Source organism: Piliocolobus tephrosceles, chromosome 12 (genome assembly GCF_002776525.5).
Source record: "Piliocolobus tephrosceles isolate RC106 chromosome 12, ASM277652v3, whole genome shotgun sequence".
In the NCBI taxonomy this organism is placed as follows: Eukaryota; Metazoa; Chordata; class Mammalia; order Primates; family Cercopithecidae; genus Piliocolobus; species Piliocolobus tephrosceles.
The window spans coordinates 42,266,294-42,410,472 of NC_045445.1; the positions used below are offsets into that span (position 1 = coordinate 42,266,294).

A 144,179-nucleotide genomic window follows, 5' to 3' on the forward strand; every position below is an offset into this window, starting at 1 on the left:
CCGGGGCTGAGGAATGTGCCTGATTTCTTTCATTTTTCAATATTAACAGTTAAAACAAGAAAAAGCCCATGATCATATCAATTGATGTAGAAAAAGCATTTGACACACTTCAACATACATTTAAGATTTTTTTTTTTTTTAAAAAAGGTCTCAACAAACTAGGAATAGAATGTAACTTCCACAACCTGATATAAAGAATCCACAAAACCTACAGCTAACATTAAACTTAAGGGTGAAAGATTGAAGGCTTTTTGTCTAAAATCAGTAATAAAGATAATATATCTACTCTCACTACTTCTAGTCTATGTTGTGCTGACAATTCTAGACAGTGAAATAAGAAAAAAAAAATCATTAAGGATATACAGATTGGAAAGGAAGAAGGAAAACTCTCTTTATTTAGAAACAATATGATCTTATGTGAATAAATACCTATGAAATCTACAAAAAAACTTCCTAGAACTAAAAATTAGTTTAACAAGACCACAGAATGCAAGGTCAACACACAAATCTCAATATTTACTAGCAATAAACCATTGGTAACTGAAATTTTAAAATATAGCTCCGGCTATTATCTGAATGTTTTGTGTCCCCTTCCCCCAAGTTCATATGTTGAAAACCTAATCATCAATGTGATGGTATTAGATGGGGCTTTTGGGAGATGATAAGATTATAAGGGCAGAGTCTTCTTGACAGGAATTGGGCTCTTATAAAAGAGGACCCAGAGGACACTGCCTTGCCCCCTTTTGCTTCATCATATGAGGTTACATCAAGAAGGCCAGATGACAGCAAATCTGCTGGCACCTTGATCTTGAACTTCCCAGGCTCCAGAATTGTGAGAAATAAATTTCTGTTGTTTACAAGCCACTCAGTTTATGGTATTTTGTTATAGCAGCCCAAATAAACTAAGTCTCATTGATAGTCACTGCAAAGAAAATGAAATACTTAGTTATAAGCTTAACAAAATATGTAGAGGACCTGTACACTGAAAACTATAAAACACAATGAAAAAAATGATATACTGTATTTGTGGACTAGAAGACTTAACAGAATAAAGATATTAACAATCTTGACAAAGAAAACGTGGAAGGAATGGAATTGCGCTACCTAATTTCAACAGTTACTATATAGCTACAGCCATCAAGACAGAGTGGATGATGCAGAGATGGACATATAGATCAATGTAACAGAACAGAGAATTCAGACATAGACTCACAAAAATATCCCCAACTGATTTTTTCTTTTGCATTAAAAAAATAAGTCTTACTAATATATAATTCACATACAATAATATGTACCCTTTTAAGTTGTATAATTCAGTGGTTTTTAGTATATTTGAATATATGTGCAGCCATTACTACTGTCTAATGCCAGAGCATTTCTCATTTAAAAATGAAGCCCCATACCCCCTATTCCCTTCTCCCACTAGCCCCTAACAGCCACTAATCTACTTTCTATTTTTATGGATTTGTCTATTCTGACCATTTCACAGAAACTGAATCCTAGAATACAGCCTCTTGTGACTGACTGGATAGTTTCACTTAGCATAACATTTTCGAGGTTCGTCCATGTTGTAGCATGTATCAGTACTTCATTCCTCTTTAATGCCAGATTATATTTCATTGTATGAAATTTTGTTCATCCATTTATTTGTTGATGGACATTTGGGCTATTTTCATTCTTCAGTCATTATAAAAATGCTGTTATGAACATTTGTATACAAGTTTTTGAGTGGAGATACATTTTCATTTCTCTTAGGTATATACCTAGGAGTGGATTATTTGCTGGGTCATGTGGTAGCTCTACATTTAACAATTTGAGTAGCTACCATATTGCTTTCCAAAGTGGCTATACCATTTTACACACACACGAGCAGTGTATGAGGGGACCAATTTATGTATATCCTCACAAAGAATTGTTATTACCTGTCTTATAATGGTCATCCTAGTGGGTGTGAGGTGGTATCACATTGTGGTTTTGATTTGAATTTTCTTAATGACTAATGATGTTGAGAATATTTTCAGGGGCTTATTGGCCATTTATATATCTTCTTTGAAGAAATGTCTATTCAAATGATTTTCCCATTTTTACATTGGTTTGTCTTTTCATTGTTGAGTTGTAATTTTTTTAAATAAATTACCCAGTCTCAGATATTTATTTACAGCAATGTGAGAACAGCCTAATATAGCAAGTGTCACTCAGATCTGCTTTCTTTACAAGAGTTCTGGGAGTGGCTCCTTCGGGACGCTGATGGGACTCTTTCTAGGGATGACTTGTAAAAGGAGGGTTGGTAGGATGAACTACAGCCCCCCTGCAGCTGCAGCTGGTCTTGAGGCTGTAGCTGATATTCATACCCCCGCTCCTCTGCTGTGCATTCTGGTTTCTCCTTACCATCGACGAGTCCCTGTGAAGGTTTACGTGACTTTCCTAGTGGGGTGACTCAGACTGTCAAAACGGAGGCATTCCGGTTCTTGTTTGCCTTATCTTCTTAGGCTGCAGCTGCTGAACTTGTCCATTTGCCATCGAAATTGTGCGAGGTGGTACTAACAGATGCCCAAGCTGATAATCTGGGTATCAAAAATATGCCTCCTGCCTCCATTGTGTAACAATAGCTGGACTGCCTCTTTATGATAAGAGTCAATCACCCCAACCAGAATCCTTTCCTTGCCTGCTGGTCCTTGGCATGAAGGGCCCAAAGTGCCTAGATGATGATGTAGCTTAAAGTTCAATGAAGACTCTTGCTGTGTTCCCTGGTGGAAAAGTTTCCCCTTTGGAAACCAAGACCTTTGACCCTGTGGGCTACATTTGTGAGAATGAAAACAGAAATTTTTTAAGTGGGTCACTGGGACTGATAGCAAGTGGGGACACTGCTACTCCCACACCATGGATTCCTCCCCCAGGTATTCTGTTGGGGATACAGCACTATATAATGGTGATTGTTGTGGAGGGTAGTGCTTTTTTTTTAATTTAAAATTTTAAGTTCTGGTATACATGTGCAAAATGTGCAGGTTTGTTACATAGGTAAACATGTGCCATGGTGGTTTGCTGCACCCATCAACCCATCATCTAGGTTTTAAGCCCTGCATGCCTTAGGTATTTGTCCTAATGCTCTCCCTCCCCGTGCCCCCCAGCCCCTGACAGACCCTGGTATGTGATGTTCCCCTCTCTGTGTCCATGTGTTCTCATTGTTCAACTCCCACTTATGAGTGAGAACATGTGATGTTTGGTTTTCTATTCCTGTGCTACTTTGCTGAGAATGATGGCTTCCGGTTTCATTCATGTCCCTGCAAAGGACATGATCTCATTCTTTTATATGGCTGCATAGTATTCCATAGTGTATATGTGCCATATTTTCTTTATCCAGTCTATCATTGATGGGCATTTGTGTTGGTTCCAAGTCTTTGCTATTGTAAATAATGCTGCAGTAAATTATGTGTGCATGTGTCTTTACAGTAGAATGATTTATAATCCTTTGGGTATGTACCCAGTAATGGGATTGTTGCATCAAATGGTATTTCTGGTTCTAGATCCTTGATCTAGAAAAATTAACTTATGGAAAAATTAACTCAAAATGGATCATGGAATTAAAGGCATATCTTACAACTATAAAAGTTGTGGAGGAAAACATAGGAGAACATCTTCATGACCTTGGGTTAGCTGAAGAGTTCCTGGACATGACACAGAAAGCACAATCTATAAAAAAATTGATGGTTTTATAAACATGATAATTTTGACTTTCTCAAAAGTAAAAGTTTGCTCCAGTAAAGACATTATTAAGAGAATGAAAAGACAAGATACAGACTGAAAGAAAATACCTGCAAGTCATATATCTAACAAAGGGATTGTATCTAACACTTCATCGTAGAAGATATACAGATGGTAAATATGCATGTGAAAAGATGCTCAACATCATTAGCCATTTGGGAAATGCAAACTATAACCATAATGAGATCCCACTACATACTTGTTAGAATGACTAAACTTTAAAAACCTGACAAGCACTAAAGAAGATATAGAGCAATTAGTGATAATGGAAAACAGTATAGCCACTCTGGAAAACAGTTTGGCATTTTATTATAAACACACCCTTAACACACGATCCAGCAATACCACTCTTAGATATTTAAGTTAGAGAAAAATAAATGTATGTTTAGACAAAAACCTGTACATGAATGGTCATAACAGCTTTACTCATAATTGCTAAAAAACTGGAAATAACCCAAATGTTCTTCAGTAGGTAAACAAACAAACCATCGTGCATCCATATAATAGAAAACTACTCAGCAATGTGATTGAATGGGCTATTGATACATACGAAAATACAGATGAATCTTAAAGGTGTTATGCTGAGTAAAATGAACTAGTCTTAAAAGGTTACCTACTATATGATTCCATTTATATTACATTTTGGAAAACGTAAACTATAGGGACAGAAAACAGAGCAGCAGTTGTCAGAGGTTAGAAGTTGGGAGAGTTTGATTACAAAGAGGTAACAATAGGGAATTTTGGAGGGTGATAGAACTGTTGTGTATCCTGATTGTAGTAGTGGTTACATCAGTCAATAGAGCTCTTAAAACTCCTACCAATGTACACTGATGTGTGTGTGTGTGTGTTGATTATAATGATTGTTATAGGGGTATATATACCTGTCAAAACTCATCAAACACTTTAAATGGTTGAATTTTATTCTGTGTAAATCATGCCTCAATAAAGTTGATTTTTCTTTTTTTAAAAAAAAGCCTCCCACTACAATCCCACGCCTTAAAAATAAATACTATTGACAGTTTAGTGTGTACTTGTCTAGAACATGTAAGCATGTTAATATAAAAGATTTTCCAGTTGTATAAATAGAATTGTTGTATATATGTTGTGCTCTATATTGCTTTATTCACTTAGAGGGCTTGGACAGATGCATATATATACATATATATAATGTTTATGGATCTACCATATTTTAGTAGTTGTATTTATACTATTTTATAGATGTAACACTATTTATTTAACCAGTTCTACTGTTGATTATTTAGATTGCTGCCAGTTGTTTTGCTACTATTATCTGTGCTACAGTAAACAACCATGTACATACATGTTTTTGTAAGTATATTGATAAGATATATTTCTAAGAATAGGGTTACTGGGTGACAGGGTATGTATAATTTGAATTTATATAGCTCTTGACTTATTGCCCTCTATAGAAGCAACTAGAAAGTTTAGAATGAGAAGTGAGTACATCGTGCAGTTTCCCATCCCAAATCCTTGAACTTCATTATCTTTCATAGGATCATGCTGATATCGAGTGGAAGTTTGCAAGGACAAAGCTCTGGATGAGTTACTTTGATGAAGGTGGCACCTTGCCACCTCCTTTCAACATCATCCCCAGCCCCAAGTCATTTCTATACCTTGGTAACTGGTTCAACAACACCTTCTGCCCCAAAAGAGACCCTGATGGTAGACGGAGAAGGCGCAACTTGAGAAGCTTCACAGTAAGACTTTTAATTTTAAAAAATTAATTTTAAAAAATTGAGATGGAGTCTTACTCTGTCACCCAGGCTGGAGTGCAGTGGCATGGTCTCAGGTCACTGCCAACCTCTGCTGCCTGGGTTCAAGCAATTCTCGTGCCTCAGCTTCCCCAGTAGCTGGGATTACAGGCGTCCACCACCACACCTGGCTAATTTTTTTTTGTTGTTGTTTGTTTGTTTGTTTGTTTGAGATGGAGTCTCATTCTGTCATCCAGGCTGGAGTGCAGTGGCACCATGTCGGCTCACTGCAACATCCACCTCCCGGGTTCAAGCGATTCTCCTGCCTCAGCCTCCCAAGTAGCTGGGATTACAGACGAACACCACCAAGCCGGGCAAATTTTTGTATTTTTAGTAAAGACAGGGTTTCACTATGTTGGCCAGGCTGGTCTTGAACTCCTGACCTCGTGATCCTCCCGCCTTGGCCTCCCAAAGTGCTGGGATTACAGGCATGAGCCACCGCACCTGACCAAAATTATGAATCTTTTTAAACAAAACTGTTTCCTCCCTTCCCTCCTTTGTGACACTCACTGTTTTAAGCATCATAAAATCATTCCAACATATATTTGCTTTGGGGGTTTGTCAGGCAGGAGCTCCCGAATCATTCTCCAGTCCTAATATTTAAAAATATATTCAGATGTTTGGGTGGGTAGGGTGCTGGGACTGCTCATGTAACATCTCTATTTTCAATTATAGGAACGCAATGCTGACAGCCTGATACAAAATCAACATTATCAGGTAAAGCTTCCTCACAGGGATGAAGCACAATAGTTGTTGGCTGGTTCTGTGGAGGAGAAGCAAACTTCACTCTGGCTATGTCTGGACATGATCCCATTTGACTGGGATAGGAGGCTTGGAAAGGCTGTAATTTATCAAGGACTGACGTACCTTCTCCAAGTGGAATCACCTGCTTTATAATCCTGTTCATGGCCCTTATGCACTGCCTCGGCTTGATCAGCAACAACTATGACTTAGAAAGCTGTCTTCCTTGAAATTACATAAAATAGAGTATGTGGTTGGTCAGTCAGTCAAATATATGAGTACCTACTGTACATAAAATACTACATTAGATACTAGAAAAATCACTATGAACAAAAAAGATGCAATCTTTCTGCCCTTATGACATTTATTATCTAGCACGGATAAAATAACACGTCATTAAAATTAGTTGACTCTTGAACAACAGAGGATTGAACTGTGTAGATCGACTTATAGGCAGATTTTTTCCACCAAACGCAAATAGAAAATATAGTATTCATGGAATGTAAAACCACATATACAAGAGGGCTGACTTTTTGCATCTGCAGGTTCTGCAGGATGATTGCAAGACTTGAGTATGCATGGATTTTGGTATATGGGGTGGGGGTCCTGGGACCAATCCCCAGAGTATAACAAGGGATGATTGTATTAAAATTAAGTGATTGAAAGGATAAAAACTGCCATGTAGAAAAAATACATAGGGTAATGGTAATATATAACAGGAGGAAACTAACCTCAATGAAGTAAAAGCTTATCTGAATGTCAGGAACTTAGATCTTGATAAATTACAACATGACTTTAATCAAAGAAATAAGAGAAGCACTTCTGTATTTTGTTAAAAAAAAAATGTAATAAACCTAATAAACATTAGGGCACTCTTCCCACCAGCTGGAAAACAGCCAAGCATACAAATATCACCAACATCTCTTGAGAATAATCCTTGCAAATCACAAGTAAGAGACAACCATCTCTCACCATCCTGATCAAAAGAAAACCAAAGTAGAAAAATGTTCTACAGCGTTTGAAGGAAATGCATCCTTATTCTATAGGTCACTTCTCCTAACTTTGTTCCCCTTAGACCATAACTAACAAAGAGAAGCAGAAAATACAGTATTTTGTATGTAAACCTCCTCTCCCTACTCCCACCTTCAAATGTTATTCCTTTTATAATAATAAACCTTAAATAAGATTCATTGTCTTCATGTTCTGCTTCATAGCCCTCAACGATAACAAAAAATGATTCCTGCACATCTCAGTGAGTTCCTCAAGTACACATAGTAGAAGAAGCAATACCATTGGCCTTAAAATCAGACTGAAGTAGAATGAAAGTCTAATCTTAACACTTACTAGTTGTGTAACATTGGATGAGTCAGCCTATTGAGGCTTGACTTCCTCATCTGTAACATGGGGATACTAATAAAACTTAACTTACAGAGTTGTGAAAATTGAGTGATGAGTATGTATAATATGTATTATGTGCATGTGTTGCCTGACACGTTGCAATAAGCCGTAGCTATCATCATCACCATCACTAATACAAACTGTAGTGACCACGTGCAGACCACTCCCCTGGGAGCTAAGTGAAAAGAGGACATTCCTGTAAAGGAGAAGTGTAGGTTGACTACGAGAAAAATATCTTCACTATGTAATTAGTGGATATTAAAATAAGCAGACTTAGTGACTCTGAAGAAAATTCTCTCAATTTTATAAAAGGAGAATAAAACTCTCATTTTACTAGGAGTGTTAACGTGCAATCCACCCTAAAGGAAAATATTAACTATATGACCATGCAAGAATTATTCCACTGGAAATACATGTTTACCTTATGCTCGGGTAAAAAATTTTCCTTTAGGGTGAATTTGATTCTGACACTAAATTCAGAGACACAATAGTTGTGAGGATTTTCCACTGCAAAGGAGGTCTAAGCATGTTTTATTTCCTATGTAAGTTTCTTATTGCACTGAGAGCCTGAAAATGAGATTGAATGCCTCTTCATGTTTTGTAATTCCAGGAAGTTATCAGGAATTTAGTCAAAAGATACGTGGCTGCTATGATAAGAAATTCCAAAACAAATGAGGGGCTAACAGAAGAAAATTTTAAGGTAATTTAATCATGAAGTGATTTCTCATTTTACATATCATAAGCATCATTTAATCTTCACAGTGTGTGAGGTTTCTGGTGATGGGAATTTCATCTGCTTACAATATAGCAAAGCCAATTATAATGCTTATTCTCTTAGAATTGTCTTTCATTCAGTAGACGGAGAGATTTTACCAATGTATGTCACACCACAATCAGTGTCATGAAAGAAGGAAATCTGCTGTATGCGTTCTTTTAATATTCTGAGTGTTTCTCAGCATGGAAATTGAATGCTTTAAATGATGTGGCAAGGATGCATGGTGGTGAGGGACAAGATAGCAAAGGGAAGATGCCTGGAGACTTAAAGATCTTCTTTACTTAGAAGATATAAGATCAAAAAATCTGTTATTGAAAACCAAACACCACATGTTCTCACTCATACGTGGGAACTGAACAATGAGCTCACTTGGACTCGGGAAGGGGAACATTACACACTGGGGCCTATCATGGGGAGGGGGGAGGGGGGAGGGATTGCACTGGGGAGTTATACCTGATGTAAATGACGAGTTGGGTGCTGACGAGTTGATGGGTGCAGCACACCAACATGGCACAAGTGTACATATGTAACAAACCTGCACGTTGTGCACATGTACCCTAGAACTTAAAGTATAATTAAATAATAATAATAATAATAAATCTGTTATTAAATCTAAGGTCTTAAGAAACTCTACCATTAAACATTAAAATTCTACTAGTGGCATTAGCCTAAAACAACCGTTTTCAACCAGGGGCAATTTTGTCCCCAAGACCACACTTGGCAATGTCTGGAGATACTTTTGGTTGTCACACTGGTATCCAGACAGTAAAGACAAGGTTGCTACTGAGTATCCTACAATGAATAGTACAGCCTCCCACAACAAGAAGTATCCAGCCCAACATGTCAATAGTGCCAAGATTGAGAAATCCTATCCTAGAACACATCTATATATATTTTTCTTTTTTAAAATTTTTATTATACTTTAAGTTCTGGGATACATGTGCAGAACGTGCAAGTTTGTTATATAGGTATACACATGCCAAGGTGGTTTGCTGCACCCATCAACCCATCATCTATATTAGATATTTCTCCTAATGCTATTCCTCCCCTAACCCCCACCCCTCGACAGGCCCGTGTGTGTGATGTTCCCCTCCCTGTGTCCATGAACGTCTATATTTTCTAAGGCACACAGGAAGGCCATTATTCTAATTCATAGACATAATTCACCTACTGAGGGTCTGCTATGTTCCAAGCACTCTGCTACGTGCTCTGGTACAGTGGTGAGCAAGATCTAACCAGCTCCTACTCTCAAGGAGTGACAAACAATAATAAAGGGTGATGAACAATTGTATATTCTGACAGGTTAATCACAGGACACTGTGGAAACACAGAGAGGAGGGACTCTCAACTGGGACTTGGGGAGTCAAGACAGACTTTCCAATGGAAGTGATGCTTAAGCTGAGGCTTGAAAGTGAAGCCAGCCAGATAAAGGGGAGTTGGGGAGAAGAGTGTTCTAGACAGAGAACAGCACAGGCAAAGGCCCAGAGGCAAGGGAGAATATGTCCATACAGGTGGACAGCAGAGAGCCTAGGAAAAGAGTAGAAAGATGAAACTGGAGAAAGCAACAGGTACTAGGCCTTGAAAAACCTTGTAGTCCATGGTATGGCATTTCTATTTTTTCCTAAAGTTAGTGACAAGTTAGTAACAAGTTTTGAGCAGGGGAAGTACATGAACAAATTTCAGCTTGGCTTTTAAAGGAACAGTCTAGTATGTAAGCATTCAGTTGGAGATAGAAGACATTTCATAGAGGTTTGAACAGGGCCCCATGTCTCAAAACAGCAGTCTCATCACCTGACATTCCACTTCTCTAGTTTCACTCGTTAGAGTTTTAAAAGCTTTTTCCTCTTCAGTAGTCCTTTTATATGCAGACACCTGTGAGAGCCAGTGTCCTAATCTAATACCTTGTTAGTTAATACTTGAGCAGGAGTTAGTCCTTATGAAAGCGCCTCAACAGACTAATCCCTACTAAAGTGTTAGCTAATCCTGAATCAACTTTACCCATTGTACAAGTTTGCCAATGGCCAGCCCTGCCCACGGAATTATTAATATGTTTTTCTTGTGTTTGAATAATGGCAGATTTTTCTGGTGTTTTATTTTGTGATTTACTACTAGGCAAAAACCTGGAACATTCCAAAGGTATCTAATGTGCCTACTTTGAAATGAAGACCAAGCTTCTTGACATAATATGTCTCCTCTCTTTTCCTAGGAATTAAAGCAAGACATCTCCAGCTTTCGGTATGAAGTGCTTGACCTCTTGGGAAATAGAAAACACCCAAGGAGAAGCTTTTCCACTAGCAGCACTGAACTCTCTCAGAGAGATGATACTAATGATGGCAGTGGTGGGGCTCGAGCCAAATCCAAGAGTGTCTCTTTTAATTTAGGCTGCAAGAAAAAGGCTTGCCATGGGCCACCTCTCATCAGAACCATGCCAAGGTCCAGTGGTGCCCAAGGAAAGTCAAAAGCTGAGTCATCAAGCAAACGCTCCTTCATGGGTCCTTCTCTCAAGAAACTGGGTCTCCTGTTCTCCAAATTTAATGGTCATATGTCTGAACCCAGTTCAGAGCCAATGTATACAATTTCTGATGGAATTGTTCAGCAGCACTGTATGTGGCAGGACATCAGATATTCTCAGATGGAGAAAGGGAAAGCAGAGGCCTGTTCTCAAAGTGAAATTAACCTCAGTGAGGTAGAATTAGGTGAAGTCCAGGGCGCTGCTCAGAGCAGTGAATGCCCTCTAGCCTGTTCCAGCTCTCTTCACTGTGCATCCAGCATCTGCTCCTCAAATTCTAAACTTTTAGACTCCTCAGAGGATGTATTTGAAACTTGGGGAGAGGCTTGTGACTTGCTCATGCACAAATGGGGTGATGGACAGGAAGAACAAGTTACAACTCGCCTCTAAGTCAAGCCCTAATCATCTGTTCTGGAACTCAACAGAAATTTGTAATTTCCTTGCTCTCAGAGATGACACAGAATATGATTCCCTCACTGCCCCTGCCCCCAAGAAAGGACAGTGAAACTCCTATTATTTGCACCATCTTTTATAGCCACATTCTCCATTTTTGTTGTTTTATTATTACTTTCATTATTATTTGCCTTTTCAATACCTGTACACACTAAGTCCATCTTACAACCAACTGAAGGGGTGTTGCACCTAATCAGCAGAGGTGCAGTTGGGTGCTTAACCCTTTTGATTTGCTTTTCTCACCCATGCTTCCTTGAAGCCCCAGGTGCCACTTTGCTACTCTTGCTGCTACACAGATTCCTGACCATCCTCAGGATCTCATGCCATCTTCCCACAGAGCTGAGGGATGTGGTCAGCAGTCCCCACCAGCTATCAGATAAGGCAAACTACCCTGCCCATCTTTGTTGCCATTCAGTGCTACACGCTGCCCATGCTGGGTCAATGAACAGCATCAAAGGGAGGCTGAAGAGATTCCAAAGAATTGTCAGCTTGTGGTTTCTAGGTATTAGTGGCTTGTTTCGTTCTTAAATACTACAACTTCTTATTGTGAGGGCTGTTGAATTTTCTTGTTTCTTAAAGATGTGTTAGTTTCCTAATGTGTGCCAATGAAATATTTGCCCCATAGTATATGTCATATCTAATAAGTTAGGTGAATTATTTTTCTGTGTTTGTGTGTTTCAGTTAACTTACTACATTTTAAAATTTGATAGTATCAAAATTAGTATTTAGAATTTGTGCTGTTTTTTAAAAACGTCTACTACACTCTAACCAATAGTCACTACATCTCATACATTGGCAAGATAAATAGTTGTCATATTTGTCGGGTCCTACTCTACTGTTGATAGTTTTAATTATCATTGCTATCAAAGAATTTCTAAGATAAAAGCCTGAATTTGAAATATTTTTATCAGAAAAAAATGGCATATTGCTGAAGTGTCAAATATGAGAAAAGAGCATCTTCATTTTAATTAATTGCTTTATAAAAATGGCAATTCTAGGTATAGATAACCTAATTCAGGTTGCAGTTTTAATACTCATTGGGGGCAGTGGAATTGCAGGTGTAAATTATGTTAGCTATATAACATAACCACCCTAGTGGATTCATGGAATTATAAACGTGATCCAAATTCTACTGTCTTCCAAGGAAGCTACATTTATACATCAAACAAATTCTTTTCCACAGCTTAAGAGTACCTCATCAGAATACAGTGGTCCAAGTTAAAAAATAAAGTCCATAATGCATATGGTCATCATTTTAGACCTAATAACCACTGAGAACCTGCTGAGCAAGGACGGTTTTTACCAACATTAGCACAAAGGTTCCCTCAATTTAGACTCTAACATATGACCTGAAACAACTCTAGGTCTGAGTCCTAGAGATTATATTAATAGTGTGTAGCCCAGAAAAGTAAAATAGTTAGGTGTCACCCTGTTTTTTTTAAATGTCAACACCAATAGGAATCCATTTAGATTAATGTATGTAAACATACAAGTAAGAGAAATGAGGAAATTTTCAAACTCTGCAAATACGCCTCCAAACTAGCTTTTGATAGTATGGTTTCTGTTATTTGAATGGATTCCCATCTCTGTCTCTAGCCTGGAGAAGAGCAAAATGGAGGGGGAGGGGCCAGAAACAGGAGGTTTTGAAGAATAAAGCCTCAGATCCAGAGAAAAGTGATCAAGTGAAAAAGCTGCGTCAAGACCCATTTGGCAAGAGGTTGTCCGAAAATAATTCCTTGATCATATCTGAAGTGGTTATTTCCTCAAATCAATTTCTGCCCTGCTTCACGGAGACTGTCATAAATGGACTTGACATTTAATAACAGGTTACTTTCCAGAAAGGTTTCTAAACTTACAGATTCAGCTTTCCAAATTGTCAAATTCACTTTGAATAATAATAGAACCTGGGCTACATTCCTAACTCATATTAACAGCACCAAAATAGCATATAACCCCATTTTATAAAAAGAAAAACATGTTTTTCTCAGAAATGTGTATCACTTCTGAAAACTTATGTATAAGTGTTCTAGCAGTGACCTTATCAACTTGTCAGAAAACAGGCTAGCCAGACATGGAACTGTATTCCAAAAGTCTTCTGTCACTTATGTTCTAAAGAGATAATACGTGTAAATCAATCTCTACTATTGAAAGAACCAGTGTCATATGTCACGGGAGTACATTCCTTTTCAGATCTTCTCAGGGTTATCGTTGTGACTTGGGCTTAAGATTTCACTAGCTATAGTGAAGCCTCATTTAGGATGGGGGTTAAAGCTAAACAGCTATTGCCCTAACTTCCATGTTGGTGACACCAACATTTTTATTAACTCTAATTCAGTACAAAGTAGGAAAGGAAAAATATTCTGTTCACTTCCTTACTCTCTTGATCAAGTATCATAAAAGGTATTTCAAGTGAAAATGCTTAGGTGTATCTTCTGACCCCAGAGGAGTTATAAGCCAACTTGAGAGTAAATTTATAAATATAAAAAGTTAAGAACTAAAAGAGAACTTTATAAAGGATCTACTCTATTCCAACCTCATATTCTACAAATAGAAAATAAAGAGGCCCAGAGAAGGACAATGACTTGCTCAAGGTCACAGAGCTGGTCAATAAACTCAAGCCTTCTAGATTATAGAAGACATTTATTAGTAAGCATATATGTTATATATATATATGTGTGTGAAGATGAAGTGGCCACTACACTCTTTTTTTCATTTGCCAAAAATGCTGCAAACTCCAAAAACTTCAGACTTACATATTTAAATGTAAAGTTAAAAATGTACTGCAAAGTCAAACACAAATAATACAAAAGTCATTTACTACTTATCTAAAATATCCATATCATGGTCCACCTACATTACAGTTGGCTTATCACTTCCAGACACCTTGGATTCATTTATTTGATCTCATAAAGTCTCCCTAATAATAAAGCTAAAAATTACAAAGAAAATATTTGAATTATATTAGAAAGTGACCATTATTGAAGTATCTCCACTTCCAGCTTTAAGTCCAGTGAAATACAAAGACAGAGGAAATATTCTAAATTTAAAATCATTTTTGGAAAATGCCAAACTTAACAGGGATATAAATGCTTCAAGTTATGCTTCTGTCTACTTACATGGAGATATTAAAAAATTCCCTGTTCTGCCTCCATCATTTTTCATTCCACCATGACCTAACTTAGGCTATTTCAGCTAAGTCATAAATACCTGTCTGCAATTTGATTAGATAATTTTTTAAAAATGAACGCCTCCACTTTTCAAATGACTTAATACCTTTTCCAAAAAGAACTTTATAGTTCTTATGGCAGTGCAAACCCCCTCTGAAAACTTCAGTGGGAACTTTAGAGATAAATATGAGGCCATACCTTAGCCTGAAAATACAAATAACCATTGGCATTCACGTTGCATCGTGGGTGAAACTCGAGTGGTGTTTTGACTAATAGTTTTAGTGCTCCAGACCTTGGTTTGTTAAATCATCAGGTAAAAAGTACTTGAAGATAGGCAGCAAATCCTTTGTTTAAAAGTACCTAAGAAAAATTGAGGCTGGGCATGGTGGCCCACTCCTGTAATGCTAGCACCTTGGGAGGCCAAAGTGGGTGGTTCACTTGAGTCCAGGAGTTCGAGATCAGCCTGGCCAACATGGTGAAACCCGTCTCTACTAAAGCCTGTAGTCCCAGCTACTTGAGAGGCTGAGGCATGAGAATCCTTTGAACCTCGGAGGCGGAGGTTGCAGTGAGCTGAGATGACACCACTGCACTCAAACCTGGGCGGTAGAGCGAGATTGTCTCAAAAATAAATAAATAAAGGTACCTAACAAAAAAATGAGTATATTTTCTTGGTAATCAAGTTTTCAAAAGATTGCTCATATAGACATAGTCAATGCAAATTGATTCAAGTGTTCAGATCATTTAAATAACCTCTTCATACTTACTTCACAGCTCTCCCTACCTTCAACCCCTGCAGCTTTGCCTCAAAACTATGGATATTTTAGATTGTTTCTTTGGCTTACTTTATCTAGATAATTGCTCCAAATATCCACCTTGTTGGTGTAGAACTCGACAGTGGGATCTGAGTACCCCAAATGAATGTGAGCTTTACTTTAGCACAGAGAAACATTGTTACCATTATATTTCCAATGAACCTTCCAGTAACTTTTTTCCAACAGATGTGGGTTTTCGCTTGCTTTGCCTTTTGAGGGATGTCTGTAAAAGTGAGAACGTGTCTGTGTATATACATATACACACATAACAAAACTTAATAGCATTTGATTGTTCTGCCCTTGGCCCTTTATCCCTTTAGGTAATTACTAGATCATTTTGGAGAGAGGGAAGCAAGAATAACTTTTCAATGGAGACATTTCCTGAACTGTGAGGAATTGCCAAAATGAACTGCCATGACAGCATCTTCCGTAGCACTTTTATATTGAGAGCTATCAAAATTTGAGGTTCCTGGTTTTGTTAAAAAGAAAAAAAGCATTTAGGTCAGAATAACTTACCTGGAAGATTCAAATATACGCATTTTTGGCAAAATAAAGTAAGTCTGCATACTTCAGATTTACTGTATACCTGAGATTTGATGCATACTTGAGGTGTTAATATTCATTCATACGCTGGCACGTGGCCTAGGATTTTCATCAATTGTGTGGTGATCCAGAAGAGGTGTTAGTGGGTGCCTTGTGAGAGCTTTACTTTTAGAAAATGTAATGTTTAAGAAACAGAGTTAACTGCTGGAATGATAAAGGCAGCAAGCCAGTGTGCTGTAGCATATTTAGGCTATTTGTGTTATCCCCAACTTGAGTGGATTTGTATCTTGCACTTGATTATTGGATCTGTGTTCATTCTTTTTCTAAAGCTATACCGTCAATGTTTGTGGTACCTGAGAGACATACCCATATTAAGAATTATAATATTTAAATATAAAACTAAGTGGAATGCCCTTATGCCAAAAAGCTAGTTTTCTTATCTGATGTGAAAAGTTGTGAAAGCTCTAGAGGCTTCCTGTTACTACACAAATAAATGGCAAACAATTTCCGTAGGAACATCAACAGCCCACAACTTTTGATCATTGAAATCAACTGTCATACATCCGTCAAAGTAGCATGTATCTGTCCTACCCTCTTCCCCCTCAAAGAACTTTCTTTATAACTCCAGTGACTTGATAGAACCAAAAAAGACTAACTGAAGTAGGTTAGAATGGCTTGCAATGTGGAGGTCATTTTCACAATTTTTCAGCATATTTGCCCTTTGACTTCAGCAGGTTTTGGGGCAACCTAACATCCCAGGAGCTTACATACATACACAAAAAAGGCACTGTCCTCAATGGCACTTGAACAAATATGTGGCAGTGTGCCTTTCATTTAAACCTAAGGCAGCCAACCATTTGAAAGTACGATTAAGCTGGGATTGGCCATTTTATATCTTTTCCCAGAAGTTCAATATATCCCCAAAATACTCATTGCCACCAATTGCCTTCCAACCTAGGAACCGTCTTGACAGTTATCCAGTCTTACACAACTCTTAAAGCTGACCCTTGGAAGGAAGAAAGGAGGCTTTGGATTTTTGCTGGGATTGGGAAACTTAGACGGTGATAGTGTAGTAAAGAAACAGTTGGAAAAGCCTTTGAAGTAAGGACGAATGAGGATATATGCACTTTAAAACACGGGGCTAAATCACCAAATTGTCAATTTTTTGGATGACCAAATTGAGATGAATCACCTGAATAAAAAATGTAATTTAAAATGGTTAATTAAAACATTAACATCACCATTTCTCCTTTAATTAAATTCAAAAACTGCAGCAATATATGAAAGCAGAACTACCTGTAAATCATTCTTCAAATTTTGGGTCATATTTGGGTTAAATTTCAGGTGTTAACAAGTTCTCAACCTTGGGATCACTGTAAATATAAGTTCAACACACCACATCCATAGTGAAATACCACAGATAGGCTTTTATAAATATGCACATTTTAGCCAATTGGAAAGATCACTTTCTTCAAATTTTATCTAAGAAATAAACTGGGTTTGTCAAAGCAACATGAAAAAGAAATGAAAGCTAAAATTAAGGAAGGGTACTATGGCAAAAAGTCAGATTATGTATCTGCTGTCATCTTTTAGCCTCATAAATTTGAAATAAACATAAAATAGGATTATAATGACTGATATTTTCATAAACATACCAGAATTTATGCGCCCAAATGAATGTGGTCCTTTAAAGTAGTCACCTTAAAAAGCCATACCCATATTCTAATGATGCTGCCATTACTCAACCCACTTTGGACTTGTGCTTTTGAAATGACTTTCAAAGTCCACAGTACAATCTCTGAATATCCTCAATGGTAGAAAATCATGATCCTATAAGATTAAATTTTTAGGAATTTAGAAATTGCCAAAAGTCATTTTAGATCCACACTTGGTAAAACATGCAGTGGTCAAGATGAGTACCACTTTCTCTGGTTAAAAACAAACAAACAAAAAAACAAACAAAAAAATTTTTCAAGTGCTATTACACAATAGGCACTTTGATAGGCACAATTATAAAATAATGAGACTGTCTCTTGTGGGATTTGTAAGGGATCTGGAACTGCTCTTGGGAATCTAGTTTTTTTCCCCTAATTAACTTTATTGAGGAATGATTTATGTACAATTACCTGCATCCATTTAAAGTATACAAATTGGTGAGTTTTCAGAGTTGTATATACCCCTGGAAACACCAGCCAAAATCAAGTTATAGAATATCTCCATCACCCCCTCAAGAATCCTTGTTCCCCTTTGTATCCTGGAATCTAGTTTCAATTATGCTTGGAGCAGTGGCAGCCTTACATGAATAAGCACATAGCCTCCTGAAGAGAACACCTTAAAGAGCAATATATTTAGATAGAGAAGCTTCACTGATTTGGGAACAACCATAATGATTAACCCTTGAAACATTTGTGTTTAAATAGTAAAATGCATTGTGTTCCAATGGCTTATTCTGTAAACTCAGAATTGACTCCTCAAACTTATTTGATCCTTAAGAAATGACATTGTATAGCACGGAGGCTCTGATGACTAGGCTGTTATCAGGGAGGGGGATGGTAAAGAAAAACCACTAACCTCCATAGAGAACAGAAGGGAGGATTTTGGACTCATAAGAACCCATGGTGGCAGAAGCAATGGAAAGAGACTCTAATGGGGAGATGGCAGCCAGCTAGCTGAATATGTTCAGGTCATTTGAAAGTCACATATTCAGATTAGGTATTTCCTGTATAAGATCTAGTCATAGTATTTAAAGTATAGCCTCATCATGTTGTGGTCACACCTTGCAGGACCTCCTTATAAAACATATTAAGCAATCAGTTTAAATATCCAAAGCAAAGTAACCTGTAGTCCAATAATCAGTGATAACTGTGCTTATTGTACTTGGGCAGGAGAAGCAGACAGAATTCTCAAGTGTCTTAACAGGATAATTGGGACCAATGGCACCAAAATGAATATTATGTGAGCACATGAAGAGTCCTCTAAACCCAAAGGGTTAACACATTAGTCTGTGGTTTAGTGTAAAAGGAAATTCAATTCGATAAATTAACTTTAAAATTAACTGTTCAAATTATTACCTTAAAGTAAAAGTAAAGCTTTATCTTATCTCAACAGTAAAGACACACTTTCCCCAGGATACTTCAGATAAGGATAAACACATCCTTCTCAAGCAAATACATATTAGTTTGTTTCTTATAACATAGGAATGCACCCCAGAGGTACTCTTCAACAGAACAATAAACTCTTCACAGGATTTAATTTATTCCATATTTCTAAAAAATGGGGTTGAAATTAGGGATGGGAGTTTCTTTCCACTCAAAACAATGAATGCAGTCTGCAGCAACAAGCTAATATTTGGTAGCAGGAAGGAGAATACTAGAAAATATGGGCTATGTGTAATTCATCTTCTAAACCTAGTTGGCAGCCCCAACCACATATCACCATAGAGAAAGTATGTCAAATTTCAGTTTAAAATGATACACCTCGAGCATAATCATGAAAAGGGAAAATTCCAAATGTGTCTGTGTAAATGGCATTGGCTTTGAAGAGTATTTTAAAAGTGGAACTCTCTTTGAATAACTATCACTTTTATTTAAACACTTTCTGTAAGTGTATAGTGTCAATCTTAATGTATTAAAAAAGAATCTGGTACAATAAAATAATTTTGTGTATTTTTAGCTTCAGTATCAATAAAATAAAGTATTTACTTTTTTTCCCTTAAATGTGTGACAACTCAGATTTAAGGTGTTATGTTCCTCCCTTTTTCAGTGTAATCATTTGTAGCCACCTATTATTAACATTTATGAACAACAGATTTCACAATGTAATTTGCCTAGTAGAAACACTAACGGGAGACCTCCACAGTCCAATATATTTTGAAAAGTATATGAGAATAAACATTCTGATTTTTGTATCTTCCATTAAACAAAGCTGACTAGTAATTAAGAATTCAATAATAATTTATAAGAACTACGGGCTGAAGTAAAGAGACTAATACAACTTTAAAGCTATAGCTTACAACATCGAAAAACCTTAGAGGCCCGATCCTGGAAATTAATTATTCTTCACTGAGTACTTAAAGTATGATACCTATTGCATAGAACAGTTGGAATCTGTGAGACAGTGAGAAAACATAAACGGAGGTTAAGCTGGTCATGATTAAACCAGTGTCATCTGAGGACATTTGAGCAATAATTCCAGAATCAGTTGACATTTCTCCTTCAGATTTTTTTTGTAGTAACAGACTTTTCAGCAACTAGCTTTCCACTAATTCAGATTCCTGAAGTTTGTCTTATTTTACTGATTAACTTTTATACCAGCAGGGCACTGGTTAGCATATCAGAAAAGCTTAACTTTCAGCTAAATAACTCACCTGCAAGTCCTGGCCTAATTATTTTAAGCATCAATGAGTGTACAACATTTATACAATGGTTAGATAAGGATAATTAAAATAAGCAGAAGTATACCTGACAAAGATTTGCAACCAGCCTATACAAAGAACTTCTATAATGCAATAACATAAATTATGTGAACACACGTCACAAAGGTATACAAACGATACCTGTAGTAATTAGATACCACTTACTACAATGAGATACCACTTACTACACATCCACCAAAATGACTAAAATAAAAACCACTGACACCATCATATGCTGATGGTAATGAGAAACTGGAACTGTCATACACTGCTAATGGGAGTTTAAAATGGTACAACCACTTGAGAAAAATGTCCTGCAGTTTCTCATTAAAAAAAAAAAAAAAAAAAAAAACTAAACATGCACCTCACCTATGACCCAACAATTCTATTCCAGGATAAATGAAAACATGTGCTCATAAAAAGACTTACAGAAAAATATCCATAGAAGCTTTATTTATAATATGTAAAAAAAAAAAAAAAACTGGAAACGGCCCAGGTGTCCACCAAAAGGATAAACTATGGCATATTCATACAATGAAATAATATTCAGCAATAAATTTTTGATATACACAACATAAATTCCAAATACATTATGCTGAAAGAAGTCTTATACAAAAGAGCATATACTTTCATTTATGTACAGTTAGAAAATCAGAAAACTAATCTATTGGGGAAAAATCAAAACCAAGAGTGGTACCTAGGGGAATGGGATAGAAACATTTGACTGGGAAGAAGCATGAAGAGGCTTTCTGGGGATGATAATGTTATCTTGATCAGGGTTTGGGTTTCACAAGTATTTATCAAACCTCACTGCATCCAATACTTAAGATTTGTGCATTTCACTGCATGTAAACTTTACCTCAAAAGAAAAAAATAACTACTATTGAACTCTAGTTAACAATATGCATGAAATGTTTACAACAGGTAATCTGTACTTAAGTTTGCAATTTTCCTTGAAACGCATCAAAAATAAAGACTTATAGATGGATATGTGAAAAAGCAAGTACAGGAAAATGTTAAGTATAGAACTTAGGTAGTAAATATACAGATGTTAACTGAACAATTCCTTCAACTTCTCTGTGTTTAAAAGATTTTTATAATAAAATGTTGGAAAAAAAATAAGCAGTGGGTAAAGAAAAAGAACTAAATTAACAAAATCCTATGCCATGTTTCAAAACAACCAGGAAAGGAAAAACTTCTTGGGTAGTTGAAGCTATTTTAGCAGAGCTAAAAGGAATTAAAGAAAATCGAAACAAACTTCAACTGCTAAAACAAACAAAACAACTGAATATAAAATAGCTTTTTATGAACGTAAAAATTTTCACTTTGAGGTAGCCAATATACCAGAGAAAGGAAATAAAACATTAGTTTAAGTCTAGTATTAGGGTAGAATTTTTTCAGCAATTCTGCAAACAATTTGGAAAAACCTGTATTATATAGTCCGGAAATAGTCAAAAGTTCTGCAAGAAAGATTTGCTAATTAGGGTGAGGGGACTGACCATCTATATAACACTAATAAATCAATACTATGAACCAATAATGTTTGGCTAGAATAGATTTTAACCTTTTTAGTCACTGACTGGTCTGAATTCACAAGAACTGATTCAGTTTAACCTCAATATTGTTTGTAATGACCCCACCCCCTTCACAAAAGGTCTACTCAGGGGCAAGAGACAACTACCAGGAAAAAAACTAAACAATAGTCAGATTTTCTTGTTTCCAAGATCACCTCTCACCAGCGGCCATAAGAAAAAAAGGAAACTCAAAAGTGGTAGTGATCGGCCGGGTGCGGTGGCTCACGCCTATAATCCCAGCACTTTGGGAGGCCGAGGTGGGTGGATCATCTGAGGTCGGGAGTTCGAGACCAGCCTGACAAACATGGAGAAATCCCATCTCTACTAAAAATACAACATTAGAAGGGTGTGGTGGCGCATGCCTGTAATCCCAGCTACTCCAGAGGCTGAGGCAGGAGAATCACTTGAATCCAGGAAGGGGAGGAGGTTGTGGTGAGCCGAGATCGCACCACTGCACCACTGTTGCCTGGGCAACAAGAGGGAAACTCCTTCTAAAAAAAAAAAAAAAAAAAAGTGATGATTATTGGGAAAACAATTACTGAAACAGTAAAACCTGAATTGGTTCACTTACCTCAATTAGTTTCCACTACAAATAAATGCTATGTGTTTATTAAAATTGGTTTTACGTGTAGCTAGCAAATATTAATTACAGAATTTCAAGAACCCATTTTCCGTCCCATAGCTTTTCCCAAAACTCCAGATGTTTTAAAGGGCGGACCTTATGTGACAGCCTCTCTATAACCTTATAAGTTTAATTATTTTCAGGATTCAAGATAACATTTCAAAAAACCCAAACTCATACTAACTTCATAAGCAAACATCTCCTCTCCAGATGGCAGGTTACCAAGGTAGTTTTTATTATCAAAAATTTCAAACAAAATAGCATAATGAACCCAAGTTTCAATGATAATTATTCAATGACACACAGGTAGTGTCATGGAATAATTAAGCTAGTGTTCTTTCATCTATAATACTCATCCTGAAATTATTTTGAAGCACCTCCTATAATCACTCTAAAGCAGTTTTTCACAAGGAAGGTCATTACCTAAACTCAGGTCAATCCTTTCCTGAAGCTACATCTCCCACACACAGGCACCCTCCATGTCCCTGAAAAGTATTTTAGGGAAAACTGCCTTTGGTCATTGAGGTGGAAGAGAAGACAAGTGTTCTAAATCAAGTTGCTCCTACTGAAACTTAACATTCTAGGTAGGATGGAGGGAAACAAGAGGTTGTCTCTTGCTATATAGAGTATCCCTTATCTGAAATGTTTGGTACCAGAAGTGTTTGGAATTTCAAACTTTTTCAGGTTTGAGAATATTTGCTTTATATTTACTGGTTGAGCATTCCTAATTCGAAATTCCAAATTGCCACAAAGAGCATTTTCTTTGAGCAGCAAGTCAGTGCTCTAGAAGTTTCAGATTTTGCAGCATTTCGGATTTTCAGATTAGGGATGCTCATATTAGTTCTGTTGAATTCTGATATAAATTATATGAATTCTTCATTATAAACATAAATATAAAAGGCCTTGAAGAGGTTTCATATGAAATGAACTAAATTTGGCCCAGATTTACAAAAGTCTAGATTAAGTTTATGCTCCACCCTTCCCAATAGACTATATCATTCATTATCTATGGAGATTTGTTTAAGTTCTGAATGTCTGGTGTTCACATAAAAAAAAATCCCATGATTTGTTTATTCTTTTGAATCCAAAGCTTTTAGATCCAACGGTTACGCCTTGATTATAAGCTTTAAGGAAATGAAAGCTGTTTTAAATTCGTAAGTCTTACATTTCAACAGTAAAACCAACTCAATGTTTTCATCTGCTCTTAATTAAGGCAGAAAGCCACAATCAGTTTTGAGAATATATACAGCATACAAATGAATTTAATTATTTTTCCTGGCTATGAGAAATTATCCAGCTATTTACCTTTAGTGTAACCAGATTCATGTCAAGAAGGGGCTGTAAGTAAAGGGTTCCAAACAAACTACAGTGCCTTTGTATTTCCTTCCCTAAACAATTCTAAATGGATGAAATTTGGTTAAAAGCAGAGAAAAGACAGGATACCTTTTGTAACAAGAGCAACTTAAGAGGTAATCTGTAAAAAGGAGAAGTCTACCACTATGTTTATCCTATATGGTGATTAAGTGTTAGGGTTTTGTTTTGGTTTTCATCACACAAACCACTTCCTTTTTACCTGGCAGCTGCCTCCAAGAAAGACTGCAGACTTCTGCAGCAGTACAGATTACCCTCACATCTACCCCAACAATATGAAGGCCAGGACTCACTCGTTGATTATTTCTTAGAGAAGACTGATTGTAATACATAAACAAAGAGAACTTGTATGATTTAAGCAGGCCATAAACACTGACCTCAATTAATAGTTCACAATCTAGTACACACATTGCTTCCAGGTTACGTTAATGCCAATCATGATTAAATTTCATTAATTGGTAATAGAGCACAAGGCAAGGCAGCATATGTAAGTTTGAAACAAAAAAAAAATCTACTGGAAATCTAAGGCAGATGTGCTTGTCTCAAAACCCGCCAAATTCCAAACCGATATTCTCAAGACTACAATCTTCTAAAACACCCCTTAGAAGCTAGTGAACCACTGACAGCTGAAGACAGAGGACAATCACTTTCTGTGAATTATGTATACTTCAGAAATGTTTGCACATTCAAAAAATGTTGGGAAGGGGCTATTCCATGTTATAAGCTTGACTAAAATAAACCTTTATGCAAAACACAATTTGCAGGCTGCATAAATTGAGAACCCAGGAGGTTAGCAGAGAAGTTAAAACACTAATACACACAGTTGGTTGTTGTAAAACATTAGTGCACTGCCATCCACCTTAAGTTGTCGGATGCTAACTTGTAGTGCAAGGCCTTCTTAAAATCAAGGATACAAAAACAAATCCAATCAGTACTATTATGAAGCATAACCCTTTACTACACTGGCTTATTTAGAACTCATCAACATCAATCATCTTGAGAACAGTACATTGAAGATACATCTTCTTTGCAATGTTCCACTCCAGTACCTTCAACTGTTCAAGTACTTCAAGCCCTGATGTCTCAAATTGTTCTTTTTGGCCAGGGTGTAGCCACAGGGGGAAAGGAGAGACTGATTCACAAACATAAATAACCTTTTAAGAAAGTGATATAAATAGGTTTTGTGGCAACCAAAGAACACTTTTTAAATAGCTGTTTGTCAGGCGAGACAGAGCAAAGCATTCAGGATGATTTTCCCCTCAGAGAAGAACTGATCAATACAGGACATCTTGTGGTCTTCAGATAGATGAAAGGGAGAAGGCAAAAAAGGATGATGAAATGTATCTCACAGCAAGCCAAAGATAAGCCAGGCCTTCAGAGATACAAGATTAAGTCTAAAAACAAAAACGGTTAAGATGTGACAATGTCTGGACTCAGAAAACAATAACCCCGAATGAAGGCCTCAGTAGCAAGTTTTTCTCTGACCTTCTCCTGCCCTCCTGTCTCAGTCTCCTTCTTCCCCAAAGCTAGCCATAGAAACTAGAATCCCTCTTCCCCAAGGTGGGTCATAGAAACCAGAACCCCTTTTTCCTGAAAGCCAGCCACAAAACCTAAAAATATTACTCTAACTTTTCTAAAACCTAAAAATATTACTCTACCTTTCTGTGTAAAAACTGGCCATAAAAAAATTTATCTGATCTACCTGGTTTGACTGTCATAAGACCCCCTATTCCAGAGAGGATCCTGTCCCACACCCAGAAGGAAGGAATGTGTGCTCAGAAAGGCCAAGAACACGAATAAGCCTTGTTGAGTTTCCCTTACTCAAGTCCATTAGCAGATCATACCCTTTTTGTCCAATTATATTTCTACATGGCTGTCCATACTTCGTTGAACCTAAGCATAAAAATGGACAATTTCCCCTGTATTTTTGGGTCTTCATTCTGAAGGTTCCCGTGTACACATTAAAGTTTGTATGCCCTTTCTCCTCTTTACCTGCCTTTCGTGAGCTTTCGGTGAACCTTTAGAGGGTGAAGGAGTTTTCCCTTGGCCCCTATAACTATTGAAAGTACAAGACAATGAGAAGTCTAAAGTTCTATAAGAGGGTTATAGATGCTTTAAAAAACATGCACACACACAAAAGAAACATTTTCCAGAGAAAAGGCGTAGATATGGTAGTATGCGCTTCAATGACTCTAGATTAAATAACATCTCAAGTGGCTCTGCAACTACTCCCCACTAGTTCATGCTAAAAATTCACATTCTTTGACAACCAAAATGCCAGAGAAAAAACATGCTGAAACAATCAAACATCCGGTACTCTTTGCTGACATGAAAATGCAAAAAGAAAAAATCCCACTTGTTTTGGCAATTTTAAATGCTAATTTTTATTTACTGCTAACTGTGCAAAAGACACCAATTCAATACAGTGCAGTAAAACACTTACATACATCCAGTATTAAACAATAGTGTATGGGATAAATCTAAAGCAGAGAACCATGTGCCTTCAAAATGGATATCACAGAATGCAACTGGCTTCAGACAATTCTCAAGAAACCTGAAGAGCTCTTTAATTTAATATTAAGTGAGTTACCCAGAAGCAAAGGCTCTTGGTTTTACTTTCTAGAAAAAAGTGGAAGTTATTCCAATTCTGCATGGTTTAATATGATGTGTGAATTCTGAACCAATGAAATACTTTATATTCATTTTATCAATTGGTACCATCAGCTAATATAAAGCTGACAAATGGCTGACAGGAAAACAGCTGAATACAATGAAGTATGCTCAATATGGGGCTAGTTGTACATCCATCTCAATTTCCTTAGTCACAGCCCAAAATAATATCCCTTTATTTTAAAGTACTATTTTAAATCAAAAGATAAAATAATTTTAAAGACAAATACAACAGTAAATACTAATCATCTAAATCATTTAACCACTAACATAAAAAACTTACTAAAAACAAAAACACCAAGAAAATGGCAGTGCAAGAATACTTCATACTGCTGGATCTTACATACCCTGAGGTACATAGTGAGAAGCTGGGGGAGATGGAGCAAGATAGCCAGTTGGCCCAGGATTTATAGCACCATGAATTTGAGAAGAACCACCATATGCTGTACCAACTGGATGCCAGGGGGGAACACAGGAATAATCTGGCACAACTGGGAGGCAGGAGTCAAAACCTGGCAAAGGTGGCTGCCCATAGGGATCTGACATTACTGGATAATAGACTGCTCCATGAGGGACAGATGAAGGATCAGCATTCGTTAAAGTATCTGAAAGAAAGAATGTATACAGTCTACTTTACATACAAAAAGTCACCAAAACAGAACCCCATGCAACATAAGTGGATGTTCTTATGTGTGAAAATAAAATTTATTAACTATAAGAAAGATCACAGCAATTGCAGCAGGAGTACTTTAAATACAAATAATGACTAAATATGAAAATTTCCAAATTAAAAAACTGTGAAATACATTTGTCAAATCTATTCAACATACAGACAGCTATCTTTCTGGGATGATTTAGGTATCAACAAGCTAAATACATAAATATTCTCTAGAGTCCTTCTAGTTAAATTCCTATAAGAGGTGGTCACAATTGAGTTATCCAATAGTTTTACAAGAGACATCATCCGAATAACCATTTAGCAATGAAAAACTCAGGTGTCTGGACAGTCTGGTCTATACCTGAAAGTATAATTCTGAAGAGCACCCTAAAAGTGTCATCTCCTGAATGTCATTAAGATCAAATTTTAATTTCATAGCACTTTTGCCACGAGTCAGTTCCAGTGGAAATAAATGCTGTTTTGATCTTGCTATAATGAGCATACACATTAGACAAAAAAAAAAAAAAATCATTACTTGGGCTTAGATTAACTCTGTGAAATTAAGACTGCCACTGCCTCATAGTTAACTACAATTAAAAATAGCTCTATAGAAGGTATATTGCACAAAATTCAAAAAAAAAAAAAAGACTTGACAATGTAATATGCTTTAAACAGGGAAAGGAAGAAAGTAGTATTCCTAATATGCACCAGGTAATAGCATACTTATACATAAGGTCCCAATTAGTTCTTGTAACAACCCTGGCAAGTCAGGTACGAACTCCTGAACTCAGGTGATCCACCTGCCACAGCCTCCCAAAGTGCTGGGATTACAGGCGTGAACCACCACACCCGGCTCAGTGAAGTATTTTAATACCTAGCCTTTCAGATACTTGTAGATATTCTTTGATGCTACACCCAAACTACATAAGTGGTAGTTCCTCAAAGGTCAAAATCCTCCTTCACTGAGTTATGCAGATCTTCCAAATGTTGACACATTTCCTCATACAATTTAAGAAACTACATTCAGCTCTACTTATTATAGGAATTTCAGTTGGTGGGAAGGTGTCAAGCTCATGGTGGAAAATAAATGTTTTCCTAAATTCTAATTTTTATTTGAAAGCTAAAATTGTATCTTTGAAAACAAATATTACGAGTTATTTATCCTAAAGTGACAGGCTCACTTTGTTCATTTAAGAAAATGCCGACCACATCAACTAAGTGTGAATAATGATAATTTATCCTTCTTTCAAGTCAGCAAGTACAACTCATAACTTAATAGCACAAGTCTTTTTCCTTAAGTTAATCATTATACTTCATTTAATATGCAGAAGTGTTTTATAACTAGTTCCATTTTTGTCACAAAGAAAAATACAACTATTCAAGGATAAAAATTTAGTAAAAATGTCTTTGATTAAACAAAAAAAAAAAAATAAGATTGGCATTTTTGTACCATGGGTGCACGGCAGTGAGATAAACACTGATTACTAGCAGAGTCTGGGGCCACTACCAATTTGTGCTTAGGTGCCAGCAGTTTTACCCAACACTGGTTTCTATACCCTCAATGAAAATACAAGCCAGTGAAAGGGGCAAATAAAATCTTAGTATTATTACGAACACTTCTGATCTCATGACTCCCTTGAAAGAGTCTTAGGGACCACAAGAGGTCCACATATCATGCTTTGAAAATCACTGGTGTAGTATATGGACCTGATGAAACATATGAAAGTTATTACTGAATTACACACAATAAAATCCAACTGTCTTTCTTGCTGGAATCTCATTACATACTCACCATTTGCTGATGCTTCTGCCTGTGTGCCATCTTCTCTCCTCACCTCACTGTAGAATTGAGGAACGGTTGGATCTACCAGAGGTGGCTCAGTATAGACTGGATAATTCTCTACATGAAGCTGCTGCTGCATCTGTGGCACATAGACCATGGAGTGCCAGTAGTTGTGGTAATAGCACTTGAGCAAGAAAGGGCAACAAAAAAAACAAGAAACTTTACTTTTCTCTATTCTTAACGTAATACAGTTACAATACAGTTACCCTACAGTTATTACAGGGTAATACAGTTACCCTACAGACAAAAAAAAAAAAAAGTAAGAATTGGGCCATGATTTTCAGGTGAGGTAGCAATGACTTTTTTGACCTAAAAACTTGACACTTTGTATCTCATATTTAAATCTAAAAATTCTTTCAGGGAATCGTCTAAAAGACCTGTATACAAAGGTGTCTTTTATAGTATTTTTAAAAGCAAAAAACATCGCACATAGTATTTAACAACAGGGAACTGGATAAATTATATACCCGTAATGAAATATTATACAGGCAATGAAAATCATGCTGTAAACTATTTAAAGAAAACATGCTTGTTATTGTTAAAAGATTAAAAAAGTATACAGCATAATCCATAGTTTGTAAAATACAAAAGTTGTAAGAAAATATATGAAAGTATACAGTGATCATAGAGGTGATTTTAGTTTTCTTTATACCATAGTTTCAAAATGTACTACAATGGACACCATGATTTCTAATAAGAAAAATATTGAAATATCTATTCAGCATCTCCTGGTATTCCATGATGTAAAAGGCAGGAAAATATTTTTAAATGCCTCAGTGAAATAGATTACAAAGTTTCCACATGCGACTATAATAAACTAACATAACAGAAGGGGCAAGCGGTTTATCAATTCTTGAAACTGCATTTAGGAAAAATAGTCTCAAAGAACAAAAACCCACTCCATTACTCTTAATTTATAGATGTGTACTATTTGGGAAGACAGTTTTCTTGGCACTGACATGTCTAAAGCTTTAGGGAAATCAGTGTCAGGGAATATGAACTAATCTGAGCATTCATCCAGGACAGCATAGAGTTTATCATCATCTGACAGATCTTAAGATGCATTATTCCTTTCAGTAAATGTGCCATGTTGTTACATTTTAAGTCAAGTGTATTTCAGAGGGAAAGTGATCCCTGAAAGACTAAAATAAAAGAGCTCTCACCTCAAATCAGAGACACCTTTCATTGATAAAGACATTCGTCAGTACCCACCTGCCTCTCTCTACAACTCAGGGGAGTGGTGAAAAACCAGTGTTGAGCAAGCATCTTTGAAGACATGAGTGCTTTAAAAATGCAGCTCTTTATTTTTATTTTTATATTTATTATATGTTCTGGGATACATGTGCAGAACATGCAGGTTACATGGGTATACATGTGCCATGGTGGTTTGCTACACCCATCAATCCATTATCTACATTAGGTATTTGTCCTAATGCTCTCCCTCCCCTTGCCCCCAACCCCCCAACAGGCCCCGATGTGTGATGTTCACCTCCCTGTGCCCATATGTTCTCACTGTTCAACTCTCACTTATGAGTGAGAACACGCGGTGTTTGGTTTTCTGTTTCTGTGTTAGTTTGTGGAGAACGGTTACCAGCTTCATACATGTCCCTGCAAAGGACACAAACTCAGTCTTTATGGCTGCATAGTATTCCATGGTGCATGTGTGCCACATTTTCTTTATACAGTCTATCATTGATGAGCATGTGAGTTGGTTCAAGTCTTTGGTATTGTGAATAGTGCTGCAATAAACATACGTGTGCATGGGTCTTTATAGAGTCTTTATAGAATGATTTATAATCCTTTGGGTATATACCCAGTAATGGGATGGCTGGATCAGATTGTATTTCTCATTCTAGATCCCTGAGGAATCGCCACACTGTCTTCCACAATGGTTGAACTAATTTACAATCCAGCCAACAGTGTAAAAGCATTCCTATTTCTCCACATCCTCTCCAGCATCTGTTGTTTCCTGACTTTTTAATGATTGCCATTCTAACTGGCATGAGATGGTATCTCATTATGGTTTTGATTTGCATTTCTCTAATGACCAGTGATGATGAGTTTTTCATGTTTGTTGGCCACATAAATGTCTTCTTTTGAAAAGTGTCTGTTCATATTCTTTGCCCACTTTTTGATTATTTCTTGTAAATTTGTTTAAGTTCCTTGTAGATTCTGGATATTCGCCCTTTGTCAGATGGATTGCAAAAGCTTTCTCCCATTCTGTAGGTTGCCTGTTCACACTGATAGTTTCTTTTGCTGTGCAGAAGCTCTTTAGTTTAATTAGATCCCACTTGTCAATTTTAGTTTTGCTTTTGTTGCCATTGCTTTTGGTGTTCTAGTCATGAAGTTTTTGCCCATGCCTATGTCCTGAATGGTATTGCCTAGGTCTTCTTCTAGGGTTTTTATGGTTTTAGGTCTTATGTCTAAGTCTTTAATCCATCTTGAGTTAATTCTTGTATAAGGTGTAAGGAATGGGTCCAGTTTCAGTTTTCTGCATATGGTTAGCCAGTTTTCCCAACACCATTTATTAAATAGGGAATCCTTTCCCCATTGCTTGTTTTTGTCAGGTTTGCCAAAGATCAGATGGTTGTAGATCTGTGGCATTATTTCTGAGGCCTCTCTTCTGTTCTGTTGGTCTATATACCTGTTTTGGTACCAGTACCATGCTGTTTTGGTTACTGTGGCCTTGTAAAATTGTTTGAAGTCAGATAGCATGATACCTCCAGCTTTGTTCTTTTTTGCTTAGGATTGTCTTGGCTATACAGACTCGTTTTTGGTTTCGTATGAAATTTGAAGTTTTTTCTAATTGAAGAAAGTCAATGGTAGTTTAATGGGAATAGCATTGAATCCATAAATTACTTTTGGCAGTATGGTCATTTTCATGATACTGATTTTTCCTATCCATAAGCATGCAATGTTTTTCCCTTTGTTTGCGTCCTCTCTTATTTCGTTGAACAGTGATTTGTAGTTCTCCTTGAAGAGGTCCTTCACATCCCTTGTCAGTTGGATTCCTAGGTATTTTATTCTCTTTGTAGCAATTGTGAATGGGAATTCACTCATGATTTGGCTATTATTGGTGTATAGAAATGCTTGTGATATTTGCACACTGATTTTGTGTTGCACACAAGTTCAGACTTTGCTGAAGTTGCTTATCAGCTTAAGGAGTTTTGGGGATGAGACAATGGGGTTTTTAAAATATACAATCATGTCATCTGCAAACAAAGACAATGTGACTTCCTGTCTTCCTATTCATATACCCTTTCTTTCTTTCTCTTGCCTGACTGCCCTGGCCAGAACTTCCAATACTATGTTGAATAGGAATGGTGAGAGAGGACATCCTTGTCTTGTGCTGGTTTTTCAAAGGGAATGCTTCCAGCTTTTGCCCGTTTAGTATGATACTGGCTGTGGGTTTGTCCTAAATAGTTTTTATTATTTTGAGATACGCTCCATTAATACCTAATTTATAGTGAGTTTTTAGCATGAAGGGGTGTTGAATTTTATGGAAGGCCTTTTCTGCATCTATTGAGATAATCAAGTGGTTTTTGTCATTGGTTCTGTTTATGTGATGGATTACATTTATTGATTTGCTTATGTTGAACCACCCATGCATCCACTTGATTGTGGTGGATAAGCTTTTTAATGTGCTGCTGGATTCGGTTTGCCAGTATTTTATTGAGGATTTTCACATTAATGTTCATCAGGGATACTGGCCTGAAATTTCCTTTTTTTGGTGTGTCTCTGCCAGGTTTTGGTATCAGGATGATGTTGGCTTCATAAAATGAGTTAGGAAGGAGTCCCTCTCTTCTATTGATTGGAATAGTTTCAGAAAGAATGGTACCAGCTCCTCTCTGTACCTCTGGTAGAATTCGGCTGTGAATCCATCTGGTCCTGGACTTCTTTTGGTTGGTAGGCTATTAATCACTGCCTCAATTTCAGAACTTGTTTTTGGTCTACTCAGGGATTCAACTTCTTCCTGCTTTAGTCTTGGGAGTGTGTGTGTGTCCAGGAATTTATCCATTTCTTCTAGATTTTCTAGTTTATTTGCATAGAGGTGTTTATAGTATTCTCTGACGGTAGTTCATGTTCTGTGGTATCATTTTTTATTATGTCTATTTGATCTTCTCTCTTTTCTTCTTTATTCACCTGGCTAATGGTGTATCTATTTTGTTAATCTTTAAAAAAAAAAAAAAAAAACAGCTCCTAGATTCAGATTTTTTGAAGGGTTTTTCGTGTCTCTCTCTCTTTCTTTCAGTTCTGCTCTGATCTTAGTTATTTCTTGTCTTTTGCTAGCTTTTGAATTTGTTTGCTTTTGCTTCTCTAGTTCTTTTAAGTGTGATGTTAGGGTGTTGATTTTAGATTTTTCCTGGTTTCTCATGTGGGTATTTAGTGCTATAAATTTCTCTCTAAACACTGCTTTAGCTGTGTCTCAGAGATTCTGGTACGTTGTGTCTTTTTTCTCATTGGTTTCAAAGAACAAAACACAGTGCCTTAAGTATCTTTAAATCTGTCTAATTTTCACATAAAATGGAAAGATAGTCATAAAAATATTTTAGGATAATTCATTTATTTTGAGACAGACCACCACAGTGAAAAGTTAGTATGTAATGTTAAATATGATGGCTAATCTAATATATGCTGAGGTTGTGCTGCTTACAGCCCAGTACTCCTCTCTTCAGTTTAATGACTATTTTGTTAAGAGAAACTAAAGCACTGGGAGGCTAAAGCAGACAAATGAACTACATCATCTTCAGAGATCTCTCAGACAGAAATAAAATTTTTAGTCCCCTTAGTGCTTTTGGTTTTTGAAGTTCAAGGGTCTGATTATCAAAACAGTTTATACTTTGAAAATAGGGCTTATCAAAGAAATTTTAACATGGCACTTACCTGTAATCCTAGATTGAAATAGTACTGCAAAACTTTTGTATCTAAAAATAAAAATCAAAAAAATTAGTGACTTGACTGACATAAGCAATGAGAATTATCTTTTAAAAGCTTTTCTGGCTGGGTGTGGTTGCTCATGCCTGTAATCCCAGCACTTTGGGAGGCCTAGGTGGGCAGATTACTTGAGGTCAGGAGTTCAAGACCATCCTGGCCAACATGGTGAAACCCCGTCTCTACAAAAACTATAAAAATTAGCCGGACGTGGTGGCAGGTGCCTGTAATTCCAGCTACTCAGGAGGCTGAGGCATAAGAATCACTTGAATCTGGGAGGTGGAGGTTGCATTGAGCTGAGATCATGCCACTGCACTCCAGTCTGGGTGACAGAGTGAGACTCCATCTCAAAAAAGAAAAAAAAAAAGAGCTTTAAAGAGCTTTTCTGTTTGAGCACTATTAAGATATCAATGTAATCTTGCCACATTAATACCATTCTCAATTTTACCTTATAGTAAATGACTACTTACCTACCAATATAGGTAAAATTATTTTCTCATCTAAGGTTTAGTCACCAAACAAAATTTTTATTTCTAATCTTAATTTTAGGCAGATGTTAAAAGAATGTCACTTGGGTAATATTTAGGAAGAATCCAATAAAGGCATTTTCTTGTTTGTTTCAAAATGGAATTTTTACTTTAATAAACTTCTAGAACATACGCAATTATTTTGGTCCTCAGTTACTAGCACTTATATACAATACAGACTAACACTCTACTGACAGAGATTAGTGATGCCTGCTGAGACAATCAGAACAATATGAAACAATTCATCCTGTTTTTATTTGCCATGACTGACATACCACCACCAGAACTCCAAAGAGAAGGGCAATGAGCAAGGTAATTTTTCTTGACATTATGAAACTGAACTATTTCATAAATGAACAAAAACTGCTTTTAGCATTCCAATTGCACCTCTAAATGTATTTTTATTGCTTGACCTGAGATCCACACATATTTTTATTTACAAAGTAATATAATCTGAGTTCCACTAACAGATGAACTTTTAGAAAACCCCTCTTTAAGTTGGAGACTCCCTACACATACAAATACATTTATTGCCATTTTTAAAAAAATCAGCTTGTTGGGCAAGGACTTCATGTCTAAAACACCAAAAGCAATGGCAACAAAAGCCAAAATTGACATATGGGATCTAATTAAACTAAAGAGCTTCTGCACAGCAAAAGAAACTACCATCAGAGTGAAAAGGCAACCTACAGAATGGGAGAAAACTTTTGCAATCTACTCATCTGACAAAGGGCTAATATCCAGAACCTATAAAGAACTCAATTAAATTTACAAGAAACAAACAAACAACCCCATCAAAAAGTGGGCAAAGGATATGAACAGACACTTCTCAAAAGAAGACATTCATACAGCCAACAGACACATGAAAAAATGCTCATCATCACTCACCATCAGAGAAATGCAAATCAAAACCACAATGAGATACCATCTTACACCAGTTAGAATGGCAATCATTAAAAAATCAGGAAACAACAGGTGCTGGAGAAGATGTGGAGAAATAGGAACACTTTTACACTGTTGGTGGGACTGTAAACTAGTTCAACCATTGTGGAAAACAGTGTGGCGATTCCTCAAGGATCTAGAACTAGAAATACCATTTGACCCAGTGATTCTATTACTGGGTATATACCCAAAGGATTATAAGTCATACTGCTATAAAGACCCATGCACACGTATGTTTATTGCAGCACTATTCACAATAGCAAAGACTTGGAATTAACCCAAATGTCCATCAGTGACAGACTGGATGAAGAAAATGTGGCACATACACACCATGGAATACTATGCAGCCATAAAAAATGATGAGTTCATGTCCTTTGTAGGGACATGGATGCAGCTGGAAACCATCATCCTCAGCAAACTATCACAAGAACAGAAAACCAAACACTGCATGTTCTCACTCATAGGTGGGAACTGAACAATGAGATCACTTGGACACAGGAAGTGGAACATCACACACCGGGTCCTACTGTGGGGAGAGGGGAGGAGGAGAGATAGCATCAGGAGATATACCTAATGTAAATGACGAGTTAATGGGTGCAGCACACCAACATGGCACATGTATACATATGTAACAAACCTGCACGTTGTGCACATGTACCCTAGAACTTAAAGTATAATTTAAAAAAAAAAAAAAAAACAAAGGCAACCTATGGGAGAAAGACTATAGGTGGTTTTTTTTTTTTTTTTTTTTTTCTGAGATGGAGTCTTACTCTGTTGCCAGGCTGGAGTACGGCAGTGTGATCTCGGGTCACTGAAACCTCTGCCTCCTGGGTTCCAGCGATTCTCCTGCCTCATCCTCCTGAATAGCTGGGACTACAGGCATGCACCACCATGCTCAGCTAACTTTTGTATTTTCAGTAGAGACGGGTTTCACCATGTTAGCCAGGATGGTCTTGATCTCTTGACCTCGTGATCCACCCACCTTGCTCTCCCAAAGTGCTGGGATTACAGGCGTGAGCCACTGCACCCGGCTGTTTTAATTTAATACTTTTGTGCATTTTCAAACTTTTCTACAATGAGCTTTAAAAAGTATAAGCAAAAATGAAAAAGTGAAACCACAAAAAAAAAAAAAAAAACAGCTTGTATTTTGACTATTATATAGGAGCACAGCAAAAAGCCCAGTGCTCAAGCTACAGAATATTTTTAAAAAATAGCAGGACATAAATTCATGAGTGGCATGGGATTCTACTCCTTGATACATATATGTATCAAATAACTTGTATACACAAATGCACATAGCAATATTAATAGCCAAAAAAGTGAAAGCAACCCAAATGTTCCTCAATAGATAAAATATGATACAGACATACTTTGAAGATATCATGGGTTTGGTTCCAGAAAATAATAAAGCCAATATTGCAAGGAAGTGAGTCACACCAATTTTTTGGTTTCCCAGTGCATATAAAAGTTATGCTTATGGCCGGGTGTGGTGGCTCAGGCCTGTAATCCCAGCACTTTGGGAGGCCGAGGTGGGTGGATCATGAGGTCGGGAGATCGAGACCATTCTGGCCAACATGGTGAAACCCCATCTCTACTGAAAATACAAAAATTAGCCAGGTGTGGTAGCACATGCCTGTAATCCCAGCTACTCGGGAGGCTGAGGCAGGAGAATCGCTTGAACCTGGGAGGTGGAGGTTTCCGAGAGCGGAGATCACACCACTGCACTCCAGCCTGGCAAGAGAGCAAGACTCCATTGCAAAAAAAAAAAAAAAAAGAGTTATGCTTATACACTATACTGTAGACTTTTAAGAGTGTAATAGTGTTAGGTCTAAGAAAACAATGTACATACCTTAATTTTAAAATTCGTTATTGCTGGCCGGGTACAGTGGCTCACGCCTGTAATCCCAGCACCCTGGCAGGCCAAGGCAGGCAAACCACTTGAGGTCAGGAGCTCGAGACCAGCCTGGCCAACATGGAGAAACTCCATTTCTACTAAAAATACAAAAAATTAGCCGGGCATGGTGGTAGCCACCTGTAACACCAGCTACTTGGGAGGCTGAGGCAGGAGAATCGCTTGAGCTCAGGAGGCAGAGGTTGTCGTGAGCCAAGATTGCACCACTGCACTCCAGCCTGGGTGACAGAGACTCCATCTCAAAAATAAATAAATAAATATACAATACAATACTGCTAAAAAAAAAATGCTGACAGAAATGAAGGGAGAAAAGGGAGAACACGCTGTTGGAAAAATGCCAATAGATTTGCTTGACACACGGTTCTCACAAATCTTCAATTTGTAAAAAAATAAAAAGCACAGTACCTGTAAACCACAATAAAGCAAAGTGCAACAAAATGGAGTACGCCAATACATCCATACAATGGATTTTTTTTGGCCATAAAAAAGAATAAAGTACTGATACACGCGACAACATGAACCTTGAAAATAGTATGCTTAGAGAAAAAAGTTAGTTGCAAAAGCCCACATATTGTATGATTCTATTTACATGAAATGTCCAGAATAGGCAAATCCATGGCCAAACTAGAGGAGTGATTGTTAAGGCCAGAAAGAATGGGGAGCACCTACTAATGAATACATGATACACTCTCAGGGTTAATAGAACTTAGATGGGAGACTGAATGGGGAAAGAATTTGAGTTGAATCACCATGCCAGCAAAGCCTTAGGAGAAGAAAACCTGCTACATAGAGTTCACACAGGAGTAGAAAGAGATAAGGTTGGAATAGAGAGTAGATTGTGGAAAGTCATAAATGCCATACTTAGTCTGTTGAACTTTAATCTACAGAAACCAAAGAATCACTGAAGAGTTCTGAGCTAGGAACACACACAAAGTGGAATAGTACCAGAGCAGTGAGACCAATGGAGAAGCTACTCTAACTGTTCAGGGACAAGGTTATAAAGGCATGACCTAGGAAAGAGGCAGTGGGTATTCTTTAAAGACACTCTGTGAAACACTGATTTTTAATAAATCAGCCAAGGTTAACATGCAAAAATCAATTTTATTTTTATGTACAGGACAAAATTGGAAAAATAAAAGTTTTAAAATTCTATTTACTACAGCTCCAAAAACCCAAATACATAGGAACACATTTAACAGAAGATGTAGAAGACTGCTACATCAAAAAAAAAAAGTTGAGAAACCAAACGCAACCTAAATAAATTAGCAGGTATACTATGATACCATGTTCATGAATTCAAAGAGACCATACTGTTAAGCACTGGCATTCTCCCCAAATTGAGCTATAGATTATAAACACAATTCCTAATTTCCAGAAGGTTTTTTTTTTTTTTTTGGTAAGATGTGATAGTGTAAGAGACATGCAAATGACCCTACCTTACTTCAAACCTTACTAAAAAGACAGTACAGTACTGATGTAAGGATTAAAAAATTGATCAATGCAACAGAAGAGGGCATGAAAATAGACCTGCACTTAAAACAGTCATTTGATTTTTGACTAAAACACCAAAGTGATCCAACGAGCAAAGGAAAATCTTTTGCACAAATGGTACTGCTGGAATACTGGAGATCCATAAAGAAAAAAAAAATCACCTCCACTATCCACAAAAATGAATTTGAAATGGATAGTGGACTTAAACATAAAACTAAATGCATTAAGCTTTTAAAGGGAAACACAGGAAACAATCATAATGACTTTGGAGAAAGGCAAATAAGGCAAAGGGTTTTTGTTGTTTTTTTTGTTTTTTTAATTTAAGTCAGAGTTTCACTCTGTCGCCCAGGCTGGAATGCAGTTGCATGATCTCGGCTCAGTACAACCTCCACCTCCTGGGTTCAAGTGATTCTCCTGCCTCAACCTCCCAAGTAGCTAGTATTACAGGCACACACCACCTCTCCCAGCTAATTTTTGTATTTTTAGTAGAGACAGGGTTTCACCATGTTGGCCAGGCTGGACTCAAACTCCTGACGTCAAGCGATACACCTGCCTCGGCCTCCGAAAGTGTTAGGATTACAGGTGTGAGCCACCATGCCCGGCCAGTTTCTTAGATTACAGAAAGCAATATATACCAAACAATGATCAATTAGATTTCATCAGAATTAAAATCCTCTACCCATCAAAAGGCACCATGAAGAAAATAGATAAGCCACAGAATAGGAGCAGATACTCACAAAACATACCTGACAAAAGACTGCCATAGAGAATATGTAGAGAACGTCCACAACTCCATAACAAGCACCCAATAAAAAAGAGAGTAGTCAAAATATGTGCACACTTTACAAAAAATATGCAAATGGCCAATAAGCACATGAAAAAAGTACTCAAACAACTGGACATCCACATGCAAAAATATGAATCTACACATACTTTGCATACAAAAAAGTCACTAAAAATGGATTGCAGACCTAAAAGTAAAATGCAAAACATAAAAATCCTAGACGATAACACAGGAGAAAATCTAGATGACCCTGAGTCTGGCAATTACTTTTTAGATATAATACCACAGGAATGATCCATAAAAGAAATAATTTATATGTTGGAGTTCTTTAAAAGTAAACACACCTGCTTTGCGAAAGACACTTAAAAGCCACAGGCTTGGAAAAAATATTTGCAAAAGATATACCTGATATAATGGACTGTTACCCAAAATACACAAAGAATGCTTACAACTCAATAAGTAAACAACTTGAATTAAAAATGGGCCAAACACCTTAACAGATGTTTCAGGCAAAGATATATAGATGGCAAATAAGCACATGAAAAGATGTTCCACGTCGGATTTCATAAGGGAAATGCAAATTAAAACAATGAGATATCATTACACACCTATCAGAACGGCCAAAATCCAGAACACTGACAACACCAAATACTGGTATGAATGTGGAACTACAGGAACACTCAATTCGTTGCTGGTGGGAATGCAAAATGATATAATCACTCTGGAAGACAGTTTGACAGTTTCTTACAAAATAATACATATTCTAATTCAATAGAGCAATTGTAATCCTTGGTGTTTACCCAAAGGAGTTAAAATTATATTTCCACAGGGTGCGGTGGCTGATGCCTGTAGTCCCAGCACTTCGGGAGGCCCAGGTGGGTGGATCACGAGGTCAGGAGTTCAAGACCAGCCTGGCCAACATGGTGAAACCCCATCTCTACTAAAAATACAAAAATTAGCCAGGTATGGTGGTGGGTGCCTGTAATCCCAGCTGCTCAGGAGGCCGAGGCAGGAGAATCGCTTGAGTCCGGGAGGCGAAGGTTGCAGTGAGCCAAGACCGCACCACTGCATTCCAGCTTGGGTGACAGAGCAAGACTCCGTATCTCTATATATATTTCCACAAAAAAGCTTGCATGCGAATGTTTAGGGCAACTGTAACCAAAAGTGGAAGCAACCAAGATGTTATTCAGTAGATGAATGGATCTATAAACTGTGGTACATTCGGATAATGATTTGGTGAGAGCCACTCTGAAAAGGCTATATATTGCATGACTGCAACTATATGCCATTCTGGAAAAGTCAAAACTACGGAGACAGTAAAAAATCAGTGATTGCCAGGAGTTGGGGGATGAATACTAACAGGCAGAGCACAGATTTCTGGGGTAGAGATGCTTCATTATAGCATCCATGTGATGCTATAATTAAGGATACATGTCATCATTCATTTGTCCAAACTCATGAAAGCACAAGAGCAAGAATGAACACTAATATAAACTATTGCCCCTGGATGATAATGATGTGCCAAGGTAGGTTCATCATTGTATCAAATATACCACTCTGGTATGGTGGGGGACACTGATAATATGGGAGGCTACGGACATGTGGGGGCTGGTGGAAAAGAGCAAATCCCTATGCCTCCCTCTCAATTTGGCAAGGAACAGAAAACTGCTCTATAAAATAGATTTTGTTTTTAAACATGATCAGTCACCAGAACGGAGAAAGTTAAAGAGAGTGGCGACAATAAATGGTGAGCAAGACAAACTACTGGAATTCTCATATACTGCTGGTGGAAGTGTAACATGGTACAACTTTGGAAAATTGTTTGGCAGTTACTTATAAAAATAAACACATATCTCTCTATGACCCAGCAATTCCACTGCTAGGTATCTATGCACGGGAAATAAAAATGTATGTTTACAAAGACTTTTACAAGAATGTTCATAGTAGCTTTTTTCATAACAGCCCCAAACTGGAAATAGTCCAGCTATCTATCACCAACAGGAGAATGGACAAACTGTGGAACAGTCATACAATGAAATGCTACTTGGCAATGAAAACAAATGGACTACTGACACATGTAACAACAGACAAATCTCAAAATTATGCCAAGTTTAAGAAGCTTTCTATAAAGATTATATACTATATGATTACATTTCTATAAAATTCTAAAACAGGTAAAACTAATCTATGGTAGAAAAAAGTCCAAACAGTGGTTACCTCTAGGAGGAGCATAGACAAAACTGGGAAGGAGCATGAGGGAAATTTGTGGGACAATGTTAATACTTTATATCTTGATAGGGATTTGGGTTACACAAGTGCATGCATGCATATGTTAAAACTAAGCTAATGTGCATTTAAGTTTTGTACATTACATGTAAACTGTACATCAAAAGGAAAAAACTACTTAATGATATGTATCCTGAAGTTTTTATGGGAAAGTGTACAAATGTCTACAATTTACTTCTAAAGGTATCAAAAAGAAGATGGATTAATAGAGATGAATGGAGGGAAAGATGGATAGATATGTGATAAAGTATACACGTTAATGATAGAATCTAAGTGATATGACTTCATTTTAAAATTCAACTTGGATGAATATTTGAATATCGTCATAGTAAAATATTGAAAAAATACAAAATCAGCATTATGTGGTGACTAAGTACATCTCGGGCATATGTAGGTTAGGGAAGGAAGAGTAGTAAAGAAATCAGGGTTTAGATATTGGGCAAATTAGGTGGAAATGATACCACTATTAACAAAATAAAAAACCAAGGAGAAAAGCCAACGTTTTGTGTGGCCTGGGGAAAAGATAAATATAAGGAATTTCATTATTGAAATGAAAACTAAAAAGCTAAGTGAAAATGTCTAGCAAGTATCTGGAGACAAGTAACTAAAACTTCTGATGCCAAGGCTAGCTAGATTTAGGAATAAACTACATAGAAGTAACAGTGAAGTTTAAAGGTAGGGAAAAAATCAGAAGGGAGTTAAAGAAAATCTTGGTGATTAGTGGTTGGGAAAAAAAAAGCAAAAATAGAGAAGCAGCTAGGAAAACCAAGAAAATGTTATAGCAAGAAAGCATAAGCTACAAACAATTCTCAACTATAATTCTCTTGAGAAATATGCCAAACTGAGGAGAAATAAAGAACCTCCAATGAAAAACTACTCCTTAGATGTTTAAGAAAACACAGCTGAAATTCAAGGCAGATAAGACTCCTAATCCCCACTCCCCCAAATCTTTAAAATTCAGTTGAAATTCTAAATATAAAAGACTGCAATAATTCATGCACTTGTGGAAAGAATTTAAGAAATAAAGAAAAATTTGATACCAAGTCCTGTTATGAAAGAAAAACAGTTAAGAAAAGCAAAGACATTCATTTGAGAATCTTCTTCAGGGTAGGCATGTAGCTACAAACAAAAACAAAACAGCAGCACACGTCAACTCAACCATCCACTTGTTGATTATGTAGAAGATATTCTCAGTTTTCTGCTTTTAATTGCTCCTTTCCTTAGTCACTTCCAGCATTGTGTTCTCAAGTCAATTTTCATTTGGTTCCCCATTCCCCAATAGGTCAACCAAAGACAGATATGCTCTAACAATATTTTTTAAGTCTCAGACCCCTCACCTAAGTCTCAAAATCTACTTACCTTGAGGCAAATCACTGCCACTTGGATCACAGGAATAAGGTGGAGGTGGTAGTGGTGGTGGTGGTGGTTGTAAGTTTGAAGCCTCTCCCACATCAAGAGGAGGAGGAGGAGGAGGAGGTGGTGGTGGTGGTGGCCGTGGTGGTGGTGGTGGTGGTGGTGGTAGAGAGGCACCAGCATGAGGAATAGGAGCAGAATGGCATGGATAGGATGGTGAGGCAATCACTAACGAAGAAACAAAACATAAAGTAGCAATACACAACTATAACACCTTTTGAACAGCAGGCTCATTTACTTTTCTTGTCTCCAGTATGGTCAAAGAACTCTTAATTCTTATGGTTTGGCTTTAAAAAAAAAACTTGGACAGTCAATTGTCTACATTCTCTTAGACATACCAATGGAGAACTTGTTCATAACAAGTCATTTTGATTTAAGAAAAGTATTGGAAATTAAAAGGGAAAAAACTGGAAGAGGCAGAGCTTTGACTATCAGACTTTGAACATTTAGCTAACAGGTACATAAATAAAACATAATTAAAGCAAAATTTTTACTTAGTTTAATACCCAATGCAAATTTAAGAATGTTTTCAGCAATCTGTCACTGTCAGTCAAATCACAAAATGCAGAAGCTAATAAGAGATGGACTAAGTGCACAGACTACAGATTTTAGCAATCCTCGAAGGTTTCTACTGGTAGCATCTCAGGAATATAGGGAACTTTAAATCATGAACGTTCCATTTCTAAGAAGGTACAGAACCTAAAAACAGGATAGATACAATACGTTATCCCTTTAGCTTTCTATACCTGTTACTATAGCTTAGAAATAATCAATATTTAAAAGTTTCTTTTCGACATAAGAAATTCAGATGTAATTATATTTAAATATTAATCCTCTGTGACGATAAAGGAAACAACGTGGTTACAACCTAGTAAAAACACATACCTGCATATATATATAACATGTAAATTTGTTAATTTTTTTTTTTTACAAAAGATGAATAATACAAACCCTTCAAGTTTAACTGAATCATTTTAGCCAGCTGAAATCCAAGTACAAAATTTCATCATTTTGTTATCTGCATTATCATTTTAACACTAAGAAACATAGAAAGTTTAGTCTTATCATTCTATAAATGTTTAAAGTCAGAGTTTCAGCACACTGAATTTAGCATAGGAACAATTCACACAACCTGAATTTGTTATTCTGATATTTTAGCAAGACATAATCCACATTGTTTCCATTTAGTGACCAGTACTAACAATATATTCATCTGTATCTTTCGTACATTTACAGGCTAACAGTAATAGATCTGTGTCTTCAGGTGATCTAAAATTTGATAAACAACTGTTTAGGAGTGATGCAATTATCTCTTGATTGTGGTGGTGGTTACACAACTCTATGCATTTGTCAAAGCTCACAGAACTGGGCACCAAAAAAATGAATTATACTGTATCTAAATTAAACAGCAAATTTTTAAAGCTTGCTCAACTAGCTGTTTTGGAGTTTTGTCATATCTTTAGAAATCTCTACTTTTACAGTTTTGGGAGAGGAATTTAATTTTCAGAATATCCCCAAATGTTCTAGACATACATTTTTTTTTAATAAAATGGCTCCCCCAACAAAGCTCTGCTCTTATTCCTTTTAAACTAGCACTGAAAACGTATCATACCATTAAAAAAAAAAAAAAAAAAAAAAGCAAATGGAGAAAGGCAATTAGCTGAAGACAGGAGCATGTGATTATGATCACTAGATAAAAACCAACTACTAGACATAGAAGTGGCTAAATACATTCTCATGTGCCTGAAAGAATCAAGAGTAGACACAATTTGGAGGCTACTTTGTCTGAATTCACTTTCCTTATAAATGCACAGTATTACAATAAACCCTCTAAGTAAAAGCTTTTACAATTTCAAGTTTCTAAAGAGATGCATGAGCATCTCATCCTCAGACTTAAGAAGAGCTCCACAGGCTTAACAGATACACTTCAAGGGATGGCTCAAGAATTACAGAAACGTCTTCTAAAATATTAGTAGAAATCAATGTAATGCATTCAGAATGCTGATTTCCCCTGTCCATGTAGCTGTAGTCTGCTCCAGGACACTTCAGAAGAGAACATAACTATAATAAGATACTGCTGCTTCTCTAGAAATCACAGAGCAGGGCGAAGGCCAAGGTGTGGTGAGATGCTCCAGTGCAAAATTTAAGGGGCTACCAAAACTAATACAAAGAAAACTATTATGAATACAACATCAAAATTTTCAATAAAGACAGGATCTAACCCTGTACTTACATGACCCCAAGAGTATATGCCTTACTCAACTCACCTTAAACCTGATCCACAGATCCTGTCTTTATTTAAAATTGACACTTTGTTCTCAAATTTTTTTATAATCATCTTTATTTTTAAAAATGATGCATTAAAGTGTTATTTATCTTGATTACTGTATTTTTTTTTTGGCATTCCATTAAATTTTGCACTCAGGGACAGTCACTGATCCCAGCCCTGGCAAAAGACTTGGGAACATTTACTGAAATCCAGAGTTTGAAGTTGACAGGATTTAATGCCTAAAAGGAGACTCATACTTAAAGGAAATCATCACATCTTGTTACCTTGCAGATTAGCAGTCACTTAAGGATGGAAGGGGCCTGCCAGAGAGACATATGAAGAACAAAGTGGGAAAAATGAGTTGTTTCATCAATTGGATTGACAAGAATGACAAAGAGCAACTAAAAAGCAGCCAGATCTAGTAAAGATCTATAGTTGAGGTTCATTAAGTGACTGAGAGAATAAAAAGTAAATAAATGAAGGCAGTATGCATTTTTAGAAAAATCTGGCATTTAAATGGTAATCTTTCAATGATTCCACATAAATAAAACATTACAATGCTTCCTTCATGTGTCACTTGAATTTAAGCTCAGACAGCTGCTAGAAGCAGACAGCAAACATTTTCCCTTATAACTAGCATAAAGTAGTAAAAGCAGGGTCTACATTAACATTTCCAGTGAAAAATTTATATCATCATTAACATTTATTGTATGTTTTTGTTCCAGGCACTGTGCTAAGCACTTTTTTTTTTTTGAGACAAAGTCTCACTCTTGCCCAAGCTGGAGTGCAATGACGTGATCTCAGCTCACTGCAACCTCCAACTCCCGAGTTCAAGTGATTCTCCTGCCTCAGCCTCCAGAGTAGCTGGGATTACAGGCATGTGCTACCATGCCTGGCTAATGTTTGTATTTTTAGTAGAGATGGGGTTTCCCCATGTTGGCCAGGCTGGTCTCAAACTTCTAACCTTAGGTGACCCACCCACCTCGGCCTCCCAAAGTGCTGGGATTCCAGGCATGAGCCACCACACCCTGCCCACTTTTTTTTTTTTTTGAGACGGAGTCTCGCTCTGTCGCCCAGGCTGGAATGCAGTGGCGCGATCTCCACTCACTGCAAGCTCCGCCCCCCGGGTTCACGCCATTCTCCTGCCTCAGCCTCCCATGTAGCTGGTGCTACAGGTGTCCACCACTGCGCCCGGCTAATTTTTTGTATTTTTAGTAGAGACAGGGTTTCACAGTGTTAGCCAGGATGGTCTCGATCTCCTGACCTTGTGATCCGCCCATCTCGGCCTCCCAAAGTGCTGGGATTACAGGCGTGAGCCACTGCACCCGGCCCACTTTATCTTTTTATAAATAAAACAGATATAGCAAACAAATCAAATATGTTGCTTAATGAGTTATTTTAATGTGGATACTACCCATGTCTAGAAATACTTTTCCCTCCTATCATAACCAACCGTTGTTTTGACTTTAATAGTAATTACTTCCGTGGGGTCTTTTCAGAGTTTTGTCACTCAAATGTGCATCCTTGAACAGTTTTTTAGTTTTGTCCATTAAAAAAATTGGATATTTCTTGACTGTATTAATCTATTGGTCCTTCCTCCATCCATTTCCTGACAAGTTCTGCTTTAAAGAACCTGGGCCCTTTGATCTGACAAACTTCGCATAGTCTGGATTTTGCAGATTACATACTCATGCTGCAATCCAACATATTATTCTGTATTTCCTGTCAATAGGCAGCTAGATCCAGGAGACCAAATCAGACTCAGGACTGATTCTTCTGGGACATCTATAGCTAATGTTTGACTGACTTTGCAATCTTAGTAGCTACTGATGTTTAATGTTCATCCATTTAATACGGACTGCAAAATTATTGTCACTTTTTAATTGATTAGTTAGAATACTATTACAAAAAGATACTTACCCTCATCTATTTGTTTATTCAGTGGTATAGTTCATATAAGGAAGGCAGAATAAATGCTTGATTATTTCATGCTCCAGTTTTCAAGAAAATTTATTGACTTCCTGTCATCCTCTTAAAGTAAGCAATTTTTAAAATATCACTAAGAACTTTTATATTCAACATACTTGGTATATTCCAATCTATTGCAATGATCATTGAGGCTCAAATTGTTCCATCTTTGGCCAGTGGGAATGTCTCTTTGTGATGGTTTCTGAGTCCTTTTGACATGATGCCTGTACTCTGATATGTTCCTTGCTATCTGGTATGACAGGATGTTCCAGGGTCATCTTGAACATTTCCTGCCCAGACCTGGAGTCAGCCATTTCTCCACAGAGCCCAGTTTATTTTAAAAGTAATAAATGTAATTTTAAGACCACAAACTAGGTGCTAGGAATACTTATTGTTTTCAGGCCTTTCAGTGGACAGAGCGAGGAAACATTTACATATATTAAAAGATAAAATATCTCAAATTCATACTGATACTTCTAATTCAAATTCAAGACTATAAAAGCTTTTAATTAGTCTCTATAACATCTGCATTACCTTTTTTCCCACACTAAGAATCCTGGGTCATTAGGACACAGGGGATAAAATTTGAATATCCCATAATTACTCATTTGCTTTAGCCCACATTACACAGTGTCAGAATAGCTTTCTGAGTATCTACATTAAAGAATCTGATGTGACTGAGAGCATGAAAAAATGCTTTGCCCATAGTCTCTCAATTCTATCATTTAAAAAAATAACTACATCTATACCCTCCAAACATAAGGCTATTACACAGTACAGTCTCAACTTCTCAGCCCTCACGTGTCTTACTTCTATGGTTAACTATGTATTTAATACTTATCATCACGTCTTATGTCTCTAATGTCTTTAATTGTTCTGCCTCTAATTGTTCTGGTACAGAATAACAGAACAATGTCTCTAATTGTTCTGGTAGCCTAAAACTCTGGTAACCTAAAACTCAAAGTTCATTCTCTAGTACACTGTTGTCCAATACAACTTTTTGTGATGGTAAAAATATTCTGTATCTCTGCTGTCCAATACAGTAGCTACTAGCCACATGTGGCTTTTAGCACTTGGTATGTGGCTGATGCAACTGAGGAACAACAGATTTACTTTATTTAACTGAAATTAACTTAGTTTCCACACATGGCTAGTGATTACCCTGCTTGACAGCACAGCTCTCACAGATTCATCAGGAAGGGTTCATGGGAATAATAATGTTGGGTTCTCACATGTTGCCCTTTGTGCTTGAAAATCAGTTTGAATGGACACAAAATTGTTGGTTCACATATTCTTTCCTTGGGTATCTTAAATGTTATTCCACTTTCTTCTAGCATAAAACAATGCTGTCAAAGTTTGATGATTATCATTGTATTTCTCTTATATGCCATAAACTCTTAGATACTCAGGACTTTTTAAGTCTAACAATTTTATTAGAACATTCTGCTGTCCGTCACTCTGGGTCAATATTCTCAGGTATTCAGGGTGCTGTTTCAAGTACGTACTTTTAAAACTTTTTAAACTTATGGTTTGACTCTGTGTCCCCACTCAAATCTCATCTTGAATTGTAAACTGAGTTGTAATCCCCAGGTGTTAAGGTAGAGGCCTGGTGGGAGGTGACTGGATCATGGGAGCGGTTTCCCCTATGATGTTCTTGTGATAGTGAGTAAATTCTCATGAGATCTGATAGTTTTATAAATGGCAGTTTCTCCTGCTCTCTCTCTCCCTCTCGGCGCCTTGTGAAGAAGGTGTCTGCTTTCCCTTCGCTTTTCGCCATGATGGCAAGTTTCCTGAGGCCTCCTCAGCCATGCAGAACTGTGAGTCAATTAAACCTCTTTCCTTTATGTGTTACCCAGTCTTAGGCATTTCTTTATAGCAGTGTGAAAACAACCTAATACAAAACTTAAGCAAAGTTTTCTAAATTATAGCTTTTAAGTATATTTTGTTCCTTTACTTTGGTTTTCTTTTTCAGGGACTTCTATCCGTGTTTGATCTCGTTTGCCTAACTTCAAATATGTCGCTTTTAAATCTTTATCTTCATTTTCTTTCGATTTTAGATTTCCCTCTTCTTACATCTTTAATTTAAAAAAAAAAAAAAAGTTTATGGTCGGGTGTGGTGGCTCATGCCTATAATCCCAGCACTTTGGGAGGTTGAGGTGAGTGGATCACTTAAGCCTAGGAGTTCAAGACCAGCTTGGGCAACATGGCAAGACTCCGTCTCTACAAAAACACAGTAATTAGCCGAGTTTGGTGGAGTGTGCCTACAGTCCCAGGTACTAGGGGGCTGAGGCAGCAGGACTGCTTGAACCCTGAAGATCCAGGCTGCAGTGAGCCATGATCATGCCACTGCACTCTACCCTTGGTGACAGGGCAATACCCCGTCTCGAAAAAAAAAAAGCCTACAGCACTCATTTCTCTTAAAGCATTATCTGCTGTACATACAGTGTGGGTATCCCTAATTTGAAAATCTGAAATTCAAACTGCTCCAAATTCCAAAACTTTTTGAGTGCCTACATAGTGCTCAAAGGAAATGCTCATTGGAGAATTTTGGAAATTCAGATTAGGGATGCTCAACAAGTATAATGCAAATATTCCAAAATCTAAAAAAATCCTAAGTCCAAAACACTTCTGGTCCCAAGCATTTTGAATAAAGAATACTCAACCTGAATTTGCTCAAGCTCATTACAGTTTAGTCTCCATTACTAAAACGACCTTCTCCCATTTATAATTCTTTCCTGAGTTCTATTACCTCGGGTAATTTTTTCTAATTCTGATTTACGTTATTCCTTAATGTTTTGTATTATTAAAATCTTTAGCTCATTTTGAAATAGTTTGTCACAGTTTTAGTTTGTTTAGTTCTGTTTAGTGGTTCACTTCTAACATGTTTTCATTGTCTGTAGGGACATTCTGCTTTTTATTCCTTGATATATTTGTGTAGCATTTGACCTTAATCTTTTTCTTTTGTTCTTTTCCCTGACCTGCTCTTTTCTCTATCCTGATCGATTCAGATTCCATTCTTAGCAGTTTCTTCCCAGTGAGGAATACTATCCTAAAAGGGAGCTCTGGCAGGTCAATTTTGAAGAGTTAGAGGTTAAATTGTTTTAAGCCCTTTAAGTTCTTCTACTATGTGCCGTATGCACTCGTCTAGTATTAGAGAGACCAAATCCCTTCCCAGTTTTGGCTGCTGCTTCCAAATTGTCGGCCCCACTTTTCAGTAACTTCTTATTCACTGGAATTCTCAGGTACATAAGACAACATCCTCAATGCTTCTATGTAAGAAGAGGTCTGCTCCCTCACAGACCCTGATAGCATGCAAGTCTTGTGACTGGTGGTTTGTCCCTACCTTCTTAAATCCTGGGGTTCATGGGGATACCTCTTCACCTAGTTTTTTGTAGGTGTCATGGGTTTTGACTTCACTATTTCCATTTTTATGCTGAGACTCAGAAAAGCTAATGCTGTTGTTGCCACCACCTTCCTAAAAGTCTGCTGATAACTTAAAATTTTATTAACTCACTGAAAATCCACAACCACTTCATGAATTGGTACTATCAGTACCACCAAGTCACAGATAAAAAGCTTCAATAATTTGTACAAAATTATACAATAAGTTGTAAAACCATGATTCTAACCCAGATCTTTTAAATTCCAGAGCCTGTATCTTTTATTGTGATATTTACAGGACAATTATTCATTACAAAGGAACATATTTTATAGAATAAATTCCTGAAAAGTTTGCTATAAGGTGAGAAACATCATCTTAACTCTTATATGATAAAACTTAACTCAAGGTTTGAGAAACTAGTACAAGTCCCCTAATTCAACAGGTAGCAAAATGAAAGGTATAAAATCTTACCTGCACGAAATGTGCAATAAACTTGAATCCCTGACTCTCAGATCTCATGGATTTGAGATTATGTTCAATGGCAGAACATAATTTATTAAGTAGGTTAAATAAATTCAATTCTGGAAATTAAAGTAATGGTATCTAATAACCAGAATAGCTAGATGTGCATGTTCATGAATAGGAAAAGAGGCTTCCAAAGTAAGCATCCGCTAATAACCTACCTGGCCTGCCGTGTGTAGGTGGAGATACAAATAGAGGCTGTATAGCATTCTGTGAGGAAACTGAAGTGGTACTAACAGCTTGATTAGCTGCTGCACCGTTAGATAAGACTGGAGCTGGAACATTATTGGCACAAGAAGCTGCGACTGCTGCAATATTTCCCATCACCTGTAAGTGTGGAAGAAAGTTCAAAACTCTAAGTCTGGTTTCTCAAACAGTAGATTATCTGATCCTAAACTTCAGAAAACAGTAATTAGACAACTAAAACACTGAAAATCAATCTTTATATAAACCTTATATAGGAAGGTTATTTCTTTCAGAAGATCTTAGGTCACTTGAGAGCTTTGATTTTTTTAATTCATTTATTCCTAAAAAGGTAATACACTAATATGATTTGAAAATCAAGTATTAAATCGTATACAAAAAAAAAGTTTCCCTCCAAGCCCTGTCCTCCATCTGCCTAGTTGCCTGCTCCTCAGTTAACCTCTGGGCTTCCTGCATATTATTCCAAAGATTTGTAATATATATATATATATTTTGAGACAGTGTCTCACTCCCATCGCCCAGGCTGGAGTGCAGTGGCATGATTTCATTCACTGTAGCCTCAACTTTCCAGGCTCAGGTGATTCTCCCACCTCAGCCTCCCGAGTAGCTTAGGACTACAGTCACGCACCACCATGCCCAGCTTATTTTTTATATTTTTAGTAGAGATGGTTTTGTCATGTTGTTAAGGCTGGTGTTTAACCCCTGGGCTCCAGCAATCTGCCCGCCTTAGCATCCCAAAGTGCTGGGATTACAGGCATGAGCCACTGCATCTGGCCTACACTTTTTTCTTTTTTAAAGAGAAAAGGTGCCTTGCATTTTTTATAATATTGTAAGACTGTATTTTTTTTTTCTGCTTAGGCCACAGCTCCTTAAGAGAATAAACTATTTTTCCACAGCACCCAGTACAGGGCTGTGCACAGAAAGATATTCAATAAATGGTAACAGAAGCTTCTTGAACATACTGTCCTCACTGGGAGTCTCCATTTTCTTACCACCCAATCGCAGTGTGGCTGCTACCCACACTGGTTCTCTGAAACTGTATTCAAAGTCACCAGTGGTCTCTATGGCAACAAATCTTAATAGACTTTTGTTAAGCCTTATGTTGCTTGACCTCTTGGCAGCAACTGACACCTGGCTGCTCCTTGAAACATTCTCTTCTTAGGGCTTCCATAACATTCCTCTCTCATGCTTTTCCTCCCTCCTTGGATGTTCCTTCTCTGCCCATTTTCTAAAATTTGATAATTCATGGGCTCTGTTCCAGATACCCTTCTCAACCTCTTCCTTTGCCCAGGATGATCTTGTTTACTCCTATGGTTTCAGCTACCTTTTTATAATGCTGACTCTCCATTCTACAGGAAAGCTTTAAAACTAAGTTTCAGTTAATGAGACAGAATTGACAGGTAATTTAGATTAACTCACTCTTTATATAAAAGAGGTTCACAGTAAACTATGAGTAATCTAAAGTCAGCACATAGAACAGTGTCTGGAACACAGTAGATACTCAATAATTTGTTGAATTAATTTACTAATCACTGTGTCAGACACTGGAAGGTACAATAATACCTAAAGGAACGAAAGCAGTTGCTTTGAAGTATGATGAAGGTAAATGGAAAGAGAAAATTCATTTTTCTCTGTTCAGGCCATTGTAACTGCTTAATAACACTATGAGATTACCTTCTGGGGGTAGTTGTACGAGGTAACTGTGTCCTGAGGAGACATAGAACATGATTTTCTGTCCTGAAGAGACTTTAATGAATACAAAAATATAGTTACATTAAAAAAAACCACATCAATAACTTTGCTTCAACTATATGAAAGTGTTCAGTCCTGAAATAATTCAAATTTGGAAGTGACTCCTAAGACAAAGCTCCAAAAGTTGTCACTCTAAAATGTGATGTAGGTGACTGTTTTGTTACATATCTACGGAAATCCTCAACACATCTAACTCAAGTCCTGATGTAGATACTAAAATGTAACTGATAATTGAAATCTAAACACCTTTTCAGTGATCTTCGCCTTAAAAGCTTCAAGTACCATAGGACCAACAATAGTTTTGCTTAAAAAAAAAAAAAAGGCATTCTATCTGAATATGTAGCTTGGTACAAGGGTAAACTGGTTATTCAGCTGCATTTTATCTAAGTGGGATTTAACAGATACTGTAAGATTAAAATATCATTCTCCTCGGGCTTAAGACCCTGTCTTTCTAAAAGTAAAAATGATTTTGAATGGCCTGGACTCATGCATGATAAGACTGGCATGGCAGCAAGAACTCTAGCAGCAGAGATTGGTTACATTAGTAAGAGCACAGAACAGGGAAAGGAAATCACAGGAAACAATGAGAGGTACCTTACTGTGAAAAGGTGAGCCCCACTTAACATGGACAATTCCAAAGTCTGTGTTCAAGTACAGCCAAAGCCCCTGCCAAAAAGCAAGCATTTCCCCTGGCTCAGAAGTTCCCAAGTGAACACCAAATGCTTCTACAGAAACATTTATTTGAGTGTTAGACATGGAAATAAGAAGTATAAATAAATGTTCATGAGTTCTTAGAAGGCTGTGCCTGGAAATCTTTATTCAAAGAGCCCTGCGTTGGACAAAAACAAAGATAAATAGATGGGACTTAATTAAGCAAAAAAGCTTCTGTACAGCAAAAAGAAATAACCAGCAGAGTAAACAGGCAGACAACCCACAGAGTGGCAGAAAATCTTCGCGATCTAGCAATCTATACATTTGACAAAGGACTAATATCAAGAATCTACAAGAAACTCAAATCAGCAAGAAAAACACAATCCCATCAAAAAGTGAGCTAAGGACATAGACCATTCTCAAAAGAAGATACACAAATGGTCAACAAACATATGAAAAATGCTCAACATCACTAATTATCAGGGAAATGCAAATAAGAACCATCATGCAATACCGCCTCACTCCTGCAAGAATGGCCATAATAAAAAATACCAAAAAATAGATGTTGGCATGGATGTGGTGAAAAGGGAACGTTTTTATACTGTTGGTGGGAATGTAAACTAGCACAACTGTGTACACTATTTTCCACTATGGAAAACAGTGTAGAGATTCCTTAAAGAACTAAAAGCAGAACTACCATTTGATCCAGCAATCCCCCTCCTGGGTATGTACCCAGAGGAAAATAAGTCATTACACAAAAAAGATACTAGTACATATATGTTTATAGCAGCACAATTTGCAATTGCAAGAATATGGAACCAGCCCAAATGTCCGTCAATCAACAAGTGAATAAAGAAAATGTGGTGTATATATACCACGGAATACTACTTAGCCATACAAAGAAACAAAATAATCGCATTTGAACCAACTAAATGGAATTAAAGACCATTATTCTAAGTGAAGTAACTCAGGAGTGGAAAACCAAACACTCTATGTTCTCACTCATAAGTGGAAGGTAAGCTATGAGGACACAAAGGCATAAGAATGATACAATGGACTTTGGGGACTTGGGGGAAATGGTGGGAAGTGGATGAGGGATGAAAGACTATACACTGGGTACAGTGGTACACTCCTCAAGTGATGGGTGCACTGAAATCTCAGAATTCACCACTAAAGAATTTATTCATTGTAACCAACCACCACCTGTTCTCCAAAAAACCTACTGAAATTAAAAATTAAAAATGAGTTTTTTTTAAATGTATGCTGATAATTCTGAAGACATTTATCCTTTATTTTAGCAACAACAGAAATTTGCTATGGATTTGGTGATGGGGGCGGGGGCTTGGAACATATGAAGAGATTGAAAGCCACTGGAGTTGTTTAAATTCAGAACAAAAAGGAACATGTGACAAGTGAAACTGAAGGAACAGAAAAAAAAGTATTGTCATCCCTCAAGGTAAGATTCTTACTTGCCTTTTCACTTGGATGGCTACTTCAAAAGGTGATATCAAAAGCACATGATGAGAATAGTAATGGTGGCAGGAAATGGGGGAAAAACTTTCTCTGGAAGGAGCAAAGTAAGGGAAGGAGAAAAAACAGAGAATTACGTATCAGAGTTTTCTTCTCCTTCCTAAGGTATACTGTCTAAACAGTAAAAACAAAAAATTAGTACACGAAGCTGCCACAGTTAAGATTAGTCATAATTAGAGAATTTAAGGTAGTTATTCAAGTTCTTCATAAATATTCCAGTTCTCCTGAATAGACGGTAGGATTGCCCTTCCCAGCTCCATCCAAAGTCAAGAATGACCATGTTACTTGGTCAATAAAATATGAACAGAACCGTTATGAGACTGTTCAATTTCTGTACCTTTTGCCCTGCTGCGATGATCATGATAGCATGTGCCCATCAGCCTGGGTCCCTGAGTGACTATGAAGAACAGTCACAGTCTGGCAGCCTGCTGCCAACTCGCATTGAACTATATAACATTAGCATGAACAACTTTTCCTGAGTTAAGTCACTGAGACTTTGGGGGTTGTTACTGCAGCATAACCTAGCTTGACTAAAACAGAAATTGGTAACTAGAAGTAGGGTACAGCAATAACAAAATCCTAATTAAGAAGGAGATTATGAACATGCAGCTCTCAGGGTAAGCAATTTAGAAGACTGGATGTTAGTATTGTGCTTTGATTACTGTTGGTATGGTTTAAAGCAAGTTATTTTAAGACAGGTGTGTGTAGGACAGAATTAGTAGTTTGCAGGCAGGAATGAAAGGGAATAGATTCCTTGAATACAGGGACTCACAGGGTTGAAGGAATAACTGTTTCAACCCTAAACTATAAAACGTAGTATTGATGAATGGTTTCAATGACGACAAACAATGAAAACTTGACCTCGCAGCAAGAATCAACTCTTTGGTTAAAACCGGAGTGCATTAAGATGTCTCAAAGTTAGAGTTCAACTAAGGTTGTAACACCTAGTAAATCCTTGCACTTCAACAAAATGGCTTGTAGAAAAATGTCCAAAAGTCATGGCTCTTCCATCAATGCCTGATGAACTCAAGCCACTTGCAATCAAATAGAGAGAAATAAGGATAAAACCACAAAGAATTATAGCAAATCTTAGTAGTATATATATAGAAAAGAATTGCAGTTTGGCTATTGGTACATGAAACCAAAAGAAATCAAACAGAAGCGGAATAAATTAATAAAGCCAAAGAAATCACGAGTCAGAACTAAAACCATTCAACTGAGATAAAACCACCCTTGCACCTCCAATCTTCTATAAGTAGCAAGCTTAGAAAGCTGCTCTGTTGCCAAGGAAGGATTATTCTCCAATGCCTACTCCAAATATTGCCAGGAAGGATGGGCCTTGGGAGTAACCAAGAGCCCCAGAAAATAAACAAACAAGAGTTCCTCCAGGGAAGAGTCCCATGAGTACATTGGGGGCCCTTACAACGTCTGCCCATGAAGGTCTCAGAATTGCTACAGGCCAGTAACTGTTTTTTTATTCCCCATTTTCTCCCTTTCTGAATAGAAATTTCAGTCCCTGCTTCAGCACTGTAAACTGGGGAGGGAGGGGGGAAAATAAAAAACCTCCATATTTTTGGTTTTAGGTCTCAAGATCACAAGAAGCTACATCTGGACCCAATATAACAAGTATACACATAGCTCAGAAATCCTAGGCTTTGAGTTTGATTACACTGAATGGGACCTTTTAGGATGCCTCCTTTGACGTAGAAACAAGTATTCTGCCTATGAGAGGGAAGGCAAGTTGAATGATACAGTGCTGTTAAAATGTTTCTTTTTGCCTTCCAGGCACAAAGAAGTTAGACTCTTCAGTGGGACCTGCTCTGGTCAGTGAAATGGAAAAGAAAGTGACATGTATCACCTCTGGTGGAAGCTGTAAGAGCCAGTGCACCAGTTACCAAATTTTATTTCCTGCCTTGGCAATCGTGGATGAATTTCTATCAGACTGAGTACTTGAGCAAGCCCTTCTATAGACCTCTACTAGACATGTAGCATAAAGGAGAAGCAAATTTTTGTTATATTGAGATGTATGATCCATTATAATAAAAAAATAAAACCTTCTAAAAGATCATTACTGCCTATGTTAGAATATCTCTAGAATATCTCTAAATATATTAGTTCTAGAAAACGAGTTAATTTCTGTCTCAATTTCTTCATCTTCAAAATGAGAATGATACTAAGCCTCACAGGGTTGTTCTGACTTAAATACATTTATATGTATAGCTCTTAACAGTGCCCCAGTACATAGTAGGAGCTATAACTCTTTGCTATTATTAAATACCTACCAAGTTTGCTGTAGATGCAGTTGTGCTATAAACACCTGAAGTTTCATAGTCTGGCTCTAGAGAATATAGCCAAAGTAAAAAATGAGCATTATTTTATAGCTTGAAATTCTATAAACAATGATGAATGCCAGATCACTTCTAGATCTTACTGACCTGCACGATAAAGATATTCTTCATGATATCCCCCTGGGGAAAAAAGACAAGACAGAAGAAATGTGTTTATATAGGTCTTTTTAGCTCAGCAGAGCCAAATGGCCAGCACTTGCTTTTTCCACCAGTTTTATGGTTATATGTTCAAAACTAAAATGCATACATCCTGGAAAGTGACACAAGCTTTCACACTAGTCAACAGATATTGAAGCCAGAGATTAGCTGTACGCTGTACAAATTTCTCCTCCAAAAATCCACTTAGCTCTTCGAGGTCAGGCAGAGGTGAAAACTCAGTTGTGTCCAATTTTTCCAGTGAGGCTACAGTGTGGTGATTAAGCACATAGGCTCTGAAATGAGGACTGCCTAGATTTGAATTCTGATTAACTACACTACTTTAGGCAAGTTATTTAATCTCTGTGCCTCAATTCTTCACTGTAAAATGGAATAACAGTACCTAGCTCATAGGCCTTTTGAGGATAGTTAATGGAAGTAAAAGTAACTTAGCAGAGTGCTTTACATATACTAAATACTCAATGGTGACTATAAAGTATGAGTATAATCCACTGTTTCCTTAGGTGGACATTAAGGGAATATGTTATGCCTCATCTGTTTTTCAATCTGTTTCATGTAAGTAATACATGTAAAATCAGTGTGTCCTCAAAGGATGGCTCAGTAGACTGAACTACTTTTAAGAGTTCTGTACCACTGAAATTCAGAGAAAGTCAATATTCAATCAGATGGTTTTCCACCAAATATAACCCAGCAGTTCTAAACTAAATTTGATTATTAAACACACCACTTATCAAACACACATGCATGAAACTCCTCCAGATTTAAGGTGGGAGCAAAGATTTGGTTATTTCAAATACGCCACACCACCCATAGAGCTAAAAGACAAAAGGGTCTTCTAAATAAGAGAGCAGACAGTAAATGTCCTTAAGCGCATGCATGCACACATGTACAAAGTTTTCACGGATCATTCTTGTACTACATTTTTTCACTCATTAAATTCCTAAAAATATCTATTTTTTTCTATACTAACAGAAAAAAAGAGTACCACAAGAAAATAAGAAACTTATTCATAAGTCAAGTCATTGGGAATGCCTGACACCTCCTTAAGCCATTCAATGCTCCACAATTGTTTCAATAGGCATTTACAGTATCTTTGAAAAGGAACAAGGTAAAAATAAACATATTCCATGGTAGGAGTCAATATAAAAACTATTAAGGGTATGTGTGTGTATATGATTCCAATTATATAAAATGTCCAGCAGAGGCAAATCCATAGAGACAGAAAACAGGCTGATGGCTGCCAAGAGCTGGGGGTTGGGGCAAATGGGGAATGGCTCCTAATGGGCACAGGATTTCACTACTGTGGTGATAAAAAATGTCCTAATATTAATTGTGCTGATGGTATGCAACTCTAAATAAAAAACCCACTGAATTGTATTCTTTAAATAGTTTAATTGTATGATATGTAAATTATATCTCAATAAAACAGTTATAAAAAATTATATCTCTGCCATTTACCAAGGATATGACTGTGGCTATGTCATTTACCCTCTGAATCTCAATTTCCTCATATGTAAAATAGGGACAGCACATTCCTCAGAAGAACACATGAAGGACTACATTATGAATATAATGACTTAGTAGAGTGGATATCACACAGGGTTCAATAAAGAGTAATGTTCATAGATCAAATAGACTTATTTGGGCAAAGAAGTTACTTCTTAGCAGTCTTAAAAAATAATAGCCAGTCACACAAAAAGCCTAACATATGCAAATGATGAGGACAACTATATAGTTGTGTATTTGTATAGTTGTATATTATAGTTGTATAGCTGTATAGTTGTATATTGTATAGTGTAATAGTGCCTTACTAATAACGAATAGATGTTTTCCATACTGGTATCTGACACCAAGTAAAAAACTCACTAAAGACCTCGGCCAGGCGCGGTTGCTCAAGCCTGTAATCCCAGCACTTTGGGAGGCCGAGATGGGCGGATCACGAGGTCAGGAGATCGAGACCATCCTGGCTAACACGGTGAAACCCCGTCTCTACTAAAAAAGAAAAATACAAAAAACTAGCCGGGCGAGGTGGTGGGCGCCTGTAGTCCCAGCTACTCGGGAGGCGAGGCAGGAGAATGGCATAAACCCGGGAGGCGGAGCTTGCAGTGAGCTGAGATCCGGCCACTGCACTCCAGCCCAGGCGACAGAGCGAGACTCCGTCTCAAAAAAAAAAAAAAAACCTATGCAGAGAGCTGAAAACAAGTTATAACAATGTAGCAGCCTACTGAAATAGAAGTCTATTCTTCTGAGAAATATCAGGACATATTCAAAAACCCAGCAAGCATTAAGAACTTATATAAGTCTTTCAAAACTAAGCTAGTGGAACAGAGAGAGACCCCAAAACCAAATTGGTCTACTTCACCGTCCTGATGTGCCAATGCCACAAGAATCTTTTAAAAAATATTTAACTGTAATTGACTCACCATTTTCACTCTGGTCATTGCCCTCCTCTAAATTCAAAGTCTGTTTGCCTGAGCTATGTCCCCGCCTTCCAACACAGTATCCTGAAGTAGCAGGAACCATTGTAGAGGGACCTCCATGATTCTGTATCAAAGAGACACATATACTGTAATTCTCACTATATAGTCAGGAGAAAAAAGCTACAGGGACGTTTTAAAAGGCAGTTTAAAAACTAGCCTAACAATGTGAACTTCTGTTGTAAAAGAACTCTGTAATTGTTTTCCATGCAGTTTAGAATACAAAAAATATGAAGTCACAATCAAGAAAACAGAAAATATTAACACATACTCTATAGGCAAGATTAAGTCTACCTCTATTCCCTTTTCTAGGAACAGCTGGGAGAAAATGTCTCTTTTCTCATTTTCATTTTTCAGAAAAGGCTTTGTTTGGTTATTTGTACAAAATCTAAAATTTATCCACATTGCCTTTACTTCAAAAAAAAAATGAAAAAAGTAAACAGCTTTTTGAGTAAAGCATTGATCCACTCACAGGTAAAGTTGGATAAGCAGTCTCATCCCCTTCTTCAACTTCATAAAAAGTAATAGTTTCTTCTAAGCCCCTGGGCATCTGTCCATTCCCTGGGGCAAATCCATACTGGGACTCCTTGTTCATACAACTCATCTGGCGGTGACTACGTCTAAATGAACTTAAGTGGTTCAAAGAATAAAAAAGTAAAAATGATGAAATATAACTTGTTCCTAACTTCTAAACAACAGTTCAAATATCTCAAAGTTGACGCTTTTTAAAACATTAATGTTCAGCAATGAAATCAGACTTACCCATTTTCTCTGACTTTCAACACAATACTCACCGAGATCTATAAGAGAAGTTATCATAGCTCTGGCAGCACCTTTTACCTGGGCCTGGGTAAAAATCAACTTTAGGACCCGGCATGTTGTGCCTGTTTATAAACCGAGATGAATTCCTAAGAATAAAGAGAAAGGAAAATAAAACTCTCTATTCACCAATATCTAAGTAGTCAGTCTCTGTAGTTAAACAGAAATAATCTGCCTTTCTAAAAACATTCAACTAGAAAGAGCTCTGCTCTCTGCAATACTGGCATTAGTCCTATCTATTATTAATGAAATACAGTCTGTATGTCACACAGACCCTCATCTTGATGGCATTCTATCTTCTTGGATCTCTTCAACTGCTTCATATTTCCCTACACCACGAAAATACAAATCTGTCAATGTCTTACCTGGGCATCCCATATCCCCGACCTTGTCTCGGAGATGGATGTTGAGGATGAAAATGTTCATTAGACATAACATTGCCAGCTGTCTGTGAGTAGTGCATTGGAGGATCATGCCCATAATGCATACTGTGCTGTAGCCTGGGTGGGAGGACGGGTTCTCCCTTGCCGTAAGCCATAGTCATGTAAACTTCTTTCTCTCGAATTTTCTTGAACATCTTCTTCTGTTGCTTTATGTCCATCTCTGATATAACTTTCCGGCAAACAAAGAAGTAGCAAATAAGCTCATAATCAAAGCAAAAGGCCCAGTATACTGTCACCACCACACTGCCTTAAACTTTCCAATGCTTCCCCTAGGACCAAACCAAATAAACATAGAGAGGGAATTTTTGTATTTTTGAAGGATATATTAAATCTTTTATTTGGAAGGACAAAACCAGCAGGTAATTTCTGTATCAATAGGTATATCTCGGCACTATCCCTAGTATGGGCAGGTTAGTATAGGTCATCAAAACACTGAGTCACCCATGGCCAGTGGCTCATGCCTGTAAGCCCGGTGGCTCACGCCTGTAATCCCAGCACTTTGGAAAGCCGAGGCGGGTGGATCACCTGAGGTCAGGAGTTCAAGGACAGCCTAGTCAACATGGTGAAACCCCGTCTCTACTGAAAATGCAAAAATTAGCCAGGCGTGGTAGTGTGTGCCTGTAATCCCAGCTACTCAGAAGTCTGAGGCAGGAGAATTGCTTGAGCCTGGAAGGTGGAGGTTGCAATGAGCCAAGATTGCGCAACTGCACTCCAGCCTGGGCGACAGAGTGAGATCGTCTCAAGAAAAACAAGACAAACAAACAAAAAGCCCCCAAAACACTGAGTCATCCAATCACATACATTACTATTCTCTAATAAATTATGCCTGTTAATATCTCCAGCTGCTTCTATGAGGTGTTTCCTAGTTCTCTAAGAAATATTTTTCCCCCTCAGGTTAAGATCCATGTCAGCTTAAGTTTTTAAAATTAATTTTTATAGGTGTAGAACAATACGTATTTATGTGGTACATGCAGTATTTTGATACAAGCATACAATGTATAATGATTAAATCAAGGTAACTGGAATATCTATCACCTCAAACATTTACCATTTCTTTATGTTGGGAACATTCCAAATTTAGTTGTTTTGAAATATGTAATTTGTTAACTATAGTCACCCTATAATGCTACCAAATACTACATCTTGATCCTACTACCTAGTTTTGTACCCATTAACTAATCCCTCTTTATCCCCCACCCCCACTACCCTTCTGAGCCTCTGGTAACCATCATTCTACTCCTCATCTCCACAATATCATTTTTTTTCTTTTTAGCTCTCAAATATGGTGCTCAAGTCTATACAAAGTCCCTTAAGAACCATGGTTCTCAACCAGGGACAATTTTGCCTCTCTCTCCTCTAGGAAATATTTGGCAATGTCTGGAAACATTTTTGTTTCTAGTGGACAGAAGCCAGGGATGCTATGAAGCACCCTACAATGCACAGGACAGCCCCCCCACAATGAAGTAGTATCCATTCCATTATCAGTAGTGTTAAAGTTGAGAAACCCTACCCTACAACAAGACATATGACATACTTTTAAAAAATAGTACAACGTAGGTAAGTAAAAGCAGGCACATGAAGGGGAAAATAAAATAACAACCTTTAGCATACAAACCTATTTCTGGGACATATCCCCCAGGCATTTTCTGATAACCTCTTCCTTTCCGACTGGGCACAGCATTCCAGGCAGGAACAGGCATCCCTTGGGTAACTGGTTTTAAGTTAGCCAATGGAACAACATGCCTTAAAAGTTAAAGGTATCACCATGAAGATACTGCAACACAGACTTAACTCTCATTCAATACGCATAGCCCACCCCTTATACTTCAAGTGTATTCTATTAAAACCTGGTTGACACCAGTTTCCTTGTTTGTTATTAATTTAGAAAACCTAAGAGTAGTTTGTGCAATTTCACTGCTGTTTCTAGTACCGATCACATTTCAGAAGAAAGACTGGTAGACCATATTAGTTCACAAATATTTGCTGCACCTCCTTGGAGGATTAAATCTCCCCACTCCATTAACATGAGGCTTGGGAATGTAAACCACTCTGCTTAATAAAGTATGAGACATTTTAAGATTCAGACAAGCGGTTTGTTCTCATTTTATTCCCCATAATCATGGATGCACGTGTTAAAACAGGATCTCTGTTGAACCAGATCCCATTTGCTGACCCACTACGGACACGCTAAATGAAGGAGAAAGGACCTTATTGTTTTAAGCTGCTGAAATGTTTTGGTTGTTAGGGTAGCATAGCCTCATTTAATGGTTCTCAAAGTGGACCAGCAGCATTACCATCACCTGGAAACTTGTTCAAAATTAAAATTCTTGGGCCCCACCTCAGACTTACTGAATCAGAAACTTTAATGACTGGGCTCACTAATCTTGTGTTTTCACAAGCCCTCCAGGTAATTCCAGTGCATGGTAAAGTTTGAGAAAGACTAGATTAGTTTATCTTCATACTGGCAGAGGCTCAGTAATCCAACTTTGCAATTACTGTGAACAGTTTTGTATCAGAATTCTGTTGTACTTAATATTTCTAATAAGTAGGTTAGTGTCTAAGATTTGAAAACTTTTATACATATCTAATACCTATATTGAGATTTCATACTTCAGCACATGCTTTTGTAATTCAAGATAAGTTATCCTAGGCCAACACTAGATACAATTCTGGTTCTCTTACTAGCAGCCTGGTAATTCTCAATTTAATATTACAAAATAGAACCAGGAACCAAAGATTTCAGTAATTCAACAAATTATCATATTCCTACTTTTCTGCCAATTCTTCAATGAAGACTGTTACTGAATTGTTCTCATTTCCAACTTCCTGGATATGAGCATTATAATATCTTCCATCTGATTCCAAGCAAACCTGAAAAGAGAATACATCTAGTCTCAAAACTAGTGACAGATACGGCTACCGCCAAACAAAATACCACTTTTCCCCAAATGGAGTTCAGTGTCTACTTTTTAAAGTAATTCATATCAACACTGCCAGTCTGGATCAAAGGAGGCAGCACATACTGAAAGAATCTTACATCTAATCACTAAATTTGTAATTAAAATTTAACACAGATATTAAAGAAACTTTTTTTTTTTTTCAGCTGGGTGTGGTGGCTCATGCCTGTAATCCCAACATTGAGAGGCCAAGGTGGGAGGATTGCTTGAGGCCAGGAATGAGACCAGCCTGGGCAACACAGTAAGACTCTCTTTCTATAAAAGAAAATAAAAATAGGCCAGGTACGGTGGCTCATGCCTGTAATCCTAGCCCTTTAGGAGGCCAAGGTGGGTGGATCATGAGGTCAGGAGAACAAGACCATCCTGGCTAACATGGTGGAATCCCGCCTCTACTAAAAATACAAAAAATTTGTCAGGCGTGATGGCAGGCGCCTGTAGTCCCAGCTACTTGGGAGGCTGAGGCGTGAACCCGAGAGGTGGAGCTTGCAGTGAGCCAACATCGCGCCACTGCATTCCAGAGCCTGGGAGACAGAGCAAGACTCCGTCTCAAAAAAAAAAAAGAAAAGAAAAATTAAAAAGCTTAGCCAGGCATGGTGGTATGTGCCTGTAGTCCCAGCCACCAGAGAGGCTGAGGAAGGAGGATCACTTGAGCCTAGGAGTTCGAGGCTGCAGTGAGCCATGACCATACCACTATACTCCAGCTGAGGCAACAGAGCTAGACCCTATCTCTTTAAAAATAAAAATAAAAAAAGTTTCTAGTACTTTGTAAATAAGTATTGCTCAACTCATATTATGACTACAAGCACATTCTTAAACAAACTACTGATTCTTGAAGAAGGAACTAACCTGACACTTGTCTCCCAAATAGTACTGTCTCCCAGCATACTCCATGTAATCAGATTTTTGAAGTTCTATTAAAAGAAAATGAAGATTCAAGCTCAACTAAACTGGTTCCTTTCCTAGATCATTTAATTTCCTCATTTACTTTTACCGTTTTATCATAGTGCCGTTGACAATGCTACCACTATAAGTGAAAATAGGGGTAAAGTGCCAAAGGGCCATCCTATCATTCTAGATGAGTTATTTCTGCAGTTAATTTAAAGAGATCTGCCAGAATAATTTTGTGCTTTAAAAAAACAAATACGTGGAAATTGGGAGTTTCTAATCAGAGATAGTCAAACACTAATGAGGTACAATTTGAAAGTAACACTATTCAGCTTCTTCAAATCAACCTATATTTTTTTAAACAACTTACTGTGTTTCCCAAGGTCTTAACCTCATTCTAGATTATTAACTACAGCTAAGTTTACCAGGGATCAAGGAGTTGAATGTGAAATACTAAAGGCTTATCTTGAAGGCAAAACTAAGGCCTAGGTTGATCACTTTAGTTATCTTATAAGGAGAGAAACAATGACCTGTTTTCAAGGGTTGGTAAACATTTTCTGTAAAGAGCCAGATAATAAGTATTTTCAGTTTCTTGGACCATACATAAGACTCTCAGAACTACTCAAACTCTGCTGTAAAATGTTACGAACGCTGAAATTTGAATTATATAATTTTCATGTGTCACAATATATTATTCTTTTAATTTTTTCTGCCATTTAAGAATTAAAGACCATTCTTAGCTCACAGACCACATAAAAACTGTTGGTGTGTCAGATTTGACCCACAGGCCTAACCTACTCATTTATCAAGGAAGGTGGTTTTAACACCCGGAATTTAAGATGAGCTTGTTTTCAGTCACTAAGTTTCTTAAAGCTATCTAAAAATTATCTCTACACAGTCTTTGCAAAGTTGAAGTCCCAGGCAAACATCAGACTCTAAAAGATCCCTCCCACATCTGAAGCTATGTTCCCTCCTGTGGATTTAAATCATATATAAAGATAAAAAGCATCAGGCTGTTTTTTATAACAGTATTTCTTATAAGAGGTGTTCACCATAATTTGCAAAATTATACTCCTGAAGTTGTCAGGATTCAAAAGTATTCTGTGGGTATTTCATTACCTTGTCTGCTGTCCAACCAAACATCAAACTCTACATTACGATAGATTTCCGGATCCAGGGCTTTGAGCACCTTATAGGGGAAGGGCATCTTTGATGGATTTTCTGGAGACTAAAACAAAAATAATCATGCTAGAAACTCACAATCCTTAGTCTTCCTTCTATGAAGAAGGAAAAATTAAGTTGCTTCCTTCTTAAGAAAAGTTGTTCTTTATTAAAACAAGAAATAAATCACACAATAAACTTTGCCATATATTTTAAAAATCAGGAGACTAAAGTAGCAAAATGCAAGTAATCTAAAAGGTTTTAGATGGCAGAAGGGAAATAATGTCTAAATGAGGCAATGACTCAGGACACATCCCATATAAACCAATGCAACACAAACCAGGATTAAAAATTCAGAGCTATTCAGGAAGTGTTATGATATAGACATGGAGGTGCAAGTATTTCTGTACTCTACAATACCTGGAAATATCTGAAGCTTACTTCATTTTGGTCAAATCCTGTTAAAATTTCCAGAGGAACTACCATTTTTCTTCTGCTTTCCTAGAATTTCACTATATTCAATACTATTCCAAAATTACAAGCACCTCAGGTACACACAGAGATTGCTGTAATAGTATTTGACTTATTTAGCTAGCCTCAAACTGAAGGCCTATTTGATTTTAGTCCTATATGGATGGTGAAATTTCTCCTGTTTCTCTAACTTTAAACCATGATTATCACCTAGTTTGAAGAAAATAAAGACAGGCATTGTATTCCTTAATGAAAAAAACCTTAGCGTCACAAGACTGATTACAAACTAAATATTGGGTTTCTAATATTTAACTTAAAAGCATATTGCTCCGGAAATTTCTGAAGTGACTTCAGTTTGTTCTGAAAAATCTAAAATTCTGTAAAAATAGGAATTCAAAGAACATTAAGCATGCATTTTAAGTTTAAAGATAGGTAAGACTTTCACAAAGGAAAATGACCAACTCCTCCCTCAACCCATATAACCAGAATATACTACCTGACTTTAACTAGTTTGTCATGGGCATGGAAATTCTTTGCCTTAGAAAATATCAAACCTTTGTTTCTTCTGTTCCTTTATTGCAGCTCTCTGGTATATTTTCAGCATTGTAGCAGGCACCCCACTCTTCCATCCTAATTCAAAATATTTAGAGCAAAGAGCTTTTTATAAATGCAGAATTTACTTATCTTAAGCCTAACGACTACACCACCACCTAGTGGTAAATTAGCTCAGTTCTAAAACTAAGGCAAATGTTTTTTCATTCCAACATTTGCATTTACGCTTCCTTTGTATAAGTATGTGCTACAATATACTTAGCAGATTACCTCCTGTATTTTACAACTCCTGTGAGAACACACTCTTAGGGTGATCCCTATGATCCCTGCCTCATTCATTTTACTGGTCTCTCTCTCTCTCCTCTGCTGCCTGTAAGGAAGCAAGCAGCCATGTTCACCACCACAATGTAGCAGAGCTGAGGTAATTACTTCCGGCCAACTGACAGCAAAAACTTGAAGCTCTCAGTCCTATAGTTCAAAGGAACTGAATTCTGCCAAGAACCATGAGTGGGGAAGTGGATCTTTCTCCAATCAAAGCTCCAGATAAGAACTCAGTCCTGACCATCATCCTCATTACAGTATTATGAGACACTCAGCAGAAGATCCAACTAAGCCATGCCCAGATTCCTAATCCACATAAATTGTGAGAAAAGTGTACTGTTTTAAGCTGCCAAGTTTGTAGTAACAGTGTTACAGAGCAAAACATAACTAACACACCTTGCCTTCCGACTACTGTAGTTTCCATAAGCCTAAAGTCCTTAAGACAAGTGATCAGTGACGAATGAAGCAACCTTTACCCTAATACATGGTTGCCACTCCTGGCAGTCCCAAATAAGCTTGGTGCTACTTTAGAATCAGTATTTTCTCAAAGTATGATCCACAGCCTACCTACATCAGAATGCTTAGGCACACTTGTTTAAAAAAGAGATTCCTGGTCCCATTCTGACCTCAAATGTTGTGACAGTAGGCGCAGGAACCTACCTTTCTAACAAGCACTGTAATTCTTACACAAATAAAGTTTGAGAACCATGTAATTAGATAGTTCTGAACTTTCTTCTAGCAATACAAAACGAACCAGAACAAAACCCCCAAAGTCTGGGCATCTCACAATACATCTCTTTAGTAAAACTCTCCCCCCATTAAAAATATATATCCTAACATATGTGTATGTCTGAATATATAACCTAACTCATAAGCTTGCCAGGCCCCTTCCACTTTCAAATGACTATGCACATAAGTATGAAACATAATTATTATGATATTCCCTTTCCCTTTATTACCTATTCTGATTTGAACTCTTGTAATCAGTATGGGCATCCTCGTTTCCAGTCACAGCATTATTTCTGTTCTTCTTAGAACCACTTCGAAACAATTTAATCGCAGTTTTCAACTCTTCTTCATCCACAACAAACACATCTTTATAGAGAATTTCGTACAATACAGCTGAAGAAAAAATGGCCGAAATTCCAATTGTCAAAATAAGATTTATATTAACTATGTGCAAATAGTCATAATCCTGCATGCAAATAGGTACCAACAAGGTTTTAAAGGGGCTATTCATGGTAGGTCCAAGTGAAAACAAGTCATCTGAAATCACACCCAAAATTTATAAAGCCTTCACATACCCTGACAAACAGCTGCACTTGACTGAAATTGTTTTGAGTACACAGAATCATAGTGACCACTACTTGAATAGCAGAGTAGAATCTAAAGAAAAACACACAGAACAATTACGTGAATGTTACACATCTTAAAACCATGAAATTATTAAGATGATAATTAACTTGAAATTGAGTCAGTAGTCAGTAACTGATAACTATTTGAATTTCTTTTTTTAAAAGTGATTTTTAAAATCTAAATATAAGGAAATGCAACCTGTACCTCATAAAGATTTTCTTGGCAGTGACTTTTAAATGCCAAGATTAAAATTACTACTAAGGTTACACTGTGAGCCTTAATCACATTAATATGCCAAACAAGTCCTGATTTACAAATTTGCTAAAAAAAAAAAAAAAAAAAAAGGAACACTTAGAAATTGAGTTATTGAACATAACAGAAAGCCTAACAGATGCCAAAAGACCCAGCTAACTTCTAAGAATGACTGGAAAAATTAGGTCAAATACCCAAATACTCCAAACTCAGACTAAGGGAGGAAAGGGATTTTATTCAATTATTTAAAAAGTTATCCATTTTGAAAATCTTGTTGATTCTGGGGAGCCGAGCGCGCAGCACAAGCGTCATGCCAAACAGCGGCCCGCTCGCCTTCTCCTGGGCGTCGGCCGCCGCAGCCTCCCAGAACCTCCTAGTGCCCTCGTATGCCAGGCCCGCGGCGCCGGGATCCGGGGTTCACAACATGTCAGCCTCAGCCCCTGCTGCGGAGGGAGAGGGAACCCCCACCCAGCCCGCATACGAGAAAGAACCCGAAATGCCCGGTCCCAGAGAGGAGAGCGAGGAGGAAGAGGACAAGGACGACAACCAGGAGGAGGAGTCTCATCGTGGAAGGCAAGAGGGAAAAGAAGAAAGTAGAGAGGTTGACAATGCAAGTCTCTTCCTTACAGAGAGAGCCATTTACAATTGCACAAGGAAAGAGGCAGAAACTTTGTGAAATTGAGAGGATACATTTTTTTTCTATGTAAGAAGAAAACCGATGAAGTTAGAAATCTACACAAACTGCTTTACAACAGGCCAGGCACTGTGTCCTCATTAAAGAAGAATGTGGGTCAGTTCAGTGGCTTTCCGTTTGAAAAAGGAAGTGTCCAATATAAAAAGAAGGAAGAAATGTTGAAAAAATTTAGAAATGCCATGCTAAAGAACATCTGTGAGGTTCTTGATTTGGAGAGATCAGGTATACATAGTGAACTAGTGAAGAGGATCTTGAATTTCTCAATGCATCCAAAGCCTTCTGGCAAACCATAGCCAAAATCTAAAAAAACTTCTAGCAAAGGCAGTAAAAAGGAACAGAACAGTTCTGGAATGGCAAAGAAGGCTAAGCGAACCAAATGTCCTGAAATTCTGTCAGCTGAATCTAATAGTGATGAAGATGAAAAGAAGAACAAGGAAGAGTCTTCAGATGATGAAGATAAAGAAAGTGAAGAGGAGCCACCAAAAAAGACAGCCAAAAGAGAAAAACCTAAACAGAAAGCTACTTCTAAAAGTAAAAAATCTGTGAAAAGTGCCAATGTTAAGAAAGCAGATAGCAGCACCACCAAGAAGAATCAAAACAGTTCCAAAAAAGAGAGTGAGTCTGAGGATAGTTCAGATGATGAACCTTTAATGAAAAAGTTGAAGATACCCCCTACAGATGAAGAATTAAAGGAAACAATAAAGAAATTACTGGCCAGTGCTAACTTGGAAGAAGTCACAATGAAACAGATTTGCAAAAAGGTCTATGAAAATTATCCTACTTATGATTTAACTGAAAGAATATTTCATAAAAACTGTAAAAGAGCTAATTTCTTGAGATAGAGGACAGAGAAGATGACTCGTTCCCACAGATTTGAAGATTTGATTTATACCATTATACCAGCAAAGAGAATGTATTTCCTTTTCTAAATCCTTGTTAAGCAACGTTAGAACTTACTGCTGACCTTTTTATGTTGAGTGTTATGTGAATTTGAGTTTGCTATTTTAAATTGCATTTCTATGCCATTTTTAGTTTAAAATCTTACATGGCATTAATTGTTCCTTGCTTTTATAGTTGTATTTTGTACATTCTGGGTTTCTTTATATAAGGTCATAGATTCTTGAACTCTTGTGGTTTTTAGTGCACTTAATATTAGCTTGCTTAAGGCATACTTTTAATCAAGTAGAACAAAACCTATTATGACTGGGATTTATACACACAGAGATTGCAGTATTTAGTATATGAAATATTTTGAATACACATCTCTGTCAGTGTGAAAATTCAGCGGCAGTGTGTCCATCATATTAAAAATATACAAGCTACAGTTATCCAGATGACTGAATTGGAACTTTTCTCCTGCATGTGTATATATGTCAGATTGTCAGCATGACAAAAGTGACAGATGTTATTTTTGTATTTTTAAAAAACAATTTGTTGTATACAAAGTTTTTAAATTTCTTTTGTGCAGACCACTTTTTAAACTCACATAAGTAGGTATCTTTACAGTTGTAGACTATGGAATGTCAGTGTTCAGCCAGACAGTATAACGGAGCAGTGAAAGTCAATTCAGTGATGGAACATGAAGGAACAGTTATCCTGCTTTGTCTCGAAAGTGTCATCAATTTGTAATTTTAGTATCAACTCTGTAAAAGTGTCTGTAAGTACGTTTTATATTAAGGACAGACCAAAAATCAACATATCAAAGCTTCAAAAACTTTGGGAAGGGGTGGGATTAAGTACAAGCACATTTGGCTTATAGTGAATGAACCGATTTTTATTAACTGCTTTTACCCATATAAAATGCTGATATTTACCGGAAACCTAGCCACCTTCATGATTACGATTAAAGTACCAGATTATAATGCCAGAATATAATGTGCAAGCAATCGTGGATATCTCTGACAAAGTGTGTCTCAAAAATAATATACTTTTACATTAAAGAAATTTAATGTTTCTCTGGAGTTGGGGCTCTGGCTTTTAAAGTTTCGCTAATCAGTGTTGATTCTAGATGATCAACATAATGGACCACTCCTGAATGAGACTAATTTTGTCTTTCAAATTTACTGTCTTAAATCAGTTTATTAAATCTGAATTTTAAAACATGCTGCTTATGATAGAATGACCCATTTGATGTACCAATTAAGGGTTGAAAAATATCTTTGCATCATGGAACAGAAATATATATGTTGAATGTTAATAGGTATTTTCACAGGTTTGACTTGTTTGATAGTTACTCAGACACTAGGGAAAGGTAAATAGACATGAACAAAATAAGCAACTAAATGAGACCTAATAATTGGTCTTCAATTTTAAATATTTAATTTGTTCTTATAAACCTTGTCAATAAAATTAATCTAAATAAAAAAAAAGTTATCCATTTAACTGAATAGCAATATATCAATACACTATATAGCACCAATACTGCTAGAGAGACTTCCTCAATGAATTAAGGCACATCTCAGGCTACAAAAATGACAGTTTAATGTCTGAGCTGATTCCTTGAATCCCTAGAGTTTTTTTTTCCCAAAACAATTCAAAGGCCATGCTTATTAAGCAAAATTTTGTCAGTCAAAATGTTGCATGTGATGAAATTTGTTTACATAACTGTTCCAAAACCTTTCTGAATTTTTGTTAAAAAAATCTGTCTTTGCCAGGTGGGGTGGTGTGTGCCTATAGTCTCAGCTACTACGGCAGGAGGGTCACTTGAGCCCAGGGGTTTGAAGCTGTAGTGTGCTATGATCTCACCTGTGAATAGCTACTGCACTCTAGCCTAGGCCACATAGTGAGATCCCCATCTCTTAAAAAAAAAAATCTGTCTTATATAAGGGATATAATCCCTAGTGATTAAGGTTCTTCCATTTTGAAGGTATCAGCAACCTGAGTTACTCAAAATGATTCTGCAATCTGTAGAAAGATGTTGCCACCAAGCCTCCTTGGCAGAAAAAATAATTATCCTAAGCATTCTTTTTTTCTATCTTCCTACTCTTCCCTGAGCTAACTTCTCCCAAGAATCCAGTTATTTGATCCCAGGTCTATTATTCTTCACTCGTCTTTTTGGAAATCACAATTCTATTTCAGTAATAATCCATTTCAAAGTACCGAAGTCAAGTATCAAGCTAAAGTAACTCACAGTAAAGTTTAAGTTATAAGTTTCTCCTACCACAAGAGGTATTTGCATTTAAGAGTTTATTAACCCATAAGAACAGTGAGCAGATTGTGAGCAGAGAAACCCTTTGTACTTTGGGCTACAAGAACTGGGAACTCTAAGAAGTATTAATAACTAGAGGCAGCTGTTAAGGAATAAAGGCATTCAGTTAACCAGACTGATGAACAAGTAGTTCTTATAGAAAGAAGACAGACAACTATATAATTTCTCTATTAAAGTAGCAAGAATTTCCATTTTGACTGGAAGAGGCAAAACAAGGCATGATGGCTTTTATGTTTCTCATGGTATCCCAACATGAAATAGTAATTCATACATACTTGTGGGTGGCTTGTTTGGGAGTGGGCAGATGGGATGTAATTAATGGCAATAAACTAGTGAAAAAATGGGGTAGATCTATATTACTAAGAAGGATATTTAAAAAGAACAAGTAACAATGTTAAATATGAGCCCATTTACATTTATAAGACAAACACAAAGAAAATGATACAGAAAGATACTCACCAATACTTAATAGTTTGTTACTTTGAAGTGCATGAGAACCAATACTTGTTACTTCGAAGTGCATAAGATTGAAGAGGATGAGTGGGGACTTTCTTACTCTACGTTTCCAGACTTAATTTTATTTTGTTTTTAATATAAGTATGTACTTCTATCTAGATAGAGCAAATGAGCTGAGTGAAGATGGCTCGATTTCAGCTGAATACACTTAAGAAACTGAAGATAACTATGTAGAATGCAGAATTAAGTCAACACAGAAGGTGAAAGATACTGAAGTGAATATTAGACATTTCTATGAAAGTTTGTTCTAAAATATTTTTAGAAGGTTCGTTAATAATGTTCACGCCTATAATAAAGTCATTTTTATTTATTTATTTTTGAGATGGAGTCTTGCTCTGTCGCCCAGGCTGGAGTGTAGTGGCGAAATCTCGGCTCACTACAACCTCCGCCTCCTGGGCTCAAGCGATTCTTCTACCTCAGCCTCCCGAGTAGCTGGAATTACAGGCATGCACCACCACACCCAGCTAATTTGGGTATTTTTAGTAGACACGGGGTTTCACCATATTGGCCAGGCTGGTCTCAAACTCCTGATCTCAAGTGATCCATCTGCCTCGACCTCCCAAAGTGCTGGGATTACAGGCATGAGCCACCACACCCGGCCTCATTTTTAAAAACTTGGTCCTGATGCCAATCTTAGGAGCTTGAACTGAGATAAAGCAACAAAGTTTTAGGGAAAGCAAAGCATCACAGAATAAAAGCACCTGGCTTTTCAATATAAACACACCCCCTCACTCTATAAATTCCCAAATCAGACATATATATGCACTATCCTGTACATGCAAATACCCAAGTGCTGGTAAGCATTAGCTCTGTATACATGTATGGACATTTGTAGGTTGTACACACTCAAAAGGTCTGACATTTTTGTATTCTCATGGTTCCCAATGGGTAATGTTCCCCCTAAATTAGCTAAATAATCTCTCTGTAAGACACACACGACATTTAAAATGGAACTGTATAACTGTAGGAACTAAGTGGTGGGTACATGAATGTTTACTACATGAGTCTTCAAACTTCTCTCTGTATGAAAAATTTCAGAATACAATGTTGGGGAAAAACTGAACTGGAAGTTTAAAGATCCCTGGTAAAGATCCAAATTTTATCTCAAGCAATGCTATGTACAACTGCTTAGATACAAAAGCTAACACTCCTCTTCCTCAAACAATTCAGATTATGTCACACCTTTGCCTAAAAACTTTCCATTAGTGTTTCGGGTTCAAGTGTGCTGGTGTCTGAAATTTACTTTAAAATACATCAAAAAAGAAAGATGGGGCCGGGCGCGGTGGCTCAAGCCTGTAATCCCAGCACTTTGGGAGGCCGAAACGGGCGGATCACGAGGTCAGGAGATCGAGACCATCCTGGCTAACACGGTGAAACCCCGTCTCTACTAAAAAATACAAAAAACTAGCCGGGCGAGGTGGCGGGTGCCTGTAGTCCCAGCTACTCGGGAGGCTGAGGCAGGAGAATGGCGTGAACCCGGGAGGCGGAGCTTGCAGTGAGCTGAGATCCGGCCACTGCACTTCAGCCCGGGCGACAGAGCGAGACTCCGTCTCAATAAAAAAAAATAAAAAAAAAAAAAAAAAAAAAAAAAAGAAAGATGGACAGATGAATGGCTCGAGGAATAGATATGTTATAAGAACACTAAGATGTTAACAGCAGATTCTAGGTGGTGGGTAAGTATATGGATGCTTACTGTAAAATTCTGTTAACTTTTCTGTATGTTTGAACATCATAATAAAATGTTGGGGAAAAGTTTCAAATGACTATTCTGTACAATGAAAAGACAAATTATTTGGCATGGCTTGTTCTACCTCTTACAATGTAACTGTAGCCTATCTTTCCAGCATCACCCTCCTCACATCCAACTACTTAAGTCCCAAAGGGTCTCTTGCTTCTATGCCTCTGTATATAGTGTTTCCTCTGAATACACTGCTCTTCATATTTGATGGACTCTTCTATACTCCACTTAAATGTCACTACCACCATGAAGCTTTCTAAACTCCCTCAAGCAGAAAGAAGGGGTTTTTCCTTTGTGCTTTTAGCACAGTTTTTATTATAAAACTTACCACTTTGCTGTAATTAACCCTTTGCAGTTCTGTCTTCATCGCCCCTTAAGCTCTTGGAGGGCAAGGATTTCACTGTATTCATTTTGGTGTCCCCAAAGCTCAGAAAAGAGATAATTAATGTACCTCATTCATACTTATCTTCTAAGTTATCTCCTACTCAGTCTTCTCTATTCCTAATGCTACTTCTCCTTAGTTCAGATATTCCCCCTCAATTACCATAACAGCATCCTAACAGTTCTCCTGGTCTCTAGTCTTGTCTTGCCATCATTAAAATTTTGTCTAAATTGTGTTCCATGTTGTGAAATAAGACATATAAAACTCAAACATTATGTAGTCTATATTTCACTAATAAAATAATCAGGATAAAGGCTTTTCTTTTATAAACTTTTTGGAGGAGAAACTGTATGCTGAAAAACAATTTATCTGCTGAGTATTCTCAACTAACAATCAAGTACTTTACCAGGCAGTAGTAGACACTGTCACTTCCCTCAAGAAACTTTCAGATAATGAAAGAAATACATATGAAGACAAACACAATATAATAAATACTGCAATTAGTTGGGAACTGCTAGGGGAGAACAAAGTGAGAAAATGACTCCAGGCGAATTGGGAAAGTTTCAAATACAAAGACACAAAGTATGAAAGGCAGAATACCTGGAAGCATGGCATAATAAGGATGGAAGAAAATAAAGCTGCTTTGGAACCTTTCAGGATGCTGAATGCCTAGCTTCAAAGTTTGAACCTTATCCTTTTTAGTCATTGAGAAGCCAATTAGGGTTTGGGGTGGTTTTTTTCCTACCACAGAGAAATGACAATCAGATCTGTTTAGAGGGCTAACAACACTGAGATTAACTGACTAGAGAGGAAAATGCTAGTAACAGAGAAACCTGTCATTCAGACTATGCTTTTCATTAATTAAGTTAAAAAAAATGATTTAATATCCAGGCAAGCCAGAAGCATCATTCAACTTCTTTTATATAAGTCAACATTCACTCATCTTCTTACCTTGTCTTCATAGCCATTATCTGTGACATAAGTTGGAGGTTTTCCAGGAAAGCGATAAAGAATGAAATCCCGACTACATGAGGAAAACAAAGGTTAAGTGGGAAGACATAATTTGGCATATGTAAGAGATAGTTATAGGAACAACTATTTCTGCTTTTAAATTGCCTATCTTATTCATACAAAGTAATATAAATATCCGGTTTAATATTTGGCTTTAAAATAATCCAAAAGGGCTAAATGATGTTAATTCAAAGTAGACAGCTAACTGCCCCTAAAATCCTATGGATTTTTTTTTAATGTATCTTAATTTGGGAGAAGAAGGGGTAAAGACAACGAATTATTAGTTGTATGTATGGCTGTGAGGGTGGTGGGGGTGGTGCTCTCCTTTATTTTTTTGGCAAAAGGCTAGAAAATAGGCATTTCAGCTTTTGCAGACTATATGGTTTATTCAACTTTGCTTTGGTAGCATGAAAGCAGCACAGATAATGCGTAAGTGAATGAGCATGACTGTGTTCCAACAAAGCTTTATAGACACTGAAATCTGAATTTTATATAATTTTTCCATCCCATGAAACATTCTTCTTTTGACTTTTCAACCATTTAAAATATTTTAACACTCTCTCTTAGCTTTCTTCATTCGAGATATCAACACATCAAATCTCAAATTTCCCCAGTCCCGAAGAGACCATTGAGATCTTATACACACATGCATGCAAATACCCACTCTCAAAGAAAAGAGGATATAACTTACTTATAAATTAGAGAAAGAGCTCTTATTTCCAGCTGGCCAGCACTTTCCTAAACAAAAATAGTGTATAGAGTTTTAAAAATACATTCTGTAGCTAGGAGGTAGTTTTTTCAAGTTCAACAAATTTTTAGCTGCTTAGCACTGTTTTAGATGAAGAATTTGTAGAACACACTATAACCTGTTTTAAGGCTTGGAATACTGTGATAGCTACTTATTAACATAAACTTATCCTGAAAAAAGGATCTAAAGCCCTACTTAGCTATTAAGTAATAAGGACAGTTAATAGGAGAGATTTTAAAAACACAATAAAGATGGAACTAGTATAATAAAAAGGCAGTAGGGATTTAGTAAATGTGTTTTTTAAGTCCAGAACCATGGAATTAACTTTATCACATAAAAATTATTTCTAAATAAAGTATGAATTTATGAATTTTACTCCCACAAAAAAGCAAGAAAACTACAAATCAGGGGAATTGTTTAATAACAAAATAATGACCTCTTGGTAAAATTCATTACCACCCTCCTCCCCCATTAAAGTGAAAAGGCTTAAGCTTCTCCTGTTTCCAAGTAGTGTATACTCTTTTGCTAGTCTATGGTTGATGGGATTCTTAACACACAATTATCAATATTCGACATAAACCAATATGTCAATTTTCAGCCTCTAAACTTATGTAAGAACTATTGGATTCAACACAGCTGGCTACTAAATAAAATAGTTGGGGTCTGGCTAAAGTAATACAGCTGAATGAATAAATTTACATTACTATTCCAAGTAACTCTGAAAAGATAAAACCCCCATATTTCATCTTACCTTGGGATCTCCCAACCGTTCCAGGTATTTCTCAAAAGATCCCTCCACATACTTCAAAAATAAAACAAACTCGACTTAACCAAATACACAGCATTACTGAAATCTGATTATATTCTACAATATTATCCTGCAATGGGTTTTTTGCTCAGCTCAACAATTATGGTAGTAAGTTTCTACTTTGCACAGCACCTCAAGATTTGCACATACACAAAAGTCATGAGTGGAGAAAAGCTGGAGTATAAAAGTATCTTAGGAATTGGTCCTGGCATATCCACATACCAGTGCATTTCATCAAATGGTATGCTTTTGAGTTACATTTGAAACGCCAATTTAAGTAATGACAATTTTCAAAAATCAAGCAAGACCAGTATTTCTAAGGATTTCAAATTTGACAAGACATGCATTTACAAAATTAAACTGAGGAACTTTAAAGAGAATTTCATTAGTTTCTAAAAAGACCATGGAACAAGGGATCTTTTTAGGGGTGATGGAAACATTCTATATCTCGACTGTAGTGGTAGTTCCATGATTGCATATTATCTCCAAAACTAAAAACGGTAAACTTAAAATGATAAGTTTTATTGTATGTAAAATATGCCTCAATAAAAATGAAATTAAACCCAGGATTGTAATAGATTTATTTCTAGTTCCATGGATACATATCACTAGACTTTTAAAAAATCATTTAAATTTTCCTTTTAAAAAGTTTTGAGATATAAATGACATACAGGCCGGGTGCAGTGGCTCAAGCCTGCAATTCCAGCACTTTGGGAGGTCAAAGTGGGCAGATCATGAGGTCAGGAGATCGAGACCATCCTGGATAATATGGTGAAACCCCATCTCTACTAAAAATACAAAAAAAATTAGCCGGGCATGGTGGTGGGCACCTGTAGTCCCAGCTACTTGGGAGGCTGAGGCAGGAGAATGGCATGAACCCAGGAGGCAGAGCTTACAGTGAGCCAAAATCATGCCACGGCACTCCACCCTGGGTGACAGAGCAAGACTCCGTCTCAAATAAATAAATAAATGACAGACAATAAACTGCCCAACTTAAATAGTACAGATTTTGACTTATGTATACACCTATGAAATCATCATCACAATTGAGATAGTGAATATATCACTTCCATAAGTATCCTTGTGCCCCTCTATAACTCATATATAACCACTGATCTGCTTTCTGTCGCTATAGATTGGCTTGTATTTTTTCTAGAGTTTTATATAAGGGAAATCAAACAGTATAAACTTTGCAGGGGATCTGGTTTCTATCACTCAGTATTGAATTGAGATTCATTTATGTAGTTTTAAAATTTTACACACATCTTTGTTATTCAAAATGTTGTCCACAAACCAATAGCAAACATTACTTCAGAGTTTGTTAAAAATGCAGAAATCTCCACTGAGCGCAGTGGCTCACACTTGTAGTCTCAGCACTTTGGGAGGCCAAGACGGGCAGATCAGTTGAGCCCAGGAGTCTGAGACCAGTCTGGACAACATGGCAAAAACCCCACCGCTACTAAAAACACAAAAAACTTAGCCCAGTGAGGTGGTGTGTGCCTGTAGTCCCAAGTTACTTTGGAGGCTGAGGTGGGAGGATTGCTTCAGCCTGGCAGAGGATGCAGCAAGCCGTGATCCTGCCACTGCACTCCAGCCTGGGCAACAGAGTAAGACCCTGTCTCAAGGTAAGAAAAAAAAGAAATCTCGGGCCACAACTCAGACCTACTGAATCAAAACCTGTAGTTTAACAAGATCTCCAGGTGATTTGTATGCACAGAAACACTTGAGCTGCACTGCTTTACACTGTGGTCTTGCATTTGAAGTAATGTCACGAATAATCCTTTCTCCAGGTGTAGAGAAGACTACAATCAACTTCAAGGTAACAAGCTTTTAAGTCAAGAAGTCTTCACATAGTTTTAAAATTCACTGAAACCAGTTGAGAAAATTAAGAGTAAAACTCGAACAGCAGAAAAATACCCACAATAAATAGAAGAAACAAACAGCATTGGAAGGGCCAGAAGTGTTTAAAAAAAAAACAACACACACACACACACAAAAGGAAGCCTCCAATTTCATTAACAAGAATTCAAATACATGAAGGTATACAAATGTCTTCTGTAAGTTGTTTTACCTAAAGTTAATCATTAGTGGCAGAGCTCTAATTACACAATTTGTCACATGGAAAGGCTAGATACTTAGACTCATTTGTTCCCTTACAACTAAGTTTTACAAGATTCCTCAAATTGACTGGCTGAAGATTATTGTCCACAGGATTAAGCAAGAAAATAGAGGGGGTTCCCATTTGTACATATTTTAAAATACGCATTTCAAAACATTAACAGAGCCAAACCTTTCATGAACTATTATTAATTGTTCAATAAAACTGTATGGATAATATAAAACAGCAATCAAAATGTAACTTTTTAGGGTCTGGAGTTCTTGGTGTAGGACGAGGTAAGTAGTGGGAAAATGTAGATTATTCTTGATTTTTAATTAACCTTGATTTTTAAACAACCTAATTCTAGCAGAGGGTCCAGAAGCACGTTAGCTACTGGGAAGGGAGCCAGTTGGGAATTAAATATTTGCTATTGAGGAGACTACATGATATAGTTTAATTTTGGTAGGTGCTCACAATTACTTTCCCACCTGCTACATATTCTACCAGCTCTCCCCTGGGTATGTATTCTACTTACAGACTCAAAAGTTTGTTGATTTTCCCTCATATATGAGACACAAGCCTTCCTGATTTCCAAATGATGGACCTGGCTGCAAAACAACTAAAAAGAAGAGAAAGACCAGCCTACTGTCAGTAGTCATTTAAAATAGGCACTTCTAAATCAAGACTATGAACTGGACACTTAAGCCGTCCTTATTCAGAACATATGTAGGAAATTGGGAAATTAAATTGTCTTACTCTAAGTTTTTCTTAATATCATCTTCAACGAAATTGGGGTAGGATGACTGTCATGCCCCATCCCCTTTTCTACTCCTTATGTGCACAGCCTATAATTTTTTTCTTAGGTATTAGAGGAAGCAGGGGATGCTTACAAAGGATCAAGATATATTTCAAAGTTGTCTTTAGCCTCATCTTACCCCTCCTACATTACAAACTAGCATTTAAAAAACAGAAAAGATAGCAAAGGTACAGCAATATAGACTATTAAGCAAAGGCATGCACCAAGCTAAGAAGAGCAAGCAGCTTCTCTCTAGGACCTGATAGGCCTGATGTTCTCACTAGAAAGCAGGGGAATTTTTTTGTTTCTTTTGGCAAACTACAGGACCACCCATGTCTCAAACTCTGAAAACTCAGTACAGGGAAGATATGTTTTCCTTTTACCTGCTCCGAAATAGCCCGAAAGAGGCAAGAGGCATCCTTGGCAGTCAGCTTTCGAAACAGCCCTAAGCTGCCTAAATATTCATCCATTGATGCCTCATTCAAAGACTTCTGGCTGCAGTAGTTTTTCCATCCTTTATGCATTTTGTACAGGGTGGGGGTGAGAGGGAGAGGGAAAAAAGTGTGGCAAGAGGGAAAAAGCAGGGTGCAGGTAGGATGGGTAGCAGTAACAAGGGCTTGCTTATGCAGGTATCCGGAAAGCAGCCCAAAGTCTAGGCCTGAGAAGGCAGTTGAAGTCAGCGCTGCAGAATCTTGGCACTTCCCAGGAGCAGAAGCAATGGACTTGGCTTGCCCAGGACAAGTCAGGACCCTGTGAAAAGAAGAGGAAGAGCCAATCCTCCTAGGAATAGGGAACTCAGACTGAGGAGGAGACGCGGGAGGGAGGGAGAAAGTGCTTAGAGTTACCTCCTTGGGAAAGAGTGGGATTAACCCAATCAGACCAAGGTTGAGAAAAGTATGCATAAGCAGCTGAGCTTTGGGACTAGAAGGAAACTGACTTTGCAGCTTAACTCAGGGCAACTGCTGCAGGAGGCTGAAAAGGGACTACATAAGGCTCAGGTGTGTAGGTTGCAGCGTGGTCAACATTACATTGCTTTAAGATATCTAGCTGAATATTCAACTAGTCTCTCCCCCAAATTCCCTGCTCCTTTCATAGTTTCAGGGAAACATGGAGGGAGGGAATCATCATGAACCTAGTTAACCTGTGAGCATTTGTATTAATATCTTTTTAATACACACAAAAAAGGAGAAGGAACTTCCCTTTATCTATAGTGGCAGAGGGCACAGTTCAAGCTAAGTATCAAAGCTATTACCTGGATATTCCAGATATAGGGTTGAAGTAATATTCTAATTCTAGATAATAATCTCTGCCAGGATCACAGAAACTAAATCTTATTGGCCATGCTAGGGAAACCTTATACAATTCTTGACTAATGCCTCCAAAGTATCACATGGCACCAATAAAAAAGAAAAATGCAAAAAAAAATGTGTTTCTTTAAAAATGGAAATAAAAATTTAAATGGAAGCAGCATGAAAATATCCATAAACTTTCTAATAGACTACATTTGAAATGGTATGGTACAGTATGAGATGAGCTAGACAATGAGAGATGTGTTTCAATGTTTTACTAACATACTTTTCCAGAAACATAACTCTGGATTCTGAGAAAAACCAAAGAAAATAGTAAGTGCCAAAGGCAGGCCCAATTGCTTATATTATTTGTTCCTATTATCTATGCTATCTAGCGTCTTTTATTTTTATTTAAACGCAAAAATCCAATTCCTTTCTTACATTTTTTAAGTATTAAAAAAAAGGTCAAAAGTTGGCTTTAAAGAAGGCACAACATTTAGCTGTTTTCAAAATTGTTTTTTCCTTTTTTTCTTTTCTTTTCTTTTTTTTTTTTTTTTTTTTTTTTGTATCTGTGGATCCAGTAGTAATCATGACTGCTCCCTCTAGGAAAAGGAGCAATATTTTATAATTTAGGATTGAAATAATGTTTGACATGGTAAAAAAAAAGTATAAATCTTGACTTCCTTAGCATGCCAATTTGAAATTACCTTAATTTCTTTTTTTTTTTTTTTTTTTTAAATGGTCTCACTCTGTCACCCAGGCTGAAGTGCAAGTGCAGTGGTGTGAATACAGCTGACTGCAGCCTCAACCTCCTGGGCTCAAACAATCCTCCTACCTCAGCCTCCCAAGTAGCTAAGACCACAGGTGCATACCACCACACCCAGCTAATTTTTGTATTTTCTGTAGAGTTGGGGTCTTGCCACATTGCCCAGCTGGTCTCAAACTCCTGGGTTAAAGCTATCCTCCCACCTCAGCTTCACAATGCGCTGGAATTACAGCCATGAGCCACCGTGTCCAGCCACTAATTTCTTTTGTAAAGATACTGTAACCCTGGAGAAGTGATGCCTTTTGCAAAAGTTCTGAAACACTGAGAAGAGAGATTGCCATCTTTCGTTAAGGTCACTAATTCACTGAGAAAAATTAATTAAGGGTTATAATTTGGCCAGGTGTGATGGCTCACACCTGTGATCCCAGCCCTTTGGGAGGGCGAGGAGGGAAGATCACAAGGTCAGGAGATCGAGACTATCCTGGCTAACATGGTGAAACCCCATCTCTACTAAAAATACAAAAAATTAGTTGGGCGTGGTGGGCGCCTATAGTCCCAGCTACTCGGGAGGCTGAGGCAGGAGAATGGCGTGAGCCGAGATCGCGCCACTGCACTCCAGCCTGGGCAACAGAGCGAGACTCCATCTCAAAAAAAAGGATAATTTAAAAGTTAATTTGTTTCCAGCATACTGTACTTGTAGAGAAAAACACAAATGCTTCACATCTGCTTTTTAAACTAAAAATAAGTATGATATATAAAACAATGCAATCTAAATGCTTCATTTTGAGGAAGGGAATGGGAGAAGGGAAAATCAGGAGAGGAAGGGAGAGAATCAGAAAAGTAATAGAAAACTGAAAAAAGAAAAACACAAGTAGGGACAGGAAGACAAAAGGAGACAGAGCAAAAGAAAAAACACACAGGGAAGCACACAGAAGTAGATCCACATAAATATGGTCCATCGATTTTTGTTAAAGGTGCAAAATCAGTTCAGTAGAAAAAAGATAGCATTTTCATCAAGTGGTGCCAGAACAATTTGACCATCCACATGCAAAAAAAAGGATCCTCAACCTATATCTCACATTTTGTACTATAATTAACTCTAAGTGGCATAAATGTAAAATAAAACTTCAAAATTTTTAAAAATAAAATATAGGAGAAAATGTTTAAGATCCTGAGTTAGGTAGTGAGTTCTCAGATACATAACAGGGAAAAAAATTAACTCAATTTTATCAAAATTTAAAACTTTTGCTCTGCAAATGACATTGTTAGGAGAATGAAAACACAAGCCAAGACTGGGAGAAAATATTTTTACATCACATATCTAACCAGAAAAGCTTTGTACTAAAATATGTAAAGAACTCTGAAAAGTCAACAATAAAAAAATCCAATTTCTTAAATAGACAAAAGATTTGAATACACATTTCACCAAAGATACAAGAATGGCTAATGAGCACATAAAAAAATATTCAAAATCATTAATCGTTAGGAAAATGGAAATTAGAATCACAGTAAGACATCATTACATACCCACCAGGATAGCTATAATAAATAATACAAACAATAACTAGCATTAACAAGGATTGGAGAAACTGGTCCTAAGAAGATGGAAGCAAAAACTGTATGATTCCAAAAGGAATATGATTCCATTTATAAGAAATATGCCAAAAGGGTAAATCTAGAGACAGAAAGCAGATGAAGTAGTTGCCCAGGGCTGGAGTGAAAATAGGCACTGACTACAAATAAGCGCAAATAATCTTTCTGGAGTAACAAAAATCTACTAAAACTATTTTGTGGTGATATGTGTACAATTCTGTATATTCACTAAAAACTAAATTGTACTCTTAAAACTGTAAATTTAACAGCTTTCAGGTATGTCACATACCATATAATTCACTCACCTAAAGCATACAATTCGATGGTTTGTTGTATAGAGTTGTGCATCCATCACCATAATCAACTTTAGAGCATTCTCTTTATCACAAAATGAAACTGCGTCCTGTAGCTGTCAACTTCTAATCCCTCTATCCCCACCAACCCCAGACAACCACTAATCTACTTCCTGAATCTATAGATTTCACTATTCTTAACATTTCAAATAAATGGGATCATAAAATATGTGGTCTTATGTGACTCGCTTCTTTTACTTAGCATAAGGTTTTCAAAGTCCACCCATGTTGTAGCATGGTGCATCACTACATAGTTCAATCCACTGTATAAAACAAAATTTGTTCATCCATTCGTTAGTTGATAGAAATTTGGGTTGTTTCCACTTTTGGGCTATTATGAATAGTATTTCCATAAATATTCACATGCAACTTTTTGTTTTGACTTATGTTTTCAATTATTTTAGGCATAATACCTATGAGTGGAGTTACTGGATCATATGGTAACTCTATTTAACCTAATGTTAGGAACTGTCAAACTGTTTGTCAGAGCAACTGCACCATTTTACATTCTTACCAATAGTGGATGAGGGTTCAATTTTTCTCTAGATCCTTATCAACACTTGTTATTTTCCATCTTTTGATTATAGTCAAGCTGGTGGGTGTGAAGTGGTATCTCACTGTGGTTTTGATTTGCATTTCCCCAGTGGCTAATGATACTGAGCATCTTTTCATCTACTTATTGACCATTTGTATATCTTTAATGAGATACCACTACATACATCTTAGAATAACTAAAATAATTTTTTTAACTGACAATACCAAGTATTGAAAAGGATATAAAACAACTGGAACTCTCTCATATGTTGCTAGTGGGAATGTAAAATAGTACAACCACTGTGGAAAATAGTTTAGCAGTTTCTTATAAAATTGAACAGAGTTACCATATGATCAAGCAATCCCACTTCTAGGTATCTACATAAGAGAAATAGTAACACAAAAACCTCTATGTGAATGTTCATAGTAGCTTTATCCATAATCATGAACTCTCAAAACTGGAAAGAATCTAAACATTTCTCAGCTGGTGAATGGACAAAAACTGTGGTACATTCAAACAAAAGAATACTTCCTAGGAATAGAAAATAAGGAAATAATGATACATAAAAGAACATGTATCTCAAATGAAACATGTGAACCGAAAAAAGACAAGATTCAAAAGGCTACACGCTGTATGCCTGCATTTATATGACATATTGAAAAAGGCCAAAGGATAGGAAGGGAAAACAGATTAGTTTTTGTCAGTAGTTGGGGTTGAAGAGCTGACTACAAAGAGAAAGGATAAATGGGGGCACTGGAATTGTTCTGCATCTCGACTGTGGCAGTGGTTACATGATTATGCGTTTGTCAAAATTATAGAACTATATAAGAAAACAGGCTAATTTTACTGTATTTAAATTTAACAGTTAAGTAAAACAAAAAAGCAGAAGAAATAGAGTTGAGGAGTTCACAGAATAGTCAACAATATTGGGAAGAAAAAATAAGAAAATTAGATTATCAATCTAGGAAAGCCAACATCTAACCAGCAGGAAGCCCAAAATGAGATGAAGCAGAGGGAAAGAAATGATCATGGTGATGATGATGATGATGATGATGATTATGACAATATAAAAAAATTCTAGCACTGTAGAACATGAGTATCCATATTGAAATTGAAAGGGCTCATGAAGTAGTCACAACAATGAAAGCAAAAAAGATCATCATCCCTGGACATAACAATAAAGTTTCTGAAGTCAGGGGAAAAAGAGAAGATCCTAAAGCTTTCAGAGAAGAAAAACAGTTTATACACAAAAGAACACAAATAAGAACACAATATACTTCTCAAAAAACTGGGATTCGGAAAACAATGAAGCTCCAGATTATAGGGGAAGTTATTTCCAACCTTTATTTCTATAGCAAACTATCAGATGAAAGAGTAAAACAAGGTGTTTTCAGAAAAAAAAAAAAAAAGATTTAAAAATGTTGCCACCCTTTCTCAGAAAGCTATTGAAGATATGTGAAACCAAAATAAAGAATTTTCTTTTAAAGTCTGGGGGTGGCAGGGAGCAATCTTGGAAATAGGAGATTCAACACAAGAGAAAAGCAAAAAGAAATTACAGGATAAGGATGAAGGGGAAATCACAGGAAGACAGACACTCAGTAGGACTAGAAAATAAGCATTTCCAAAAATAGGACGGAGAACTCCAGAGTGGATATCTCGAAAAAGATAATAAAGGTTTAGATAACTCGATGTATTTGAATATAATGAGAGATGTACACTTCTGTTGGAAAATTTGGAGATGTTACTATCAAAAACTGGGAAAATGAGAAAATAACAAAATGAGATAAAATGAAGTTTTACAGGAAAGGAAACAAATCATTGAACACTACATGGCTCAGATGTGAATAATACTATAGTTAAGCAGTCATGGCAATATCAACATTGAAAATGAATCTCACAGAACTGATAAAACTAAATTAGGAGGATGGGAAGGGAAATGGGGAAGAGAAAAAAGAAAAAGTCTGCTCTTTGGGACCTCATTACCCCTTTTTCAACAATGGACAGATAACCTAGACAGAAAATCAATAAGGAAACATCAGACTTGAATTATACTTTACAACAGACGGACCTAACAGACATATACAGAATATTCAATCCAATAGCAACAGAATACACATTTTTGCTATGCAGACACGGACCATTCTCCAGGAGAGATCATATTGTTACGCTAAAAAACAAGTCTTAACAAATTTAAGGGAACTGAAATCATATCAAGTACCTTTTCAGATCACAATGGCATGAAACTAGAAATCAGTAACAGAATCTTGAAAAATACACAAATATGTGGGAATTAGACAAAATGCTTCTGAACAAGTCAATGTGTCACAGAATAAATCAAAAAGGAAATAAAAAAAACCCTTGAGACAAATGAAAATGGAAAACAATAAACAAAAACTTACAGGATGCAGCAAAAACAGTTCTAAGAGGGAAATTTACAGTGGTAAATGCCTACACTAAAAAGGAAGAAAGATCTCAAATAATCTAATTATACTTCAAGGAACTAGAAAAAGAAGAACAGCCTAAAGTTAGCAGAAAGAAGGAAACAAAGATCAGAGCATAAATAAATGAAAGAGACTAGAAAAACAATAGAAAAATAATAAACGAAACTAGAAGTTAGTTTCTTGAAAAGATAAATAAAATTGACCTACCCTTAGCTAGACTAGGACAAAAAGACTCAAATCAGAAATGAAATAGGAGACATTACAACTGATATCACAGAAATACAAAGGATCACAAGAAACTACTATAAACAATTATACGCCAACAAATTGGACAGTCTAGAAGAAATGGATGAGTTCCTAGACACATACAACCTACCAAGACTAAATCATGAAGAAATAGAAAATCTGAACAGACCAATAATGAGGAAGGAGATTGAATCAGTAATAAAAGTCTCCTACCAAAGTCCAAGACCCGATGGCTTCAGTGCTGAATTCTACCAAACATTTAAAGAAGAACCAGTACCAATCCTTCTTAAGCTCTTTCAAAGATCTGAAAAAGAAGGAATATTTCTAAACTCATTTTACAAGACCAGCATTACCCTGATACCAAAGCCAGACAAGGACACCACAAAAATAGAAATTTACAGACCAATATCCCTGATGAACATAAACGCAAAAGTCCTCAACAAAACCCTAGCAGGCTAAATTCAACAACACATTAAAAGACTCATTCCCCATGATCAAGTGGGATTTATCCCTGGGCTGCAAGGAGGGTTCAATATATACAAATCAATAAATGTGATACACCACATTAACAGAATGAATAAAAATCATGATCGTTTAAATAGAGGCAGAGAAAGCATCTGACAAGATTCAACACCCCTTCATAATGAAAAAACAAACAAACAAACAAAAAACTCTTGGCCGGGCACGGTGGTTCACACCTGTAATCCCAGCACTTTGGGAGGCCAAGGTGGGCGGATCACGAGGTCAGGAGTTCGAGACCAGCCTGGCCAACATGGTGAAACCGCATCTCTACTAAAAAAAAAAAAAAAAATTAGCTGGGCATGGTGGCGGGCGCCTGTAATCCCAGCTACTCAGGAGGCTGAGGCAGGTTAATCGTTTGAACTTGGGAGGTGGAGACTGCAGTGAGCTGGGATCGCACCATTGCACTCCAGCCTGGGTGACAGGATGAGACTCCGTCTCAAACAAACAAAAACCCTCTCAACAGATTAGGTATACAGGAAATGTATCTCAGTACAATAAACACCACATATGATAAACCCATAGCTATGATCATTTTTAACGGTGAAAAATCAAAAGCTTTTCCTCTGAGATCAGGGACAAGACAAGGATGCCCCCTCTCACCACTTTTATTCAACAAATTGTAGCCAGAGCAATTAGGCAAGAGAAAGAAAACACATCCTACTAGAAAAGGAAGAACTGAAATTATCTTTATTTGCTGATAACATGCTCTTGTATATAGAAAAACCTAAAGACTACACACACACAAAAAATGGTTAGAACTGATAAAAAAAAAAAAAAAGAGTAAAGTTGAAGGATACAAAATCAACATACAAAAAATCAGTAGTGTTTCTATGTCATCCAAAGAGAAAATCAAGACAACAATCCCATTTACAATAGCAACAAATACGTAGGTATAAATGTAACCAATGAGGTAAAAGACTGATATAACACTGAAAACTATAAAACACTCATGAAAATAACTGAAAAAAAAAACCCACAAATAAATGGAACAATATCCCATGTTTATAGATTGGAAGAATATTGTGAAAATGTCCACACTACCAAAGTGATCCACAGATTCAATGCAATCTCTATCAAAATTCCAATGACATTTTTGCAGAAACAGAAAAAACAATCCTTAAATTTATATAGAACCACGGAAGATCCCAAATGGACAAAATAATCTTCAGTAAAAAGAACAAAGCTAGCAGCATCTCACTCCCTGGCTTCAAATCATATATAAAGTGAGTATAATCAAAACAGCATCATGCTGGTATAAAAACAGACACATCGAAAAAAGGAACAGGATAGAAAGCCCAGAAAGAAACCTACACATTTATGGTCAATTTTCAACAAACGTATTAAGAATAATGCACAATGGGGAAAGGACAGTCTCGTCAATAAATGGTGTTGGGAAAACTGACTATCCATGTGCAGAAGAATGAAGTTGGATTCTTTACATCATATTAAAAAATCAACTCAAAATGGATTGAAAACTTAAATATAAAACCCGAACCTGCAAAACTACTAGAAGAAAACATAGGGGAAAAGCTCCACAGTTCTTTGGGCCATGATTCTTTGAATATGACCCTGTAAGCACAGGTAACAAAAGCAAAAATAGACAAATGGTATGGCACCAAACTAAAAAGCTGCTGCACAGCAAAGGAAACTATTAACAAAGTGACGAGACAACCCACAGAAATTGAGAAAATATCTGCAGACTATACATATAATAATGGGTTAATATCCAAAATATGTAAAGAAAACAAATAAATAAACCTAAGAAAAAAAAAAAAAAAAAACACCCTGTAAGGAAATCAAACAACTCAACAAGGCAAGAAAACAAGTAACCCAATTTAAAAATGGGCAAAGGAACTAAATGAACATTTCTCAAAAGACAATATAAAAATGGCAAACAAGTACATGAAAAAACGCTCAGCATCACTAATCATTAGAGAAATGCAAACCAAAACAATGAGATTATCACCTCACAACTATTAGAATGGCTTTTATTTAAAATGATGAAAGATAAGTGTTGGCAAGGATGCAGAGAAAAGGAAACTGTTGTACATTGTTGGTGAGAATGTAAATTAGTACAGCCATTATAGAAAACAGTATGGAAGTTCCTCAAAACATTAAATAGAACTACCATATGATCTAGTAATACTACTTCTGGATATATATCCCAAGGAAATAAAATCAGTATGTCAGGGGATACCTGCACTCCCATGTTTACTGCAGAATTATTCACAGTATCCAAGATAAGGAAACAACCTAAGTGTCCATCAGTGGATGAATGGATAAAGAAAATGTGGTACATATACAAAATGGAATGCTATTCAGTGTTTACAAAAAGGGAATTCTGTCATTTGTGACAACACACATGAACCTAGAGGACATTATATGCTAAGTGAAATAAGCCAGTCACAGAAAGACAAAGAGGGCAAGATTTACATACGGAATCTAAATAAGTTGAACTCATAGAAGTAGAGAGTTAGAATGATGGTTACCAGAAGCTGGGGGGTGAGTGGGAAAAGAGAAAATGGGGGTTGTTGATCAAAGGGTACAAACTTCAGATAGAAGACAAGTTCTGGGATATTTTGTACAGCAGAGTCGCTACGGTCAATAATATATTGTGTACTTCAAAATAAGAATTTCAAATGTCTCACCATAAAAAATGATAGGTAAGTGAGGTGGATATGTTAATTAGCTTGACATAATCATTCCACATTGTACACAAATAGCATAACATTACATTGTACCCTATAAATGTATATACAATCGTGACTAGTAAATTAAAAACATTAATTTTTGAAAGTCTCCTCTTCTGGTCGGGCGCGGTGGGTCAAGCCTGTAATCCCAGCACTTTGGGAGGCCGAGACGGGCGAATCACAAGGTCAGGAGATCGAGACCATCCTGGCTAACACGGTGAAACCCCGTCTCTACTAAAGAATGCAAAAAACTAGCCGGGCGAGGTGGCGGGCGCCTGTAGTCCCAGCTACTCTGGAGGCTGAGGCAGGAGAATGGCGTAAACCAGGGAGGCGGAGCTTGCAGTGAGCTGAGATCCGGCCATTGCACTCCAGCCAGGGAGACAGAGCGAGACCCCGTCTCAAAAAAAAAAAAAAAAAAAAAAAAAAGAAAGTCTCCTCTTCCATATAGGAAGCCTAAACTGATATTCAAATTTAAAAATCAAAACAAAACCAGTTTAAGCATATTATTTATAAAACATAAAGTAATATGGTCACCTGTAAGAAGCAAGTAACAGAGACGGGAAGGAGTAAGACATACAACTGCTGTTCCTTGTTGTAAGCCTTGCAGAATTAATTAACATTTTTTAACTATTCACATGTATTACCTTAATTTTAAAAAGTAAATTTAAACATTTTATCATTAGTGAGCAAGAAACAATAGCATCATAAACTGGGAAAACAAGTAATTGGAATTTTACAGCTCCAAAGGACCTCTTATTTTACAGATGAAGAAACAGGTCTGAAATAGTTTTAAGACCTACCTAAGTTTTCACATCCAATCAGTAACAGTACTGAAACTAAAACTATATAAAATCTCCTGATGTTTGCACAATTGCCATAAAGAGGAATTACATACCAAGACAGAAAATACATGAACAAAGGCCCAGAAGTGGTAAAGCAGAGGTTCCATTCTGCAGATTAGTAGAACAGGATATTTTAAAGAGACCTGTGGGTCGATGCTAGACTTTGTCTCGCATATAATAAAAAGCCACTTCAAGGTGTTTAATACTGCCCTTTGAAATATCACACTTGAAATCCCAATTGGCTTTCTCCACAGCAAACTACTTCAGTCCTGTAAACCTCCAGAACAGTGGTTCTCAAGTGGAGGGCTTGTTAAAAGACTGCCTCTTGCCCAGGGGATTCCGAGGCAGGTCTGGGATGAATCACAAGAATTTGCATTTCTAACAAGTTCCCAGGTGATAATGATGATGCTGGTCCAGGGAATACACTTTGAAAACCACTGCTCTAGAATAATGTATTACTAAAAAGAGAATTTCAAGGCCAAAATTTCAGCAAACTTTGCATATTATAATCCTATCCTTGAGATTCACAGTGCCCATTAGCAACAATAAAGGTCCTAAGGAATGCTTACAGTAAATGCTTCACATTTTTGATCTAGCCTTTACCAAACACCTTTTTCCCTCCATAGATCACCTATCAATGTTTCAAAGTTTGAGAAACACTGCTCTAGAAATTTTTGTGACTTAAACCTAACGTTGTTAGAATAATACATAAGATACTGTATAATCAGTGTTTAGAACATTCGTGCTTAAATATGGATTGCTGTTAGCTGCTACCTGACAAAACATTCACCAAGTAATCATTTTTTGGTCCAAGAAAAAAAAAAAAAAAAAGGTAAGAACCAGAGCAATTTCACTGAAATTCTACTGTAAATGAAAGTTCTAATATGTGTCCATATCCTGTTTCTCCATCCCTAATGGAATTATTCCCTTTGACATCTAAGTATAATGGAAAGAAAACGATTGTCTTAAAAAGGACGTTTTAAGCACTGTACCTCTGGGTAAAAATTAAAATAAATTGAAAAAATATTAAAGTAACTTTAAATAACATAGTTTACCTGTCATGAAATTGATGGGCTTTAATTTTATGACTACTTTTTATACTGAAATTTAGCTAGAATATGTAATTTGTCCTTTTGCTATATTTATTTCTTCACTTATCAAAAGAGGAAACTGTAGTGTGACATATAAATACTAATGATTTTAATTATAAAATAACACTTCACGTTTCAACCAATTAAATGAGGTATATGTCTGGAATTATTTTTTTTTTTTTTTTTTTTTTTTTTTTTTTGAGACGGAGTCTCGCTCTGTCGCCCAGGCTGGAGTGCAGTGGCCGGATCTCAGCTCACTGCAAGCTCCGCCTCCTGGGTTCACGCCATTCTCCTGCCTCAGCCTCCCGAGTAGCTGGGACTACAGGCGCCCGCTAACACGCCCGGCTAATTTTTTGTATTTTAGTAGAGACGGGGTTTCACCGTGTTAGCCAGGATGGTCTCGATCTCCTGACCTTGTGATCCGCCCGTCTCGGCCTCCCAAAGTGCTGGGATTACAGGCTTGAGCCACCGCGCCCGGCCTTGGAATTATTTTTTTAAAGCATACATTACCTGTGACACACAAGGTATAGTTGTAAATGTGTATGACAAAATGCTATGAGTTATTAGTTTCTGAGAGGCAATAGGGTATCATGAAAAGAATATTATGAACTTGGCTGTACCACTTTACTCTAAGTCTCAGTTTCCTCATCTGTAAAATAAAGTAGATGGGCTGCATAATCTCTAGCACTCTTCCAAATGTAGGGAATTACTCTGTGATTCAACAGTGGATAACAGACTTTAAGTGGTAAAATTTGTAATCAATATTAAAATATTCATAACACTTTCCTTTAAGTGATCAAATTTGTGATCAATATTAAAAATAGCTTTTGGGGTATTAGCCAATTATCTTGGCAAAAAGTGGGGATGACTGGCCCACATAAAAATGAATAAATCTGACATCACCACATAAACAGACCTAGATTTTTAAAGATAACAAACCCATGTATTAACACATAACAACTTATAACAGAACCTACTGAAAAGCCAGTATGTTAAAAATTAGCCGTAAATAACTTACTTCAATTATTTTTAGTACCAAATAACATGAAGCCAATTAAGGGAAATAACTCTACAGAACCTCTTTTTAGGGTCTTTCATTACTGAAAATATAATGGTAATGTTTTTTAAAAGTGTATTTTAACAGCACCCTGGAACTACAGCCTATCAACTTTTCAGGGTGAACATTCAAGCAGAATTAGTAAAGCAAGATTTATGAAGGAAGGGAACACAATGGTTCTAAAACAAAGCGTGGCCTGGCAGCCCTGTTCAACCTCCTCAAGTTTTAGGAAGGAGAAAATAAAGGCAAAATAAAGAATGGATTTCCCGAAGAAGTGATCCTTGTTTGGAAATGCAAAATAAAATATTACCAAGAACCACTTGCTTTCATTTTCTTCTCCTCCCCATTTCCACCTGATAGCATGACAATACAGATTTTTTTACAAAAGGAAAATACTACTTTGCTTTAAAATATATCACACTGGCACAGAAATACTGAGCGGATTTTTTTGAGACGGAGTTTCGCTCTTGTTGCCCATGCTGGAGTGCAATGGCGCAATCTTGGCTCACTGCAACCTCTGCCTCCCAGGTTCAAGCAATTCTCCTGCCTCAGCCTCCTGAGTATCTGGGATTACAGGCATGTGCCACCATGCCTGGCTAATTTTGTACTTTTAGTAGAGACGGGTTTCTCCATGTTGGTCAGGCTGGTCTCGAGCTCCCGACCTCAGCTGATCTGCCCCGCGCTGGCCTCCCAAAATGCTAGGATTGTACAAGCATAAGCCCCCACACCCAGCGGAGGGTTGTTTTTTGACTTAAGATACCTGCAGTGTCTGATCACTCTAGAGACAGGATTAGGGGAAGGAGGGAAAAAATCCAGAACATTTGAAGCACTGGAAAGACCCATTCACTTAAACTTCTAAATAAACTTAAATTATCTAACTATAACCCCAATTAGAAACTGAGTATGAGTTTAAATATGAAATTCAATGAAAAATCTGCTTTCTGAATCAACAGGACTGCAGCCATCTAATAAAATCATGTTCAAAGCTATGATACAAGTGTCAATCAAAATAAGTAATTTTGGCCATGATATGGTAAAAAATTTATAAGACAATGAAGATCTAGAAATACCAGCATAGATAGTATATAATGGTATTAAAAGCCTGTCAAAATATTTTTCAGGACTCAGTATCAACATTAAGACGCATGTATTCTGGCCGGGCAAGGTGCCTCATGCCTATAATCCCAGCACTTTGGGAGGCTGAGGTGGGTGGATCGCTTGAGGTCAGGAGTTCAAGACCAGCCTGGCCAACATGGCAAAACCCCGTCTCTACTAAAAATACAAAAATTAGCGGGATTGGTGGCAGGTACCTGTAATCCCAGCTACTCAGGAGGGTGAAATGCTTGAACCTGGGAAGTGGAGGTTGCAGTAAGCTGAGATAACGCCACTGCACTCTGGCCTGGGCAACAGAGTGAGATTCCATTAAAAAAAAAAATAGCAGCATGTATTCTACATTCCTGTTTGAACCTAGCCAGATTTGTCTACCTTTTGTTTAGCTGCCTACAAGAAAAAAAAAAAAAGAATTAAAAACTATACAATAAATACAGCATTAATGTAGGGAATTAGCCATTAGCCATTTAATAAGTAATTAAATATCATTTGACGATTGGGCGCAGTGGCTCACACCTGTAATCCCAGCACTTTGGGAGGCTGAGGCGGGCACGTCACTTGAGCCCAGGAGTTCAAGACCAGTCTGGGCAACATGGCAAAACCCCATCTCTACAAAAAATAAGCCAGGTGTAGTGGCCCATGCCTGTGGTTCCAGCTACTCCAGAGGCTGAGGTGGGAGGGTCACTTGACCAGGGGAGGCAGAAGAGCTGCCACTGCACTCCAGCCTGGGTGACAGAGTGAGAGACCCTGTCTCAAAGAAAAAAAAAAATCATTTGGTAATATCCTAAACCTCTATGTAAGTTTTTACTAGAAAACACTATAGTTACTGCTTTTTATATACCTAATTTTTAACATCATGTTTTGCCACAAATCCCCAACAGGTACCATTATTTGACAGACCCTTAAATACCATTGAGATACTGCATAGAATCAGCACTGTTATATTTGGGATGTTATTCTTATATGTGCTTGATCCTACAAACTTACCATACAATATGATGGTCACACCTTCTGAACAAGAGACTTACTAGATACTTTGCTGTCAAATCAAAGTCAGTATGAAATAAACGTGTGCAAGATGACAGTGTTTCCTAGAACAATACCTAATCCTAATCAAGGTAATCAAAAAAGAGTACTAAGTTACAGAAGTGAATTCATCATTTATGGAAAGCCTACTGTGTTTCAGGCAAAGAACTCAAAAATGAGTAAGACATAGGTCCTCCAGAGCACGAATCACGTCTTGGATCCTGCCGATACAAAAGGTAGATTCTCATTATGCATTTATATTAAAAGACTCAATGATGAATACATGAGCTTGAGGTACTTAGGAAATAAAGCTGTGAGTACCTAGAAACCAATTAGATATAAGGGGTTGGAGACAGAGTTAAAGGCTAGAAGAATGACTAAATGATGATACTATTAATAAAGATAAGCACCTCAGAAGAATGAAAAGAAATATTATTTCAGTTTGGGGCACACATTGAGTTTGAGGTGCTTACAGAATTAACAGACAGACAAGACCAAAGGCAACTGGAAATACCATTTAGGAGTCCAAATCAGAGTTGGGAGATACAGATAAGGGAGTCAACAGTAGAAGCTGTGGGAATGATGAAAATTCCAAGAAAAGAAATAAAGCAAGGACCAAAATGAAACTTTAAAATACAAATATTTAAGAAAAAAGAAAAAGATTTGTGAATAACTTTCAATCAGGTAAACGAATTGGAAGAGTTTCTCCACATGGATTCTACGAGTAGCCATCACTGTGGTTTTTTAAGTAACAATGTAAAAATTCAAAAAGGTTATACACCTATGGCTAGCATACAATCCAAATTTCTTAGGAAAATCCTCTGATTTCAAATATTCTCTCCTACTGTCCCCATAAAGGATGGAGGTATACTGGAATTCTGTGTTCAAATTACAATTTCCACAACATCTCTTGGACCCTAAAATGGAATACAACTTTTTTCACATTACGTCATTTGTAGAATGACATAGGGTTATTTAAAGATTAAATGAGTATATACGCATAAAGTGCTCCGAACAGTACCTGATACAAAGAAAGCACTGTTAACCAAAATTATTTTTCACTCCCCACTCCCCAATAAAAATATGGTATTACGGCCAGGTGCAGTGGCTCACGCCTGTAATCCCAGCACTTTTGGAGGCTGAGACGGGAGGATTAGCTGAGGTCAGGAGTTCGAGACCAGCCTGGCCAACATGGTGAAACCCAGTCTCTACTAAAATGACAAAAATTAGCCCAGCGTGGTGGCACATGCCTGTAATCCCAACTACTCGGGAGGCGAAGGCAGGAGAATCACTTGAACCTGGGAGGTGGAGGTTGTAGTGAGCCGAGATCACGCCATTGCACTCCACCCTGGGTGACAGAGCGAGACTTGGTCTCTAAATAAATAAATAAATAAATGGTATTACATGTACAGCAGAAAACTGATCACCACATGGCTATCATGATGACCCTTTCCAAATCTTTCCCAAAAATTAATTTCAAATAATCTGTCCATATGTGTTATTTCTCAGACTATATGCAGGGTTTTGGCCATCTCCACAAATTTTATATTATGAACAAATCAGAGGAATTATGTGCTTATACCATAATAAAAGGCCAGGAAGAATATTTATATTACTGCTAGTCATTACCTACTTTAGTCTTGTAAAACTTCCACAAACTAAATACTAAAGTGGCAAACAACCTTTTTGTACTGTCTTTTTTGTGCCTATATATGACTTGCCTTTAAAAGAATACAAAGTAGAGCCGGGTGCAGTGGCTCACGCCTGTAATCCCAGTATTTTGGGAGGCTGAGGTGGGCGGATTGCCTGAGCTCAGGAGTTTGCGACCAGCCTGGGCAACACAGTGAAACCTCGTCTCTACTAAAAAAGTAGAGGTCTAAGGTGTCCAAAATCAGATACTTGACGGTACTTGCAGATAATGACTACTTTTAAATGTTCCAGAACCCTAGGTCAAATTCATTGGTTATACTATCTTACCAACAAATCCTTCAGGCTTTCTTTCCTCCCAAATTATAAGTATCTAAAATCCTTAATTCCCAAGGTCATCCCATAACATCACATCTCTTTTCACCTACTCCAACCCATAAATGTTCTATTAACTGTCTACCTCTTAATCTATCCATGGTGCAAATTTCCCAATACTGAACTCTTTCATTTCTTTGTCCCTGAAAATTTCAATATCTGTAATAGAAAACTGCGAAATAAACTGCATTCCTCTTACTCATTAATATCAAGAACCTGCAGCTCTATCATGTAATGAAACCAAACAAATTGAGCAAACATTTCAAACAGACTTTTGGTTACCATTCTTTAATAAGGACTAATAAGATGTAAATGTGGTGATTAATTTAGCATGTTTCCTCATCTGTAAAACTGGTGGTTTAAAATATTCTTTAAATTATCTCCCAACTCCAAAGTCTACAATTATGTCTTAAAGTCTTAATCTATTCAATCTACTATCAATCCTACCCAGAGCATTTTCCTAAATTCCAAAAACTCAGAAATCACAGATTTCTAAGTCCTAGGTAAGGTTGTCATACGCCAAAGGAAAACCCAGTTAAGTGTGAAATTCCTACTAAATAACTTTCATAAACAAACAAAACCTACCTTGCAAAGGATTCGAGTAACTAAAATGAATACTAGGCAAACCACTATAAAGAAACAAAAAGCTTACAACATATATTATATATGGTAGAAAGAGCAGGGGACTGGGAATCAAGGAGCTGCTCCTAGGGGCAGTTCTGCCAAAAGGTATTACTTTAAGCAAATGGTAAAATCTGAATATGATGGAATTGGACTAGATAATTTCAAGAATCCCTGCCAAATCAAAATGATTCTAAAGTCTCCTTTGACTTAAAAATCCAAAATTGATACAAAATTCCACAAAAGCATAGTCAGAGATGTTACCGCACACAATTGACAACAATGGCTTAAGCCTCTGCTAAATGAAATAATAGAATTTAGGTTATGCATTATTCTGGGAAAGTAGATAGCAAAGGATTTAGGGGCTGTATAGGCTTTTAGCTGTCTGATATTTGAGTAGACCTTGCCTTTCATTTGTTTCTCTTTAATTCTTCATCATAAACTATAAACTAAGTGACCAACATAAACTTTAAGTCACAATTTTCTCAAATGAGAAAAACGTATTTATGAGGGCCCAGAAAACACTAAAGATTCTCTCCCTGGATTTGAATAGGACCTTTCCTAAAACATTAGTATAACACCGATATGCAATTATGATTATGGTGCTGTGAATTCTCAACCAGATTACTCACTTTTTAGATTATTCTCAGCAAAATTTTAATCCAAGTAGGCTTCCTCCTGCTACCCAGAGTATTTCTTTGTCACCACCTTCTACCACTAGTATACATTTTTAAAATATTAGCCTAAATAAAACACAATCAGAAAAATAAACCTATAAAAACATAAAATGCATTCCAAATAAAATGTTTGGAACATTTAGCATTTTGGGATAATATGACTGGAATGGAAGGGAGGTCTTTATAGTGAATATTCTATTTTGATAGATAAACTATATCTAAACACTGTACCAGAGAGCTGTGGACACTTAAGGATAATCTATTGTAAAGGTCTTGAGACCACACACTCTGATCAAAGAACTTCATAATGTATCTTGCTCAAGTTAAGTCAATTTTAAAACCATATATTTAAGCCATTATATGCATCAGTTTATTGTTCATTCATAAAACTAATTTCATAAGCACATAAATTATAAATTTGTTACAGTTAATGTTTCATTACCACTGTGAGAGAGGATCCTTAAAAAAACAATAGTAAGTCCTATTGGTATAAATCCTTTTTGAATGTTCTTCTCAAACCAGTAAAGTTTTGACATTAGGCACGATTCTTTTAACACTTTGTATATATGTTTTAGAAAAAAAAAGTGAACATATCCACTCCACTGTGTTCTTTAGGAAAAAAGTAGCTTTTCCAAGTACAAGAGATCAACTAACTTGATAGTCTTTTTTAGGCAATGACGGAACTTTTCATTTCACAGAGCGTAATCCATCATTTTTTAAATTTGGTTCCTTAGATTATAAAGCTAAAGATGCTGACTCTTATGTAAAATTTTTTAAAAGTTGTTACTGTTTCATTTTTTATTCTAAGGAACATCAAACTACATTTATAATCTTTGTGAAAGTTTTCAAATCTCATTCATTTTCATGATTCCAATTCCACTTGAGATTCTAGGAGAAAATCTGTGAATGCTCACTACATACTGAATATTAGAAAAAATCTAGAAAGTTTACTAAACTGCAATTAGGATTTGGACCCAATGCAAATGTGCACACCATAAAATTTCCTATACATTCTATAGATGTAGGAAGTTTATTAATTATATTATTTTGTAAATATATATATTTAATTTGATTTAATCACATTCCATAGGTTGAATTTGGGGGTTGCTTTTAAAGTGTTGAGAGTTTAGTGTTTATTTTTGTAATCCAACAACTTTATCCAAAAATGCAGAAAATTTTTCTGGCTGGCCAGGAGGATAACATTTCAGTGTTGATAAGTCCATTGACTGTAACAGCCCAGGAAGCGTGCTAAAACAAAAGAAGAAAAATATTAGGCAACATGGGAGAAAATTCCATACTTCATCTGCTGCCCACTGATGACTGAATCTAACTTCCAAGAATATAGTGGTACTTCTAAAAACTGCACATGTGAATTTGCATATATTTTAATATTTTAAGTATACATACTAGGATTATTAAAGCAATACAAAGAGTACTATAAAATGTCAATATAAATTCAGCAGATACCTCATCTCCTATGTCAACTATTTCAGAAACGATATTTCATGAAAAATGTCTTCACATGGCTTTGTAATACTTCTCAGGACTGGGCATATTTAAACTGAAGCACAATTCATTCATGAAAACAGAATTTAAAAATTGAAACCAAAAGTAATAGCTGCTAGACAAGATAATAAGCTGGGGAAACTACTAGACCATGCATGAAGATTGTGAAATAATCTTTGCCAGTAATTTACTACCATGACTTCATATATAATTAAACAATATACCACACCACCATGTATGCTAGAAATAAGGTTTTAAACATAGAACTATTACTTCAGAAATTTATTTAAACCAATCGCTTAAATTAGAACATACATACCACCCCCCAGCCTAGGTTTGGGGAAAATAAATGATTTACCTAAAATGAAAATATAACCAATTACTGGCTGGATACAGTGGCTCATGCCTGTAATCCCAGCACTTTGGGAGGCCGAGGCAGGCAGATCACCTAAGGTCAGGAGTTTGAGATCAGCCTGACCAACGGAGAAACCCCATCTCTACTAAAAATACAAAATTAGGCCGGGCATGATGGTGCATGCCTGTAATCCTGGCTACTCAGGAGAATCGCTTGAAGGCGGGAGGTGGAGGTTGCAGTGAGCCGAGATTGCACCATTGCACTCCAGCCTAGGCAACAAGAGCGAAACTCAAAGAAAAAAGGAAAAGAAAAGAAAATATAACCAATTATTGACTTACTGCTTACTACTTTTATGTGACTTTCTTGAAATTAATATAGAAAAAAAGCCATTTAAAACTAAAAAAAAAAAGAAAAACTTGTACAGTTTCCTTCCTTTTCAGCATGAGTAAAAAATCAGGATATGTTTATGTTTTTCTTTTAATGTGCTAACATAAAATCAAAGCTGATTTAACATTTAGAATGAAAATACCAATTAAAAATATCTGGAAAAAATTGACTTGCATAAACCGGTTAGGAAGATAAGTTTATTCCTCTTTAATCTAGCTTCTCTCCTGACTCACTAAATAGTTCAAGACTGGCTTCTATATTACACAGCTACCCTGACATTCCCTCTTCTCCAACATTATAGTGATACTGACACCAACAATTTTACTCCTGAAATAAGCAATGAATCTGCCTCCTCTCAATAAGAACAGGAGTCTTTGTCTGTTTTGTTCACTGATGTATTTACCAAGTGCCTAGAACAATGCCTGGCACATAGAAGGTACTCAATAAATATTTAATGAATGAATAAGTATTTACTGAGTGCCTAAGAGATAGAAGCAGTAAAACTAAAAGCAAAGCTTATGCTCTAGCCAGTTTCTTCTCAGGTTTTTTATTTTAAAATTAATTTCATTTTACTATAACGTAAATAAACATATATATACACATATATAGTAATTTTATGAGGCATTTATTTCTTGAAACATCAAACTAGGATAGGTTTTAAAGTCAAACAATTGGGAATTACTGACCTGGCCCTTTGGCAAGCTTCTAGTGTCTCAAAGAAGAACTAATAGAAAACAAACAAGCAATTTTCTTCATCCTTCTATTACGATGATCAGTTCCTGTTGAATTCTAATATACTTGTAGAAAATAATACTCCTTACCATAATTTCTCTGCTTAAAATACTTCAATGGCTTCTCAATAAACATGAATAAAATCAGAAATCTTACATAAGCTACCCCCACCCAGCTTCATCTTCTATTATATTGCTATATTGCTCACTATGCTCTGGCAACACTAATCTTCCCTCTGTTCCTCAAGCACACCAAGCTCCAAGTTCATTCCTTACTTAGGCTTTTGCACTTCCTGTTCCTTCTGCCTCTAAATCTTCATATGATTGGCTCTTCCTTGTATTTCGCGTCTAAGATCAAAATGTTAGGTACTCTGCCAAGCCTTCTCTGACAATTCTAATCAGTCTTCACCCCAGTTACCCCATCACCCTGTCTTACTTTCTTCATAGTACATTTCACCATGTGAAATACCTTGATCATTTATTTGTGAACTTGTTTACTATCAATTTTCCACGACTAGAATGTAAGCACCATGAGAACAGGGACTTTATCTCATGTTTACTACTGTATCCACAGCACCTGAAACAGTGCCTTTTATATATTCGGTGTAACTGATTAAATGAAAGAGTAAACATAATTTAGGGATTCTAGTGGATTTACTATAGGCAAAACTTTTAACTAAAATAAGCAAATGTCTTCCTTGAATAATGAATTTCTAAATAATGAACTCAAAATTTAGAACTCCAAAATTAGTGTCTCGGAGACATGTGCGCCTAAACACACATACACACTCTCTCTCAGATATTCACATATGCAAAGAAACAGCCACAGATACACATAGAAATACAACACAGAGATTGCAAAGCGGGAGACAAACAAATGGGAGTGTTTTAGAGCTGAGAAAATCAAAAAGTTTGGTAAGTGGGAGAAGGTAAGAGGCAGAAGAGACAGATGAGTTAGGTAGGTGGATAAGAGGAACAGCAAGGGATGAATTAAAGCAAGAGATCAAAAATAATCACTCTCTAGTATACCTGCAGGTACAATAAAAGAGATGACCCTCTTTGTGTAGCTGCTTTGCCAGTTCCAGCTGATGATTGTTCATCAACTTTTCGTTTATGACCACTACGAGTGGCTTTCCTTTTTCCAGAGCCTCCAAACAGCTTCCTGCACCTACAAATATAAATCAAATTTGTTTAACACAATTTAAAATAAGTTAAGGTCCCCACGAAGCTTTATAGCTAGAACGCAAAAGTTAAAAAACTTAAGTTGACAGAACTACAAGCTAGGTGTTTCAATTATACATTCAAAATGACAAGAGTATAGTTATCAGTTGCTCTCTAATAAAAAGTGTTAGAAACTTTATTTGAAAAATACATTATTTTATCACTGATGATGACATTATGGCCTATGATTCAGTGCTATGCTACTTGCTCTCTAGTACCAATGACCCTCGACTTATGATGGGGTATAACCGCATCATAAGTTGAAAACAGGCTGGGCGCAGTGGCTTATGCCTACAATCCCAACGCTTTGGGAGGCCGAGGTGGGAGGATCGCTTGAGCCCAGGAGTTTAAGACCACTCTCAGCAACAGAGAGAGACCCTGTCTCTACTAAAAAACAAAAAGAAAAATAATTAATAAGGCATGGTGGCTGTGGTCCCAGCTACTGGGGAACCTGAGGCAGGAGGACTGCTTGAGCCCAAGAGTTGGAGCTTGCAGTGAGCTATGATTGCACCACTGCACCCCATCCTGGGTGACAGAGAACCCACCTCAAAAAAAAAAAAAGCGGTTGAAAATATTCTAAGTAGAAAATGCATTTAATACACCTAACCCACCACACATGACAGCTTAGCCTAGCCTACCTTAAACGTGCTCAGAACACACTTACATTAGCCTGTGGTTGGGCAAAATCATCTAACACAAAACCTATTTTATGATAAAGTGTTGAATATCTCATGCCATTTATTGAATACTGCAAGTGTAAAACAGAATGGTTGCATGGGTACTCGCAGAGCAGTTTCTACTGAATGTGTATGTGTATTGCTTCCACACCACCATAAAGTTGAAAAACTCTAAGTGAAACCATTGTACGTTGGGCCATCTGGAGTATGCTTTGGGCATGGCCTTCAATCCAGATAAGATCGAGGTTTGACATACCGTATGTGAAATTATATTTCGTTTCTATTCAACCCCAGGTAGAAAAGCAAGCCTACAATAGAGACAGGCAGGCATCAATAACGAAAAACCTTGACCACTTTGTATGGGTTTACATGTGAAGTGCTATCCCAGAAACAGTCAAGAATGGATTTCCATGAATATGCAAAAATACAATATTAGGATCAATTAAATTCTGAAACGTAAAATCATCTAGTTATTTTAAATGAGAGCAAAGAGATTGATAAGTGAATAGATAAATCCTTTTTGGGTATCTCACGCTAGGGTGGTTAGTTAAGAACGTTAACTCCGGAGGGGCACAGTGGCTCATGCCTGTAATCCTAGCACTTTGGGAGGCCAAGGCGGGTGGATCGCCCGAGCTCAGGAGTTTGAGACAAGCCTGGGCAACACGGTGAAACCCCGTCTCTAATAAATACAAAAAAAAAAAAAAAAAAATTAGCCGGGCGTGGTAGTGTGCGCCTGTAATCCCAGCTACTCCTGAGGCTGAGACAGGAGAATCGCTTGAACCTGGGAGGCGGAGGTTGCAGTGAGCCGAGATAGCCCCATTGCACTCCAGCCTGGGCAACAAGCGAAACCCTGTCTCCCAAAAAAAAAAACAACAACAACAAAAAAAACACCTTCTTTAACAAGTCAAAACTGCACTGCTCCCCAAAAGCGGTTCTTCTGAATGCACTAGAAGTCTAATTAAGTAGCCCATCAGGGCGGTCCTCTGAAGAGAAAACAATTTACACAGTATGTAGCTGTCACTATTTTTGACTGGATTTATTTCACTCACATTCAACAGAAATGTAAATAATCTTACAATTCCACTTACTCCATGACCAATCCAACCAATCAGCAGGCAGAACACTCCTTTAGCTAAGTCCAAGTACTAATGTCAAGTTGACAATTTATTACACTTCACTGGGTAAATTATTTTGCCCCTCAGTGTTTAGGGTTTTTTATTGTAAAGATGGGCTACAGTGATTAATTTCCCATTCTTCTCTCACCCCAAAATACTAAGTTCTCTCCAATAAAGTTCTCAATTGTCATATTCAAATAAGTTGTGTATTCAAAAAGGGCTACAGCGAGTTCAGCTAGCGATTTTATTTCACCTCGAAATGGTTCAAGTGTCAGTTCCTTATTGGAGGGAGAGCATCAGGATAAAAAGCTAATGGATGCAGGGCTTAACACCTAGATGATGCACGGCACACGTTTACCTTTGTAACAAACCCGCACATCCTGCGTATGTTCCCCAGAATACCCCAGAACTTAAAAAAAAAAAAAAAAAAATTTAAATTAAAAGACCCAACCCTGAGATTCTAAGGCACCTTTACCTGCGTGACTAATAACAAGATCTGCTTTCCGGATGTCTTCTTTCAAGGAATCCTTGTACCTGTAAACATCCAGAGTAAACGACTCAGTACTGAAGGGCTCAGGTACCACCGTTCCTCTACCAATTTGCAGGATAAGTCGGTTGTAACCAAGGCTCTCGATTTTCTGTAAGAGGAAATCAGAACATGAGGGCCTCTTAAACTGGCTATGTAAAACAGAGCAGGAACCACCACCACTACTAAAGTTTGACGTTAAGACCGGAGCACGGCCGCCAAAGAGCCTACCTGTGGCTAATTTCACTTAGTTTTCAAAACCAACCTATTCTCCGGTCCGGGACCCGACGAGGAACCTCCCAAGCGACCCAGCTCACAGAGTCCCGCGAAAGCCACAGCAGGAAAAGACTTTGGAAAAGGAGTCGCAAACTTGGGGGGAACCCAGGGACTACCCCTTCTGCCTCACTTGCTGAACTGCGAGAATCGGGAGCCCTGAGGGAACGACGCGCGCTGAGGGGAACCGCGCGGGCTCCCGCCAAGCGCTGAGGGGAAGGAGCCAGGCTCTGAGGCGAGCTCGACTGACGAGACGCCGGCGCCGACTGGCGGTCCACAAGGGGGCTGAGGAGAAACTGCCTAGCCCTGTGGAAAACACGGGCTCGGAGGGGCGGAGCCGTTGGAAGGAGGGGCGGAGGACGCGGAGGCGGAGAACACAGCGCGGGGGATGCCTGGGAAAGGAGCCGAAGAAATGAGGGAAAGGAACGGCCTGGGTAATGGGAAGAGGAAACATGCGACCCCGGGTAGCCGGGTAGCCGAAGGGCCCCGCCGGGCGTAGGCAGGAGCCAGCTAAGGGACAGCGGCACCTGTGGTAGAGTTGCCGGGGTTTCTTTCCGAGCGTGACGGTCAGGCAAGGCTACCGCGGCTGGCTTAGTAAGGCCGGAGACGGCGGGTGGCGAGCCAAGCCGCCGCCTGCTCGCCTCCCTCACTCACTTGCAGACTGTCGGGCGCCGACACACACGCAATGAGGTCGTCAAAGCTGGTGGTCCCTACGGTAACAAACGCGCACTTCATGGCGCGGGCTCCTCAGCCCTGATCGCAAGGGCCGGATGTGACGCAACTGAGGCCACGCACGTTGCAGCGACTGTCTTCTGTGAGGGAGGCGGAAATCCGTAATGGCCGCCAGGGGGCGGCGGGGCCCCGGGCTGTGTCACCGGTTGGGTGGGGCAAAAGTCTATTGGTGGCCTAGGTGCCAGCCACTGTTCTAAGCCCCTTTATGTGTAGGAGCCAGCTCCTGAGACCCCTCACTATAAGGGGATGGGGAATTGCCAAATGTAATTAACTTTTTCAAAACTGATGGGTAAAAAACACCATACCCTAAGCATTGTGTTGGTGTATTGCGTGGGTATCACAATCTTTTAATGACAGACAAGTTTGAGATTTTTTTGTTTGCTGCCAAGTTTTGTCAAGATACATTTGAGAGATGGTTTTACTTCGAGTTGGCTAAGGGAATATGAGAAATAAAAGTGCCTTGCCAGGCACAGTGGGTGTAATCCCAAGCTACTGGGAAGAATCACTTGAGCCCAGGAGTTTAAGACTAGCCTGGGCAACATAGCAAAACCCTTGTCTCTTAAAAATATTATTTTTAGGCCAGGTGCCATTGGTCAAGTATGTAATCCCAGCATTTTGGGAGGCCAAGGCAGGTATATTACTTGAGGTCAGGAGTTCCAGACCAGCCTGGGCAACATAGTGAAACCCTGTCTCTCCTAAAAATACAAAAATTAGCCAGGCATGGTGACAGGCGCCTGTAATCCCAGCTACTCAGGAGGCTGAGGCAGGAGAATTGCTTGAGCCCAGGAGGCAGAGGTTGCGGTGAGTCCAAGATCCTGCCATTGCACTCCAGCCTGGGTGACACAGAATGAGACCCTGTCTCAAACAAACAAAAAAATGTAATTAGCCCGGGGTGAGAGCACCCACCTGTGGTCCTAGCTAGTCAGAAAACTGAGGCTGCAGTGAGCCATGATCACACCACTGCACTGCAGCCTGGATGACACTGAGACCCTGTCTTGAAAAAATTTTTGAAAAACTAAAAATAAAAGGCATCTTATAAGGTATGGGGTCTTGCTCTGTTGCCCAGGCTTGATTCTAACTCCTGGGCTCAAGCAGTCCTCCTATGGCAGGCCATGTCTCACTAACGAAGGCCTCCATAACAACTGTTTCAGTACTGAGTGGTGAAGTTAATATTAAAAGCTAAAAAAGTCAGTGCCCTTATACAAAGGCTGGAATGTAGCTAAAGCCCACCAAGAGTTTTGCCTAGGCCTTTCCTGGACCTTAAAACATGACAAAATAACAAAGGAATTATTGACCCATTCAGGATTAAGCAAGTTTTATTGTGGGTCTGAAGAAATTCCCCCAGGGCTCCACAAACAAGTTTGTTGGGAGTGGAAGGAACTCTCCAAACCTCTGTGATTTAGCAGGAGACAAGATAAGGGTAATCACGCCAGCACCTGGACTCATTTAGTTTTTTTTTTTTTTTTTGAGATGGAGTCTTGCTCTCTCACTCAGACTGGAGTACAGTGGCATGATCACAGCTCACTGCAAGCTCCGCCTCCTGGGTTCACACCATTCTCCTGCCTCAGCCTCTGGAGTAGCTGGGAATACAGGCGCCCACCACCACGCTCAGCTAATTTGTTGTATTTTTAGTAGCGACGGGGTTTCACTGTGTTAGCCAGGATGGTCTCCATCTCCTGACCTCATGATCTGCCTGCCTCGGCCTCCCAAAGTGCTGGGATTACAGGCATGAGCCACTGCACCTTGCTGGACCCATTTAGATTAAGTAAGTTTACTGAGGCTCCAGAGGAAGGTCTTCAAGATTCAGACCTTATTTATACATTTTAAAAAGTTAATCACTTATGTCTTTAGATGAATGCACACTTACATATAGACATATAGCTTAGAAGGTATATAAGCTCTGGAAATCATCGTGATTTTGAGTTGGTCTGGTGATAATTTCCAGGCCTTCTCCCTGTAAACAGTTACAGAAATAAAAACTCTCTTCCTCCCCAGTTCGTTTGTATCTTATTATTGGGTCACGAAAAATAGTAGGCCCACCCTCAGTTTGGTCTGAGATCACTCCCTTCTCCGCCTCCGCCTCCCAAGTAGCTGGAACTACAGGTGCATCAAAACTGGCTTTTAGAAAATCACTCTAACTGGCTGGGTGCAGTGGCTCACACCAGTAATCACAGCACTTTGGGAGGCTGAAGTGGGTGGATTACAAGGTCAGGAGTTCGAGACCAGCCTGGCCAACATGGTGAAACCCTGTCTCTACTAAAAATACAAAAATTAGCCAGGCACGCTGTTGAACGCCTGTAATCCCAGCTACTTGGGAGGCTGAGGCAGGAGAATCACTTGTACTTGGGAGGCGGAGGTTGCAGTCAGCTGAGATTGTGCCACTGCACTCTAGCCTGGGCAACAGAGCAAGATTCCATCTCCAAAAAAAAAAAAAAAAAAAAATCACTGGAACTTGGGCTCTTCTACAAACTGTGGTTCTCAGAAAACCAGGGCCCTCTAGGGTCCCCTGGAAGCTGCACGCAGTTAACCTCCATTAGCAAGCATGACTTGTAAAATAGAGGTGATAAAGCCTGAAGCCTTGATCTACAATCTATTGAATTATTCCACTGAACCATTTAAATGTAAAATTACACATTAGCATGATAAAGTACCACAGATAACTTACACTTAGGCAGGCATGTACAGGTGAGGTTATTTCTCAAAACTCTCCTTTTTTCTCCTACCACCATCATACCATTGTTAAGATAATTGCTCACTCTATCTCCTTCTAATGTTTTGTGTATTCCCTATTTAAAATATCACCTTAGCTTATATTTGTGCTTTGCCCTGTCTGGATATATACAGAAGACAGGCTGTGAGAAGAAATTATTTCAAGGAGAAAAAGGATTGGAGGTAAATTGAGCCTAGAACATAGCCTGAGAAGACCCTTGGGCCTATTTCTACAGGGTGTTTCCTTTAAATCTTGAAGCTTAGGCAGTTGTCCTTTTGAAGAGTAACATGCACAATGGCAGGAAAACTCACCAGCTGCCTTTCTGAAAGTGACATCCAGCAGAGGCTTCTGGTTGGGACTTGGAAACTACCCAATCAGGACTCAGCTGTTTTCAACTAATGGGGACTACTTTTGAGTTATTTATTTGCATACACGGACTTGATTAAGGGCTGGGAGGAGAACGTTCCCTGTTTAAGCCAGACCCACTCTTTGTTCTTTGGAGCACACTTAGTTTACATTGGAGGCTATGTTTCGCCATCTGCAGATCTCCTGCTTTTAGGTTGAGGTCTCCGAGACTTTGTTTTCTCCAGGGAGCACGTTCACCTGGCTCTCTGGGCCCTACGGGGTACACTCACACTTTGTGGAGTACTTTTGCATTTTGCAATGTACTTGTGCTTGGTGGAGTATGCTCACATTTCAAGTTTTGTGGGGACACTCATGCTTCTGTTGCACTCAAAGGGATGCCTTTGTTACAGTGCTGTGGGTAACCCGTGTTCTAAGGTAATGGTCTCCAACCAGCCACCTTACGGTGCACCGATGACTTTTATATTTAAAACCTGTGGAGAAAATTCTTGTGCCTATTTAAGGCTCTGGATAAAATTAACCCAGGGTAATTTAAAACTCTTTTGACTACATTGGGGAACTTTCTGTATCCCTAATCAAATTTGTTTATGCATGCAATTAGAACAGAGGAATCTAGGTCTCTCAGAGACAATACAAGGCTTTCTTTAATAGGTACTATGAAAACTCTAAATGCAATCAGGAATTTCAGATTGCCTTCTTGAGAGAAACTAATTCTGAACTCAGTTAGTGCCTCCAAAAACTTGAAAATCCTCCTAGCCCAGATTCTATTCCCAAGGACTCAAACCCTTTGTTCCTCTTCCTTTCACTCCCTCTGCACTACCTCTACTTCATTCTCCTCTGCCACTGCCTTCTTCACTTTCTGAACTTCCTTTTTTCTCCTCACTGTCTATCCCAGGCACACTACCCATAACCCCTCAACTCCTCTTATTGACCCATTTAAAATAAGTGAAAATGCATAGGGAGGTAAGACCATATCTTAATTCCTTAGTCTAAATCTGAACTCTTGGCGATTGTCCTAAAACTGACTTCCTTGAATTTGAATGCCACTTTGGTTTCATCGTAAGTGCGTACTAGCACAGACTCACCAAAATCTATCAATTAATTCACATGCTGGGGGTCATTGTTGTGGCTCAAACATGTATATGCCTAACTAAATGGATAAAACCTCTAGAGGACTTCCATTTCAAAAGGGACATGGCCGTAACAAAAGCAAAGAAAATAACCTGTGATTTGTTGAAGGTCATTCCAGTGCTTTTCCTCTGGCAAATTAATTGGAAAGCCATTCAATGATTCACTCAAATAAAAGATGAGTCTGTCTTAGATTATTTTGACTGGTTCAAAAAAGCTTTCCAAGCTGGGCGCGGTGGCTCATGCCTGTAATCCCAGCACTTTGGGAGGCTGAGGCAGGATGACCACTTGAGGTCAGGAGTTCGAGACCAGCCTGGCCAACATGGCGAAACCTTATCTCTACTAAAAATACAAAAATTAGCTGGGCATGGTGGTGCATATCTGTAGTCCCAGCTACTCAGGAGGCTGAGGCACGAGAATCACTTGAGCCCAGGAGGCGGAGGTAGCAGTGAGCTGAGATGGCACCACTGCACTCCAGCCTGGGCAACAGAGCAACACTCTGTCTGAAAAAATAAAAATAAAAATCTTTCCAGCAAAATTCTGGTATCACGGACTTAACAGAGGATACCATTAATCTTTTTGATTCCAGTTTTCTTTCAGAGCTTAACTAAACTCTTAATGCCTTAGTCAAACAATATAACCTCAATTGGACCTTTAACAAAATTGCCTCCTTGGCAAACTATCTCTCTAAGACTTTGTAGAGACAAAGAAAGAATAAATAAGACACTTGATTATCAGGAAAAGACCACCACGTTCATGGCCTTACATATTCAGCAATTTAAAAAACAATCACAGAACCAAAATGTTCTCAAGATTCTGGGAAACAGGATCTATTTCTTTCGCAAGGGCTTTTATCACTACAAAAGAGGTTATGAAAAATACAAATGATGGCTTCAGGCCGGGCGCGGTGGCTCAAGCCTGTAATCCCAGCACTTTGGGAGGCCGAGATGGGCGGATCACGAGGTCGGGAGATCGAGACCATCCTGGCTAACACGGTGAAACCCCATCTCTACTAAAAAATACGAAAAACTAGCCGGGCGAGGTGGCGGGCGCCTGTAGTCCCAGCTACTCGGAGGCTGAGGCAGGAGAATGGCGTAAACCCGGGAGGCAGAGCTTGCAGTGAGCTGAGATCCGGCCACTGCACTCCAGCCTGGGCGACAGAGCGAGACTCCGTCTCAAAAAAAAAAACAAATGATGGCTTCAGAAGAACCCAGATAAAGCTAAGAAAAATGCAAGATTTTTCTTCATTACAAGATTGGGGTGCTTCAGGGAGATAAGGGCAATCTTATTCCTTCTGTGAACCAGCTGTAGAAGGTTGGTTTGCAAATAAATAACAAATTGGTCCAGGCATGGCTATTGGTGCCACACTCTCAGTGCTAAACTCCAACTCTTTTTCAGATCGTCTTCCCTAGAATAGTCAAACCACCCAGATGATAGGGGTCCCCAGCCAGCCAATGATAGTCAAGCCAAATCCAATTCCTTATCAGATAGAACCCATCATTGGATACCATAGCTTTCTCCTTCTCCCCTCTCTTCCCGTACGTTTATTAGGAAAGGACTTCCTTGAAAAGAGTCAAGCCAACATTTTTTACCCATAAGGGAAATGTGTTATTTTAGGAATAAACTCACCTGAGACTTCTACTTTATTTTTTATTTTTTATTTTTTTTTTTGAGATGGAGTCTTGCTCTGTTGCCCGAGCTGGAGTGCAGTGGCCAGATCTCAGCTCACTGCAAGCTCCGCCTCCCGGGTTTACGCCATTCTCCTGCCTCAGCGTCCCAAGTAGCTGGGACTACAGGCGCCCGCCACCGCGCCCGCCACCACGCCCGGCTAGTTTTTTGTATTTTTTTAGTAGAGACGGGGTTTCACCGTGTTAGCCAGGATGGTCTCGATCTCCTGACCTCGTGATCCGCCCGTCTCGGCCTCCCAAAGTGCTGGGATTACAGGCTTGAGCCACCGTGCCCGGCCAAGACCTCTACTTTAAAAAAAAAAAAAAAACGAGGGACTTGCTCTGTCAGACAGGCTGGAGTGCAGTGGCACAACCATGGCTCACTGCATCCTTGACTTCCTAAGATCAAGTGATTCTCCTACCTCATCCTCCTGAGTAGCTGGGATCACAGGTGGGTGCCACCACAGCTGACTCATTTTTTACATATAGAGACGAGGTCTCACTATGTTGCCCAGGCTGGTCTTAAACTCCTGGGCTCAAGCAGTCCTTCTGCCTTGGCCTCCCAATGTGCTAGGATTACAGGCATGAACCACTGTGCCCAGTCTAAGACATCACTTACGTGTTTCCCTTGTGAACCCATGTCTGTCCAGCCATTTCTGAATAACCTACCTTAAGGGAATTATCTGAGACCCTATGGGCAAAAACGAATACCAATGTCTGTCTTTTTCACTCAGTACCACCAATTTTCATTCAGATAGATCCTAACAATTCTCTTCTAAATGCGAAACAATACCCCCTCAATTCTGGGGCATTAGCAGGCGTGGAACCTATCGTTGATTATTTTATTTCTAAGGGACTCATTGTCCCCTGTACTAGCCCATGCAATACCTCAATTTTACCCGTGCAGAAACATAATGGGAGAGGATGGAGGTTTGTTCAGCAACTTAGAGCTGTAACCAATATTGTTATTCCTGACACCCCATTGTGCCTGATCCACCTACACTCTTACATAATGTGCCTTCTGACACCCAATATGTCTCTACTCTTGACCTCTGTGTTGCCTTTTTCGGCATCCCTGTTTACCTGGAAGTTTCTTTTCACCTTCATGTGGAGAGGCCATCATCTTGATGATGCAGCTGCTGAAGCTACAGCCCTACAAGTAACTCCCTTTATAGTAACCAAGGCATTCATTTAACTGACCAAGTATTAGCAAAAATTTGGAACATGTAGCCCATTCTGCAGCATTTTCATTATGCATACCACTCCAATCTTTGGGGCTGGTTGAATAGATAAATGGGGTTATAAAAACCCAATTTGCGAAGAACCCAAGTACTTTTAACCTGCCCTGGCATAAGGCCCTCCCAATGACATTGCTAGTTTTACAATCCACACCTACTAGGAAACACTGTCTCTCCCCTTTTGAGATTGTTTCTGGTCTGCTCGTGTACCTGGCTGAAGAAATGTTTTCCCTGCTCAGTTACAGGGAGACTTCCTAACCTACTACCAAGGCCTTGTCAAAGCTTTAAAGACTAACCGCCACCAGGTTGTGGAATCCTTTTACAGGCCCAAATCAGATGGTGACCTCTAGCATCGCAGCCTCCAGCCTAGTGATTATGTACGTTGGTAGAGACATCAATTGAAAGACTACCTTCAGCCCTGTTGGAAGAAGAACTCTTTTCAGGCACTGTTAATCAATCTCTGTGCTGCCAAGTTACAGTGTACTGACTCTTGGATACATATATCTCACCTAAAAATGGCACCAACTCCTGGAGAATCTTGGACATCAATGCCAATGTTTAATACCAAATTCAGATTACTAAAACCCCATCTCCAGGCCAAGAAGACAACATATAAGGTTGACAACTAACCCAGGATTCCAGACCAGGCCTGTATCAGTAATATGCTCAGCCCTTACATTTACTTTATTTTTGCCTTGATTGTCATAGCTTTGGGAATTCTCTGTATTTTAGACATTTTTTGACATATTAAAATTTAAAATAGTTCCCAGACAGGGCAGTTCCAGATGAACATCCTATTTGAGCCTCTGAGCTAAGGCAGTTCCTGTAACCAGTAATTGGAGCTGAGACACAGTGGCAGGAAAACTCCCACCAGCAGCCTGAAAGGAGCATCCAACAGAGACTTCTGGTTCTGGTTTGAAAACTACCCATTTGGTAGTCAGCAGTCTTCAACCAAGTCGGGCTGAAAGAGTTTGAATTCTTCATTTGCACATATGGACCTGATTGAGGGCTGGGGTGGGAACTTTCCCGATAGCATGCCTTCAGTTTACAACAGAGGCTGTGATTGTTTTTTTAGAAAATAAAACTCTGCAGCCAGGTGCAGTGGCTCACTCCTGTTATCCCAGCACTTTGGGAGGCCAAGGCGGGTGTATCCCCTGAGGTCGGGAGTTCGAGACCAGCCTGACCAACCAGAACAAACCCCGTTTCTACTAAAAATACAAAATTAGCCGGGCATGGTGGTGCATGCCTGTTATCCCAGCTACTTGGGAGGCTGAGGCAGGAGAATCGCTTGAACCTGGGAGGCGAAGGTTGTGGTGAGCCAAGATCGCATCATTGCACTCCAGGCTGGGCAACAAGAGTGAAACTCTGTCTCAAAAAAAAGAAAAAGAAAAAAGAAAACTCTTCTTTGTTTTTCCTTTGCAGACCTCATGGTCTTTTGTTAACAAAATTAATGATAACGGTGAAACTACAGTTTTATAACAATAAATATAGAAAGGTCATTGTTGAATAATGAAACAAGCATAATCATTTTCTGCCCAAATAGAGAATAAAATATGAATATTTAGTGAAATAAAAAGACACAAATATTCAAAAGTATTACTTGTCCTAAAAAAAAAAAATCCAAGACTTTTAAGATTTCTACACATGAATCAGAGACTATAATGCCTCATTTGCTATGAATTATACCACAAAGCACAATAAGCTACAGAGACCATTTCTTATATGTGGACTAATAAAGAAATATATTGACTATTAAAATAAAACCCTAAAAATAGTTTACAAAACAACTTCTAGCAGACACATTAGAATAGAAGCAGAATAGACCAATGTGTCCTAGATATCACACCACCCCACTACTCTAGCTATATGACCTCAAAGAAATCATTTAACCTCTGTTGAGCCTTAGTTTTCTCACTTATAATGAAAATAACAGATTTAGATTAGGTCTTTTAACTATGCACTCTATAACTCCAAGAGCAAATATTCTGCTGTTTGATGACAAAGCAGGAAAAAATAAAATTCTTAATACATAATATAAATCCATATTTAATGTTAATGTCATATCTTGTACTGATCATATTGATTCTTATATTTATAACTAACATTTGTATGGCACTTTACAGTTTTATTAAATGTCTTCATGTTCATCATCATATTTTAATTACGCAACTTCCCTATGGAGTAACAGAATGGGAGAAGTTAAGCTGTTTGCTCAAGATCACATAGCTAGGAAGCAACTTACTGAAGAAGTCCAGCTCTTGAGCTGTTTAAGCCTGGGCAGGTCTTTTCTTGCCTCCCTGAGGTAAATCAAAGCAACCAATGAACTTTAACTTTGTACACTCTGTTTCATTTGTTATTCTCCTTCCTGGGTTATTTTGGGGGTTATTATTTTATTTCTAATTTATACATGACCACTAGGTTATTCCCATTTGGTAGCAGCAATAGCTGGGAATCTGATATTATTGCATGATTATTCAATCTCTGCATTAATGGGTTATATAGATTAATAGTAATGTATTATAAAGGACTATTTCCTGTTAGGCAAAAGACAACAGAATTCCCTTATGAGTTTTGTCTGTCTGCCAATTTTGTCTTCAAGTCAATTCAAAATTTATGCTGCCAGGAAGAAGAATAGTTTTTTGATATCAGGATTGGCAAATATTTGTGTTTCTATGTTTAATCTTGATCTGTGGCTGAAGTTGTAGATCTGAAGTTATAAGTTCTCTGTGAATCTGTGTGGCTATAATTCAGAAAGACCTTTACATCTCATTGAATCTGTGAAACTTTTTCCTATAAGATATTAAATTAGTCTATGGCCATACCACCCTGAATGTGCTTGATCTCATCTGATCTCGTGAAGCTAAGCAAGGTGGGGCCTGGTTAGTACTTGGATGGGAGACTGCCTGGGAATATAAGCTGTTGTTGGCTTTAAAAAAATTTTTTTATATATTAAAAATAAAAACGTAAATTAAAGGAGCACTGTTCTGAATAGAGAACATAAGTACATATATGAATTAAATGTTAAGTTCCCAGAAAACAAACAAATTGACTTATAATACTTTAAATGTACTAGACTTTAACAAAACATCTCTTACAGAAACTAATTCAGAAACCAAGATTACATAATTAACATTATTTTGACAATTATGGTTTTTTTCTGACTTATTAGTGTAAAGTGAAATACAAACATAAATTGTATTTTACTTGGATTTCTTTTTCCTAAACTTGCATAGGTTTACTGATCAAATAAGTTGACATTATTCCAAAAAATGTTATGATTATAAAAGATGTAAAGTTGTATTCAAGAAAATGAAATCATTACTCTGACAAATTTTATATCAACAACTATTATGCTTTGAAGTAGGCCAGATTGAAGATTATTTCCAAGATCTTTAAGCAACTCAAAATCATGGACTGACATTAAATTGAGTTAATTAATGGGCAATCATTGGACAGATATATATATATATACTTTTTTTTAGATGGAGTCTCGCTCTGTTGCCCAGGCCAGAGTGCAGTGGTGCGATCTCAGCTCACTGCAACCTCTGCCACCCGGATTCAAGTGATTTTCCTGCCTCAGCCTCCTGAGTAGCTGGGATTACAGGCACACGCCTGGCTAATTTTTGTATTTTTAGTAGAGGCGGTGTTTCACCATGTTGGTCAGGCTGGTCTTGAACTCCTGACCTTGCGATCCACCTGCCTCAGCCGCCCAAAGTGCTGGGATTACAGGCGTAAGCCACTGTGCCTGGCCAGAAATATTTTATTTTCTAAGTAAAATAGAATATTAAACACTGGCTTAACCTAAACATAATTTTAAATTTAAATGTTTTTGTTTCTTATTTTTAAGTGCTGTTAAGTGGCTAGCTATATCTTGGAGTCATGTCATGAATGCATTTATTTTTGCCACTTTAGGAAGTTATAAAAAGAATTTGTGTGGCTATAGAAAGTTTTGTCATATGTATTCTTAACCTCTGCTACTCTATTAAAATGGTTGTATATACCAGACACTGTAGTTTCCTTCTGGCTCTTTTCTTTTTAAAACAGAAATTAGTTACTTTGATTAAAAGTTATAATTAATATGGGTGGTTTAAACTCTTTAAGTAATAACACTGACAGAGAATTACAACAGTATATGTGCTTTTGTTTTTCAAAGGAAAAAATTAGGTTTTTCCTTAAGTAGCTTGTTGGTTTCCAGACCTTTTTACACTTTTAAAATTTATTGAGAACCTCAAAGAGCTTTTGCTTATGTGATTTATAATGTGAGTTATAATTATTGATATTTACCATATCGGAGAAAAAAGAAAATTTTAAAATATTGATTGATTCAGTGAAAAATAGCAATGATGAACACATTGCATGTTGACATAAATGATCTTTTTTTACAAAAAGTAACTATTTTTCAAAACAGAACATTTTATGAGAAGAATATAATTGTTTCACATATTTGCATATCTCTTTCTTATCTTGGCTGGTAGAAGGCAGCTGGATCCTTGTATCTGCTTCTACTAATTTTATTTTATTTTGTTGTGTTTTATTTTATTTTATTTTTTGAGATGGAGTCTCACTCTGTTGCCCAGACTGGAGTACATTAGCGTGATCTTGGCTCACTGCAATCTCTGCCTCCTGGGTTCAAGCGATTCTCCTGCCTCAGCCTCCCAAGTAGCTGGGATTACAGGCTTGCACCACCATGCCCGGCTAATTTTTATATTTTTAGTAGAGATGGGGTTTTGCCTTGTTGGCCAGGCTGGTTTCCAACTCCTGGCCTCAAGTGTTCCACCCACCCCAGCCTCCCAAAGTGCTGGGATTACAGGTGAGACCCACCATGCCAGACCTAGCTTCTACTTTTAATCCTTTACAATATCATATATTAAGTAACCTATGGAAAAGAACACCGTATACTCATGAGAAAATGAGAGTCAAAAAGGCAGATGACATCTCATTATTATGAAAATTGTTTTGACCTCACAGATCCTCTAAAACAAATATGAAAGAGCAGAAAGTAAAACAAAACTTGGAAAGTGCATTTTATTTGCCTTGATTTATAATACCTGAGTCTGAAAATAAGCTATTAAATATAGTAAGATATTTACAATGGTCCCTCTGCTTAGATGGGTTTTGCTTCCTTTATTTAGAACTTAATGCTTCTACCTGCAATGTAAAAAATTAATCCTTATCTTCTGTGTAATCTATGTAAATAGAAGAGATTCTGTGCCTTTCAAGAAAAATGTTCTATGATTAAATTATCTTTATTATGTCCTTATCTATGGGAAAAAATCCCATAGAACATATGGTTTTTACTTATGAAATAACGAACATTTTTACAATAGTGTTACCTTCTGTGTTTTTTTCCAAATGCTTTATTTTTACTTTGATTAAATAGGTAAAGAAGTCTTATTTCTCAGGCACTCATGATCTCACCTAATCAACTCCACAACTCTTAATTTTGCCCTCTCAAAATCAGTTTCTAAATTTGATCAAATAAAATAAACATTTCAGGAGATTATATATATATAAAAAATATATATATTATATATAATATATATAATATAATATATATATATATAAAATTGTTTGTTTTTGAGACGGAGTCTTGCCCTGTCCCCCAGGCTGGAGTGCAGTGGCACGATCTCGGCTCACTGCAACCTCCACCTCCCGGGTTCAAGCAATTCTCCTGCCTCAGACCTGAGTAGCTGGGATTACAGGCATGCGCCACCACACCCGGCTAATTTTTGTATTTTTAGTAGAGACAAGTTTTCACCATGTTGGTCAGGCTGGTCTTGAACTCCTGACCTCGTGATCTGCCCGCCTCGGCCTCCCAAAGTGCTGGGATTACAAGTGTGAGCCACTGCGCCCGGCCCTTTAGGATATATTTTATACCTAAAACTAAAAGTTTTAACCTAAAACCACTGAAATTTCTCAGAGGGCCGTTGGAAAATCACAGAGATTCATTATTTGACCTTATAAAAAGAGATGTTGGAAATAGTTGTTAGATCAAAAAAGATACTCATCCCTCTCTAAGTTGTTTAAATAAAATGTTATTAATATAAATATTTCAGAAATTGTGTGCTTTATGGGAAGTCCCTGGCACTTTTCAGTGCCCTCCCTGTCCATAATGTTATTTTACTTTCAGGTGTAACCCTGATCAAAACTGTAATGTGTTACTATTGTAAAAGTTGCATGGGAATAATTGTTATACAGAAGTGACATTCAATCTTCCCTAAATTTGTTTTGATAAAATGTTGTTAATATAAATATAAAACCCAGGTTTTCTACTTTTTCTAAAGAAATATATACATTTACCCAGATAAAATAAACATGTGGCTATTTCTGAGAATCTAAAGGAAATATGGAAAATAAAGTAGCATAAGTTATCATATGATAAAAGTGGTTTCATACTCATTTTATATAACAGGATATATTTTATTTTAAAAATTTAGAAGGAATTTGGAATGAATGTATGACGTATTCATTTATTTATAATCTTTACATTTCTTTGTTATTGCTCTTGCTATTAACCTCTGCTGCCTCATCAATGTGGCTAACTATTCCTTCAAGATTCATCAGAGGTGTAATTTCCTCCAGGGAGCCTTTCTCCAACCCTTTTAAGATTGTGCCCATTTTGTGCCACCAGTAACACTCTTTGGCTACCTCTGTCATCATTCTTGATGTTTAAATCACCTGTATACTTTTGTCCTCTTTTGTACTGTAAAATCTTAAAAGGTGGAGACCAGATTTAAATCATCTCTAAAGTCCCAGGATTCAGTGCTATTCCTGGAAACTAGATGATACTCAATAATGTTTATTGAACAAAAAATAAATTACTAGGTACCTAGTGGGATACCTAGGTCTGTTGGGATTACAAAGATAAATAAAACATAGTTCCTATTCTATCCCAACAATAGATGATTTGTCTTATTCATGGGTTGATTAATGGTTTGTGAAATTTCAAAAGATTAAAAAGAAAACTATGGAATCCATTATTTTTATTTTATGGACAAGAAGCAGAAGCTCAAATCAATAGTTTTTTGGGTTTTTTTTTTTTTCAAAATTATACTGGTAATAGCAGAACTAAGGCTTGATTCCAACCCTCCTGATGCCTGTCCTGTGCTCCTCTACATTATGCTGACCTGTCCTTTAATGAAGAGCCTTCAATAGTGGCATATGCATTAAAATATAAAGTAATGTAACTTGAAAGGATGATAAATCATAAATGTTTCTTCTTAATCTTTTAAACACAGCACATTGCAGAATCCTTGAGGTGACTTCAGATTCATTTCTTTAATTTTCCATCATTCATCAAAACTTTCTGTATATTTTTTTCTTTATTATTATAGTGAATGTCTTCGAGCAAAGCTGAAAAGTTTCGAGTTATAAAATCCACTTATAATCTCCACTTTGTGGATGTTTATGTTCTTAGGAAGTTGCCAAAACCTAACATACATATATATATATACCTCAAGGGGAGTTTATTAAATATTAACTTACACAATCACAAGGTCTCACAATAGGCTGTCTGCAAGCTGAGGAGCAAGGAGAGCCAGTCCGAGTCCCACAACTGAAGAACTTGGAGTCTGATGTTTGAGGGCAGGAAGTGTCTAGCACGGGAGAAAGATGTAGGCTGGGAGGCTAGGCCAGTCTCTCCTTTTCACGTTTTTCTGCCTGCTTCATATTCACTGGCAGCAGATTAGATTGTGCCCACAAGATTAAGGAGGGTCTGCCTTTCCTAGCCCACTGACTCAAATGTTAATCTCTTTTGGCCACACCCTCACAGACACACACAGGATTAACAATTTGTATCCCTCAATCCAATCAAGTTGACAGTATTAACCATCACAATATTATTATTATTGGCAACTTTCTTACTTTTAGGAACACCAAAATAATTCTTTTCTAGCTATGTTGGTCAAATCCAGAGTTAAAATAATACTATAATAGAGTCAATTTCTGGATAACCTCAAAATTGTTTAATTTATTAATGGATATTTTTACTGAAATTATCTTTAAAATGTTTACAGTAGGTTGCTTTGTTTCTCAAGATTCTAGCAAGTAAAACAAATTACTCCATTCACCCAAGGGTGTGCAAGAGAACTGACAAAATCAAGATTCAAAAATAATTAAATAATGGCAACTTTGTAAGAATAAATGTGTTGTGATTCTTTTGAAAGAAATAAACTCATTTGGATACATAAAAAAAGATATGAAGGAAATTTTTTAAAATATGAAGTATCAAAACAATCAGCTGAAATAAATCAGATAAGTCTTAGCTTAAAAAAAGCAACTGTGCAGTACAAAATTGGAGTTTTAATGAACTATAATAAATGAGAGTCGGCTGTATCACTACTTGTGTCGCCAGAGGCAGAGAAAGAAACTAATTTTTGTTGAACACTCCTTATGTGCCAAGCATTGTGGTAAACACATTACATATTTGATCCGATTTTATCCAAATACAATTTAAAGATTTTTATAAAACTAATCTTTACGTGAAATTGCTGCTTATAGAAAATTATACTACAAATCATATTAAAGCTATAATATTACTGAAATAATTAAAATAAACTAGTGCTTTTTTTCTTGTTTGTTTGTTTGTTTGTTTTGAGACAGGAACTTGCTCTGGGGTGAAATGGCATGATGATGGCTTAGTGTGGCCTCAACCCTCTGGGCTCAAGCGATCCTCCCATCTCAGCCTCTTGAGTAGCTGGAATCACAGGCACATGCCACCACGCCTGGCTTTTTTTTTTTTTTTTTTTTTTTTTGAGACGGAGTCTCGCTCTGTCGCCCAGGCTGGAGTGCAGTGGCGCGATCTTGGCTCACTGCAAGCTCCGCCTCCCGGGATCACGCCATTCTCCTGCCTCAGCCTCCCGAGTAACTGGGACTACAGGCGCCTGCCAACACGCCCAGCTAATTTTTTTGTGTTTTTAGTAGAGACGGGGTTTCACGTGCTCTCGATCTCCTGACCTCGTGATCCACCAGCCTCGGCCTCCCAAAGTGCTGAGATTACAGGCGTGAGCCACGGCGCCCGGCCCACACCTGGCTATTTTTAAATTTTTTTTGTAGAGATGTTGCCTAGGCTGTTCTAGCCTTGAGTAATCCTCTCACCTTGACCTCCCAAGGTGCTAGGATTACAGATGTGAGCCACCAAACCCTGCCCTCTTGTGCCACAATGACAAAGATTAAAAATCATGAAAGGATCTCTTTAAGTAAAATCCATTGAATATAGAGCAAGTCACTTTGGTCAAACATTTAACTGTATTATGGTGACTACGAGGCTAAATATATCTCAATACCAAGTATTTTGAAAAGGAGGAAATTATATTTATGTGAACTTGATTATATGACTATATGCCTACTGTATGGATCAATGACGTTATTAATTAATCCTCTGATTTGTAAAATTTTCATAATCAACTAAGCTACAAATGATAAAATGTTTGATTTAAGGAGACTGAGTATAGTCTGAGTATAGCCCCTTCAATCAATAAGTACTCAAAATCTAGACCTTGCTCTGAATTTGTTGTATAATAAAGGGCTAGTGCTTAAATGAGACAGGATGTATTATGACTTGGAAGTTTCTTAAGAAGTTTTCAAAAAGGTTCAGTCATACCCAGACCTCAGCATCACACAATATAACTTTGAGACAAACCTGCACATGTACCTCCTGATTCATAAATAAAAATTGAAAAAGGAAAAAAAAAAGTCTGAATTGTGTTAGTTTGTTTCAATCCTCCTTAATTTTTACTATTATACAGCAAAAATAAAGAATATAACATACCATTGTCCATAAATGTCAGATGCACAGCTGTATCACTTAAAACAAGTTCATTCAAAGATATTCATTAAGCACTTACTATGTGCAAGGCCTCTGCTATGCACAGATGCACTAGATGGTTTGCAATCTAGAGGAAACCCACAAACATGAATGCAAACATGTTTTTATAAACTGTGGTAAAGAACAGAGCCATGCAAGAGAGCGGGCGATGTGTAACTGGGGTACGGACCAACTTTAGATTTAATGGTCAGGGAAAGCTTCTTGGCAGAAGTGACATTTAAGCTGAGGCTTGAAAAATAAGGAGCCAACCAGGAGAAGACAGAGGGAATAACCTTCCAAACAAAGTGAATAGATTGTGAGCAGGCCATCAGAGAAGGGACTTAGCTTGTTTGAACAAAGAAATGAAAAAGGACAGTATGTGTAGAGCACAATAAGCCAAGGAGCCAGCAGAGACCTCAACAAGCCCTACAGGTCATGGGAAAGAGTTTGGTTTGTATTCCTCAAGAACTGAGCAAGTGGAAAACATGGCAACATATTTAGATGGCTTTTACTTGTCTTAAAAATTATGATTTCCGGCCGGGCGCGGTGGCTCAAGCCTGTAATCCCAGCACTTTGGGAGGCCGAGACGGGCGGATCACGAGGTCAGGAGATCGAGACCATCCTGGCTAACACGGCGAAACCCCGTCTCTACTAAAAATACAAAAAATTAGCCGGGCGAGGTGGCGGGCGCCTGTGGTCCCAGCTACTTCAGGAGGCTGAGGCGGGAGAATGGCGTGAACCCGCGAGGCGGAGGTTGCAGTGAGCTGAGATCCGGCCATTGCACTCCAGCCTGGCAGACAGAGCAAGACTCCGTCTCAAAAAAAAAAAAAAAAAAAAAAAAAAATTATGATTTCCAGATTAGAACATGCACACAACACATCCCAGAATAATTAAGCTAAGTCCAAGTGTATTGTTCATGGGAATAACTCCTTTAAAAAAAGAAGTTTTTTTAGAGACAGGATCTTGCTCTGTTGCCCAGGCTAGAGCGCAGCAGTCCCATGATAGCTCACTGCAACCTCGAACTGCTGGGCTCAAGGAATACTCCTGCCTCAGCCTCCCAGAGTGCTGGGATTACAGGTGTGAGCCACTGCCCCTGGCCCTGTTCATGGGAATAATTCATCTGAAAACTAAAATGTTAATTTTATTAAATTAATGCCGTATGCACAGATTTTAAAAAATAGTATACTGAGAAAATCCCATCTCTCTCCATTTCTGATTCTCACTACTGAAGGGCAATAACTTTAAACAGTTTTCACTATTCCCTATGGTGTTTACTACCATGTTTCCATATAACATGCTTGTATTGCTGTATCTTGATTGTTCAGCTTTAATCTATTGATATTTTTATTACAATAGGTGACAATTAGGCTCTCTTACATAGCCATAAACACATACTGTCTTTCCTCTCAGAATATTCATACCACCATTTTTGGTGAAATCTATATTTAGTGATTATATTATTATGACTTTGTAAACATTTTTCAGAGTTTAACCATGTATTGAGTATGTTATAACATTTCCTTCTCTATAAAATTTTGTCATGTTTTATTTAAGTTTTATTTGCTCAGGATTTTCTCTATGAATCTATCACTCATTCTCAAACAGATCTTTCCAAAAGATCTGTACATCTTACCTTTGTATGTTCAAATACATCAGGTTATCAATAACTTTCTTTTTTATGATTAGTAAAGATGTCTGTGCTAGATATTTTTGTCCTTCTCCAATGTGAACTGGTTTAGTCCTTATGAATAGCTGTCCTCTGGGATTTCCCCTCACCCTTATCCTGAAAATCTCTTTTGCCTGTCTCTTATGTCAGATTCTGTTTTCTGGACTCTGTCTTCCTTACTTTCGATTTAACTTCCTCATTTTGGTGGGCAAATATCCTCCAATGACTTCATGAGAAAAGATGGTCAATTTTTTAGATTTTACATGTCTGAAAACACCTTGTTCTAATATTTCATCAGATTGTTAGTTCAACTGATATATAATTCTAGATTGGTGTATTTGTTTTCTAATGTTACTATAACAAATTACCACAAATTTTGTGGCTGAAAATGACACAAGTTTATTATCTTTCCATCAAAAATGTGAAATCGCTTTCAATGATCAAAGTGTTGGCAACACTGCTTTCTTCTGGAGGCTCTTCCGAAGAACATTTTTTCTTGTTCTTTACAGTCTCTAGAGGCTGCCTGCATACTTTGGCTCATGGACCCTTCCTCCATCTTCAAAACATATTACTCCAACCTCTGGTTCAGATTTCACATCTTACTTTGGTCCTCCTGTTACAAGGGCCCTTGTGATTACTTCAGCCCCACCCAGATGATCCAGGATCATCTGCCCATCTCACGATCCTTAATTAATCGCCACCTGCAAAATCCCTTTTACTATGTAAGGTAACATATTCATAGGTCCATAGATTAGGACATCTTTGGGTGGGGTTTGGGGGGGAACATTATTCAGCCTACCACAGTTGGAAATTATTTTCCCTCAGAACTTGTCTTCCAGAGTCTGGGGATACAGTTGAGAAGTTCGTACTTAATATTATTTGCAATCCTTTGTATATGACCTGTTTTTCCTCTCTGGAAGCTCTTAGAATCTTCTCTTTATTCCATCTTCTGAAATTTCACTGTCATGTACATTTGTGGAGCTTTTCTATCTGTATTATCATCTGTGTTAGTCCATTCTCGCATTGCTATGAAGAACTATTGGAGACTGGCTAATTTATAAAGAAGAGACTAACTCATGGTTCCACAAGCTGTACAGGAAGCATGGCTGAGGAGGCCTAAGGAAACTTATAACCATTGCAGAAGGCAAAGAGGAAGGAGGCATTTTTTGCATGGTTGGAGTAAGAGGAAGAGAGAGAACGTGGAGGTGTTACACACTTTTAAACAACCAGATCTCGTGATAACTCACTGGCTATCACAATAGCAAGGGGGAAGTCTGCCCCCATAATCCAATTACCTCCCACCAGACCCCTTTTCCAACATTGGAGATTACAACTGGACATGAGATTTGGGCGGGGACACAAATCCAAACCATATCATCATCCTAGAGTGCTAGGAATTTTCTTTGCATTATTTATTTAATAATTTATTGTTTTTTTTCTACTTTCCCTATCCTCACTTTCTAGAACTTCTGTTGCTGTAATTTGGCCCTGCAGTACCAAATTCTTGCATTTCCTCATATTTTCTCTATTATTTTTCATTTCTTTTTCTGTTCATTCTACTCTCTAGTAGATTTCCTCAACGTTAAATTTTATTCTATTTATTTTTTAAATTTCTGCTATAATATTTTGACCTTCTAAGAGCTCCTTCTCATTCTTTAACAGTTCCATTTTTTATAGCATGCAGATCTTTTGTCTCTAATGTATCTCCTTGTATCTTTCTGAAGAATATTATTAATTATATTTTAAGTCCTTTTTTTTTCATTCCCTCTGTTTTCTCTTTTCCCTTTTACTTTTGTTGTCATTGTTGTTGTTTTGGTCTCTTTCATTTTAGAAACTGTTGTCAATGTCTAGTGATTGAGCCACCATAAATAAAAGTGAGGTGCTAAAATGATGACTGGAAATTATGTTTAGATTTTTGAGCTTCACTGAAGAGTAAATGGGCAAAAATCCAGTCTTCTATAGGAAAACCTCAAACATCAGTATCTGTAAGGCTTTACTTTAGAGCTAGTCTGTTTCTTGAGAATCCTCCAATCTCCTGCTGAGCTGCCAATATCTTAGAAACCAAGTGGCAGGCCGGGCGCAGTGACTCATGCTTGCAATCCCAACACTTTGGGAGGCTGAGGCAGGAGGATGGCTTGAGCTCAGGAGTTCAAGACTAGCCTGGGCAACATAGCGATACCACACTTATACTTAAAAAAAAAAAAAAAGCCAGGCCAGGAGTGGTGGCTCATGCCTGTAATCTCAGCCCCTTGGGAGGCTGAAGTGGGTGGATCACCTGAGGTCAGGAGTTCAAGACCAAGCCTGGCCAACATGGCAATACCTCATCTCTACTAAAAATACAAAAATTAGCCAGGCATGGTGGTGCACATCTGTAGTTACAGCTACTCTGGAGGCTGAGGGAGAAGACTCCCTTGAACCCAGGAGGCGGAGGCTGCAGTGAGCCGGGATCTCACCACTGCACTCCAGCCTGGGCAACAGAGAGAGACTCCATCTCAAAAAAAAATAATAATAATAGCCAGACATGGTGGTGTGCACCTCTGGTCTCAGCTACTCAGGAGGCTGGGAAGATTGCTTGAGCCTGAGAGATTGAGGCTGCAGTGAGCAATGATCACGTCACTGCATTCCAGCCTGGGTGATGGAGGGAGACAGAAAAAAAAAAAAAAAGAAAGAGAAAAAGAAAAAAAAAGAAAAAAAGAAAAAAAGAAAGAAGAAAGAAAAGAAAGAAAGAAAGAAACAAAGAAAAAGAAAAAGAAAGAAAAAGAAAGAAAGAAAGAAAGAAAAAGAGAAAAAGAGTAAGCAGCAGAAAGCAGAAAGATGCTTGGGATGGGGGTGTGGAGTTAGGGTGGGGGTGTCTTACCTTTTAGTATATAGAGACTTAATCACCATTTTCATTATAGTTCATCATCCCAACCCTCAGCTGTGCCTGTTTATATGACTAGAGCTTCTTTTCTGGAGAGATGATTTAATTACTCCAGAAAATAAAACTTGAATCTTTTGTTGAAATGGACAAGGGACTCTTGAGATCTAATTTCTTCTTTTTTATTTTTTATCTTGCATTTATTTATTTATTTATTTTTGAGATGGAGTCTTGCTCTTGTTGCCCTGGCTGGAGTGCAATGGAGCGATGTTGGCTCACTGCAACCTCTGCCTCACAGGTTCAAGCCATCTCCTGCCTCAGCCTCCCCAGTAGCTGAGGTTACAGGTGCCCACCACCACACCCAGCTAATTTTTGTATTTTTAGTAGAGATGGGATTTCACCATGTTGGCCAAGCTAGTCTCAAACTCCTGACCTCAGGTGATCCACCTGCTTCGGCCTCCCAAAGTGCTGGGATTACAGGCCTGAGACACCACACCTGGCCTGATCTAATTTTTTCTTGAGTTGGACTTTCAATCAATTTTCCTTTGCAAGCTTTCCATTTACCCTGTACCTCAGAGGTATACTGTACCTCAGAGGTATAGAGCACCTCTAAGAACAGCCCATCACCACCAGCCTCAGGTTTCAGCTTTCTCCAATTATGTTGGTTTAGCACTCATCTGATGTATTGTATTCCAGCCTCTGAATTTTTGATGAATTTACTTGTTTTCTGTTGTCTTCTCTCCTGTTCTCTTTATCCTTCTGCATTTTTGGGCGGGGGGTGTGGTGGGGAGGGAGCCTCACTCTGTCGCCCAGGTTGGAGTGGAGTGGCACAATCTTGGCTCACTGCAACCTCCACCTCCCGGGTTCAAGCAATCCTACCACCTCAGCCTCCCAAGAAGCTGGGATTACAAGCTTGAGCCATCATGCCTGGCTAAATTTTTGTATTTTTAGTAGAGATGAAGTTTCACCATGTTGGCCAGGCTGGCCTCAAACTCCTGACCTCAAGTGATCCTCCCTCCTTGGCCTCCCAAAGTGCTGGGATTACAGGCATGAGCTACTGCACCTGGCTCCTTCTGCATTTTTTTAGAGATGAGGTCTTGCTATGATGTCCAGGCTGAAGTGCAGTGGCTATTCACAGATGTAATCATAGCACACTACAGCCTCTTAACCACTGGCCTTAAGTAATCCTCCCGCCTCAGCCTTTGGAGTAGCTGGGACTACAGGTGTGCATCACCATGCCCAGCATCCTTCTGTGTTTATACTGCATTTGTCCTTTTGCACCTCACAAAATTTTTTACTGTTATTTTAGTGGAACCTCACGAAACAGCAGAGATAAATGCATGTGTTCAATCTGCCTTGTCTAACTGGAAGTTTATAGCACATTCTATATTGAGAAATAATATGGCCAAAAGCTGATAACACTAAGGGTGTGAAAATAAGAAGCCCACTTTGCAACACAAACGTGAAAATCTGTTTCAGAGAAAGATGAAATTTAAAAATTCTATAAGCCATATGTATGACTATTCACTGCTCTGTGAAAAAGCAAAAGCTCTGTTGCTATAGAAAACTGGATTACATGAATTTTCAAATACTTAAAATTATAGATAAGTCAATAAATCAACATAAGATATATGGGCTTGTCTAGTGATTTGTGGATACAGAATGTATTGAGTGTATTTTATGAAAATTGCCTTTAGACATTAATTAACCTCATTTAGGAACCTTAAGAAGCATGCTATTTAGTGACTCATTGGAACAGCTCCAGATTGGAAAGATGGAGCAGGGCATTTAATGTTTTAGATTTATGACATAGGTGAATTGCAGACACAGTTTTTAAAAAAATTTTCAGACAGAACTTAAGTATTTTTTAAAAAGAGTCTGCATGGTCTTCCTCTATCATAATCCTGACCACACCCCAGCCTGTATATAAATTTGAGTAAAAGGGTACAGTAAGAGCAAAGAAGTAGAGTTTCACACAATACATTTGTTGACACGTATTGAGTATTTACTATGTACCAATAATTGTGCTAAACACTTTTCATAAATTATTTAATAGCAAATGGTTAGTGATTATTTGAGAAATATATTTAAGCAGTAAAAATGGAAGGATAAATGAGAAAGGAGGAGGAGAGAGGTTGCAAACACCACCAAATACGTATGGTGTTCTCATTTTCTTTCCATACGCATGCCTTCCAATCTCAAGGACTGTTCTAGACTTATTTATATTCATAGCATAATTTTGAACGTTATCATGCTTTTTGATGTTCTTTTAGTATGTTAATATTAAATAGTTCATCTTAGCTACTTGAATTTGAAGATTAATGATTTGAAACCTCAAGCAGGAGCTTTGATTTTGCGTACGTAGTAAATGTTCAAATCACACATAGATTACTGTTTTCCAAAATATACCATCAGATACTTTGTAAAGAGATAGAATAAAAAGAGAGAGAGAAGAAAGAGAAACCTGCCAAGGCATTACTACGATTTCAAAATCTGTTTTCGTTTTTGTTTTGTTTTTTTTTTTTTAATTTTTTTTTGAGACGGAGTCTCGCTCTGTCGCCCAGGCTGGAGTGCAGTGGCCGGATCTCAGCTCACTGCAAGCTCCGCCTCCCGGGTTCACGCTATTCTCCTGCCTCAGCCTCCCGAGTAGCTGGGACTACAGGCGCCCGCTACCACACCCGGCTAGTTTTTTGTATTTTTTTAGTAGAGACGGGGTTTCCCCGTGTTAGCCAGGCTGGTCTCGAGCTCCTGACCTCGTGATCCGCCCATCTCAGCCTCCCAAAGTGCTGGGATTCAGGCTTGAGCCACCGCGCCCGGCCTAAAATCTGTTTTTGAAAGGAATGTGGCTGCTGTTTTTAAATGACCAAACCTTTACAAAAGTCTTAAATAATATCAGCCTGGGAAGACTTAATACATATCCAGTCAAACAAATTAACAAGAACGCAAAAGTCTGGAACATGTATAAAATTGGTCTAGGATTAATGGAAAAATCTAGAAAATGAGAATATAAATAATTCTCCAAAAGACTAGTAAGATATACTTGAGCCTATAGATTATTTAAGAATCAGAATTTCCGTTATTCTTTTTTATTGTAAAAGAAGAGGCCAGGTGTGATGACTCATGCCTGTAATCCCAGCACTTTGGTACTTTAGGAGGCCAAGGGGGCGGATGATCTGAGGTCAGGAGTTCAAGACCAGCCTGGCCAACATGGCAAAACCCCGTCTCTACTATACAAAAAATCAGCCAGGCATGGTGGTGCATGCCTGTAATTCCAGCTACTTGGGAGGCTGAGGCAGGAGAATCACTTGGAAGAACCTGGAAGGCGGACACTGCAGTGAGCCGAGATCGCGTCACTGCACTCCACCCTGGGTGACCGTGAGAGTCTGTCTCAAAAAAAAAAAAGAAAAAAGAAGGTAGATTTCTTTCTTACTTACTTGTTGTCTACTGAGTACCTGCTTTGTGCAAGGCATTGTGATAAGCATTATGGAGGAAAAAATATTAAAAAGTCTAAGATGCTATCTATTTTACCAAGAAGCTCATAATCAAGTGTTGAGGGTAAGACATATACAAAATAACTGCCAAACTCTACACAGTATTACGTGAAAAATGCCACATGAATGGCACAAATATTTTCATTTTCCATTTTACCAACTTGCAATATATATAGAATGAATTATATAGCTGACATTCCAAATATATATACTTCTTTGTACCCTAATCATACATGTCAATCTTCTATAACAGCTACAAAACACCCTTAAAAGCATTTTAGGTAGAGCAAGTCTAGAAAAAGGGCTGCCAGCTATGTCATGCAAGGGAAAAAATTTCTGATTTCAAAGATGTACATGTGTATGTGTTTATTTTAATGGAATGCATAACTTTTTAAAATGCCTGACATAGAAAAGTATTTATTTTGTTGTTCGAATAAGAAAACAACATTGTGAAGATTTCTATAAATGTATTCCTTGTAACAGGAAATAGTAATGGAAACAGTATTATACTTGGATGTCTGTATTCTAAATGGCTAACAGTTTTGTTACTTGGGGTTACAAACGAGAAGTGATGCCCTACGATGATCTAGTCCATCGAAGTGTCAAGTTTAAGTCTCCTGGTTCAGAATTAAAGGGAACCATAGGTGAGAAGCAATCTGTGTCCATAGTTCCATCAACAGCAGTTTTCTTCAGGCTTTGATTCATAGCTCATCTGCTCTGTGCCAGTTGCCCTGAGTTCAGCGATGCCTTGCCGGTTTCCATGGTGCTGATATGCATATCAAATCAGAACTTGTATTTTTGTGTTTGGCTCATATGGAATATGTAAGTTATTGAGTGTTAACTACATTCCATTCAGCCAATTGTTTTAGGTATATATCTCATTTAATTTCACAATAACCATATGAGGTCAGTATTATTTTTGTCACCACCTTACAGATGAAGAAAGTGAGGCTCAGAGAAACTAAGTAGCTTGCTGTGATGGTTAATACTGAGTGTCCACTTGATTGGATTGAAGGATGCAAAGTATTGATCCTGGGTGTGTCTGTGAGGGTGTTGCCAAAGGAGATTAACATTTGAGTCAGTGGGCTGGGGAAGGCAGACCCACCCTTAATCTGGTGGGCACAATCTAATCAGCTGCCAGCGAATATAAAGCAGGGAAAAAAATGTGAAAAGGCAAGACCAGCCTAGCCTCCCAGCATACATCTTTCTCCCATGCTGGATCCTTCCTGCCCTCAAACATCAGACTCTAAGCTCTTCAGTTTGGAGACTCGGACTGGTTCTCCTTGTTTCTGAAGCTTGCAGACAACCTATTGTGAGAACTTATGATCCTCTAAGTTAATACTTAATAAACTCCCATATATATATATATATATATATATATATATATATCCAGTATATATATCCCCCATATGTATATCCCCATATATATAGTCCCACATATATATCCCCATATATATATCCCCATATATATATTCCCATATATATTTTTTCCCATATATTCTCCCATATATATTCCCATATATATATTCTCCCATATATATTCCCATATATATATTCTCCCATATATATATTCCCATATATATTCTCCCATATATATATTCCCATATATATATTTTCCCATATATATATTCCCATATATATATTTTCCCATATATATATTCCATATATATTTTTTCCCATATATATATTCCATATATATTTTTTCCCATATATATATTCCATATATATATTTTCCCATATATATTCCCATATATATTTTTTCCATATATATTTTCCCATATATATATTTTCCCATATATATATTTTCCCATATATATATTCCCATATATACACCTATATATATATCCCCATATATATACCCATATGTATATATCCCCATATATATATATACACACACATATATATATCCTATTAGTTCTGCCCCTCTAGGGAACCCTGACTAATACACTTGCCCAAAGTTACGGAGCTGGTAAATGATGGAGTCAGGAGTCCAACCCAGTCTGTTTAACTCCTGTGGTCTGTACTGATAACTATTTGGCTCTGCTGTCTTTCCTGTGGAACATGCTACTGGAGATGTCTAGGAGGTATGTAGATATCAGGAGTTTAAGAGAAAGGGTTAGGCTAGAGATACAGATTTAGTAGTAATCAACATGTGTTATATTTCCTCAAATATAAGGAAACTTCAAAAGAAGACACTAGAAAGTTTCACTTGTCAACTGGATTATAAAATCTTTTGTGGATATCGATGAATGAATCAAATGCTTATTCTTGGCATTTGAAATTTTAATCTAGTAAAATAATTATTTAAAGCTACATTATATAAATACATGAATTTTGCTGTGTTGCTTTATCCCATTTCATGAAATAATTCATTTGAATTATGTACGTGCATTTTGAACATCACTAGAGTCTAGTTTTGTTATATAACTGTTTTTCAGAGCTCATTGTCCTCATTTCTAGGTTACATGACATATTATATAAAACTATTATTATCATCTTGCTTTCAAGAAAATTTTATCCCAGGTGACAAATACCCATTCACATAATATCACATATGCAGTGGCCATGTGATACCCCCAGAATAGCTGCTACATTAGTATTAAATTGATACTTTTATGTATGTATGTATGTATATGCATTTGCTTGCTCATGTTTAATATTTATTTTTAGAACAGCTTTGATGTGGGTTATTTCATGCAAACATCATAGTGTCAATAAAAACCTTTGAAGTAGAAAAGTAGATAGGGCTCCAGTTAAAAAAAAAAAAGAAAGGCAATGATTCACCTGACAACTGTATTAAACCAGAAAAATGCATACTTTTCCAAAACAAATTTCTCACATTTAACTGAGATGTGCTAAAACTTACTATTTAGTAGGTAGAACTAACTTATGAAGGAGAAGTAACTTATGAAGGAGGAAAAAAAAAGAGCAAAGATTTTAATCCAGATCTAACTCAAGCCCATGTTCTTTTTTTTTTTTTTAACCCCTGCTGTAATTTGTGATTAACAGACAATATATAGTTGTGAGATGACTGACGACCATGGGACAGAGTTCAGGTAACTGGCCTATGTGTAAACACAGAATGAATGACCAATTTTCTAGCACACTGTTTTAATCAATTACCATGCCTTCTAAGGAACAAATGTCATATTACAATATATGGGGGATCACTTTTAGAGAATTCCAACAGGGAAATGATGGAGAGAAGAGCAAAACTAGAAAATGTGGGTAGTGGTGTGTGAAACAACAGTAATTCTGTATTAGAGTAGATTAGAGATTGAACCATTTACAGTTCTTGCATGTATCTGAACCCAAATTATCATGGCAAAGCTATCAGGTAAAGACATACATGACATCAAAAGTCACTTTGTTATTTAAAACACAGCCATTGTGAGGTCATGGGCCTTACTTCTAGATATTTTAATGTTAATGTAACAAAATTTAATTTATCAAGAACTTTCTAAATTAAAAAAATGTAGTCACATTTACCATTTAAATCTAAAGCTTTATTATATTCACTTTCCTAGTATTCTCATACTACAGTTACAAAGAATAGGCACCCATTCAGTGCAAATCAGAAAATGGACACAATAAATGTTAAAAGAAACTATATGTTTTCTAAAAATGGCAGCTTTTGCAACTATAAAAAAAGTTGCTTTGCTTACATCTATAAATGTTTTTAGGTTTTAGTTAGAGAAAATCCACCAGATGGCAACCTCATCTGCATGTGAAACATGATGTACAATCCTCTGCAACCCATTACAGGTCCCTTGAGCCAGAGGTTCCCTGATTAGTGGCTGATTTATATAGTGATCCGTAAATGGATACTAGGTAGTCATTTGGGGGTGATTATTGGAAATTGAGGGATAGACAAAATTAGGCCATAGTTAGCATCAAGGGTGAAATAGTTTTAGTATCATTCTTTTTTTATTAATATTGAAACAAAAAGTATAGTATATATGTCCATGTTGCCCTCTAATCATATTTTTGATTTGAAGCTAAAAGGAATTATATTCACTTCTTCAGTGTACGAAGCTACAGACAGTATTATTTTTCCGAGGATCACAAGTTATTCTAGTTGGTTCCCTTGTACTTAATGGAAGTCTGGTAGCTAGCTGGCTTATTGTTTCAAATGCAAACAATCTTCCTTATATCTAAACCTGACAGTATGCAGAAAGTACTGCTGGGAATATTTAATATGTCCCTTATTGTTTTCTGTTTATAAACAAACTGCCCTGAGGTACTAATTAAGTAGAAGAGACTGCACACTATTTAGCAAATACTGTTGGTATTTTTCCATACAATGTCTGTGGTCAAGGTGAAAGTCATTGATGGGTTGGTTATATGAACTGCACATTTCTGACTGTGTGCATGATAATAAATGTTCCAGAAAAGAAAAAAAAATAGACTTGTTGAAATTTTTATTCCTGAATAGCTAGAGTTCTAATTGCATCCGACATTTAATTAATAAATCCATTTCCAAAGTGGCATGTATCACCTGTATTAAACTACAGCTGTGTAAGACATCTGTTTGATTTAAATATCTATAATACCTAACAGGTTGCCTGTTTTTTTGTTTTTGTTTTTGTTTTTTTGTTTTACTATAATGGACTTTTTTGTTATCTGTATATTTTCTAAAATTCATATAGTAACTTGAGAACTATAGTTTTTTCTTTCTCCTGGGTATTTCTTTATTGAGGCATATTTTTAAAAATCATATAATTTACCATTTCAAGTATAGTATTCAATGATTTTTAGTAAATTTATGTCTCCTGGGTATTTTTAAAGTTGTATTGCTATGTCTAGATGCTGTTCCTCATTACATGACGAGTATTCTAAATTTTGGCAGCTCATCTATCCTTGGTTCCATATGTGCCTGCTTTTTGATGTTGTTTACATAAATAAAGAGCAGAAAATCTGACTCTTCTGTGTCTAAAATTTTGTTAGTATCAATGTCTCAGTGACCCATCTTCTAGATTTGGGCGGACAGATTTGTATTGCATAACAGAGTTGGAATTTTGGGCTCATTTTCAAATAATACTAACAAATCGGCTGGACGCGGTGGCTCATGGCTATAATCTCAGCCCTTTGGGAGGCCGAGGCAGGCGGATCACGAGCTCAGGAGTTCGAAACCAGTCTGACCAACATAGTGAAACCCCGTCTCTACTAAAAATACAAAAAATTAGCCAGGCATGGTAGCACGCGCCTGTAGTCTCAGCTACCCAGGAGGCTGAGGCAGGAGAATCACTTGAGCCCGGGAGGCAGAGGTTGCAGTGAGCCGAGATGGTGCCACTGCACTCCAGCCTGGGCGACAGAGCAAGACTCCGTCTCAAACAAAACGAAACAAAACAAAACAAAAACAAAACAAACAAAAAAACTAACAAATCTAACCTTCAAAACTACCCACACTATTGGAACTAGTGATTATTACTTTAACACATGTGCAGTACTGACATTACATTAAAGATTGCACAGCATATAAAATACTGTTTTTACTGTTAAAGCCTTTACAAAGTAATTGGGGAAATTGATCTAGGTATAAAGAGGTGTTAAGAAAAGTCATTAGACTCCATTCACATTCTCCTCTATCCCCTTCATTGCTAATTTCTCATTTCCATCCTGCAGAAGTATGGCCTTCTGTTCTCTTGTTCTGCCACCTAGATTTATACTCACATGGCTCAAAGTTCAAATGACATTAGCGGAGTGTATATCAAAACTGATGTCCATCTTCTATTAAATATTAGTTCCTTTCTTCATATGTCTGAGCTAAAGGCTATATGGCAAAATAGTAGAAAAATCTTCTGGTCAATGTTACTGTTGGTTCTTGCACTGATGGTGGTCAAGAACTGACATCTTCCCCAGTTGAAAGAGTTTCTTTGACCTTGGTGGAAGAAATCCTCCTCATTTGAGTAAATAAATTCCTGAGTTTGGGGAATGTGCATAAATGCTAAAAAACTGGACAAATAACCAAAAACAACCATTTCAGCACTCTGGAAATTGACCCAAGAATACCACAAACTGAGAACTTCTGAACTTTGAGTAAGAAAATAATAAGTCTGTGGTGTTCTTGTTTAGGCCTGTCTATTTACCACCTCCCCCACTTACTCCCCCCAAACTCTGTTGGCACAGTAGTTCGACAGGGTGAGGCAGGTGGTAAGAACTAGAAGCTTTGCTGCTGCTGTTGCTGCTACTGAAAATAACTCACCTGATTTGGAACATTGTCGGTTAAAGTACAGTTAACCCTTGATCAACATGGGTTTGAACTATGCAGGTCCACTTGTATGCAGATTTATCTCTGCTTCTGCCACCTCTGAGACACCAAGACCGACCCTGACTCTTCCTTTGCTTCCTCTCTCTACTCAACCTGAAGACAATGAGGATGAAGACTTTTATGACGATCCACTTCCACTTAATGTATAGTAAATATATTTTCTCTTCTTATAGCTTTCTTAATAACATTTTCTTTTCTCTAGCTTACTTTATTGTAAGAATGCAATAACTGTAAAATAATTTGCACATTATGGGTGTTCCAGAAGGAATAGAGAAAAAGAAGGGGACAGAAAGCTTGTTTAAAGAAATATTGACTGAAAATATTCCAAATCTGTAGAGCACAATGAACATTCATTCAGATTCATGTTGCCTAAAGAACCCTGAATATATTAAATATACCTCAGTAAGTTCTCACTTAACATTGATGATAAGTTCATGGAAACTGAAACTTTAAATGAAGCTACATATAGCAGGTCCTCAAAATAATATCATTTCCTTCAACATTGGTGAGAAAAAATTGGTTTTGTTATACATCATTTTATTTAACGCTGCAGTTTCCAAAAACTTATTGATTATTTTAGGTGAACACTTACCATAAAGAGATCTTTACCAACACACATTATAAAAAACTGCTTAAAAGTCAAAGACAGGCCAGGTATGGTGGCTCACGCCTGTAATCCCAGGATTTTGAGAGGCCAAGGTGGGCAGATCAACTGAGCTCAGGACTTTGAGACCAGCCTGGGCAACAAGGTGAAACCCCATCTCTACTAAAAATATGAAAAATTAGTCAGGTGGTGTGGCGCACATCTGTAGTCCCAGCTACTTAGGAGTCCGAGGCATGAGAATCGCTTGAACCCAGGAGGCGGAGATTGCAGTGAGCCAAGATCTCACCACTGCATTCCAATCAGGACAACAGGGTGGGAGCAAGACTCTGTCTCAAAAAAAAAAAAATAATAATAATAGAAATAAAAATGTGAAAAGTCAAAGACAAAGAGAATTTTGAAAACAGCAAGAGAAAATCAATTCATCATGTACAAGAGAACCTTAATAAGACATTAACAGAATTCTTGGCAGACACCTTGCAGGCCAGGAGAGAGTGGGACGATATATTCAAAGCACTGAAAAAAAAAAAAAAAAACAAAACCCTGCCAACCAAGAATACTACACAGTCATGTGCAGCATAATGATATTTTGGTCAATGACAGACTGAATATATGATGGTGGTCCCATAAGGTTATAACAGAACTGAAAAATTTCTACACTCTAGTAATATCTTGGCTGTCCTAACATCATAGTGCAACACATTACTCAGATATTTGTGGTGATTCTGGTGTAAACAAACCTACAGCACTACCAGTTGTATTAAAAGTATAGCACATATGATTGTGTACAGTGCATAATATTTGATAATTATAATAAACAACTATGTTACTGGTTTATGTACTTATTATGCTATACCTTTTATAATTATTTCAGAGGGTAATCCTTCCGCTAATTAAAAAATAGTTTACTGTAAGACAGCATCAGGCAGGTGCATCAGGAGATATTCCAGAAGACGGTATTATTTTTGTAGGAGATGAGAGCTCCATGCATGTTATTGCCCCCGAAGAACTTCCAGTGAAACGAGATGTGGACGTGGAAGACAGTGATACTGATGATTCTGACCCCATGCATGCCTAGGCTAATGTGTGTGTTTGTGTCTTAGTTTTTAACACAAAGTTTAAAAAGTAAAATAATAATAGTAATAAATTTTAAAAATAGAAAAAAAGCTTGTAGAATAAGAATATAAATAAAAAATTTGTATAACTGTACCTTTTTTGTGTTTTAAACTGTGTTATTACACAAGAGTCAAAAAGTTAAAAAATTAGAAGTTTATAAAGTAAAAATGTTACAGTAAGCTAAGGTTAATTTATTATTGAAGAAATAAAATGTTTAAAATAAATTTAGTGTGCCTAAGTATACAGAGTTTATAAAGTCTATAGTTGTGTGTACTAATGTCCTAAGCCTTCACATGCAGTTGCCACTCACTGACTAACTCACCCAGAGTAAATTCATTTCCTGCAAGCTCCATTTATGATAAGTGCTCTATACAGGTGTACCATTTTCTCTCTTTTATACTGTATTTTTACTGGTCTTTTCTATGTTTAGATACATAAATATTTACCATTGTTTTACAATTGCCTACAATATTCAGTACAGTAACTTGCTGTACAGGTTTGTAGCCTGGGGACAATAGGCTATAGCACAGAATCTTTGTGTGTAGTAGGCTATACCATCTAGCTATGTGTAAGTACACCTTATAATGTTTGCACAACGATGAAATTGCCTAATGACACATTTCTCAACACATGTGTCAGTTATTAAATGTTTCATGACTAGACATGATAAGACTGTCCTTCAAAAATGAAGAAGAGATAAGGACTTTTCCAGACAATTAAAAGCTATGGGAGTCCATCACCACTAGACCAGACTTATGAAATATGCTAAAAGGAAATCTTCACGCTCAAAGAAAAGGATGTTAATTAGTAACATGAAAACAGGAAAATATAAAACTCACTAGTAAAGTAAATACACAGTCATATTCAGAATACTCTAATACTGTAATGGTGGTATGTAAATCACTTTATCTTGTTAAGGTTAAAAGACAAAACTTAAAAAAAAGCTACAATAATTTGTTAAGGGATACGCAATATAAAATTATATACAATGTGACATCAAAAACAAAATATGGGCCAGGCACGGTGGCTCAGACCTGTAATCCCGTACTTCGGGATGCCGAGGCAGGTGGATCACTTGAGGTCAGGAGTTCAAGACCAGCCTGGCCAACATGGCAAAATCCTGTCTCTACTAAAAACACAAAACAAAATAGCCAGGCACCTGTAGTCCCAGCTACTCAAGAGGCTGACATGGGACAATCGCTTGAACCCGGGAGGTGGTGGTTGCAGTGAGCCAAGATCGCGCCATTGTACTCCAGCCTGGGTGACAGAGTTAGACCCTGTCTCAAAACAAAACAAACAAAAAAACAAAAACCGAAAATCCATAATGTGTAGCAAGGAGAGGAAGTAAAAGTATAGAGTTTTATCTTTTATGTGATTGAAGTCGTTACCATGTTAAAACAGCCTATTGTAATTATAATGTGTTTTATATATAGGCCTCATGATAACCACAAAGCAAAAACCTTAGTAGATACACAAAAGATAAAAAGTAAAGAATCAAATCATACTACTACAGAAAACTATCAAATTGAAACCGCCTTTGCAAAATTATTACTGAGACAGTGAAAGATATGTAACTTAATCTCCATCTTGCTTCTAACCTTCAAGCTGTTCTTGCTCATTCTTGGGAATAGGCTGAACTAACTTTAGGAAAAACTTAGTTTATAGTTTAAAACAAAGATGATAACAACCCTTTCCCAAAGCAGACCTTCTTCTTGCCTAGGGACTAGATTGCCTTTGTAGGACTAAAATTAGCCACAAGATTAGAAATTATGGTTTAGGAGTCATGCAGCTGGAGGCTATGAGGTTCTGATCCTCCCCAAACTGCTCCTAAGATCAGTACTTGAGATATTTTGCAGACCCTGCACTTGATGGATCAGCTGGCGGCACCCAGATTGATAAACTGGCTCATCTGATCTTGTGGCCCCCACCCAGGAACTGACTCAGTGCAAGAAGACAGCTTCTACTCCCTATGATTTCATCTCTGACCAATCAGCACTCCTGGCTCACTGGCTTCCCCCTACCCACCAAGTTGTCCTTAAAAACTCTGCTCCCCGAATGCTTCAGGAGACTGATTTGAGTAATAATAAAACTACGGTCACCCACACAGCTGGCTCTGTGTGAATTACTCTTTATCTATTGCAATTCCCCTGTCTTGATAAATCATCTCTGTCTAGGCAGTGGGCAAGGTGAACCTCTTGGGCAGTTATGAATTCACTAAAGAAGAAGGCAAGAGAGGAAGAAACAAAGGATCTGCAAAACAACCGGACAACAATTAATAAAATGGCAGCAGTAAGCCCTTACCTATCAATAATTACCTTGAATATAAATGGATTTGATCCGCCAACCAAAAGACTTAAAGTCTTTTGATCCACCTACTGAAGGATGAATAACAATGAATGAATAAAAATCAAAACTCAAATACATGCTGCCTACAAAAGACTCACTTCTCCTTTAAGGACACAAGTAGATTGCAAGCAAAGGGTTGGAAAAAGATATTACATGACAATGGAAATAAAAACAGAGTGGGGATAGGTAGCTATACTTAGATAAAATAGACTTGAAGTCAAAACTGTAAAGCAAGACAAAGATGGTCGTTGTATAATGATAAGGGGATCAATTCATCAAGAGAATAAAGTGATTGTAAATATGTATGCACCTAACATGGGAATACCTAAATATATAAAACAAATATTAATAGATCTGAAGGAAGAGAAAGACTGCAGTACTATAATAGCAGTGGATATAAACATATCATTTTCAAAAAAGGACATATTATCCAGACAGAAAATCAATAAGAAAACATTGGTCTTAAACTATACTTTAGACCAAATGGACCTAACAGACATAAACAGAACATCCAACAGCAGGAGAGTACATATCCTTCTTAATTGCACAGGGAACATTCTCCAGGATATATCATATCTCAGGCCACAAAACAAGTCTTAAAAATCGAAGAAGATTGAAATCATATCAAGTATCTTTTCCAACCACAATGGTGTGGCAGGCCAATTCTCCC

At 37.5% G+C, this 144,179-nt stretch overlaps 2 protein-coding genes and 2 pseudogenes across 13 annotated transcripts in view; 3 read left to right on the forward strand and 1 right to left on the reverse strand.

Moving 5' to 3' along the window:
* The window catches only part of TRPC5 (transient receptor potential cation channel subfamily C member 5), a 298,874-nt gene extending 285,527 nt beyond the window's left edge, over positions 1 to 13,347 (forward strand). The window contains exons 8-11 of the mRNA XM_023203039.1: positions 5,277 to 5,480; positions 6,210 to 6,251; positions 8,284 to 8,373; positions 10,655 to 13,347. Coding sequence (XP_023058807.1) covers positions 5,277 to 5,480; positions 6,210 to 6,251; positions 8,284 to 8,373; positions 10,655 to 11,347 — 1,029 coding nt within the window. The 3' untranslated portion in view covers positions 11,348 to 13,347. The remainder of the gene's footprint in view (positions 1 to 5,276; positions 5,481 to 6,209; positions 6,252 to 8,283; positions 8,374 to 10,654) is intronic.
* Positions 13,348 to 26,272: 12,925 nt separating this feature from the next.
* Positions 26,273 to 108,353, reverse strand: ALG13 (ALG13 UDP-N-acetylglucosaminyltransferase subunit). 11 transcript variants are annotated; one of them, XM_023203037.2, is made up of 27 exons: positions 108,173 to 108,318; positions 107,195 to 107,357; positions 104,736 to 104,874; positions 82,230 to 82,596; positions 81,586 to 81,669; positions 78,896 to 78,946; positions 78,088 to 78,134; positions 77,337 to 77,409; positions 69,544 to 69,625; positions 69,199 to 69,361; positions 67,921 to 67,996; positions 66,854 to 66,962; positions 65,696 to 65,760; positions 64,663 to 64,763; positions 63,508 to 63,635; positions 61,815 to 62,061; positions 61,425 to 61,538; positions 61,103 to 61,259; positions 60,577 to 60,697; positions 58,085 to 58,117; positions 57,932 to 57,987; positions 53,391 to 53,462; positions 51,674 to 51,839; positions 43,318 to 43,539; positions 33,969 to 34,009; positions 29,034 to 29,208; positions 26,273 to 27,188 (listed from the first exon to the last, which is right to left on the reverse strand). In XM_023203037.2, exons 1-27 carry the CDS (start codon positions 108,251 to 108,253, stop codon positions 26,923 to 26,925), a joined length of 3,399 nt encoding a protein of 1,132 aa, XP_023058805.1. In that variant the 5' UTR covers positions 108,254 to 108,318; the 3' UTR covers positions 26,273 to 26,922. The 11 variants fall into 11 exon arrangements, with proteins under 11 accessions (XP_023058805.1, XP_023058796.1, XP_023058797.1 ...); XM_023203028.2 differs by lacking the exon at positions 82,230 to 82,596 and adding an exon at positions 100,683 to 101,975 and having other exon boundaries at positions 108,046 to 108,290; XM_023203029.1 differs by lacking the exon at positions 82,230 to 82,596 and adding an exon at positions 100,683 to 101,975 and having other exon boundaries at positions 107,195 to 107,253; positions 108,046 to 108,279.
* LOC111536639 lies at positions 70,272 to 72,901 on the forward strand (annotated as a pseudogene). The gene has a single exon (XR_002729789.1). The product of XR_002729789.1 is annotated as a protein DEK pseudogene (transcript).
* A 9,811-nt stretch (positions 108,354 to 118,164) lies between the features above and the next one.
* Positions 118,165 to 118,284, forward strand: LOC111536708 (annotated as a pseudogene).
* The last annotated feature ends 25,895 nt before the right edge of the window (positions 118,285 to 144,179 follow it).

Coding starts and splice junctions, on each gene's coding strand:
- ALG13 (XM_023203037.2), bottom strand. CDS start 108,253: ATGAAGTGCGCGTTTGTTACCGTAGGGACCACCAGCTTTGACGACCTC. Junction 77,410..78,087: donor GCTCTTTCTCTAATTTATAA/GTAAGTTATATC, acceptor TTCCTCATGTAG/TCGGGATTTCATTCTTTATC. Junction 60,698..61,102: donor CTGCTTATCCAACTTTACCT/GTGAGTGGATCA, acceptor TCTTTGATACAG/AATCATGGAGGTCCCTCTAC.